Here is a 144,179-nt window from a genome sequence, read left to right on the forward strand (position 1 = left end):
TGACTCCAATGTCTTCGAGGTGACGGTAGTGGTTCACACGACATCGGGATGCTTGTCGGTCCGATCTTGCCGGAGTAGTTGTACACGTTATCGGGGTACTTGTCGCATCACCGGGCTTATTCGTACATGTTCGGAGGGGAACTTGGCATATCCATGTACTTGGTGTTCCGGTGCGGTACTTGGTGAATCCAACACGCGCATCGGTGGTGGAACTTGGCTCCGTATTGGGAAGTAGTTGTACTCGCGGTCTCCGTCGACGGTAGTCGTACACGATTCGTAGACGTTCGGGTCTTCCGAAGAGGTACTTAACGCATGCGTTACATGGGTCTTCGACGATGGTAGTGGTTCTTGGCGTCGGGCGTCGGGGTACTTGGCGTTCATGGGATTCTGATGATGACAGTAGAGGTACTTGACGCAAAACTTTGTAGTCGTTCGGGCGCATGTGGTCTCGACGGTCTTGACAGTCCAACACGAAGCCACGGAGAAGCACGGGTCATAGGCGGCTTGAACAGGGACCACCCAAACTCGGCGGGAGGCAGAGGCAGGGGCTCATCCTCGTGCTGAAGCGAAGCAGAGGAAGTGAGCAAGGACTCGGCACGGTGGCACGCGCTTGCAGGGGAGGTCTGGGATGAGCAGAGCGCGGATGAGGAGGCAAAAGGCGTTGCGGTTGCCTGCTAGTCTTGGACGGTGACGGCACCTGGGAGAAGGAGAAGCGCAGCAGCGGGCAACGGCAGCCACGGGAGGCGCCCCTGGTGCGCCTGCGGCATCGGGCACGAGAGGAGAGGCAAGGCCGTGATGAAGCAGCAGGATGCTTGGCGGAGCCGTCCATCCATGGGGCTTTGGCGGAGCCGTCAAACTCATTTAAATTTAATTCAAATGAGTTTGAACTAGGGCTTTGTTTCAAAAGTGTCCAAAAATGTTGAGGTTTTTGGAGGAGCCTCGATAAAAGAGATGAGAGATATTGGCAAGGTTTGAAGGTCAAACTCGAAGAGGAATAGACATGAGGAATTATTTGCACGAGTGTTACGGTAAATCCAAACGAATGGAATGTTTTTATTTAGCTCCCTAATATTGGGAGGATATGTTATAAAGAGAATCACCATGTGAATTCCCTCGATTTAAATGGATCGAAGATCCATGCAATTTATTTAGTGAGATACAAAATACTTATGACATGATGACATGATGCAATGCACAAATAAAAGGGCGGGCACAAATGAAACACACGGCGAAACCCGGAACACATGGAAGTCTTCTCGAGCATCGGTCTCGGGGCGTCACACATAGAGAGTAATAAATTTTCTATGCTTGTGGATCATGAAAAGAATGCTTTATGTAATGGTTATATTGATGAATCTATTCATGATGCTACTGAAAATTAGTATGAGAGAGGAACTTATGATGCATGATGTTCTCCTTATGTTTCAATTATTATCTTTTATGCGAGCATCATTGAAATCATCATGCCTAGCTAAAAGGCACTAAAGAAAAGCGCTTGTTGGGAGACAACCCAACACTTTTAATTACTGTTTTTGTGTTTTCACATGATTATTCTACTGTATTGATAATGTTTTATAGGTTTTGTTTCAATAAAGTGCCAAGTAAAGCCTTTGGGACCATGTTGGGTGATAGTTGGTTTGACCCTGCTGAAAAACAGAAACTTTTGCACTCACGAAAATAGGTCTAATTTTTAACAGAAGAGTGCTATTGAGTGGATTCTTTTTGAAGAAGTTTAATATACAAAATTTTCACGTGGTCATAATTGTTTCATAATTTTTGGATTAGTGCTAGTATGGTAGTTATCCAGATCATTACAGACTATTCTGTTTTTGACAGATTCTGTTTTCAATGCATACTTTGCTTGCTTTCTAGTTTATATGGCTTATATTGCTCAATATAAATTGTGAAAATGATATGCTGCAGTAGGCATTGTGTGAGAACAATTATTAATCTTGTCTTTGACAGTACCAAAGTGAAATGGTTTGCTCTCTATCATACTAACCTATCTCACAAAGTTTCGTTAAGTTTTGTGTGATTGAAGTTTTCAAGTTTTGGGTGAGATGACGATATGAGGAGAATAAGGAGTGACAAGACCATAATATTGGGGATTCCCAAGGCACCCCAAGTTAATATCCAAGTAAGATCCAAGCAACTAAGCTTGGGGATGCCCCGGAAGACATCCCCTCTTTCGTATCCAACATTATCGGTAACCTCACTTGGAGCTATGTTTTCATTCGTCACATGATATGTGTTTTGCTTGAAGCATCAATTTATTTTATTAGTATTTGCTTTATGTTATTTAAAATAATGTTTTGCATCTTTTATTTCAATAAAAATGTCAAGGATAGCCTTTACCATGCTTATTTTGCAAGTCTACATGTTGCTGTTTGGAAACATAAAGTTTACCGCTGTTGCAAAAATTCCCTAGAAAAGTCAGAATGTGATAAAATGTTGAAACTTATTAAATAATAAGCTATGATAAATTTTATACAGTGTGGTATAATTTCATAATGATTGGAGTTAGAGAAGTATTGATACTCTTGCATTCTTTACAGACTGTACTGTTTTGGCAGATTGCTGTTATCTTTGCATTGTTTGCATATGTTTGCTTGTTTAATGAATCTATTTGAGCATAGGAGTATTAAATATGCAGAGTAATTTAGTATGCAATGTTGAATAATAATTTTAGTGATTTTATACAGTAGAGGTTGATAAGGTTTTTGCATTAGTTTATACTAACTTATCTCGCGAGTTCTTGTTGAGTTTTGTGTGGATGAAGCTTTTGAGATTTAGGAAAACTGTGATATGAGAAGAATTAAGGAGACACCAAAGCTCAAGCTTGAGGATTCCCAAGGCATCCCAAGATAATATTCAAGAATTCTCAAGCATCTACACTTGGGGATGCCCCGGTAGGCATCCCACCTTTCTTCTTCAACAATTATCGGTTAATATCGGTTGAGCCTAAGTTTTTGCTTCTTCACATGAGTTGTGCTATTCTTAGAATGTCATTTTATTTTGTTTTGCTTGTTGTGTTAATAAAGTACTTAGATTTGAAAGTTTTTAAATAAAATAGAGTTCTCAAATAGTTGCCAAGGAGGCTAAGTAAGCGGCATTCACATCCCGTCAACGAAGCTCTTTTCTATGGAATTGCTCTTGTTCTTCACTTATATCCTATGAGTAAATTGCTGAATAAATTGAATTTCATGAAGTTGAAATTATATCATCCCTAGTGGTAGCTTCACATTAGGTTTAGAAAGTGAAATATTTTGAGGCTTGACAATCACAATATTGGTCATACAAGCAATTCACGAATAATTAGTATAAGGAAGAGAACTTTCACATTAAAATACACTATGATGGAAATCTTTTGTGATTTTGAGCCCCTATCAAAATATTATATGCGAAAAAATTGTTGACGTTGGACAAGGAAGACAACGTAATGATTTATGTTTGCTCATATTCACATAGAAGTTATATTGTCATAGATCCTTCAACATGTGGTGCTTGCCCCCCATCTTTGCTAGCCAAAAATTCTGCACCAAGTAGAGATACTAATAGTCTTCTATGATTGCTAGCACTCACCACATACACATGAGCAAAACGTTTCAACCAAACAAATAGAAAGATAGGGGCTTATTGTTTTGCCTCCCAATGTATTCACCTCAGGGGTGATGTCAACAATAATAACTCATGCTACCCATATTCTACTAGACATATGTGCCTAGATCTTTCCTCACCACATGATGCTTGCCAAATGAGAAAAATAAAAAGGACTAGAGATAATAACTTTGACTCTTTGCATAAAATAAATACTGAAAATTAAAAGATAGGCCCTTCGCAGAGGGAAGCAGAGGTTGCCATGCGCTTATTTGTTTGTATGCTCAACCCCTTAGTGCAAAAGAACGTCACGTTATATTGCCCCTTATGATAGCAACCTTTATTAGGCAGTCCATCGCTTTTATTGCTTTGCCATCATAAGTTCGTACAACGTTCAATTTTCTCTTGCACTAAATGATCTAACACTTTTAGAAGAAATTTTTATTGCCTTATTGCATCGATGACAGCTTACTTGAAGGATCTTGCTCAATCCTTAGGTAGGTATGGTGGACTCTTGAAAATAAAATTTGGGTTTAAGGGTTTTTGGATGCACAAGTAGATGGTTGAGTATGTTGAGCTCTTACTTAAACTCTGTTGAATAAGTTGAATTGCAATTGCTTGGTGACTAAGAACATAGGTTGTTGAGTTTCAAGAGAGTTCATTGTTTGAACCTTAACATGTGAATTGGTTGCTACTGTAACATGAGAAGTTTTATCACAAAGAATTGATGTTATGATGCTAGGAAAAGTGATTGAAATTATCATTGATCAAACTTATGCACTTTGCTAGCATTCACACTTCATAAATTATTTCTTTTATCATTTACGTACTCGAGGACAAGTAGGAATTAAGCTTGGGGATGCTGATACATCTCCAACGTATCTATAATTTATGAAGTATTAATGCTATTATTTTATCATTCTTGGATGTTTTACAATAATTTTATAGCAACTTTATGTCATTTTTTGGGACTAGCCTATTGACCCAGTGCCCAGTGCCAGTTGCTGTTTTTGCCTCTTTTTTACATCGCAGGAAATCAATATCAAACAGAGTCCAAACACAATGAAACTCCATGGGGATTTTTTATGGACCAGAAGGAACCCAATGGGCCAGAGCTGCACCTAGGGGGTGCCCCGAGGGGGGCACAACCCACCAGGGTGCGCCAGGCCCCCCTGGCGCGCCCAGGTGGGTTGTGCCCACCTCGGTGGCCTCTCGCACCCCTCTTTGCACAATAAATTCCCAAATATTCCGAAACCCATCGGGGTTAACCTAGATCAGAATTTCCGCCGCCGCAAGGTCTCTGTATCCGTGAAAACCAATCTAGACCCCGTTCCGGCACCCTTCCGGAGGGGGGAATCATCTCCGGTGGCCATCTTCATCATCCCAGCGGCCACCAAGATGAGGAGGGAGTAGTCCACCCTCGGGGCTGAGGGTTTGTACCAGTAGCTATGTGTCTAATCTCTCTCTCTCTCGTGATCTCTATCATGGGCTTTGATAATATAGTCAGATCATATGATGTTTCTACCGTCCATACTCTTGTTATGATGAATTGAATCTTTACCCTTTGAAGTTTTGTCTTGTCGGATTGAATATTCAGAGATGAGAACACATGATATATATCTTGCGGTATGAATACTTGAGGTGACAATTGGGGTATCATATTGATTCACTTGATATGTATCTTGGCATTCAACTCGCGGATTCCTGCAGTGATATTGGGGAAATCTATGCATAGTGGTTGATGCACGTTTTTCTCCGGTAGAAACTTTGGGGTCTCTTTATAGTTCTTTGTGTGATTGAGTATTATGAATATGAACTTGCTTTGGTGTTATCTTAGTACGAACTCTAGGATAGATCGAACGGAAAAAATAGCTTTGTGTTATTTTAGTACGGACTCTTGAATAGATTGAACGGAAATAATAGCTTTGAGGTGTTTCGCACCCTACAAACAATTCATATCTTTTGTTCTCCGCTAATAGGAACTCGGGAGTGATTCTTCGTTACACTTTGAGGGATAATCATATGATCCAACTATGTTAGCACTGTTGAGAGATTGCACTAGCAAAAGTACGGGCCCTAGGCCTTGTTTTGAAGCCTTGTAACACCGTTTTTGCGCCCGTTTACTAATTGCTACCTTGTTGTTTTATTTATTTAGATTAAATATTTTTCTAATATCAATATTACACTTTTATCATCATCTCTTCGCCGAACTAGTGCACCTATACAATTTGCCATTGTATTGGGTGTGTTGGGAACACAAGAGATTTCTTCTATTTGGTTGCAGGGTCGTTTGAGAGAGACCATCTTCATCCTACACCTCTCACGGATTGATAAACCTTAGGTCATCCACTTGAGGGAAAATTGCTACTGTCCTACAAAACTCTGCGCTTGGAGGCCCAACACGTGTCTACAAGAATAAAGTTGCGTAGTAGACATCACGCAGCCCTGGCAAGCTTCCACCGTAGCTTTGGTCGCCGCTGGCAGAAATCCGGTGAGGGCCGACGTGGCGGGATCATTAGTGCTAATCTCCGCCAGCTGGACCACTCCTAGACACTGACAGCGGGCCCCGCAGCTTGTCAAAGCGTGAGTCAACGCGGGATTAGCCCCTCATTCATTGACAAGTGGGCCCCACTGGTCAGGTTTGACCCAGTTGACCGTTGACCTAGTGCCGACGCAATAAACCATGTATGGATTATTTCAATTTTAGAAATGATTAAGAAATTCTAGAAAAGTGTTTAAACTTCAAAAAATCATAGAAAATAAACTGTAGCTCGAAATGAAATAATTTATATATGAAAAATTATCAGAAGAATCCAATCTATCCATTTATGCTTCTTTCATGCATGTTTAACTAACTTATACCTATTGTATAAGTGAAAACACTAATTGGCATTTAAAGTGCTTAATATGGGAGTTTGCATTTGAACCATTGGTTCAGATGGACCCCGTTTAAATTGTTGCTAGATGCATTAGCACACTCCATAGCATTCTTGCCATGTCATCTTCATGCATCATATTGTTGCATATGTTGTGTATTGATTGTCTTCGGCACTGTTCTTCTTGATTGGTTCTGCTCTTGCGAGTGGCACCAGGTATCTATCTGAGGAGCAGTGCTACCATGTTGGTATTCTAGGCAAGCAAACCCCCCTTGAGCATTCTGATACAATCCCACTCTCTCGCTCCTGCTCTTTTACTGCATTCAGACAACAGTGTTTCAACTGTTACTAGTTGCGGTAGCAGAACCCACTTCCTCTGCATGACCTGTCTTTGCCACAATAATTAGTAAAAACCTCACTAGAATGGTTAGGAGTTGCTTGAGACCTTGCTGTGATCTTTACCATGTTATGTCTGTTATGCTTGCTATGCTTAGAGTTGTGTCAGGCCTGGTTCATCTGGGTGATGGATCGGAGTGAATCGATGGTGTTCTACTGATGAGAGCTAAGTGCGTGAACACAATTTGGTAAAGGTAGCGATGAGAGGCCATGTAGGAGTACATGGTGGGTTGTCTCATTGGGACCATCCTTAAGAACTGAGTCATGCGTATGTTTTCCAAGAACAGTTACTACCACACATTGGGACCTGAAACATGACCCTGCTCAACTTATTAATCACCCTGATCTCTGTCCAGAAGTTGCAACTAGTTTCTGGTGTTTATAGATTGTGCTGGGGGCGTGCTTAGCACTGACCGGAGGGGTAAGCTTTGATGGGGCGGGCACTGTGGCTGGGTGTACCAAGCATAGAACCATTCGACGGGGTGGACTTGGGAACCCTGTACACATCGTTAGAGGCCGTGATGGAAACCTCGGTCAGACTCCATTACGGGTCAGTTATCAGATAGGAGATAAACCTGGACTAGATTCTTGTATGGTTAGTCAGGTCGTGGTCTACACCCATGTTGGCTTTCGCTTGAACTCTACCGAGCACATGTCGTGTGTAGACGCTAAGTGGTGGAAACATGTGTGAAGAAGTACACCCCTACAGGGTAATGATCTATTCGAATAGCCGCATCCGCGGATATGGACTACTTGGTGTCTTATATGGTCATAGACAACTTGAAGTGGATACTCTAAAATGCGCAAGATAAGCGTGAGTGCTATGGTTGGCACTTCCATAGGGAGACGGAAGAGGATCCATGGTAGTGTAGTGTTGTGGTGGACTCGTGTGCGCTTTCTCACCTCAAACAATTACTAGTAGTCGTAGTATAGGATAGCCACAAAGTCAAAGCTAGCTTGCTGCAGTTAAACTCCACCACCCCCTTTGTTGATACTGACGCATATGTAGCTAGTTCTGATGTAAGTCTTGCTGAAAGGATCGATATGGTTGACTAGAGGGGGGGTGAATAGGAAACTAACAATTTTTAGCTTTTCTTTAACAATTTAAACTTTGCATCAAAGTAGGTTGTCTAGATATGCAACTAGGTGAGCAACCTATATGATGCAACAAGGATAGGAACACAAGCAAGCAAGTGATATGAAACAAATAAGCTTGCTCAAATAAAGGCACGAGATAAGCAAGAGTGGAGACGGTGGAGACGAGGATGTGTTGCCGAAGTTCCTTCCCTTTGAGAGGAAGTACGTCTCCGTTGGAGCGGTGTGGAGGCACAATGCTCCCTGAGAAGCCACTAGGGCCACCGTATTCTCCTCACGCCCTCACACAATGCGAGATGCCGTGATTCCACTATTGGTGCCCTTGAAGGCAGCGACCGAACCTTTACAAACAAGGTTGGGGATCTCTCCACAACTTAATTGGAGGCTCCCAACGAAACCACGAAGCTTCACCACAATGGAATATGGCTCCGAGGTGACCTCAACCGTCTAGGGTGCTCAAACACCCAAGAGTAACAAAATCCACACAAGAAAGTATGGGGGAAGCAAATATCCTTTGGTGGAAGTGTAGATCTAGGTCTCCTCCTTCAATCCCTACCAAATCAACAAGTTTGAGTGGCTAGAGAGAGATCGGGCAAGAGAGCTTGAAGTGCATTAATGGTGGAGTGAGAGAGGTCAAAGGTAAGAGTGGTAGGTGGGAGAAGCTCACTTATATAGTAGCCCTCAAATCCAACCATTACTGCGTTTTTTACACTGCAGCGGTACAACCGGTCCTCGTCGCGGTACAACCGGGATTCATGGTGTATCTGTAGAACCCTACCAAGCGATACAACCGGACAGGTGGGCGGTAGTACTGGTTAAGAAAAATAACCGGACTAACCGCCTGGCCACCGCACAACCACCGCATCAAAATAGGAGCTTGACCGGTACTTGGGCGGTGCCTGGCCAGAACAACCGCATGGCCTTGATCTCTTGGGCGGCTAAGTTCCGAGCGGAAGAACCGCTCGGACCACCGGTGGTACCGGTCATCGTGGAACGACCGGACCAACCGGGCCACTACCGCCCAAGAACCGCATCAAAACAGAAGCGCGAGCGGTACTTGAGCGGTGCATGGACGGAACCACCGCCCCAGCATTTGCAGAGCATGGTGGCGGTACCACCGCCCGGAGGCAGCGGTACAACCGCTCGAGCAAAGCTGGTGAGCGACAAGACCCAGCGGTACAACCGCTCCAGAGAGCGGCACAACCGCTCCAGAGAGCGGTACAACCGCTGGGCAGAAACAGTGAGCAGGAAGGATAGGGGAAGAGACAAGGAAAAACTCTCACTCTCGAACACCTGAGGAAGACAAAGAGGGGTGATGAACATGTACGTGAAAAGATTCCCCCAGTGCTTTCTAATGAGGATTCCCTCTTGATAGTACGGGTTCCCTACGACCAAAGAGAATAAAAGCGTAGAGGACACGTCTTTGATCTTTTCCTACGAGAGGCAATAGCAATCCGATGTAAGCCTAAGCATCGAGAACCTGAAACGTATAGCACACGATTAGACAAACAAAGGGTTGTCATCATCATCCAAAACATAAAGTAGGGAAATGCCCTTTCAATCTCCCCCTTTTTGGTGGATGATGACAACAACATGAATTACAAGAGATAAGTCAACAAAATCTAGACGGAACTCCCCCTGAATATGTGCCCCAATAGGAACTAGCTGTTAGAAAGCATGGGCACACTTTCAGGACTAGACTCCCCCTAGATTTTGTAGACTCACCACTCTGAAAATATAAAGCTTAGAGTGCAATAATAACGACAATGACCGATGAACGGAAAGGTAACAGGAGTAACAAGTCTCACAAACAGCAAGGAACGAAACAAGTCCACGAACAAAGACCAACACGAGAAAACAAGAAAAATAAAAACCCATCCCCGAGACCTATAGAACCCTCTCCCCCTTTGGCATCAATACACCAAAAAGGAAAAGAGCGAAGCTAGCATCCCAAAGCTCAGGCGTCCTCCTCTGACTCCTCGGTCGCATCTGGATCCTCATCGTCAGAGTCGTCCTCTTCGTCGTGATCAGATTCTTCCATGGCATTGTCAGCTTCTGCAAACGAGGAGGATGGCTGGGGAGGGGCTTCATCATCAGTCCAGGTGCTATGGGTAGATATCCAATGCTCCTCTGGGGTGATACTCTTCTCAGAGCCACTCTGAACCGGCATGTTGAGGTGCTTCATCATTGCAATTTGGCAACGTTGTGCAAGCTTCTCATTGACATGTGCCTCCTACATCCTCTTCTGGATGTTAGCCTGGAGACAAAAGGTCTTATTCACCTTGGCAATGAGTTTGGCCACCCACGAAGGCTTGGCCCCTGGCTCCAGCTCAAAGTCCTCATCGTCAGAAGTAGCATAGACATCCTCAGGAGCATTTGCAGGGAAGCGAGGCTCGGCATGCTTCTTCTTCTTAAGGATCTTGACCTCATGAATAGTGAGGTTGTCTGGAGAAGTGAGGAGCTCTCCAGGATGACGAACAACCCACACAGAGTTCAGAAAGCACATGACAAACGGGGCATAGATTGGGACTTTACGGTAGATGACCATGTTGTACATCTCATGCCACATCCAATTTGACACATCAAACATTGCCCCTGTCCCCACCATGGTCTTCATAGAAACCATCAAATCAACCAGATAACCATGAATCTCATCTTGATTGCCCACCTTGGGAAAGCGCACATTGCGGAACACTCGGTGCATGATGTCATAGACCTTCTCCAAATCCTTGGATTCTCCAATAATCCCACGGCCCCGAATGTACAGAGGGGCAAGGTTCTCCTTAAGCATGGACTCAGGAAAGTCATGAGGACGAATGCCACCCCTTCCTTCCAGACCGGTATCCTCGTACCCAATAGCATTGTAGAATGCCCTCCAGGGAACGTGAAACAATTCATCGTGACACATGAAGGTGAGAGTGTGTGCATCATCTTCCCCAAAATGAACCGTGGCATAGAACTGATGGATGAGTTGAACATCAAAGTCACAGTTGACTGACATGAGCTTGACAAGATCAAACTCCTCGCAGAGAGCCAGCGCCTCACCAAAATACTCCATGGTGTTCCTCCAATGGTCAAGATCAATTGTCCACTGCTTGGCATATCTGTTCTTGTTGTGCTCAAAGAGTTCATGAACAATCTGCACTTGCATCTCATTCCGGAACTGAACGGTGGTCCAACGGGGAGCAATGGGAACCTCATACGGATTCTTTGATCGGAAGGCTTCCCAATCCTTGGCTTTCCAACGATGCAACGTCATAACCACACGTTGCTTAGCAGCTGCAGACTTTTCACGACGAGTGGGCTTGGTGGGAATCACAACTTCTTCTTCATCATCAGACACAACCGGGCGCAAGGTCCTTCGTGCCCTCTTCTTGGTCTTGCGAGGAGCAGAGCGAGAACTAGAGCCCCCTGAACACACACACGAAAAAGCACACAAAACCCAGCAAGGATGAGAGGATTGCACACACCAGCAGAAAAGGAACATGTTGCGGCAACAGAGAAGATAGAACAGTGCTGGGTGGTTGATATACTCCGGTTGTACCGGTTCCTCCGCCGGTAGTACCGCTCCAGCGGTTGTACCGCCCGTAGGGGCGGTAGAACTGCTGACAGTGGCACTACCAGGGGAGAGAGGTCTAACCGAGGCATACTAATCACACAAGTAATATTCCGAATTCTAAGTGCTGCAAACAAGACAGGAGGCAAACAAAGATCTCTTCTACTCCATAGATCAAACACTAATCGCGGAAAGTTAAGTAATGCCCTAGACAACCGTAGAAAGATCTAGGAGCAAAGAGCACGAGGCATTACCACCATCCATGGGAAGAGATCGGGAGGCTTCCACGGAGAGAATCCACGGAGAGCCCAAGGATCCGAAGTGCGAGACACACTCCGGGGCAGGGGCAAAGAGGGCCGGCGGCTAGGGCACAGAGAAGAGGAACGAGGGCGAAGGGAAAAAGAAAACCCTTCAGCCCCGTTGAGTATATATAGGCCCGTAGACCTCAATATCCATATGGACTACATCTATGGACTACATCTATGGACTACATCTATGGACTACATCCTTCATATCCATATGGCTCGAGGAGATGATCTCCACGCCATCAAGTACCTACCCCTCAAGCTCAAAGGGCCAGCTCGTCACTGGCTCAAAGGCCTCCCCGAAAGCTCCATTGGAAGTTGGGAAGAGCTCGAAGACGCCTTTTGGGCAAATTTTTAAGGGACTTATGTCCGACCTCCGGATGCGGACGATTTGAGTCATATAAATCAACAGCCCGGAGAGTCAACCCGAAAGCTTTGGAACAAGTTCCTTACTAAAAAGAACCAGATTGTCGACTGTCCGGACGCCGAAGCCTTGGCAGCTTTCAAGCATAGCGTCCGTGACGAATGGCTCGCCAGACACCTCAGCCAAAATAAGCCGAGAACGATGGCCACATTAACGAACCTCATGACCCGCTTTTGCACGGGTGAGGACAGCTGGCTAGCCAGATGCAGTACCAACGACCCCAGTACATCTGAAATTAGAGGTGGAAACGGTAAATCACGGCGCAACAGCAATAACAAACGCCGGAATAAAGAAGACAGCACGAAGGGCATGGCAGTAAATGCCGGATTCAAAAGCTCTCGGCCAGGTCACAAGCCGCCCCCTAAAGGCACCAGGGATGAACTGTCCAGCCTTAACAAAATTCTGGACCAAGTATGTCAGATCCATAGTACCCCTGGTAAACCTGCTAATCATACCCACAGAGAATGTTGGGTCTTGAAGCAGTCCGGCAAGCTCAACGCCGTACATAAGGGGGAGGATACACCAAGTGAAGACGAGGACGAGCCTCCCAAGCAAGACACGGCGGAACAAAAGAAATTTCCACCAGAAGTCAAAATAGTAAACGTGTTACACGTAATCAAGGGAAAAAACAATGCGGCACTCCCAGGAAAGTATACCCAAGTGCCTATCACCACGAAGTCCTGCCACTGGTCATCTCAACCGATCACTTTCGACCATCGCGATTACTCAGCAAGTATCCGACACGCAGGATGGGCTGCCCTGGTATTAGACCCAGTAATTGGCGGATATCACTTCACAAGGGTCTTGATGGACGGCGACAGTAGCCTAAACCTAATATATCAGGATACAATCCGCGGGATGGGGCTAGACCCAACACAAATCCACCATAGCAATACTACCTTTAAAGGAGTAACGCCAGGCCCAGGGGCTCGTTGTACGGGCTCCCTCCTACTACAAGTTACATTCGGCTCCCCCGATAACTTCCGTTGCGAGCATTTAACTTTCCACATCGCTCCGTTTCAAAGTGGCTATCAAGCACTGCTCGGATGCGAAGCTTTTGCTCGCTTTAATGCAATACCACACTACGCCTCCCTCACACTCAAGATGCCCGGTCCACGTGGCATCATTACAGTGCACGGAAATATCAAGCGATCTCTGTGCGCCGAAGAGAGTGAGGCTGCCTTGGCCGCCGCACACTAAAGGCGCCCGGACAAATGAAAGCATCCAATAGGCCGTCAAGACCTCAGATACAACTAATCAAGTCCGGCGCCGCTATTTATACGGAAATAAGTGGTCACACCCCTATTTGTCAATACAAGGGGCTCAACGCGCGCAGACAAGTGGCAATTTCTTATCATCTTGAATTATACATGGTTTCTTAAAAACTATCCTTTTGCACGACAACTTTTTCACTTAACTTCCTCTCTTTTACAGACGATCATCATGCTACACCCGTCCAGGATACGGCACAATGGAGACACAGGCGCAGACGTGCAGCAGGGACCCGCTCCAAGGATTCTTTTTAGATTAAGACCCTGCGTAAACCTTTTTTACTGTCTCTTGTTGATACATATCCACCGTTGAGAAGGATGCTGACGTCTTGGCATGTGGCCATGCCAGAACAATGCACGTACCTGGACACAAGGGGCTTCTTACAAAGGCCATTATTTAGGCCCGGTTTATACCACAAAGACCGAATACCTTAGGGAGTGTTTGGCGTCGCGAGTTTGGCCCTATATGCATCAGCTCCGAATCATTGTCTTTGGTCAAATGTTGGGTTTGCCCGGCTCCTGTGTTTTGGTGCCTTACGTTCCGCTTTACCGGCTAAGGTAGCACCAGGAGAACTACTGTGATTGTGCCCTGGTCCATCCGGAAGAGCACCTCAGTAGAGAAAGCCGAAAACTGATTGTCATGATATAGCGTGAGACTGGTCAACCACTCAATGACCTGTGGGAATGTTAGAATTCCTCCGCCTTAACGAAGGGCCATTTTCTGGCCAGGCATGTACGCACCCCGGAACCGGGAGAGTGCGGAGCCACCAGGGGCTATCTAGTAGCCCCACTGTCAAACTCCTATGGCTAAGTGAAAGTGCTAAAGCATTATAGTTCGGTTGCCTCGCCCGCTCCGCTATCACCTCCTTAATAGGACCAAGACGTTGGGTTAAGTGTGAACGCGTGTTTTTGCGAGCACCTCCGCATTATATGTGTGGGGGCTGAAGCCGATGACTGCAATCTTTCAGGTTATACACATGTATACATAAACGGCCGCCCAGGAGGCATCATATTACTTTCAGGCAAAAGTATAAAAATAGCCTTATAAAAATTTATAAAAGCATTTCGCTTACAATGAGATTACACATCACTCAAACATAATATTTTTTGAGCACTGGGTCTCTATCAAATGGGCACCCTCAAGAACTTCTTCAAAGTAGTGCTCAGCAGCCTTTCGACCTATAGCCAAATCCCGTGTTGCAACATTGGTAGCATCCATCTCCACCCAGTATGCCTTAACATACGAAAAGGCCATCCGTGCGCCCTCTATGCACGCCGACCTCTTCATCGCATTAATGTGCGGCACCATGTCAAGGAACTGCTGCACCAAGCTGAAATAGCTGTTCGGTTTTGACCTTTCCGGCCATAGCTGATCCACAACGGACCTCATGGAGAGTCCGAACAACCTATTTAGTTCGGCTCATTCGGCTAATTGGTCAGTCAATGAAAGTGGACGCTCGGGAGTATGGAATTGTCTCCAAAACAGCTGGTCTACTCCATGGTCTGTCTGACCCTGGAAGTACTTGGCCGCATCGACAGCGCTCATCGCCAAATCCATATACACATCCTCCGAGCTCCACAGCCGATCCAGAGGGGCATACCGTGGATCTACGAACTTCCTCCGCAACATAAAGGATTTCCCAGCTACAATATCCCCGGCTTCCCGCAGCTCCTCCTTCTTTTCCCTCATAGCAGAGCGGAGGTCCTTTATCGTCACAACAGCCTTCTCAAGGTCCGATGCCTTCGCCTGGTTTTCCTTTTCAAGAACCCGGCAATGGTCGGCGGCGGCTTTTAATTCTATGGCCATCTTGTCTCGGCTCTCGCCATGTGCGGCCTTCTCGGCTTGCAACTCTTTGGCCGCCTTCAAAGCAGCCGCATTACCCAACCTCGCTTGTTCCTTGGCTCGGGCAAGTTCTGCCCACAAGGCTTCAACAGTGGCAGCTCCATCTGCAGTCACAACATATTAAAGATACTGGCATCATGCTGCTCTTCCTATGTGACGTTTACCAGATAATGACACTTACCCTGTGCCTCGTCAAGCCTTTTGTTAACAAGCTCGATGTCGGCGTCTGCCGCATCCAACTGTCGTTCTAAATGGGCAAATTCGCTAGTCCGGCTAACCACCGGAGCTTCCATCACCTGCACATAGAGGCAGTATGGTTATTACCTGGGAATATGATCCTCTGTTCATCGTTGTTTCCGACGACAACCAGAGTCTCGGGGGCTACTATCTACACAGGGCACACCTAGCATGTGCAGGACTATCATACATTCTTTTACGTACCTCAAAGCCTGTCAGTATACTCATAAAAGCTTCATGCAATCCGCTTTCGACGGATGATATTCTCTCCATCACCGTATTCATCAGCACACGGTGTTCATCTGAGATGGCCGCTCGCCCCACCAACTCCCTCAGAACATCCGATCGCACACTAGACGGTGCCGGACTCTTTTGTCTGCTCTCTTCAGGAGCCAGACACTGGGAGCTTCGGGGGTCAATGGGATTATCTTCTGGCCTCACCGGACTCGGAGAGGCCCTCCGCAACGACACTTCAGGGTCGCCCGCTTCCGGAGCGGAGGAGTCCGGAGGAGGCGTTTCGCTCTCCATCATCTCTGGAAGAAGATCCCCCGAAGACGAGCTCATTTGAGAGGGGCTAAGGCCCGAACTGCAAAAATATATGCGGTGGTTATCTTCTCAGAAGAAAAAGATGGCATATCTGTACTATTAAAGTATTTTGGGTCACTTACGACTCGCGGGAGAATTGATCCCCCCGCGGACTTTGTGCGGCAACGGCGCCCCCCAACGTAGGACCCTCTGTGGGAGACTTCTTCTCCCGTTTGGAAGTTTCGGCTTCCGAATCCCTGGGCGCAGTCCTTTTCCTCTTCTGGTCGTCTTCCTTCATGGAGACGCTCGCTCCCTCGGCTAGAATGGGCAGCGTTGGGGGCCCGCGTCCGCCCGCATTGCCCTCCACAGTATCTTCCTTTAAGGGCTCCGGGGCAAGGTGCGGTCTGGAGCATCTTTTCCAATACCGGATTTTCCAAACCCTCAGGGAGGGGGGCCGAACACCGAATCAACTTCGCATTTGTTAGCCAGTCCTGGTCAAAAAGCGAACTCTCAGAAATAACTTTGTAACAAAGGAGAGATAGTATGTTCGGCCGGAAGATGCCTTACCTGTTCGGCGGCGCGGTTACTACTCAGGCCCATGTCCTCGGTGACTTCCGGACACTCCACCTGAGGTCCGAAGAATGACTTGTACATCTCCTCGTGCGTCAGGCCGAGAAAATCTTGAATGACACGCGGTCCCTCGGGATTGAACTCCCATAGGCGAAGGGGCTGGCGTTTGCAAGGCTGGACTTGACGAACCAGCATAACTTGTATTACCGCAACCAAACTGAAATCTCCCTTGAAGAGATCTCGAATGCAGCTTTGCAGTATAGGCACGTCCTTGGCTGGACCCCAGCTCAGACCCCTGCTGATCCATGACATCAGTTGTGGTGGAGGGCCCGAGCGGAAAACAGGGGCGGCCGCCCACTTGGTGCTTCTAGGAGCCGTAATGTAGAACCACTCATGTTGCCACAATTCAGACACCTCTGGGATGGAACCTTTGGGCCACAGAGCTCCCGTCATCTTGCGTATTGAGGCACCTCCACACGCCGCATGTTGCCCCTCGATCATCTTCGGCTTCACTTCAAAGGTCTTGAGCCATAGGCCAAAGTGAGGGGTAACCCGGAGGAAGGCCTCGCATACGACAATAAATGTCGTGATATGAAGAAAGGAGTCCGGAGCTAGATCATGGAAGTCTAGCCCGTAATAAAACATCAAACCCCTGATGAAAGGATCCAGAGCAAGGCCTAGACCTCGGAGGAAGTGGAAGACGAACACGACGTTCTCGTTGGGTTCGGGGGTAGGGACATCCTGCCCTCGGGGAGGCAGCCGATGCGAAATTTCGGCGGTCAGATATCTGGCCTCCCTCAACTTTTTGATGTCTTCTTCCGTGACGGAGGAAGGCACCCATCGGCCTTGAAGGCTAGATCCGGACATGACTGGAGGTTCGGAGCACCTGACCTGAAATTCGGGCGTTTGAGCTTGAGGTGGGGGAAGGATTCGATTGAGCACGGGAGGGAAAAATAAAAGCCTTGTCCCCTTTATAAAGAGGGTGAATATCAAGCGTCCTCTCCGTGTCCGCTTGGACTTGCCTATAATCTAGGAGTCCTAGAAGCGGTTGGGTTACCCATGCCCGTATTGATGAGAATCCCGGGATAAGGGGACACAATCTCTGCTTTAACAAGACGTGCCAAGGAAACCGCCTCGCATGACGCGCTGAGGTGGGATAATGAAACGACTCGGATAAAGGCTTGGACGTGGTGTGTCACACTACGGAATACATCAACAGATTAGATTTGTGTAAATATTATTCTCTCTATGGCAATATGTGGAAACTTATTTTGCAGAGCCGAACACTATCTTTGTGTTCAAAATCTTCTATGAAGTACTTGGAGGAGGAACCCGCCTTGCAATGCCGAAGACAATCTACGCGCCGGACTCGTCGTCATTGAAGCCTGGTTCAGGGGCTACTGAGGGAGTCCTGGATTAGGGGGTGTTCGGATAGCCGGACTATACCTTCAGCCGGACTCCTGGACTATGAAGACACAAGATCGAAGACTCCGTCCCGTGTCCGGAAGGGACTTTCCTTGGCGTGGAAGGCAAGCTTGGCGATACGGATATTTAGATCTCCTACCATTGTAACCGACTCTATGTAACCCTAACCCTATCTAGTGTCTACATAAACCGGAGGGTTTTAGTCCGTAGGACAACATACACGTCAACAATCATACCATAGGCTAGCTTCTAGGGTTTAGCCTCCTCGATCTCGTGGTAGATCTACTCTTGTACTACCCATATCATCAATATTAATCAAGCAGGACGTAGGGTTTTACCTCCATCGAGAGGGCCCGAACCTAGGTAAAACTTCGTGTCCCTTGCCTCCTGTTACCATCCGACCTAGACGCACAGTTCGGGACCCCCTACCCGAGATCCGCTGGTTTTGACACCAACAGTTGGAGATAAGGATGAACGAGGGAAGGCCTTGTCTGCAAATGTGGAGAGGGGTGCGGGTATCTTTTAGTTTAACTTCCATCCGTCAGATATAGATCGGGCGGTCTATATTGCAAGATGGCACACGTACCATCATCACCAACTTGGTTTTTTATAAGAGAAGAAATATAAGTATGGAGATACAAACGTATTATTGATACTTGCTTCCGTAAACTAGCATCTACATTCTATTCAACGCCTTGGCATGTGGGGCCTTAGCACAATGACTTCTCGACTGTGTAAAACAAAGATTTTCCCGTCGCTGACAAGGAGGGGTGACGGCGGCGCGCTTTTTGGCTTGCTCTAGTCCTAGTAGTCATACTAGGTGGTCTAAGCACGTGTAGATTTATTCTTTTTCATGTCTCGTGTTTGCCGTACTTCCACGACTGTTGATGAATAGACGGTAAGTTATTCACAGGGAAACCCTTGTTGAGCGTGTTTGCGAGAGAGAGAGACAGTGTGCGTGTGTGATATGTTAGAGACTGGGGCAATGATAACAGATTCTATGTGTCTATGTGTGTGGAGGATAGAGAGAGAAATGTACATGGGCTTTGTGTTGTGTAACGTGGAGACACATATACATAATTAGAGAGTGAGTGTGTGAGATACACATGCGGACATGAGGAGAGATGAGGATCCAGATAAATGGGTGTTTGTGCGTGTCTGTGTGTGTTTGTGCACGCGTTTGTGTGTGAGAGGGAGAGTGTGTATGTGGAGTAGAGAGACCACGGATGATGTAAACCTAGTATAAGGGAAGGGGGAATGGTGTGACATGTGTAGTAGCGAGATAGCACGGGTGCGGGTGGGGGGGAGCAGACTATTTGGAAGAGACATCGATTGTGTGTGTGGGAGAGGGGTGTGAGAGCAAGAGAAAGAGAGAGCTAGCGACGGAGAGAGAGAGAGAGAGAGAGAGAGAGGAAGAGAGGGGCGAGAGGGGTTGTTTGTGTCCATCAATGGCGTATAGATAGGGAGACAATGTTGATGTTGTCCGAAATTGGCCTATGAACGGAGACGCAAGGCAAGCGAATCATCATGTGTGTGATAGGGACTTCATGAGATATCTAGAATAGATGGTGTAGAGAACAATGTGTGAAATCGAGAACGATTATACATTAGGGAGCTATGCAAAGAGTCACGACATATATGTATACAGGGAAGGAGCTGGGGCGGGTCCGCATGTGGGAGAGATAGAAAGAGGATAGTGGTGCACAAGGAGACAAAGTGTGCTTGTTTGCAGTGGGGGTGGTGTGTGAGGTGAGTGCGCGAGAACCACATAACTAGGGAGATAGACGTTTGGGGCGACATTTGTGTGTATGGAAAATATACACTGTACATAGTGTGTGTGCTTGGGTAAGAGAGATAGCGGGAGACCTAGAGAGTGAGGGAAGAGATGTGTGCATGCCCGGGAGACAAAGTGATAGAGACCTATGTTGGGGTCCGGACTTTACAAGAGAGAGGGGTGTTAATGTGCTCGTGTGTTGGTGTTTGGGGGGAGAGAACGACTTCTCTATGTGTGTGTGGGGGGGGGTTGACTTCAGATAAAGAGTGAGGTGTCTATATTTGAGGGACTTTAGCGTAATTGAGATATTGTGCACTCATGGTTGATCAATTTGTTTCACAGTTTGTACTATGAGATAACGATACTTTTGAACATGCGTGATATACCTTGATGTACTAGAATTACAAACCTAAGATTGGAATTTTGGAATTCGACTCCATCATTAGCTTTTGTAATTCATTTAAACGGAGGTACATTTTTTAAGCCAGGATTTCGTGATTTCAAATTCATATATCAAACCTAGAGATATACACATACAGGCATGTTCAAACTTTATAATCATCCACTTTACTCATACACATACATATTTTTGCTTTTGTCATCATATTTAGGATAAACACATTTGGAATTTCATTTGAATTGGACCGTATGATGGTATTTGCTTGTAGTAGCTCAATGATCCATATTTGAATTGAATGGACAATCTAAGTTTCGAGTTGGAGACATTGATTTTCAAAACTTGCACATTTTTTTGCATGCAAAACAAACAAATTGTCGGCCATGATATCATAGTCGGCCGTACAAGAGCAGAATACCTATAATTTTAGGCGCCAAAAGCTTTCAAACTTCCCGCTCACATCGAAATATCACGCGCCCGAAAGTTTAGCCCTGCGATATTCCTGTTTTACCCCTGCCACATGAACGGAAAAGGGCTGCTTTGGTAACTCCATTGTTTTCCCCTCTTTGCCCCCTCCCCTTCCCCTCCCCAACCCCCCCAACCACGGCAAGCTGCCGAATCTAGTCCTCCGCTGCAGCGGTGGACCTCACACCCCGCCGGATCTACCTTCCGCACCTTGGAACCCCCAACTGCCAACTCACCACTTCACCGGAGCCGCTTCAATGACTGGCTTGTCCACCGCTCCAGATCTCCTTGAGCGCCATCATGGTCCACCGCACCGGATCTGCTTAACCAGAGCCCTCGTCCACCACAGCGTAGGCCCTTCACTGACTCCCTCGTCCGCCCCTTCGCTGGCCCTTCATACAAGCCCTCATCCACCGTAACAGATCCGCCTCACCGAAAGCACTGTACAACGCGCCCGCCAAAGCCTTCGTCCACTGTAGCAGACCCGCTCCACGGACGCCATATTCAACTCCACCGGCCCTGCTTTACCGACGCCGCAGCCTCATTAGGTTATTTCGATTTGTACTCCTTCGTTTTTTCTCTTTATCATGCAACTGTTCACTTACCATATATGAGCTTTCTTGTATGTCGACAGGTGCCGCAACCGTAGCACCGGAGCCGCTTCAGCGACGGTGACAGCCAGCCCAAACTCAACCACAACACGAGCACCATCGACGATCCTTAGCTATCAAGTATGACAAGGATACCCATACGCCGCCGAGAATCAGGTACTATTATCCAACGGCCGGCGCCTACGTTCACTTTCCTAGCATAAGCACCGCACCTTTGAATTTCTTCAGGGCGTGATTCAGTTTTTCATGAGACGCGTTATTCTGCTTGGACCTGTAGGGCCATACTTCTGGCAGTGAACATGTTACATGTGCTAAATTACATACCAATGCACATATAGTTAATATGCTTTAGTTTGTTTCTGATGCCACCTGTTGGTTCCATCAGACTGCTTAATGTTCTCTATGCTTAATTACACATCAGCAAACTAGCATGTGGTTCCGCTGCTTTTTGTTCATTTTACCCTACATTTTCTGATGCTAGCTATTACATCACTGCTCCGAGCCTCTGTTCATTACTTGTTTGTGTGTTCTTGATCTTCCCAAGTTGCATGACTAATTTGATGCTTCTATTAATTATGGAGCTGCCAACCCCATCAAGCAAAATATTTGTTCTTTAGGGGCTGGCACCTCGAACAAGCATAAAAATAGAGGGAAGCAGATATATTGTCGTGTATGCACACACCCTTCTTTCATTAGTTTAGATGAACCATTGAGGATCAATTCGGACCAGTGCATGCGATTAAAATTAATTTTACCTAAATAGATGGTGCAGAATAAACTACAACAACTAGATTTGCAACCATGGGATGCTTGCGATATCTTCAAAGAACATTGCAATAGCAGCTAGGCTTCACAGCAACATATGGTAAGCCAGTGTGTTTTAGTACATGTGAAATGTAATGCGAGTGGGCTACTTTCTTGGCTTGTTCCCTCAACGTGTAATCCTACCGAATTACAAATAGTTCAGTTGTCTGCTTTGCTGTATTGCTTGATTCGAATGCTTATTTGTTGTTACGCTATACCTGATTTGGCCAATATGTCAGCAGTGCCTGCTATACCATCGTAAAGAAATTCATGCTTGTTTCATTTGAGTCCTTAACTTTTCCTCTCAACTTCATCACAAGACTGTCTTCGTAGTTTATATGAGGCCACACTGTTAAGTGCTTTCTCAGATTATTTCAACTGCTTAGATGCCTTGGCAACTTAAATATAGCAGTTGTACACTCCCTTTCAACTAGGGATGTCAACTGGGTCCCGTTTAATCCTGATTAAAGTCCACTAGTGGTATGATAGTTCAAAAGAGTTTTTGTTTTTTGAGGAAAATGAACTAGGGAGGTAGCAAAAACTAACTAGATGGGACTGGCAGATGTCGTTTATTTGCCACTTACATCCCTAGTTTCATCTTACCATTTTAATTTCTTTTCGGCTGATGCTGCTTCGAACCATTTAAATATAGTTTGCTATGCTCGGCAATAATTCGTCCGTCGTTTACCATGTAAGCTTACTACGTGGATCATACGATAACTATCTCTTACTGATGTCCAGTGGAAACCTTTCAGGATGCCATTCACACTAGGACACAATGTACAACCCGAGAATCTATTTGTGGAAGCAGTGCGCCATCCATGTTACCAGATGGTAGCAGTTTAGAGGCAACACCGCCGGAGAGCAGTCTGAGCACAGATATTATAGTGCTTGAGGCTCTACTAGAGGCAGAAAGATATGGTGTGGCTGCCATGAATGAGATAATCTTTATCTTGAGGCTGGAAATTACGGAATTAGCGGCACACATTATGCAAGCAACCCAAGAATTGGAGGAAGTAAGAATGTTGCATTTGAAGACGGAGGAGGTCCTGTTGTTTCTGCTATCTGAAGCCCAAGGTAATCCCGGTTCTTCTTTAGATACCAGTTGAAATTGTCATTAGATTATTGTACTTGCATGTTGTGTCATGTCTCTGAATGGATTATGTTGCAAGACCCCCTATGTTGTCCATGTGTTGTAATGATCCGAATTTTTTAGGCGAGGTAATCCTCAGTACTTGTATGATTGACATAAGGTGAACTGTTTTTCGTGTGAGCATATTGTATTGGATGAAATAACTGTTTGACTCAGAGTGTATCCAACCTACTGAATTCGAAGATCACAGCATTTCTAAATCATAATCATATATAAAGGTGGAATAAATCTTCGGAAATGTTAACGCCCACACGTGTGGGCGTTGACCATCTCGACCACACACATCCATCACCGTCCAGTACTATATGCACGAATGTTGACACAATCTGGCAGATTTTCTGTGCCACGTAGGACAAGGCGTGTGTGTGGTGTGTGACATAGTTCGCCCACACATCCGTTTTACCCCACGGGGGGCCGGTGTGTGGGTGTTTAGCAGTTCACCCACACACCAGTTTTCAGTCACGCACAAGGGCTGGTGTGTGGGCATTTGCCATCTCGCCCACACGCCCGTCTCCTCTCCCACACGTAAGCTGCTAGTTGCCATGTGTTTTTGCAGCGCACATGGCAACTGCCTCTAGTGTGCTTTATAAGCAGGTGGCAACTCTCTTTTTTTACCTGAGTTGCCATGTGTTTTTGCAGGGTACACGGCAACTGCCTAGTGTGCACGTAAGCAGATGGCAACTGTCTTTTACCGAGTTGCCATGTGTTTTTGCATGGTACATGGCAACTGCCCCAACGTGCACGTACATGGCAACTGCCCTAACGTGCACATAAGCAGATGGCAACTCTTCCTTTTTACATGGCAACTGCCCTAGCATGCTTGTGAGCACATGGCAACTCTCTCAACTGCCTAGTGTTAGTATGTGGCAACTCCTAAAGTTATGAAATCATGGCAACTACATTAGATCAGACCATACATGGCAACTGCAGTTGAGCAACCATGGCAACTGCAGTTGTCCGACATGGCAACCGTAGTTCAGCGACATGGCAACTGTAGATAAACGAACATGGACGAGGGTCTGGACCATGGCAACTACGGGCGCGCGGTGGGCGTCATGCGTCGTGTGCGGGACCAGAAGGGTATGAGGCCTGACATACGGGCATGTGGGCGTTATCAACTTCGCCCACACGCACGTGTGTGAGAGGGTTCAGGAGCGAAAAAAGATGTGTGTGGGCATTAGTTGTTTTGCCCACACGTAGGTGTGTGGGCTGGTTGCTGTCCATGCCACACGAGGCGTGTGGCACAACTACCCGATACACCACACGTGTGGCAGTTATCGGGACCCTAAATCTTTGTTGTGGTTTTGAAGAAATAAATAACAAAACATATAATTATCTCTAGATATTCGTAATCAAATACAAATTGGATTTGAATTTAGTTTGCCAGGTCCCAGGGCAAACGTGAATGCTAATTCTCCCAAGTTTTGAACGAAGCGGCTAAACACCCACTATAATTTGTGGGCTGCCCGAAGCAAGTGTTTGCGAGATGGAAATTACTGTCTACCCCTGACACTTGACATCCTTATCGACCGGATTTACACTGCTGTCGATAGGGGTAGACTAGCAACTTCAATGAGACATGACACGACGGCCTCTGAGCCCATTCAGACACGGTGGGCGCCAAACATGGGCGGCAAAACACATTTGATTCAAGCTCGTCCGAAATACATGTGTCTCTTCCTCCATTTCCCCATTCATACACGATGGGCGGCAAAACTAACTCTCCTCGTCTGAAATCGATGTAGGCTAATATTTTAAATAGCGGCAGATGTGTAACTTCAATCAGACGTGACACAACTGCCCTACCTGTTAGCCCCGTTCATACACCGTGGGTGCCAACCGTGGGTGGCAAAACACCCTCTCCTCGCCCGAAATAGTCACCGGCAAATATTTGGGAGATGCGAGATTACCGTCCTATCCCCAACCGACACGATGTCCAAAATTTTAAACGGAGGATAAGTTCGTAACTTTCCCCCATTTCAGAGAAGCGCGTCCCAAAGTTTGAGATCCCCCCTCCCCTCCATTTCCCCATTCATACACCGTCGGCGGCACGACAACCTCCGCACTGCGGCCAGCCTCCTCCGTCTGCCACCCCATCCTCCACCTTGTCGGAGCCGCTACCCCTACCCCGTCGTCCACTTCAAAAGATGGATGTCTCTCATCCATGGCACTGGACCAGGATCCTTTCATCGCCTCCTCTTGCTTCATCGGCGTCGTCGTCCACCTTGCCGTTGCCGCTCCTACGACCGCCTCGTCCACAGCAACAGGATATATCCCCTGACCCGGCCGTCTGCCGTCTAAAGTCTTCTTCCCCGCCGCCGACAACCATTGCACCCGCAGCACCCTCAACGTATCATCATAGGCCTACATGGTGTCGCAAGAGAGGTGGTACTCTTCCATATGTGCTTAAGTTATTGATCTCACCCGGAAAATAGATCATAATTTGTTTACTGTACTTTTCTTGTCCATACCAAATCATAGTGGCTAGTTGAAAGCAAACATTGGTTGCGAGTAGCTTTATCCGGTTTGCACCTTCAGATCCACCATGGCACGGGCACTATACTCGTAAAGCTTATGGTTTCCCCCCTTTATATTCACTACCATCATCGTAGGTGCTTTGTGTCGTGCTAGCACTGCTCCTCAAGACATCAACCCAAAGCTTACGTGTTGAAATACGAATCTGATATGATGCTCATATCACTAAAATAGAGAACGTTTAATTGGTCACCTAATGTTCCTATATCCGTTTTGAAAAGCATGTGCGCCACCCACTGGTCCAGCTAGTTCCACTTTCCTGATTTTCTCTTGATGCTTAGGGTTTTCCCCTTTTATCTACTCTACTATGATCTGCGTAGGTGCTTTCTGTCGTACTAGAATTACTCCACCCTTCAAGCTAAACAACACAACACTCAGAATTCGAAAGCTTAGTTGTTCAAATATGATTGTGATATGATACTGATATTAGTTAACCGACACATTTAGTTGGTTAGCTAAAGGTCCCACTTGAGTTTCTAAATGCATGTCGCGACATATAGAGAGACAGCATAATTGCATTTCTTTGTCACTTGTTGACCGTACTTTCTTGTCCATACCAAATCTTAGTTGTTATTTCAAAGCAAACATTGGTTTCTAACTACCCTTTGCACAGTTTGCAGCTTCAGATCTGCCATCCCACTGCCACGGTCAACACTGTACTCATCATGCTTATGTTTTCCCCATTTTATGATGACCACAATCAGCCTACGTGGTTCGTGTCGTAATAGCACTGCTCCACCCATCGAGCTAAACAAACTTAGTTGTACAAATTCATATCTGATATTATTGCTGATATTAGTAAAACTGAGAGATGTTTAATTGGTTAGCTAAATTTTCCTACTTTAGTTTCGAAATGCATGTGAGCCACATATGGAGAGACCGGAAAGAATAGTATTTCTCTGTGCGCTCTGGTTCATCATGGGTGGCCAACCGACATTGTATTGAAAGACTTGTAATATCTTCAATCTGCTTGCTCTTCTGCTCTTCTTTAAGATGATACTCTTCTCTTGCGGTCGACTAGTCAGGTCGAGTTGTTCTCCCTTAGTATATTTTGAATCTGTCAGGTCAGGTCGACTTGTTCTTCTTTACTATATGTTGAAGCTATCATCTGCGAAGTGTCATCACTTCTGGAGCTCTCATATTTTGAGTAGTAGGCCACATTATATTAATGCACACAACAAATTACAACATGCATGGCATCCTTTAAAAGAATTGCAGAGATAGCACAAATGGGTTTACAGGGAGGCAGTATTGGATTAGAATCACTTCTTCATTACAAAGAAAATCTCACTTGTTTTTATGTTTTCATGGATGTCAGATATTGAACATTATCAAAATGAATATGAGAATGGGCGCACGAGAGGAATATTGCGGAACGATCCACTGGCTAACAAACTTGGCATGGTGGAGGATGGCCTATCTTATTCACCCATCAAGGTGCTTGCTCTAACTTTGCAAAGTTGTATTGGTCGCACATATTTTGCATCTGACCTCTTGCATTACTTCTACTTTGTTACACCATCTGCTTGGTTTAAGCATCATATATGAGTATATGCCATACCTATCCATTTTATGTACCTATTCCATGTGTCGTGACACTATGTTTTTCCAGTCAAATGTTGTTCTTTCGTAATAGATGTCCAAAAGGAAGAGGGTGAGTGCAGATCGTTAAGGAGTACAAACTAGGTATTTGGAAAAGGTAGTGATACCTGTTAAATCAGATAGATCAGCAGCCACAGAAAACACAGGCCAAATTGTACCACACTTTACCCCTACTCCAGTGGCCAAACCCCTATTAGAACTGTTGGGAGCCTAGCGTCAGGTATTGTCTATGATATCAATTCAAAATTTGAACTCCTAAATTTCTGCTTGTGCCTTACCTTCTCTCTTGTATGAAAACTAATTTCAGATGATGCTCCTTGCTTAAAGGATCATACGATCTCAAAACAATAATGGGCTCTGCATTGCTCTTGTCAGTACCTCTCTCCCTTTTGCCTTGTAACGCTGTACTTAATTAATTGCTATTTGATTATGTATCATCAGTCTTCACCTGAGCCTCATTATCCTCTGTTTCTTCCAATATTATTTGATCTATATTTACTCTTTGCAAAATGTAGAATAATGGCAACGCTTATAAATAATTTTCTTTGGGGAATTTATTGAATTATCCTTCCATCAACATGGAGAAGGGCTTTGTCCAGCCCGTGTTAACATGTAATGTAAGTTCATCCTTCTCAAGCCTTCAAACTTTGTTCTAGTATAGATTTGGATAGGCATCATTTCCTCCACTGCTGTTTGCTTTGCTGTTTACATCTGATTGGATGTTTGCAACAACTACCAGTTTCAAATTGTAGTTGTAAAAACATGTTCCTTATGCAGAATAGATCCATTTATTTGCTTATATAATTGTGAAACCTGTTACGTGTCTCCTTCTTTCTCTTTCAGACTCGTATCTCTTACGCCAGGCAGAACTCTAGGGAAGATAGTGAGCCAAACCATCTTGAGGACAGCGAGATGACCCCAAGGTCCTGTCTTGGTGAAGACAGTCAGTTGAAGCTACTCGCCAGTAGGTGTGAGACAACCTCTGTGTAGTCGCTGCCTCAATCAGTTCGACTTCTTCAGTCTCAACTTAAAGCGGAAAGGCTTGCTTCAGCTCAACTCCGACTTGAAGTCAAAGATGCAATGAAGATGTCAGAGGACTGCCGTGTGCACCATCATGCCTTAAATATAGTGTTGATGCATCTATCGTTGACACAACTGAGGTCTACTCAACTTCTTCAACTGTTTGGGGGCCCGACCTGGCCAGGCCTAGTGCCTTCTGAAGTTCTCTCAATTTTGTATATTCTTTTGTCGGCGCGTTTATTTGCACTGGTGGCGAACTTTGATGCCCAATGGATGTAATATGTGTGATAGCCGTGATAGCCTAGCGTAAGTTGCTTGCTTATTTATTTCCTTGTTGTCTTGTTTATTTGTTTGCTTGTAGTCATTGCAGTTCTTTTTCCGCGGTTTGCTAGTGGCTGCAATAACCTATTTTTTAAAACTAGGCCACAATAACCATGGGCTAATATTTACTGTATTGACACTGGGCCTCCTACGGGCCGTAGAAACAGTGGGCCTTCTACGGGCCGTAGAAATAGTGGGCCTTCTACGGGCCGTAGAAACAATGGGCCTTATACGGGCCGTAGAAACAATGGGCCTTCTACGGGTCGTATCATCAATGGGCCTTATACGGGCAGTATGATCGATTGGCCAAACATGGGCCAATAACAGGCCGCATTATGGTCGTAAATGGGCTAGAGTTGGAATCATCCGTTCATGGGCCGACCATAACGGGCCATCGTTAATAGGCTGTATTTGATGACGCTATGAAAACGGCCCAACGTATTAACGGACCACAAACGGGCCGACTGTAACCACGGGCTGAATTTGGCCCACAAGTAGAAAATGACAGTAATGGGCCGTAAGTAAACGAATGCTGGAAATGAGCCCAAGAATAAATGGGCTTTGAGAAGGCCGAAAGATAACATGGGCTGGAAACGGCCCAACGGAATAACGAGCCGTTAATGGGTATAAAGTGATACACTGTTCATTATGGGCCAGTTTCACCACGGGCCGTTAATGGGTGTAAAGTGATACACTGTTCATTACGGGCCAGCTTCACCACGGGTCGTTAATAGGCCAAGAGTTACATAGGGCCTCATATGGGCCGAAAGACGTCATGGGCCATACATGGGACAGAAGTGAAAACGGGCTGGAATCATATTGGGTGGCCCAGATGACGCTATTGGGCCTAATTCGGATAGGGTGTAACGAGCCTTGGGTTAGCGGGCTGTAAATGGGCTATATGCGAACAGGCTGTTAACAGGCTTTACATGGGCCGGCCCGCCACCTTTTGACCAAGTCAAACGGGCCGACCTTTTCACAGGAATGGGCCTCTGTTGGGCCGTGACACGTGTCGACGTATCATAGGCGCCTTCTATCCAATGAGTGGATGACATATGTCCCAACGATGAGCCGACATGTGTTTCCTCCAGCCAATGATGATTTTACGCGTGGAAAATCCCCATTGGTCGGGGCTGTTAATGGGTTATCGGATCCAAAACCCGACCCGGTAGCTTACCGGCGTTCTGTTATGGTGGATGCCGCGTGTCGGTCACCCTTGATGAAAGGACTTCTGTGACGCAGGATTTATCATCATGGAAGTGGACACTTCCGTGATGATAACTTTGGTGATATCATGGAACACTTCTACGACAGCACAGGTATGACTATCTTGATTCTGTCATAAAATCGTCATGGATGTACATGCATGACAGAAAATGCGCCCTACTGTGACAAACACGTATCATCACGGAAGTGTATTTTTTGTAGTGACATGTGATTATTGAGAATGAAAAGGACAGAGGTCCTGCTTTATTACTTATCATAATATATACAACGTCAAAGTATGTACATCATGAGAGCCGGTGGCTCAAGTATAGTAAGGCCGAAGATGAGCGATATTCCACGGCCGGCGGGTCTCTTCATCCAACTTACGTGAGTCTTTGTGCTCTCAAACATCGATAAGGTAGTATGACCCATTATTCAAGTTCCTGCTGACCATAAAAGGTCCTTCCCAAGGTGGGGATAATTTGTGTGCATCAGTTTGATCCTCGATGAGCCGGGGCACCAAGTCACCTTCTTGAAAGGTTCTGGACTTAACTCGGCGGTTGTGATAATGGCGTAGGTCCTGTTGGTAAATCGCCGAGCGGGCTGCTGCTAAGTCACGCTCTTCATCTAACAGGTCAAGTGCATCCTGACGGGCTCGTTCGTTATCAGCTTCAACATAAGCCGCCACGCGGGGTGAATCATGACGAATGTCAATAGGCAAGACCGCCTCTTCTCCGTAAACCATGAAGAAAGGTGTATAACCCGTAGACCTGTTAGGGTAGTATTTATGCTCCATATCACAGAGGGTAACTCCTCCACCCAACAACCCGGCGTTCGTTGCAAAGGAACCATAAGCCGGGGCTTGAGACCTTTCAACATTTCCTGATTGGCTCTTTCATCTTGACCATTAGATTGGGAGTGAGCTACTGATGAAACATCAAGCCGGATATGCTCACGTTGGCAGAATTCCTCCATAGCACCCTTGGATAAATTAGTACCATTGTCAGTTATAATGTTGTGTGGAAAGCCAAAACGAAAGATCACCTTTTTCATGAATTTAACCGTCGTGGCTGCATCACACTTACTAACCGGCTCTGCCTCAACCCACTTTGTGAATTTGTCAACCACCACCAAAAGGTGTGTCTTTTTATCTTTGGATCTTTTGAAAGGTCCAACCATATCGAGCCCCCAGACTACAAACGGCCAAGTAATTGGCATCATCCGCAATTCTTGAGCCGACATGTGTGCCCGTCGTGCGAATTTTTGACAACCATCACACCTACTGACCAGATCCTCTGCATCAGCATGAGTCGTTAGCCAGTAAAAACCATGACAGAAGGCTTTGGCTACAAGAGACTTTGAACTAGCATGATGGCCACAATCTCCTTCATGGATTTCACGAAGAATTTCTTGACCTTCCTCAGGAGAGACACGGCGTTGAAATGCCCCTATGACACTGCGATGATGCAACTCACCATTGGCAATTGTCATTGATTTAGACCACCGTGTTATCTGTCTAGCCAAGGTCTCATCCTCAGGCAACTCGCCCCTGTTCATATAAGCCAAATATGGCACTATCCAATCTGGGATGACGTGAAGAGCCGCCACCAATTGTGCTTCAGGGTCTGGAACGACCAGGTCTTCCTCTGTAAACAACTTGACAGAAGGGTTATGCAGAACATCTAAGAAAGTGTTAGGTCGCACCGGCTTACGCTGAGACCCCAGCCAGCTAAAAGCATCAGCCGCTTCATTCTTTCTGCGATCGATGTGTTCCACTTGGTAACCCTTGAAGTGTCCAGCAATGGCATCAACTTCACGGCGATAAGCCGCCATGAGAGGATCTTTGGAATCCCACTTGCCTGATACTTGTTGAGCCACCAAATCTGAGTCGCCAAAGCACCTTACCCGGCTCAAGCTCACCTCCTTAGCCATCCGAAGACCATGTAGCAAGGCCTCATACTCAGCTGCATTGTTAGTACAGGGAAACATCAACCGTAGAACATAACAAAATTTGTCACCTCAAGGGGAAGCTAAAACAACTCCAGCCCCCGAGCCCTCTAATTGCCTGGACCCATCAAAATGAATAGTCCAATATGTGTTGTCTGGCTTATCTTCAGGCATCAGCAGCTCTGTCCAATCATTGATGAAGTCTACTAGTGCTTGAGATTTGATAGCAGTGCATGGCACATACTTTAAACCATGAGTCCCAAGTTCAATGGCCCACTTGGCAACTCATCCAGTGGCTTCTCTATTTTGAATGATATCTCCTAAAGGAGCAGAGCTAACCACAGTGATGGGATGACCCTGAAAATAATGCTTAAGCTTCCGGCTCGCCATGAACACCCCATAAACAAGTTTTTGCCAATGTGGATATCTCTGTTTGGACTCAATGAGCACCTCACTGATGTAGTAAACCGGCCATTGAACCGGATATTCCTTGCCAGCCTCTTTGCGCTCTACTACAATGGCCACACTGACAGCACGTGTGTTGGCAGCCACATATAACAATAATGGCTCCTTATCAATGGGAGCAGCAAGGACCGGCGGCTTAGCGAGCTGTCTCTTCAGATCTTCAAAGGCGGTGTTAGCAGCATTACTCTAGACAAAATCACCTGTCTTCTTCATCATTTGATACAACGGTATGGCCTTCTCACCTAACCGGCTTATGAACCGGCTTAAAGCAGCAACACGACCCGCCAATCGCTGAACGTCATTGATGCACACAGGCTTAGCCAAAGATGTAATTGCTTTGATTTTCTCCGTGTTAGCCTCAATGCCTCTGTTAGAAACCAAAAAACCCAAAAGCTTGCCCGCTAGCACTCCAAAAACGCACTTCGCCGGGTTAAGCATCATCTTGTAGACCTGGAGGTTATCAAAGGTTTCCTTCAGATCATCTATCAAGGTTTTATTCTCTCTGGACTTCACCACAATATCGTCCACATAAGCATGAACATTGCGCCCAATCTGATTGTGAAAAAAGTTCTGCACACATTGCTGATAAGTCGCCTGGGCACTTTTAAGCCCAAAAGGCATAGAAACATAGCAGAAGGCTCCAAACGGAGTAATAAAAGCTGTCTTCTCCTGGTCCTTAACTGCCATCTTGATCTGATGATAACCAGAATAAGCATCCAAAAAGCTCAAACGCTCACAACCCGCTATAGCATCAATGATTTGATCAATACGAGGGAGAGCGAAAGGATCAGCCAGAAAAGCCTTGTTTAAGTCTGTGTAATCCACACACATACGCCAGGTGCCGTTCTTTTTAAGCACGAGCACCGGGTTAGCCAACCACTCTAGATGAAAAACTTCAATAATGAACCCATCCGCCAAGAGCCGGGCCACTTCTTCACCAATGGCCTTGCGCCTCTCTGCATTGAACCGCCGAAGAGACTGCTTGACCGGTTTAAATTTTGGATCAATATTGAGAGTGTGCTCAACAAGTTCTCTCGGTACGCCCGGCATGTCAGAAGGTTTCCATGCAAAGATTTCCCGGTTCTCATGGATGAACTTGATGAGTGTGCTTTCCTATTTGGGATCCAGATTAGCACTGATACTAAACTGCTTAGATGAGTCACCTGGAACAAAATCGACAAGCTTGGTGTCATCAGCCGACTTAAACTTCAGGACCGGCTCATGCTCCGTAGTTGGCTTTTTCAAAGACATCATGTCCGCCGGTCTACATTGTCTTTGTAAAACTTTAACTCCTCTGTTGCACAAACAGTCCCTGAAATCAGCAACATTACGAGAGCTACTTTGCATGCTTGTGCTATTCACCACAAAGATCACAAAAATACATGGCATACACCCCTGTAAAGATGGCATGGCATACTTCAAGACACATGTAGGGCTCAAGTTCATAGGAGGCACACATCAATCATGGCAAAAATGACAAAAGTCCAATTGCTGATAATAAACTAAAACTAACAGAAACTAGCACTCTTCCAACAGCATTTAGGGCATCAAGATGAGCTCAAATGAACATGATGCAATGATATGAAATGAAGTACTCGTCGAGACAAACAATTTGATATGCTACACGCCCAAAATGGAGCCACGGTTGCAGAGTTATGATGTGATGAAAATGCACAAAATAACTAGGGTTAGGGCAAAAAGTCAACCCGATCCAGATCCGGATCGCATGCGGATCGAGGCGCTCGCCAGAGTTCCTGTTCAACGGAGAGGGGAAACAAGGTGGGCGGAGTTCGGCGCGTCGACTCCGGTCGGTGAGGTCGTCGGAGCGGCGCGGGAGGAAGACGGGCGCGGCGCGGCCGGTGGTCGGCGGCGGCGAGCGGCGAGGTCGCCCGCGGTGGCACGAGGCGAGGCGGCGCCGGCGCGGTGGTGGAGCGGTGTCTGGTGCAGCGGAGGGCGCCGGCCGGCCGGGCGAAGTGCGGCGGCGCACGGGGGAGGGGCTCGGCCCGGTTGGCGGCGCGGGAGGGCCTGCGGCGGGCTCCGCGGGCCGGCGGCAGTGGGAGGAGGCGCGGGACACGTGTCGCGCGCTGGTAGGCTGGGCACGGCGGCGGGATTCGTCCGGCGGCGGTCGGACGTGTCCGGTGGCGGCGGGGCGATTTTGCTAGGGTTTGGGGAGGAAGAGATCCAAAATTTCGGGTGAGGCCTTTTTATAGGTAGGAGGAGCTAGGAGGCTCCAAATTGAGCACGGTTTGTGGCCACACGATCGTGATCGAACGGCCTAGATGATGGATGGGGTTTAGGTGGGTTTTGGGCCACATTGGAGGGGTGTTGGGCTGCAACACACACGAGGCCTTTTCGGTCCCTCGGTTAACCGTTGGAGTATCAAACGAAGTCCAAATGGCACGAAACTTGACAGGCGGTCTACCGATAGTAAACCAAGGCTGCATGACAAGTCTCGGTCCAGTCCGAAAACGTTTAATACCCGCACACGAAAAGAGGTAGAAAGGGACACCGGAGGACATAGGAGCGCCGGAATGCAAAACGGACAACGGGGAAAATGCTCGGATGCATGAGACGAACACGTATGCAAATGCAATGCACATGATGACATGATATGAGATGCATGACAAGACAAAAGAAACATGAAGACAAAAACCCAACAACGAGGAATCTCATAACTTAGTGCCGGAAATGGCAAGAGTTGGAATACAATTATGGCATGTTACATACGGGATGTTACACCCTAGCACCCAAGCGTTCGTCCTCTCCGCCCACAAAGGCCTTCCGAAAATGTCTGGATCTGGAGTAGGAGGCAAGTGGATGGCCTCTACCGTCTGGGAGAAGGATATCAAAAAGCTTCGGGAGGCCGGGTACCTGGCCCAGAAAATCAGCCACCATCTCCCGACGGCAGGACAGATCGTCCCTACTCCGGAACCCCATGAGAGGGTTGTTTTCCTCCCTCATTTTGTCCGCAGGCTGGGGTTTCCCCTCCACCCATTCGTTCACGGCATCATGTATTACTATGGGATCGATTTTCATGATCTATCCCCCAATTCCTTCCTCAACATCTCGACGTTCATCGTCGTGTGCGAGGCCTTTCTCCGCATCTCGCCACACTTCGGCTTATGGCTGAAGATCTTTAATGTGAAGCCCAAGGTAGTGGGCGGTGAGCACGCCGAGTGCGGAGGCGCCATGGTGAGCAAGATGCCCAATGTCACATGGCCAACAGGTACTTTCAATGATTCCATCAAAGGGTGGCAGCAGCAATGGTTTTACATCACTGAGCCGCGCAACACGAAATGGGCTGCTGCTCCTGAATTTCGATCCGGAGCCCCTCTGCGACTTACGTCCTGGCCCAAGAAGGGCCTGGATTGGTATCCCTCCGATGAGCTGTCGGCGCTCCAGGCACGCATCAAGGATATGGAAGACAAGAATATCAAACTTGTCAATGTAGTCCAGGTGATGTTAGTTCACCGGATCCTTCCTTGTCAACACTGGGCTTGCAATTTATGGGAATTCGACCCGGCCAAGCACCAGACCCTGCGAGAGCTCTTTGGCTCCTCACACAAAGACATCTGGAAGGTGCTTTTTTAAGTCTGGCAAATCATGGACGGACTAAGCCGAGGACCGCGGGTACCACCTATCCCGCCCCGCAAGTTCGGTAAGCCATTATAAGTTTTATTCGCATAACCCAGGGGAAACGCTTAATGTGTTTTCCACAACTCTCCTAGGGCTGGACGAAGAAGGCGGGGCGTATCTACTGTCCGGCCCCGCTACCTGAAGAACTAGCCGACCCACTTTTAACGAAGATGCTGGTCTCGGCGCCCTACAAGGCGTTGAAGAAGAAGGCCGAGAGAGAGGCCAAGAAGATCGAGGGCGGCCTCTGTCATCGTGGCGCCTCGGACACAATATCCGAAGACTCCAATACCCGTTCTTCCTCTGAAGAGGACGAGGAGGAGGAGGAATACGAATCCCCAGTGGAGGGAAGAAAGAAAAGGACATCCTCCACATCCTTGGAGGCCGAGTCACCTAAGAAGGGAAAAACTCCTCTTCCAGATGAGTCCACCGCCGCTGATAGCAGCCCGGAGTGGGATCCCAGGGCTCAGCCCCTGGTGAACTCGTGAGTATATAAAATCCGAACACGTTTATGCATCCAGACTCATCATGGCATAATATTTTAATCTGGGCCATACTTTTTGCAGTCCGGCGAGGTCCCGCGCCGAGCAATCCTCGTCGGAGGATTTGCTAGGCTCGGATGCTATGGAGAGCGGGACACCCCTGAAGGCCCCTTCCCCCAAACATGTGAATGACACCGAGGCTTCGTCCCAGGAGGACCCAGGCCAAGGAGGGGGGAGATTACAAAGGTGGCGCCAGGAGGTCAAACTTCGGGGGCCGGACACATGGGAGAGAAGGCTCCCATGGGTTCTGATGACGGGGGCGGCAGCAAGTTTGGCCCCCAGCCGGATACTATGCTGGAACCTCCAGTGGTTCTGGATTCTGTCGGGCGACCCCTCACTAAGGGGGGCGAGCCATCTATGCCGATGGCCTTTGTCCATCCAGAAGCATCGGACAACTTGCTGGAAGCACTTCGCGGCGCTTCCATTGACGAAGAGCACCGCACCATCATGAGTGTGGTGGTCGAGAAGGTTCGGTCCGCCAAAAGTCGATTGACCGAAGCCTGTGCCAGCCTCCTAATAGGCTTTGAGGTAAGTAATCGAATTATGAGAAAATATCATAGCATAGACAGTAGCCCCTGATGCTCTGTTTGGTGTTCGCAAAGAAAGGCCGAACAGAGGATCAAATAACAATCACATGAGTCTAATCAGAATATGTCTATGTGAATAAGCAGGCTTCGCTGCTGGCCGCTGCCACTCGTACTGCGGAGGTCTCCGGACTGAAGCGGGACCTTGATCGGTCCGAGGAAGAGCTCGGCCTTACCAAGAGGCAGCTCGAAGAGAACAAAGGTAAGTGATACCTCGTTTGTATATTGATAAAGAAAAAAGTGGTTATTAGATCATAGGATCATCATGAATTTTGCTAGGGGCCACGACCAAAGTGGTGGCCCTAAAGAAGGCGTTGTCTAAGGCCGAAGACAGAGCGTCCAAGGAGCACATCGAGCGCGAGAAGCAAGAGGCCCGAGTCGGCGAGGTTCAGCAAGAGCTCCAGGATTTCGTCGAGTACGAGTCCTTGGAGCGTGACTCTAAGACGCAGGGGTCCGAGCTTGCGAAGGCCCTTGAGAACGCACAAAATGCCAAGGCCGAAGCCCAAAAGGCCCTTCAGGAGATTCAGGCGGTCAACAAGATAGCGGTGGGTAAGGCATTCATTATGCAAAGCAAGCATGTAAAGGAGACTTTCCTTTTACTTACCCGAATTCGGAGCTCTCCAGGAGCGTTCGCAGATCTACCACGCAGTGTATCGGATGCTGTGGAGTTCTACCGGGCCGAGGAAGGGAGCTCGACGGAAAAGTTGTTCTGGTCTCAATATGCTGGGACCAAACATCCGATGCCCTTGAGCGACCAGCTGAAGCAACTGGTCGAGCTTCACAAGGCGGCCGAACTGGCCATGAAGGGTCTCATAGTCCGGATGTGGCCTGGCGAGCCCCTGCCTGCCAGCTACTTCGGCCTGGTGAAGCGGCTTGTGAATGCATGCCCACGGTTTGAAGTCATAAAGCTGTCTGTCTGCATTGAAGGTGCGCGTAGGGCCTTTGCCCGTGCGAAAGTGCACTCGGCGAAGATGGATGCTGAAAAGCTGGTGAAGGAGGGGCCACCGGAGGGAAAGGAGCATCGCCACCCCGAAAAGTATTATGACAGTGTTCTGAAGGGTGCCTACCTTGTGGCGGAGGAATGTGCTAAGGATGTAATATTTGAATGAAATGTACTCATGTGATCCTGTAATATGAAAACGAGTTCATGTGCGCTATATAATGCTTGTCGATTTAAAATATTACCTTCTGCGCGGCCGTTTATAAAACCTGAGAGTTGGCCAGTCGTCGGCTTCTGCCCCCATGTAACTAGTACTGAGGTGTTCGGGATAAATCTTAAACACTCTTTATCCAAAAAAATTGGTCCTTTAAGGAGGTGCTTAGCACAGCGAACAAGGCAATCGGACTATACAAGTTTATCACTCTCACTTAGCCATAGAAGTCTACAATTTTAAATTTTGGCGAAGCCCCTAGTATTCGGAAGGCCGAACTTGGGGCGCTATATATGCCTAAATCAGACAAGGCCGATTCCTCGCCCGAAGCGGATTTTTTTAAGGATTTGAGACCTCTCGAACAGCGACTAGCTCTCGCCGCATCATGACAGTCAGTTTTCGGCTTTCTCTACTGAGGTGCTCGTCCGGAAGAACCGGGACACAATCACAATAGTTCTCCCAGTGCTACCTTAGCCGATATAGCGGAACGTAAGGTACCAAAACATGGGAGCCAGGCAAATCCAACTATTGACCCAAGATATGATTCGGAGCTGATGCATATAATGTTATAAGTTTGGGGTGCCGCACTGTCGAAAGTGTTCCGACTTTTCTTGCTGTTTTATGGGGTACACTGAAGCCCCTAGCGCACTGGACGTACCAGAATGTACGGGTGCAATTTGTCGTAAATAAGCAGACAGGGAAAATATATGAAGAAATGCAATAATACGCTAACGCTGTACATTGTTATTTAAATGGTACGTCAAAGCATATGTATACAAATAGTGTAATAAGCAAAAATAGGACTATTTGACATGTCCTATCCAAGGGCAAGCTGCGTGTGGGTATGTAAAACAGGTATAGCGATCATTATCAGAGACCACCTGGGGATTCCCTTGTACGTCAAAGCTTCTTGCTTCCTTGGTGTTTCCTTCCTGTGATGGGTCTGATAATCAGGCTATCCTGAAAGGAAGAAAATGGTAAAGATATACGGGTCCTGAGGCGGTTGAGCCACATTGTGGGCCATGCCATAGTCGTGCCTCCGCCTATGCCCATGGTATATTGAGTGCGTAATTATGTATGCGCGGCACAAATTTCGCCGCTTGACTGGGACTAGGACGGAGGCCGAATTGCTAGGCAAGCTCTGAACGTGTCGGGCGATCCTGTTGCAGGGTACTCTGGACTCGCTTGAAGGTGTCCGGGGGATTTATCACCGAATTGGCGGTTTGCCTCAGAAGGCTGCTTTGTACTTCTCCTGCGAGTGCCGCGGTGTGCTCCTCCGTACAGAGCGAGCGTTCTGTGTTTCCATTAACTGTTATAACCCCGCGAGGTCCTAGCATTTTGAACTTGAGGTATGCATAATGCGGTACCGCATTGAATCTGGTGAATGCGGTTCGTCCGAGCAGTGCGTGATAGCCACTGCGGAAGGGGACGATATCGAAGATCAACTCCTCACTTCGGAAGTTGTCCGGAGATCCGAAGACCACTTCCAGTATGATTGAGCTCGTGCAACAGGCCTCTACACCTTGTATGACACCTTTAAAGGTGGTTTTTGTGGGTTTGATCCTCGAGGGGTCGATACCCATTTTGTCCATTGTATCCTGATAGAGCGGGTTTAGGCTTCTGCCACCGTCCATAAGGACTCGGGTGAGGTGAAATCCGTCAATGATGGGGTCAAGGACCAATGCGGCAGAACCGCCATGACGGATACTGGTAGGGTGGTCCCTGCGATCGAAAGTGATCGGACAAGAAGACCATGGGTTGAACTTTGGGGTGACTGGCTCCGTCGCATAGACGTCCCTTAGTGCACGCTTCCGTTCCCACTTGGGAATATGGGTTGCATATATCATGTTCACCGCTTTCACTTGTGGAGGAAATTTCTTCTGTCCTCCTGTGTTCGGCGGCCGGGGCTCCTCCTCGTCATCGCTATGCAGCCTCTTTTCCTTGTTTTCGGCATTCAACTTGCCGGCCTGTTTGAACACCCAGCATTCTCTGTTGGTGTGGTTAGCTAGTTTATGGGGATGCCGTGAATTTGACACAAGTGATCGAGTATGCGGTCCAAACTGGACGGGCCCGGATTGCTTCTTTTGAACGGCTTTTTCCGCTGACCGGACTTAGAGCCACTGAATCCGGTATTGACTGTCGTGTCTTCGCCGTTGTCGCTGTTGTTGCGGCGCTTGTGTCTGTTGCGACGTGGCTTGCCGTTGCTATCTCTGGCATTTGAATTGCCAGATTTCTTGATGTGTTGTTGCTGTGAGCCAGACAGCTGTCCTTGCCCGCACAAAAGTGGGTCATGAGTGTCGTGAGGGCTGCCATGGACTTCGGCTTCTCTTGGCCGAGGTGTCGGGCGAGCCACTCGTCGCGGATGTTATGCTTAAATGCCTCTAAGGCCTCGGCATCCGGACAGTCGACAATTTGGTTCTTTTTAGTTAGGAACCGAGTCCAGAATTTCCTGGCGGACTCCCCGGACTGTTGGGTTATGTAACTCAAGTCATCAGCATCCGGTGGTCGCACATAAGTGCCCTGGAAGTTGTCAAGGAATGCGTCTTCCAAGTTCTCCCAACTGCCAATGGAGTTCGCTGGCAGGCTATTCAGCCAATGCTGAGCCGGCCCTTTGAGTTTTAGTGGGAGGTACTTGATGGCATGTAGATCGTCACCGCGGGCCATGTGGATGTGGAGGAGGAAATCTTCAATCCATACCGCGGGGTCTGTTGTACCATCATATGATTCAATGTTCACGGGTTTAAACCCTTCTGGGAATTCGTGATCCATTACTTCGTCGGTGAAGCGTAGGGGGTGTGCGGCACCTCTGTGCCGGGCTATATCACGACGTCGTTCATACGAGTCTTGTCTGCTGTATTCGGCCCGGCCGGATTTTCTTTTAGTATATCCGGCATGATGGTCGTCGTCACGCGCCCGTGATCTGTAGATTGATCTTGTATGTCCTGCTTTGTTTTCCAATATGTCTCGCGGGTCCTGCGTGTAGCCCCGGGCCTTGGTGTTTTTGTTTGACTGGCGATGGGGTGCGGGCTGGACTTTGGGCTGATACGCCGCTTTGTCTCAGCCACGAGGTGGTCGGTCAGCCGCATCATACGCTGGTAGTGTAGGCTTTAATGGTTCCTCCTCGAGTTGGGGTAGCAACCTGCGCTTTGGGTAACTTTTGGTTGGGCGCTCGAGTTCGTATTCCTCGGCTGCCCGGACCTCGGTCCATCTATCCGCTAGCAGATCTTGATCAGCTTGAAGCTGCTGCTGCTTTTTCTTCAGGCTTTTTGCTGTGGCTATAAGCCGGCGCTTGAAGCGCTCCTGCTCGACGGGATCCTCAGGCACGATGAATTCTTCGTCACTGAGGCTCTCCTCGTCTTCGGAGAGGGGCATGTAATTGTCATCCTTTGATTCTCCGTCTGTCGCCTGTTCCTTAGGGCTGGCTTGCCCATCCTCCCGCTCGAAGCCTGGCTGGAGGGGATTGTCTTCGTCTTCGGCACTATCCGCAGCGTTATTGTCTCTTGTGCCGGTATCGCTGCTTTTGCTATGGTGGGGCTTAGAGCGGCGTCGATGACGCCGGTGCTTAGATTGCTTCTCGAGGGGATTATCCTTCGTTACCTTATTTCCATCGCTTTCTTTGGGGGTGTCCACCATATATATATATATATCATATGATGAGTTGGCTATCCAGCGCCCTGTGGGCATTGGTTCCTGTTCTTCTCCTGCATCGTCGTCCATACCGTCGATGTCTTCGGAGCCAAAATCAAGCATGTTGGTTAAGTCGTCGATAGTGGCTATTAAGTGGGTGGTGGGTGGGGAATGAATTTCTTCGTCGTCCGCTTCCCACTCAAGCCGGACATAGTTCGGCCAAGGGTCTCCTGACAAGGAAAGAGACCTCAATGAATTTAGCACGTCGCCCAAGGGCGAGTGCTGAAAGATATCTGCGAAGGTAAACTCCATGATCGATGCCCAATTAGATTCAATAGGCACGGACACAAGCGGTTCGGAGCCTGTGGCCGGGGACGAATCCAAGGGTCCGATGACATGGGTCTCATAGGAGGTGAAGCCAGTATTCGGCTCTATCGCCGCTGAGTGTGTGACCTCCGTGGCGGGGTCCATCCACTCGTCCTCGCACGGCACGATCTGCTCCGGATTGAGGCCAGAGTAGCCACAGGTGTGATCTCCCGAACACCGTCCGACGGCAGAGCTAAGTCATGCTCATCGCGACTATGCAGCGCACCTGACATGGGCTCGAATCCGTCGAAGATCAAGTCTCCGTGGATGTCAGCAGTATAGTTCAAGCTTCCAAACCTGACCTGATGGCCAGGGGTGTAGCTATCGATCTGCTCCAGATGGCCAAGCGAGTTGGCCCGCGGTATGAAGTCGCCGAATATGAAGATCTATCCGGGAAGAAAAACCTCACCCTGGATCGCATCGTTGCCGATGATCGAAGGAGCCATCAAGCCTTCATCGTGACGGCACAGTGGAACTCTCAATGAAAGCACCGATGTCGGTGTCAAAACCGCCGGATCTCGGGTAGGGGGTCCCGAACTGTGTGTCTAAGGCTAATGGTAACAGGAGGCGGGGGACACAATGTTTACCCAGGTTCGGGCCCTCTCGATGGAGGTAATACCCTACTTCTTGCTTGATTGATCTTGATGATATGAGTATTACAAGAGTTGATCTACCACGAGATCGTAGAGGCTAAACCCTTGAAGCTAGCCTATGATTATGATTGTTCTCGCCCTACGGACTAAACCCTCCGGTTTATATAGACACCGGAGGAGGCTAGGGTTACACAGAGTCGGTTACAGAGAAGGAGATCTACATATCCGAATCGCCAAGCTTGCCTTCCACGCAAAGGAGAGTCCCACCTGGACATGGGACGAAGCCTTCAATCTTGTATCTTCATAGTCCAATAGTCCGGCCAAACTATATAGTCCGGTTGTCCGAGAACCCCCTAATCCAGGACTCCCTCAGGAGGCCGGAGCTTCTCTGGGGAGGTCGCCGGTGGTTCGGGGACGCCGGATCCGGGCGGCGCCGGCCTAGATCTGGTCAGAGTTGCCGGCGAGGAACGGCGGGGCGCTTCGCGCGGGGCGGCGGCGAGCTAGCGCGGCGGCGTGGGGAGGAGTGGCGGCGGCGGAGAGCGGTGGCCGGGCGAACGGGGCCGCAGAGGAGCGGCGGAGAGCGGCCGCGGGGGCGCGCGGGGAGGAGCGGCAGCGCGATGGGCTCGAAGAGCCTCCCTCGGGCCCGCGGCGGCGGCGGGCGGGCGGCGCCACATGGCAGGCAGCGATAGGCGCGGGGCGGCGGCGCGAACTGTCCGGCGACGGCGGGGAGAATTTTAGGGTTTGGACTATGAGATTTTTGGAGGGGTGTACATATTTATAGGTAGAGGGAGTTTGGAGTGTCCAAATGAGGTGCGGTTTTCACCCACACGATCGTGATCCAATGACGGAGAACATGGAGATGGTTTAGATGGGTTGTTGGGCTGTTTTGGAGGGGTGTTGGGCTGCAACACACAAGGGGCTTTAGCGGTTACCTGGATAACCGTTGGGGTATCAAACGGCCCCCAAATGGAACGAAATTTGACAGGCGGTCTACCGATGATGTACCAAGGCCACTTGACAAATCTCGACCTATTCCGAGAACGTTTAACTCCCACTCACGAAAAGACACAAGAGGGGTGCGTCGGGTGCATGTGGGAGTGTCAGATTGCGAAACGGACAACGGGGAAAATGATCGGATGCATGAGACGAACATGAATGCAAATGCGATGTGCATGGTGACATGATATGAAATGCATGACATGAACAAAATACAAACGAAAGACAAAACCCAACCACGAAGGGAATATCATAACTTAAAGCCGAAAATGGCAAGAGTCGGAGTTACAAATATGGCAAGTTACACCCGGGGTGTTACAATCTTCGACAAGCTTGTTGCCGTCCTTCATACTTCGACTCGATGGATATTGCTCAAAAATCAGTTTCTATACACGGATGTACATGTGTACTGTGATGCAATTCAGTACGAGGGTCTTGTGTTTGCTGCCACCACTCATGGCCCTGTTTTTGCATGGAATCCTGATGCTTTTGGTACGCTTGTCTTCCACCATAATTATAATTGTTTCATCCACATGCATGCGGGTTAGCTAGTTTCCCTTTACTAATTAACCTTCTTGTGTTTCCAAGGTCCTGTGAACATTCCATCCACCTATAATTGAAAAAAAATATAACCAAGGGGGAGATGACGGTGGTGATGATGACGAGCATGAGGATGAGCAGGACCTATATACTCAGTGGCGCCTGGCAACTTATTCCGATGGATCACCTATTCTAATCTATATATAGGGCACTGCTGATGTTACCAAGGAATCAGGTGTTGTCTCCCATGGTCACACTCTCCGGACCTATTCCAACATCCATTGCAGGGTATTCATGATGGATACTAGTGTGCTAGCATCAACACCTTCTCCCTGGTTCAGTATTGATAGACTTGGAGAAAACTCACTCTTCCTTGGACAAAACTATCCAATGATGGTGAAAGGCTATCCAGCTGCTGTTGACACAACATCACTACCATTTATGAGAAGCAACTGTATCTATACCTCGGACATTGATATGGTTCCCTATCATGGCTATCACAATGTGCGTCCTGATATAGGTCGCTTCAGCCTGGATGATCAGTCATGCGTTGGTCTCGAGATTGACAATAGCTGGCCCATCCCAAAGGATCACTTTTGGTTCAAAACAAGCATTTCCAACACCGAGGATTGGTTGAGCTGAAGTTCATTTCATCGCTTTGTTATTTGTTGTGTGAGAAAAACTTTAGTATTTATAATGTATCCTCGTTGTCATTGTGGGTTGATGACCTGTTGTATGTAATGATAAATGATATGCCTGTGATAAACTTACTAAATTTATGAATGTCTTTCGAGTCTCTTCTCAGAGTGGGTGCTGCAACGAGGCCAAAATATATATTCCTGAATACATAATTGTACGTGCATTGCAACAGGTTATCGGATGAGTCCAATCAACAATAGTACTACTATTTGTTCTACTAGCTTCATAGGCTTCGCGCATCGGGCGAGTGTTCTTACTGTAGCTGTGAATCCCATCATCCTAGGTCCTCAGATGAGTCCAATCAACTGTAGAAATTGCATTCTGATGTTTGGGTTCAAACTTTCAAAACTGTTGCACTATCTCTACGTCTACGTATACGTAATACAACAAGTTTTAAACTTGAGACCAGCCATCCACCCTCACAAAGAACACTTTCTAACCTAGCACAGACTCCAGGAAATTTGTCCATAGTGTGAGGTGGGCCATATGTTAATGTGTTCGCTGTACACAACCAGCACCTCGAATCCTCGATATATAGTAGGGTGGCATGGGCCAGAACAAGCATTCACGCTATAAGAGGGGCTGAGCAAAAGCGGTAACATAGCCAAACAACGGTTTGCTAGGAAGGTGGGTTAGAGGCTTGACATGGCAATATGGGAGGCATGATATAACAAGTGGTAGGTAGCGCGACATACCGATAGAACGAACAACTAGCAAGCAAAGATAGAAGTGATATCGAGGGTATGGTCATCTTGCCTGCAAAGTTCTCAGAGTTGTCGAAAGCTCGATCCTCGTTAGCGTACTCAACAGGTTCCTCGTTGACGTACTCGTCTCCTGGATCTACCCAAAACAATAACACAAGCAATGGAACAACAATCAATCATGGTGCAATACACAAGCAACATGATGCAATACATGGCATGATATGCGAGATATGATATGCAATGCATATGCGTGCTCCGGAAGGGAAAGAATGATCAAGGCATCAACTTGGAAAACCAAGTATGCTGCTGGAAATATGAGATGATTTAGGTTGAAATCTATATAAAGATCACTGGAAACAGATGCACAGTTTGCAAATGGCAAGCAAAACAAGAATGGTGCGAAACTGTGATTAACAGCAAGATGGCACTTAGAATGCAACAAGAAACTAAGCTACTGCACTCCAACATAGTAACAAAGCATATGGCAGTGATGTACAAGAGATGCTTGACAAAACATGAACACTGAGGTACGGCGAAATCACACTAGAACAGGTTCAAACAAGCATGGCAAAAGTGCAAAAGATATCAGCTTCACAGACTTGGTGAAAAAACTAACATGTCAAAAATAACATCAGGAAGCAATGTTTAGACCAAGCAAACAACATGTTGCAGGAACATATCATAGCAAATAAAGGCATGGCATGATTCTACTAAAAGCATGGAACTAAAGTCCCTTACTGAACATGAGCCAAAAAGGCACAGAAGATATGATGGCATCCATGTAAACATAGCAAGTTTTATTAACAGTTTCAGACTTTGAAGAAAAATAGACCATGGCATAAACAGATTTATGTTAGCAACTTTGCGAGCTCATGCCACTCACCAAAAGGCACTAAATGACAATATAAGCATGCCAACAGCAAGATTACATGTTCATGAAGCTAACCATGGCAAGAGCAAGTTCATAGGATGCATGGATCACTAGTAACAACCACGGCAATATTGATTAACATGTTAACAATCTGCCAGGAACATTTTATAGCAAAAGTAGAGCAAGAAAAAGACATGCTAGAGCACTCCATAATTTCAACCAGGGGCATGGGTGGATAGATCATAACCACATGTTCAAAACATACTTACTAAAGTATCTCAAAACAAGCATGGATCTCAACGTAGCATCAAGTTTACATGGCATGAAAATAACAGCAGGAAAAGGACTTAGCAAAAACCTAAGTCCCTGGAAACAGCAACATTATGAGCCTAGTTTGCATGATTGTTCTAGTCACCACATAGATCACAAAAATACAAGACTTGCACCCTAGAGTATGGATTGTTACATTTTGGTAACTCTTCAAATATACGGGACAATTTTTTCTTTACTACGGACCAAAGCCTAGGCGTGCATAATTAAAGCATGCCAATCCAAGGAAAGGAACCCTTAACGAAACTATTCTCCTTGGAAGATGTTTCTTACACATGTAATATAACATATTTCCTGAACTAAATTTTTTGTCTGTTCGAGCAAAATGACCGGGTTGCCTGGTTTCCGGACATAGTGAATGTTTATTTTTCATTCCACAATAGTATCTGGAAACACTCCACCATTTTGGTTTGGAGGTGAAAGCCGAAAGCCTGTGATGACAAATTTTCCACATGTTTGGCCAAAGATCCAGGTTGGTCACAAAGTACATTAATACATTAAATCAAATACCTATTCCTTATCTATCCCATCTATCAGATTGTCTAACCTACAGTCTTCCTGCGAATATTTTGCAGCTATCATTACTTGGTCATACACCAAGTTCAATGGAATTTCTTTACCGTTTGGTCCCTCTGGTCCTACTCGGGCCATATGATTCAGATCTAGCTTGGTGAAGCATGTTTTCACCATCGCCCGGGCTTCTCGTGCGCCTTCACGGTAGGCGGGCGTCTTCCATAGCTCAAAGCGGCACCAGGCACCTTTGAATAGGTTTGCCAAACCATCCATACTTTCGGGAGGGGTATCGGACGACCATAAAGCCTTGACCATACTCTTCATGGCTTTCCGGGGCCGCGCATGCACCACGGATAGCTCCTTCAGCATGTCGCCTTGAAATCCGGATACTTCTTCTTTCGGTTGACCAGTTAATAGACCTGCAGTAATAGCATCATGACATTCCAAACTATGGACTAGGCATGAGTAACTATGGTGGTTTTTACAAATCATACCGAACATGCTGCCCTTCAACTTTTCATTTTCCTTCCGGGCGGCTGATAGCTGAGCCTTCAAGCTCTCTATCTCTTCGGATTGTTTGTCCTTTTCATCCTCGTGTTTTTTCTTCTCGGACGTACTCGTTGCGGCGCTTTTTCATTTCTGCTAGTTCGGCAGTGACAGCATTCAACTATGTCTGGTTTGTTTTCAACTCCTGGGATAGCGATGCATTCTTTTCCTTAAGAACCTGCAAGATAAATCGATCCTTAAATCGGTTAGTCTCGCTGCTTCAAGTCTCGGGGGCTACGGCATATGTCTATCAAAACTGCACAAACTCTTACCTGTATATCATTTGAGAACAGTTGGGTAACTCTGGCAAGTCTGTCTCGAGCAGCTCGGATATATCCGTCCACCAAACTTAGTGTGATAAATTCCTGTCCAGAAAAAGCAAGAGCACGCATGGCCTCTTTTAGTCAATGGAGATTCATTACGCTCTCCACCTCAGAATTCATGATGGATACGTCATCTGAATCCTCATGAGGCGGTGGAATTAGCATTGCATCAACCCTCGTCCTAGCTGACGAGTCTGGCGTCGGATTGGCTTACATTCGGCTAGTAGAGAATTTTCCCACTGTCTGCCGCATGCTCCTGCTGAGTCAAAGATGGAAGGGAGCTTTAATAATCCGAACTCGTGCCTAGGCATGTATTAAACGAACATGTAAGTGCATCTAGTGCCACCCCTAGTTGGTTTTGGAGTATTGACGACAAACCTAGTTGAGGGACTAATGTGTTTGTGAGAATTGCAGGATAACACAGGTAGAAGTCCCTCATTGATTCGGTTTTCCTACCAGAGATGACCGCTAAAAATGTATGAAGACATTGAAGTCAAAGGTGGTATATGAAGATATTCACATTGAAGACTATGACAAGAGAAGACACCACATGAAGCCTATGGAGCTCGAAGACTTAGATCTTTCGTAGTTCTCTTTCTTTTGTGTTGAGTCATAGGAACCACCGTACTGTTAAGTGGGGTCCAAGAGAACCAGTCAGAATGACTGAAGTGATGCTTAAACAAAACCTATGTCTTCGAGTGAAGACTTTGAGAGCGAATCTTGTCCAGAGTCGGGCAAGTCAGCTTTGCTTGAAGCCCAAGTAAAGTTGCCGTGTGAGTTTGAAATCTGACAGTTGGAACACGTGTCAGTTCTTAGTGACCTAGGGTCATTTCGGACAAATCAGGTCGGGTTGCCAAGTGGCTATAAATAGCCCACCCCCTACAACCATAAACGGTTGGCTGCTCAGATTCAGAGTACGGCTTTTGCCGTTTGAGAGCAACCCACCTCGAAGCCTTTAAGAGAGAATTCCTTGCGAGGATAAAGCCCTAACCACCCAGAGCCAAAGAGAATTAGGCATCACTTAAGTCTTCTTGTCTATGTGATCTGAAGACTTATTACACTTGAGGACTGTGCATCCTCCAGCCGGTTAGGCGTCGCGTTCTGAGCATCCAAGAGACATTGTGGATTGCCGGTGAACGAAGTCTGTGAAGGTTTGGGAGTCTACCTTGAAGACTTACCAGAGTGATTGGGCGAGGTCTGTGTGACCTTAGCTCAAGGGGAATACGGTGAGGACTGGGTGTCCTGAGCTGCGTGTTCAGGACTGGGTGTCCGGGACTGTGTGTCCTAAGGTTTAAATACCTAGCCGCCCTAACCAGACGTATAGTTGTCAAAGCAACTGGAACTGGTCCAACAAATCATTGTCTTCATTGAGTCACTGGTTTCATCTTCCCTTCCCTTTACTTACTGTTACTCCTTGTGAAGTCATTGTATGTTCGCACTATTTTTTGTCTTCACTGAGTGACTGCGTGTTCTGTGTGGCTTCACAATATCTTCCTACCTGATCCTTACTACATTGCTTCTATTAGTCATTGTGCTTTCACTCTATTGAATACTTGACTATGGCTTGCCTAGTGTAGTCTACCTTCCACTGCAGGGTAATAGGTTTATTTCTATCGTTTGTCTTCATAACTTCCATGTTTTGAAGACTTTCATAAAAATCGCCTATTCACCCCCCCTCTAGTCGATATAACGCACTTTCAATTGGTATCAGAGTAAGGTGCTCCCTTGTTCTGTGTGATTCGGTTTAACCACCTGGAGTTTTAGCTATGTCGACTGCAGGGATAATTAAAGTCTCCGTTGCGTGCCCCGTCTTCGATGGAACTGAATATCCCTACTGGAAGAATAAGATGCGCATGCATCTTGAAGCCATTGATGTCGACCTATGGTATGTCGTCAAGAACGACGTTCCCAAGGCTGGAGAAGGTGTCACTGTTGCTGATGTCAAGAAGTTCGTTCAACTAGACTCTACTGCCAAGAATATCATCTGTGGTCATCTGACCAAAGGACAGTATGGCCTTGTGAGTGCTTTGGAAACATCTAAGCTGGTCTGGGACTGGCTCTCCAAGGTCAATTAAGGCGTCTCAACCCAGAGAGATCAGAGAATCAGTGTCCTTCGCAATCTCTTCAACCGCTTCAAGCGAAATGACAATGAGAATGTCCAACTCACATTTGACCGACTCACTGACATCACAAATGAGCTTCAAGCCCTCGACGCTACTGAGATCACCAAACATGAAGTCGTCAAGACACTACAGAGATCACTTGATAGTTCGGTTAACACCCTAGCCCTGATGATTCAAGAATGTCCTTATTTCAATACACTCGATCCGTCTGACATACTTGAGAGGCTCAACACACATGAGTTTCAGCTTTCTGGGAAAAGAGATATCTGTGGTCCAAACTATGGGCGAACTCGTGCCTTGAAGGCAAAAGTTGTCTCCTCATCTGAAGAAGAATCTGACAGTAGTTCAGATGATCCTGAAGACATTGGAAGGGAACTTGCTATGCTTGTGAAGAAGTTCCAAAAATTCACCAAGAAGAAAGGTTTCAGAAAGTCTTCCCGATCAAGCTCAAGGAATGATGAAGCTTCTGGTCACGACTACAAGAAGAAAACATGTCACAAGTGCAAGAAACCTGGCCACTTCATCTCTGAGTGTCCACAGTGGGACAATGAGAACAGAAAGAAGAAGAAGAGCAAGGAATATGACTCTGACGACAAGAAGAAGAAGAAATACTCAAAGTCTTCTTCCAAGTCTTCCTCAAAGTCTTCATCACACAAGAAGAGCTCATCTGGCAAGGCACGTGCGTTTGTTGGCAAGGAAATGGATTCATAGGAGGAGTCCGCTTCTGAGGAGGCGGAGGTGGAGTCTGAGGAGGAGTCCGATTCAGGCGTCGCAAGTCTGGCTACAGCATACGTTGCCAAGTCCATCTTCAGCACTGAAGACAATGACTTCATCACCGACACCGATGCAAATGACAAGGACTACTCCGCTTCTACCTACTGCTTCATGGCACGCGGTGCCAAGGTAAACACACGCACTACTCACTATCAAACATCTAGTGACGATGACTCTGATTGTGGTTCAAAACCCAGCTACAAAACACTTGCTAAAATTGCAACTGAACAACAGAAAGCTATGGAACATATTCAAAAACTGTTAGACAGAAGTGATGATCTGTTAGGTGCTGAAATGACTCGATCTGAATCCTTAATTGAAGACATAAAAAATCTTCACGTTAAGTATGAGGAACTTGAAAGTCATCATGAAACTCTCTCAACAACTCATGAAAAGCTTTCCTATGATTATCTTCAAAGGAAGCAAGATCTTGAGAAACTGAGAGCGGCTCATGAAGATCTTCAAAAGGAAAACGAGTCAGTTCGCGCCAAACAGATCAGTTCCGCTCAGGAAGGATTTGAACCACCATGTCTTAAATGCATTGAGCGTGATAATGCTACTTCTGTTGCTGAATGTTCTACTGCTACTACTGTTGCAATATCTTCAACTGTTGATGTGGTAACTAACCCCTCTACTGAGGATACCACTGCTATTGCTGATGAGAATGCTAGGTTGAAGACATTGCTTGAAACAGGGATGTACAAAAGTCTTAAAGGGCATCAGACACTATGTGATGTCCTCAAAAAGCAGATTCTGAACCGAAACCCGAGGAAAGAGGGTGTTGGGTTCGTAAGGAAAATGAATGCTGATGGCTCTTACTGGAAACCTGAGCAGTACCCCAAAACCACGTGGGTTGCTGCAAAGGAACCTTCAGCAGATCCATCCAATCTATCTGGCTTCACTTGTGCTAACCCCATTATCATTGATGAATCCCTTGATGCAAACTATAAACTGTTTAAGAATCAGAATGGTGAAGTGTTTGCCAGGTACATTGGTACTAACTGCAGGAATGGACCGCCTATGAAGAAGATCTGGGTTCCGAAAAGGTGTCTGGAGAATCTTCCTGTGAATGTCATCATGACACCTCACGTGAAGAAGAAAAACCTCAGACCAAAGGCTTCATACAGACAGAGGACTCACCTGAGTCGCACTAACGCAAATGTTTTGCAGGGAAACCATACTCAGGCATATGAATATGAGAGCGGTTCATCAAACCGCCATGTTCATAAGACCAAGAACTATTCTGCTTATTCTTATGAGTACTATTATCCGCCTGCAAGACTGTTTGCTAGGGCTCCAAAGCCAAAGTTCTCAGATGCTGCACTTAGACTTATTGCTTCTAAGCCACCCTTAAAGATGTGGGTGGCTAAGAAAGCTTAACTCTCTTTTGCAGGGAAAGGTCTCCAGCAGAAAACCAAAATTGTCTAACGCTATTGCTGGGGACCTTAAACATCTTGTAGGGCGCAAGATCAAATGCCCGAATGGTCTTACTATGTACTTCGTTCCTGAATCGCTTGCTACTCTCCCTATTAGTCCTAATCTGGATCTAAGCTTTCATAACCCACTGGTTTGTCAAATGTTTTTGCTTCACAATGCTCTTCGTGAAGCCTATCCCCCTAACTGCACTGTAGGGTACGACACCAGTGTCTTCAGAATGGATTATTGATAGTGGGTGTACAAATCACATGACTGGCAAAAGAAGCCTTCTTATGGACTCAACCTTACGTCCATCCGACAAGAGCCACATCACATTTGCTGACACTGGTAAAAGTAAGGTATTGGGTCTAGGTAGAGTTGCAATCTCAAGGGATCAACACATGGATAAAGTCATGCTTGTTGAATCCCTTGGCTTCAACTTAATGTCTATCTCAATGCTTTGCGATTTAAACATGATCGTAATATTTGGAAAATATCGTTGCCTTGTTCTAATGGAATCTGACAAGTCTCTAGTATTTGAAGGGTATCGAAAAGATGATCTGTACGTGGTAGATTTCTCAGCAGGACCACAGCTTGCCGTATGTCTTCTAGCAAAAGCTTCATAATGCTGGCTCTGGCATCGGAGGCTTGGGCATGCTGGCATGAGGAACCTCCACACCCTGGCAAAGAAGAAGCATGGCATAGGCATCGAGGGCGTCAAGTTCAAGAAAGATCACTTATGCGGTGTCTGTGAGGCAGGAAAGGTGACGAGGGCCAAACATCCCTCGAAGACAATCATGACCACTACTCGACCCTTCGAACTGCTTCACATGGATCTTTTCGGTCCCACTCATTACTCAACTCTTACTACTACTACTTGTCTCTATGGCTTTGTCATTGTTGATGATTATTCTAGATATACTTGGGTGCACATAATCCTTTACAAGACTGAAGTGCAGGATGTCTTCAGACGCTTCGCCAATCGAGCAATGAACAACTATGGCGCCAAGATAAAGCATATCAGAAGTGACAATGGCACTGAATTCAAGAACACTGGCCTTGATACATATCTTGATACCTTGGGCATCACACATGAATTTTCAGCCCCGTACACGCCACAGCAGAATGGGGTCGTCGAACACAAGAACAGAACACTCATTGAGATGGCCAGAACGATGCTAGATGAATACAAGACTCCAAGAAAATTCTGGCCTGAAGCCATTGATACTGCATGCCATACAATCAATCGTGTTTATCTTCACAAGCTTCTGAACAAGACATCTTATGAGCTCCTTACTGGCAAGAAGCCAAATGTCAGTTACTTCAGAGTATTTGGCGCCAGGTGCTGGATCAAGGACCCACATCACACCTCAAAGTTTGCACCAAAAGCACATGAGGGTTTTATGCTTGGATATGGAAAGGATTCGCACTCCTACAGAGTCTTCAATCTCTTTCATTACAAAGTGGTTGAAACAGTGGATGTGTGGTTCGATGAGACCAACGGTTCACAAAGAGAGCAACTGCCAAATGTGCTAGATGAAGTTCCATCCAGTGAATCAATCAAGCTAATGGGAACTGGAGAAATTATACCTTCTGAAGCTCATCCTAAAGAAGAACTTATCATTTCAGAACCTGATCAACATGAAGACAATGCTCAGCCTGAAGACATTCCTTCTAACAACGACAATGATCAGCAAGAGCAAAATCTTCGCCCTGTACATCCTCGCGTTGCCAATGAAGTGCAGATTGAAAGAATAATTGATAGCATCAATGCACCCGGTCCACTCACTCGTTCAAGGGCAACTCAGCTAGCAAATTTCTGTGGGCACTTCGCATTCGTCTCAATAACAGAACCCAAGAAAGTTGAAGAAGCCTTCATGGAACCTGAATGGATTCAAGCTATGCAAGACGAGCTTCAATAGTTTGAGCTGAATAATGTATGGGAACTGGTCAAGCGTCCCGATCCTCGGAAGCACAACATAATAGGCACCAAATGGATATACCGCAACAAGAAAGATGAGCATGGTCAAGTTGTCAGAAACAAAGCTCGTCTCGTTGCTCAAGGATATACTCAAGTGGAAGGCATTGACTTCGATGAAACATTTGCTCCTGTGGCTAGACTTGAAGCCATACGCATACTGCTAGCCTATGCAAATCATCACAACATACTTCTTTATCAAATGGATGTGAAGAGCGCCTTCCTCAATGGCAAGATTGAAGAAGAAGTGTATGTTGCACAACCTCCTGGCTTTGAAGATCCAAAACATCCTGACATGGTATACAAGCTCAACAAGGCACTGTATGGCCTCAAACAAGCCCCTCGGGCCTGGTATGACACACTCAAATACTTCCTGAAGAGCAAAGGCTTCATACCTAGTTCTCTCGACCCCACTCTCTTCACGAAGACATATGATGGTGAACTGTTTGTGTGCCAAATATATGTGGATGACATTATCTTCGGCTGCACAAATCAGAAGTACAGTGAAGAGTTTGGATATATGATGCAAGAGCAATATCAAATGTCTATGATGGGAGAGCTGAAGTTCTTTCTCGGTCTTCAAATATGACAGCAACGCAATGGCATCTTCATATCTCAAGAGAAGTATCTCAAAGATTGCCTGAAGAAGTTCGGTATGCAAGACTGCAAAGGCTTCACGACGCCAATGCCAGCCAAGCATCATCTGGGTCCTAACGACAATGGTAAAGAGTTCGATCAAAAGGTATACCGCTCCATGATTGGTTCTTTACTTTATCTATGTGCATCTAGGCCAGATATTATGCTTAGTGTTTGCATGTGTGCTCGATTTCAAGCGGCACCAAAGGAGTCGCATCACTTAGCTGTGAAGCGAATTCTTCGATATTTGGCTCACACCCCAACCCTAGGATTATGGTATCCAAAGGGCTCAGAGTTTGATCTGGTTGGATTCTCGGATGCTGATTATGCTGGTGATAAAGTTGACCGCAAGTCTACATCAGGCACATGTCACTTTCTGGGACGATCACTTGTATGTTGGTCTTCAAAGAAGCAGAACTGTGTATCTCTCTCCACTGCTGAATCTGAATACATTGCTGCTGGATCTTGCTGCGCTCAACTTCTATGGATGAAGCAAACGCTCAAAGACTATGGAATTCATCTGAAGCAAGTGCCACTCTACTGCGACAACGAAAGCGCCATCAAGATTGCCAACAACCCAGTTCAGCACTCGAAGACAAAGCACATTGAAATTCGTCATCACTTTCTCAAAGATCATGTTGTGAAGGAAGATATTGATATCATACACGTCAACACTGAAGAGCAATTGGCAGATATCTTCACCAAGCCCTTGGATGAGAAGAGATTTTGCAGGTTACGGTGTGAGCTAAATATCCTAGAATCCTCAAATGTCCTGTGATCAGGCACACATCCTAACCCTTATGCATATTGATGACTTAGATGTGCAACACACGAAGTAAAATATATCTTCAATCAATGAAGACATACATTCTAAGTGTGAATACATTAATGTGGAATTTGACTTCGGAGCGCCACGATAATTGTGCGCCGTGTCTGGGTCTAATACTTCCTATACGGTGGGTAACGCCACCACCAAATGTTCTATTTTGAAGTGTTTCACTCATGGTGTTACCTTGCTATGTCTTCACATTTGGTTTGGCTTCAATCTCAACATGTCTTCATGATTATCTTCACTATGTTGATTATATATATATAGTAGTGTTCTGTCCTCTACAGCATTCACTTATAGCTATGTCTTCTTGTTGAATCTTTTGAACTAAGTGAATGTGATCGGACCCTAACCTCTCTATGCTATCTATCTCAAACTCTATCTCTCCAAATCATATGCATTCTATTGAAACTGTCGAATGTCTTCTCTGCGTCCTTGTCAGCAGAAGATACAAAGACAAACCTTAAGTCCACTTTCAATGCTCATTCCTCCACATGAAACCCGGAGAAGTAGGAACGACCACCCGACAATCCAGGCGTGCGTGGGACGTGGAACAAACCCCAAAATTCTGCATGATGGCCACGTGTTCCTCAGATGCGAATCGCCAGGGGCACCTGTGTAATAACGCAGTGCCGCCCCTGTACCTATAAATACACACTTCACGGCGGTCATTATCTCTTCTTCCACTCTCGCACGAACCCTAGCGCCACCGCTAGCCCTCGACAACGCCGGTGACGAAGCGCTTCGCTGCCGCAACCTCTCCGACGCCGTCTTCACGCCGACCGCGGACATCGTCCTCTCCGCCGTCGCCGTAGGTGTCCTCCGTCGCCAAGTTAGGGCACGAAAGATCGAACTGCTCGGCCTCATCTTCCACTCCGTCTAGCAGTTCTTAGTGTGGTAAATAAAACTTCCTTTTTACGGCACCATTGATCCTATGGCTTTGTCACTTTCTACCACAAGGAGTTTCTATTCACACAAGTTAGATCTCTCTCATACTGCATCTCATAACATGCCTAGTATATTCACTTATGCTTCACAAAGTAGTTAGATTCCTCACTTGTACTGATCTCTGGATTCGTACAAATCTGGAACCAACTCCTTATCTATGAGTGAATGTCTTCACATGATGAGGTCAATGTCTTCTAAACTGATTTATATTCAAAATCTTCTGAGAATGCATATGACCTCTTCCCTTTCCCTCGCACCTTAATGCTGTCACGGGTACATGTCCGTGGGAGAATCCCTTGGTTCTCATTGTCTGCATTCATTTGCAGAATTCTTACAGCATCATATAAATTCTCCCGAAGCAAGTTCCTGTTTGTCCAGCAAGCGAAAATCTTTGAAGTCTTTGAACGTGTTGAAGCCTTTCAGTTTAAAGTTCATGGCTTCAGAGAAATCAGCAAGGAAGGGTGGCAGAAAGCGTCATGGAGAAACATGTAGAGATCTGCCAGATGACCTCTCAGAACTGTACAAGACAGATCCTGAAGAGGATTACAATCAGCGCAAGACCCAAATCCAATGGATTCAAAGATATTGGGCAGAACAATGGTTCAAATACCGATTTGTAACCCAGGAATATGCTGAGAAAAATGCCATCAAGAGACCGTGGGGAGACATCCTATACAATAATCTTCAACCCAGGTCCAGAGATGAAGCCATTGAACAAGGCTTCTATCCCTGCATGGTCCATGGGCCACAGCCTGTTGATGCACACCCATCGTCACTACTATGGTGTCGTGACGACATTCTGTTCAAGCGCAACTTCCAGTTTGCCCAGAACTCAGCGAAGCAAAACAAGAAGACATTGGGACTAGACTTCAACCCTGGTCCCTTAGCTCCAAGGGATGATGGCACACGAGATGCAGAACCCAATGTCGTCGGTCCTTTCTACAACCTTGAAGGCCTCATCACCCATATCTTGGTTCAAGGGACTGCAGTGAATGAGCCTGCAGCTGACGCTGAATCAGATGAAGCGCCTGCAGCGCCAAAGCCAAAGAAGTTGAAGAAGCCTAAAGCTTCAAAGCTTGCCCCTTCACCAAAAATCTCACGGGCGAAGCCACTGGCAACTGCACCTCCTGAAGACAGTGTGCAGTCCGAAGATTTATCATGCATCTCCAAGCCCCAGAAGGTCAAGATGCCTCTGCCACACACCGGCCAAGAGCTAACAGCTGCTGCCATTCTGCGCAATGATGCCATTGATCTGTCAAGTGATGAAGATCTTGCAGATGACGCTCTTGAGCAACTCATCAAGAGCAAAGAAGAAGCAGAAATCTTCAATGATCTGCCTCTCTTTGATGTAACAATCATCCACAACTTCATTGATGAATGGTTTGACACGCCAAACATCAGCTTCAACGATCTCCAACTACCCATTGGCCTCAGTGTCGCCTTCCATGGCGCCATTGCTTCAGAGTTAGCTATCGCCCAGCGCATTGTTGAACTGAAGCAGAAGATTGACTTTGAGAAATCTCAGTTCAAGAAGCATATGGCCAAGCTCAGCATGCAAGACGTGAAGAATTTCAAGATTATGCTGCACGAGCTCAAGGAAGCCTTTCTAAAGAAACGTGCAGAAGCTCAGGGTTCTCGTGAGCGCATGAAGGTCCTGGCTGATAGGTGTGTGCAAGCCTACAATGAGGCTGAGAAGCGCAAGGCCCTTGGGCGTCCTGGCATCGACCCCAGGATGGCTGCCAAGAAGCAGAAGAAGCCCGCTATGGCTGAACCTGAAGCACCAAGGCAGGAGGCAGATCCCCTTGTCTTCCCAACTAGCATGACTGGCCCGAAGCCAAAGGTCAGGTCAACCGCTTCAGAACTGAAGAAGACCAGGACTGCTGAGGCTGAAGCAAGGAAGAGAAAACATCCTGAAGCCTCTGCTACTGCCCCCGCCAAGAAGAAAAGAATGACCAAGAAGGAACGGGCTGCTCCCACAGAGCCCTTGATTGTTGAACCCATTTCCATGGTTCACCCCGACGCCGATCCACAAGAACGTCAACTGACTGTCCATGAGCCTGCTTTCACAGAGGCTCATGAAGCTGAAGACTTTCCAGCAGCTGATCCCATCGTTGCTGAAGACATTGGTCATCATGACCATGTTGAAGATGATGCAGCCCTTCCTCAGCTAGAACACCAACAGGTATCATTGCCTGTGCTAACGCACAGCGAACTCATCAGCATTGGTCGTCCACTGACGCCAATTGCACAGGATGCCTCATGGGCGGATCGCCCACAAGAGAATGAAGACCTTGAGGCCCAGCCAACAGCAACTCCACAGGCGTCACCCGCATTGCGCAGGCTTCGCAAAGGTCCAAGGCCTCAAGTCTCTGCTGAAGACAATCCGACTGCATCAGCCGCAGAAGAAGAAGTCCCACAAGTTGCCACTCCCCTGTCCCACCAAGAAGCAGTTCTCGAGGAGAACGTGATCGTGATCGATCCTCCTGCTCATCAAGTGGAGGTTCAACATCTTGAGGCTGCCACCACCAACACCACCGAAGCCACTGACGCTGTTATGGCTGAAGCTAATGTGGAGCCCTCACCAACAAAAGCACCAGAAGTCAGCGAAGCCACTGATCCTGCCACTTCTGTTCCTGAGTCTACTGCCGGTCCCCAGTTCGACTATCATGTTGAGCACAGGCCTCAGGTACAGAAGCCAATCCCAAGATTGCCAAGGTTCCCAGGTCCTGCATCAGCACCTGGCTCCTTCAATATCAATGGCTTCAGAGCAAACAACACAAGCGCCTTGACATTGAAGCAATAGCTGGTCTGCCCTGTCTGGAAGAAGCTCTGGATTGCTTCAAAGAGGTTGGACTGCTGCCGTTCGTCACTGACCAAGAGCATTGGAATGAAGAGTTGCTGCTCCAATTCTATGCCACACTTCACATCCGCGGGTATAGCAGAGATCCGAAGACTTGGGTCCTGGAGTGGATGACAGGAAACGTTCATCACGAAGCCAAAGCCTTTGACATCATTGAGCTCACTGGTTTGCCCACTCCTGGCGATCTCTACGAGCATGGCTGTCAGCTTCATAGTGAAGCTATTGAGAGCATCTTTCAGAAGACTGAACCTAATATGAGTCAGATGCTCAGTATGATGAAGCCATTGCCCCAAGATGCTGCTTATCCCACGGAGTTCTTCGTTGAAGACCTTGAGTATCTGCCAAGAACCATTTATCACATCATAAGGCGAACTCTCTGGCCAATCAAAGGACATTCTCCCCATGCCAAGCTGGAAGGTGCAATGAAGACTTTGGTCTTCTACATTCTTCATGGAAAATGCTTCAATACACAGGATTTCTTCATTCGCCAACTTGCTGCATCTGGCTCTGATCTGTTTGGTTTGAAGTTCTACGCCCCTTGGGTGATGCGGCTGATCAAACTTCACTCCGCTATCTCATATCAGCCCTCGGCCCGCAACCATCGGATCTTTTTGCCTGATGTGGATATGTCTATTGAAGCCATCTATCCTGAGCCTGCCAAGGAACCTCTCAGTCTTCAGAATGCAGAGCATCAAAGTTTCACTCAGAACGTTGAAGGCGTGGAAGCCGTAACTCGTGTGTATCCTTTGGCTGGCACTACACGTGCACCGCATCCTGCTCTCACTGAAGCCACTGACAGTACAACTGCTCCACGACCCAAGAAGCGCACTCGTGTTCTCAACGACCGAGAGCTTCTTGTGGCTCTTCATCAGAAACAGGATAGGCATCATGACTGGCTGAAGCGTCAGATGCAAAGCCTCTTGGTGGATGTTAATCGCATTCGCAATCTTGCCACCAAGAATGCTTTTGTTGCCCATGAAACCTCTCGCCGCACATGGAAAGGGCTAACCACTGATGTGTTCTGAAGATGATCTTCAAGAGGATGGCTTCACTGAGCGATTCAAGTTTGACTCCACACCTCCTCGAAGGGCAGTGCTGCGACGAACTCCATCCCTTGAAGACTCTGAGTTCTCTTCCTCTGCTGCAACTGTGAATGCCAGAGTGATCGAGGATGAAGACGATGCTACTTCACCGCCACCTCCTTCAGCACGCTTCGACTCTGCTCCAAGCTCTTCAGCACCGCCAAACACCACCAACGACCCTGCTGCTTCACCTACTCCTCATGGGAACGAGTAGATGCTCTATGTCTTCAAACCTTTTTGGTCCTTACTGACAAAAGGGGGAGAAGCATATGAGGTTGATAGTCTTCAAGCGGGTCCATATGGGCGGGTGCTTTATATTTTGCTTCGTGCTTACAACTCTCGTTTTGCTACATTTGGTTCTTTGAGTTGTAACACTTAAACTCGATGGTCGTCTGCTACTTATTTGCCACCTTGTGTTGCGATGATAAATTCCGCATGTGCGACGATAAATTCCGCACTTAGATCATTCTGCAGACGTCCATTTTCCATTATGCATGTCATTATCTTCATATACTTTCACATGCATAGTGGATTGTCATCATAAGTTGAAGTGGATCTCCACAAGGTGGATTGTCATCCACACTTAGATCATTCCGCATGTGCGACGATAAATTCTGCACTTAGATCATTCTGCAGACGTCCATTTTCCATTATGCATGTCATTATCTTCATACACTTTCACATGCATAGTGGATTGTCATCATAAGTTGAAGTGGATCTCCACAAGTACAACCTGCCATGTGCATTTGCATTCCAAAAGCAAATTACTTATATGCACATCTTCAGGGGGAGCCCTTGCAACTTATGAAGACAATTCCTTATCCTTTACAATTTCACAGATTATATTCCCCGTTGAAAACTTCAACTAGTTTGTCATCAATCACCAAAAAGGGGGAGATTGTAAGTGCATCTAATGCCACCCCTAGTTGGTTTTGGAGTATTGACGACAAACCTAGTTGAGGGACTAATGTGTTTGTGAGAATTGCAGGATAACACAGGTAGAAGTCCCTCATTAATTCGGTTTTCCTACCAGAGATGACCCCTAAAAATGTATGAAGACATTGAAGTCAAAGGTGGTATATGAAGATATTCACATTGAAGACTATGACAAGAGAAGACACCAGATGAAGCCTATGGAGCTCGAAGACTTAGATCTTTCGTAGTTCTCTTTCTTCTAGGAACCACCGTACTGTTAAGTGGGGTCCAAGAGAACCAGTCAGAATGACTGAAGTGATGCTTAAACAAAACCTATGTCTTCGAGTGAAGACTTTGAGAGCGAATCTTGTCCAGAGTCGGGCAAGTCAGCTTTTCTTGAAGCCCAAGTAAAGTTGTCGTGTGAGTTTGAAATCTGACCGTTGGAACATGTGTCAGTTCCTTAGTGACCCAGGGTCATTTCGGACAAATCAGGTCGGGTTGCCAAGTGGCTATAAATAGCCCACCCCCTACAACCATAAACGGTTGGCTGCTCAGATTCAGAGTACGGCTTTTGTCGTTTGAGAGCAACCCACCTCGAAGCCTTTGAGAGAGAATTCCTTGCAAGGATAAAGCCCTAACCACCCAGAGCCAAAGAGAATTAGGCATCACTTAAGTCTTCTTGTCTGTGTGATCTGAAGACTTATTACACTTGAGGACTGTGCATCCTCCAGCCGGTTAGGCGTCGCGTTCTGAGTATCCAAGAGACATTGTGGATTGCCGGTGAACGAAGTCTGTGAAGGTTTGGGAGTCTACCTTGAAGACTTACCAGAGTGATTGGGCGAGGTCTGTGTGACCTTAGCTCAAGGGGAATACGGTGAGGACTGGGTGTCCTGAGCTGCGTGTTCAGGACTGGGTGTCCGGGACTGTGTGTCCTAAGGTTTAAATACCTAGCCGCCCTAACCAGACGTATAGTTGTCAAAGCAACTGGAACTGGTCCAACAAATCATTGTCTTCATTGAGTCACTGGTTTCATCTTCCCTTCCCTTTACTTACTGTTACTCCTTGTGAAGTCATTGTATGTTCGCACTATTTTTTGTCTTCACTGAGTGACTGCGTGTTCTGTGTGTCTTCACAATATCTTCCTACCTGATCCTTACTACATTGCTGCTATTAGTCATTGTGCTTTCACTCTATTGAATACTTGACTATGGCTTGCCTAGTGTAGTCTACCTTCCGCTGCAGGGTAATAGGTTTATTTCTATCGTTTGTCTTCATAACTTCCACGTTTTGAAGACTTTCATAAAAATCGCCTATTCACCCCCCCCTCTAGTCGATATAACGCACTTTCAGAACATACCTTTTTGAAGACGGTGAGGGTTCTACGGCACCCCCAGTCCTTTCGTTTTGAACGACTACCCTGCGAAGGGGCCGCCCTTGAGAAGGTGCAGTCTTCCGAGCGCCGATCCTATTAAGTACGGATTAGTACAATGGACAAAAGTGCAAGCAAGGACTTATTTTTTAAAGCTCTTCGGATACTTACGATGGAGAAGGGATAGGGGCGGGGGTAGTCGGTGGTGATAGCCACTTCTGAGCCGTCAAGGCTCGCTTGATAAAATGCCCCATCATCGAACTCTATGTATATATCCGGATCCTCGCAGAAACCAGGGTCTTCATCGCGATTGTGATCCTCTGGCTGCGGGGCAGGACAGTAAATGTCCTCGATCATATTCCTCCATGAATGTTTATTAACAACAAAAAACAACTGGATTAGCATGCCATGATAGCAATAAAGCAACACAGGTAATCGAAATCTTACCCGTTCAATGGGGTTGTACATGGAGTAACCTTCCCGATGGTTTAAGCGAAGGAAATCCTCCTTGTCACCCTTGCACAGGTCGGTCGGGATCATGGCCAGTTCGGTTGGGGTATCCGGACCCTTGCGTCTGTAACAAGACACATCGTCTTCTCCGTTGCAGCACCATAAGGGGGTTACTCTGGATTGGAGGGGTTGGACGCATCTTTTTATTGCAATGGTCATAACCTCAATTACCGAGAGCCCGGTATGGGCTAATAATCTGACCTTGCTGACCAGCCTTTTTATTTCTGCGCTGTCCTCCTCCTTGGGACTTTGGGGACACCAATTCGGGCGCTTCTTTAAGGGAGCGCTGGAAAATTCGGGAAGGCCGCGCCGAACTGGGTCCGGCAGTGGGACGTCATCCATGTAAAACCACTCCGAAGACCATTGTGGATATGTCTCTTTGGGAGTTCCAACGGGGTATCCGGATCCGGCTATACGCCATACTTCAGCACCGCCCACTTCAAATATGGAACCTCCTTGATGGCGGGGGACAAGGCAAAAGAACTTTTTCCATAGTTCGAAATGGGTGTCAATGCCCAAGAACAGCTCGTAGAGGGCAACAAAACCTGAGATGTGCATAATCGAACCTGGAGTGAGGTTGTGCAGCTGGATGCCGTAAAATTCCAATAGACCCCTGAGAAAGGGATGGATTGGAAAAGCTAAGCCCCACAAAAGGAAAGGGACAAAGCACACTCTCTCCTCCCTATTGGGGTTGGGAAAAATTTCAACCAGCACGTCGTTGCCTATTGAGGCCAATCCCACTCGAATGGAGACTAGATCTGCGAGGGGAAGATATCCCTGCGTCTGGATCCGACTCAGCTGAAGACAAGGCACTGAGCAGCTCTGCCAATCGCCCTCTTGAGGGCCATGGGGCCGCGAAGAAGAGCTTGGGGCGCTGGCCATGTTTGGAGGCTTTTTTGGCTGATCTTGGTGTTCCTCTACGCGATGTGGATGGCACTTTGAGGATTCGATCTCTTTATATAGGCACCATCCTTGCGTGGCCGGGTGTTTTCTTTTTAATAAAAAATGGTGGACCGTTCGCATTCGCCCAGCACGTGGAAATTGAGGTGACAGGGAAGGAGTCATGAAGACAGAACAAGGAAGCCAGAGTCGAACTATTGTTCGCCTAGTATACGGTGAAGAACTAGCCTTGCAAAAGCCGAAGACGTAAGATGGATACTGCATCGTCATTTGAAGACCAGTTCGGGGGCTATTGAGGGAGTCCTAGATTAGGGGGTCCTCGGGTGTCCGGACTACTGGATGTGGGCCAGACTGATGGGTCGTGAAGATACAAAGCAGAAGGCATTCCCCCGTGTCCGGGTAGGACTCTCCTATGCGTGGATAACAAGATTGGTGTCCAGATATGTAATTTCCTTCTTCCACGAACCGACTTTGTACAACCCTAGGCCCCTCCGGTGTGTATATAAACTGGTGGGTTTAGTCCGTAGAGATCATCAGGATTCATACAGGCTAGACATCTAGGGTTTAGCCACTTCGTTCTCGAGGTAGATCAACTCTTGTAACCCCTATACTCGTCAAATATAATCAAGCAGGACGTAGGGTTTTACCTCCATTAAGAGGGCCCGAACCTGGGTAAACATCGTGTCTCCTTTGTCCCTTGTTACCTTCGATCCTCAGACGCACAGTTCGGGACCCCCTACCCAAGATTGGCTGGTTTTGACACCGACAGCACATACCCCATCGGTTGAGAACTTGATGAACACCCATCCGGGATGTTCCGGCATTGTAGACACGCGGCGCAAGACCTTCTTTGGGCAGTTGTCGCACGTAATGAGTGGCAACGCTGCGCCGATGAGCTTTTGGGCCAGCACCGAGCGGCCGACCGCCATTCATGTATTTGCCATCGGACCGCCGACGGTGTAGATTCGAGCGGCTAGAGGAGGAGTCAGTACCTGTATGCGGCCTTGCGGCCTTGCTGGGGCCTTCCGGCCTGGTGCCCGGCTAGTCCATGGCGCGACGCGGCCTCCCAGAGCTGGGCAAGCTCAAGCCCAACCGGATCCGCTCCAAATCCGGCCGTCGGGTGCGCAAAACAGGTAGCCGTGGTTGGGTAGCTCGGGGGTGTCGAGGGAAAGGGGGTTGGGCGAGCGCGCATCCGAGTTGCACGCGCTGGAGTTGGCCTAAGTGAAGATGCAAGACATCACGTGTTTCGCTAGTGGCGTGGCGGACCAACCGTGTGGGGGTGCGAAGTGGCTTCGCTCGTGTGGGGGATGGAGGCCATCCCGCGCGGGCGCTAGGTCTGACATGATGGCCTTGTCATCAGTCTGTGACCTCTGTGGCAACCGTCCGCTCCCCACTAGCCTCTTCATGTATCGTGGCAACCATCCACCACCTCTTCGCCTTTCCCTCTCGATTTGGAACTGTTGTCGCATGCTCTTCTTCTCTCCTCCATTTGCCTTCACCCTTCCTTCTGCCACTGTCCGATCATATTCTCCATGGAGGGAACATGCCGGAAACAACCCGGTTATTCTTGCTCTGATCTGAAAGATGATGTGGTGGAGGAACTCATTGATCGATGCGACGTCATCACCTCGGCTAGCATGGCAGGTTCGTTCAAGTTCATTCTCGACTCAACTAATAATATCATTACCAAGAACCCTAGGGTCCAGGAGCGGTTTGATCTCCACTATCTTCTTCGCCATGACCCTGCTCACTGGCGCCTGGACGATGGAAGCCTCGCCTTGTGCAAGTTGATGCCACTTGATAATGATACATGTGATGTTAAGATGGCATCGCTTAAGGATAAGGCCTGGGCAGGCGCAAACAGAGATTGGGTTGTCTATATTGGGCACAACTGCGAGTGGGAACTTGTGAATGTGTACACTCATCACCGGGTTCCACTTGCAAAAATCTCAGAGTGCCCAGAGGTTGAGCACACATATGGTCTACGCATGTTCAAGTACGATCATGGTGATTGTCGTCTACAGAAGATAGCAATTTGTCGATTTCCCTATCGCTCTTGGGATTACACAAACTATCAAGTTGTTGCTATCTTTGACAAGCTTGTTGCTGTCCTTGATTCCACGCCTCCATGGATATTGCTCAAAAATCAGTTTCCGTACACGGATGTGCATGTGTACTGTGATGCAATTCAATACGAGGGTCTTGTGTTTGCTGTCACCACTCGTGGCACTGTTTTTGCATGGAATCTTGATGCTTTTGGTACGTTTGTCTTCCACCGTAATTATAATTGGTTCATCCACATGCAATGCGGGTTAGCTAGTTTTCCTTTACTAATTAACCTTCTTGTGTTTCCAAGGTGCTGTGAACATTCCACCACCTATACTTGAAAAAGATTATAACCAAGGAGGAGATGACGATGGTGATGATGACGAGCATGAGGACGAGCAGGGCCTATATACTCAGTGGCGCCTGGCAACTTATTCCGATGGATCACCTATTCTTGTCTGTATATAGGGCACTGCTGATGTTACCAAGGAAGCAGGTGTTGTCTCCCATGGTCGCACTCCCCGGACCTATTCCAACATCCGTTGTAGGGTATTCAGGATGGATACTAGTGTGCTAGCGCCAACACCTTCTCCCTGGTTCAGTATTGATAGTCTTGGAGAAAACTCGCTCTTCCTTCGACAAAACTGTCCAATGATGGTGAAAGGCGATTCAGCAGTTGTTGACACAACATTACTACCATTTATGAGAAGCAACTATATCTATACCTCGGACATTGGTATGGTTCCCTAACGTGGCTATCACAATATGCATCCTGATATAGGCCACTTTAGCCTGGATGATCAGTCATGCGTTGGTCTCGAGATTGACAATAGATGGCCTGTCCCAGAGGCTTTCCTATGGTTCAAAGCAAGCGTTTCCAACGCCGAGGATTGGTTGAGCTAAAGTTCATTTCATTGCTTGTTATTTGTTGTGTGATTAAAACTTTAGCATTTACTAGAATTTTTTGTGGGAACTAATCTATAATCCAACATGTATCCTCGTTGTCGTTGTGTGTTGATGAATTGTTGTATGTAATGAATGGTACATTTGCATATGCATGTCATAAACTCAATTTATGAATGGTTTTTGACTCACTTCTGGGAGTGTGAGTACCGTAGTAGTATAGCCAGCATCCATTTATATGAAGTTGCCACATCACATAGAGCCAACCTAATATTGGAGTATGCTAGCACAATAGTTAGTTCTAGTTAGATCAACTAGAGCTAGGTGTTGCACAGAGGCCGAGAAATATGGTGATAGCGTGACTGCGTGAGGTGGGCTTGTACGTAGTATGATGTAGGTACAGGGCTTGTCGTGTTTCCTACTCCTCCGGTCTAAATGTGGAGAAGATTTAGTCAAGTTCTTCCTCCTTTTACCGACACGTGGAACACCCAGTATCCAGGTTGTGTCATGCAAGAAAATGGAGTGCTAGTTGAAGCCACATGATGTGCATCTTGGGTTAAACTGTAAATAGAATCTTACTCTTGAGTAACTCCAAAAATGGCCACCAAAGATCTTTATTGGATTTTTTTTCATCACCAGCACGTCGAGGTGAAAGATGTGCAGGTTCAGTGGGTCATCTTATGTTTTCACAGACATATGGGACTGCATGTGAGCAAACAGTCGATGGGCTCCACGCGTCTGCTAGCTGGCTGAGAAGAGAGAGAGGAGGGCGGAGCACGGACTCCAGGAAATTTCGTGACAATGTGAGTAGTACTAGTGGTGTATCGTACTCTTGGAGAGATAATGTGTTCGCTCTGCGTAACCAGCACCTCGATATAGTGGGGTGGCATGGGCCATAACTAGCATTCACGTCTAGCAGTATGGCACATGCCACCCACATGAGTCCCATCTGACACCAATTTTCTTGGAGTCCGTGTTACAGCCATCTCTTCTCCCTCCTATTTTGTCAGCCATCACGCGATGGGCGGGGTGGGCGTTTTCAGATAGTCGGTTTGCTCAACTGCGGTCCCACTTGTAAGTGAATATGTAAGACAACACGCATTCCCCCTTGAGTGGCGTGCCGGACCAACCGTGTGGGGGTGCGACACGAACACGGCAGGTTTTTCCTTTTGAACTTGTGACTTGTAAAATTTGGTTCTGCTTCATGGCGCGACCGACAGATAGAAATAACGATATTCCCTAGAGTAATGAGAATTTTGGTTCTAGCGCGGTTTATGCATGGAGTACATACGAAAATTATGAAGTTGATGTAAATGGTTAGATAATTACTAGTAATACAATATACTACTACATGGATTTGACGAAAAGATAAAGATACATACGGATCCATCAACGACATCCTCACGTCCTAGTGCGCCGGGTCACCAACCGACGTGTGAGGAGGAACGGCGTTGGCGACGAACTCAACGTGCTTCTGAACAATGCCGTTCAAGGTTGCCATGTGGTCCAAGAAGTCCAGTGTCCTAACGTCCTTTTCTTGCACGTAGTAGTCCTTGTGGACGATTTGCGTGTAGACATGAGTGATTATGTCGATGGTGTTTTGTTGCACCAAGCACTGCGCGGCGAGCGCAACCTCGAAATGGACATTTTCCGACGCGATGGCGGGCAGTCCACTACTTGAAAAAAGTTTATACATAGACGCTTACTAGTAGCATGGGTTTATACACCTCGCGATACGCCATAGTAGAGCGAGGGGGAAAAACTCGCGGTACTAGTAAGTACTGGGCTTTTTAACAACCTGAAATCCCCATCTCGTCCAAATCGAGCTCCCCTCCTCGCTGCCGCCGCCCCACGAATCTGCACACACACTCCACATTCTTCGCCAATTCCCCAAACCCACCGCCGCGCCATCGTCGACCTAGGCTGCGACCACCATGGTCGCCGTCGTCGTCTCCTCCATGGAGGTCCGACCCGCCAGGATCAAGCCGCGGCCTGAGCCTGCCATGGGGAATCCGCCCCGATTGCAGCGTGTAGGCAGGCACTGTAGGAAGAGGAAGAGGGAGGAGGGAGGGGGACGGGGGAGGGCAGCGCCCGTAGCCGCGTGCACGTGGCCGTGGCGCCGGAGTGGCGGAGGAGGGGTAGGGCGGTGCTCGTCGCGGCGGCCTCGACAGGCAACTACGTGGTGCCACCTTCCTCCAACACCGGCCGCCTCGTGCTGCGGCTGCTGGCAGTGGCGCAGCGAGTCTCCCACCTTACCACCACCGCTGCTTGCCGTCCGTCCCTCCTTCCGTCCATGGCGGCGGCGACCTCCGGCGTCAGCAGGCTCAGCGCGGTGGCAGGCAACAACAACGGCGACGTCGGCCTCCAAGACTCCTGGCCTCTGTTGGAATATGTAGGTACCCACTCCTTCCCCTTCCCCTTCACTTGATGCCCGCTCTATTCAAATCTGTTTCATCCTCTGTTACAACTTGTTTGCTCTCTATTTTTTGGATATGTGCTAGTCTGTATGAATGTATAATTGGTACGTAGCTCAAAACAAAACTTGCAAATGGTTCAATACATTTACAGGCACCACCGGGATGGCATGGTTGAACGTAAAAAGCAAATACCATGACTAACGAAACTGAAAAATTAAACACTTTCTTCCTCGTCCTGGGTGAAAACCATGTGAGTGCTTGCACGATGCATCAAACGTAGTATCTGAAACAAGATTATCCTCCTGCCTGCCAGCCTGCAAGTGGATGTTTTGTAATGGCACTGCACGCCGTCTCAGACGGCTGTCGCCGGTGGCGAGGTTAAATATTCTTCTTGTGATTGGCCCGAGACAGTGTTTGATGGCTGAAGATTGCACGTGCTTGTGTTGGTAACTTAACTGTCCTTTTAGCTATATACAGAAGTATGAGAAGTTAAGTTGCCAGTTAGACTTCTTTGCATACACATAGCGTATGTATGATGTTTAAGAAAGGTCAACCGGTATGCTCGCCACTATGATTTTCTCATACTTCTGACGCTTCTGTAGTTTTCTCTGTCAGCATTGATCTGTGATTAAAGTTTAGTTTCATAAAATGAAACTTATCGCGTACTTGTACAAACTAGCCAGTAATTTTTCTAGCAGCATTGTTTTCGGCCAAGGACCTGAAAAGAGTTTTGGCTTTGCAAGGGTGGTCATGTTTCTAAACAGCTGAAACATCCTCCTTAACTTGTTTCTGCATTACTGCCAGAGAAGTAGTATCTGTGAACAACGTTTTTGCTGCATTTTTATACCTATGTATGGGTCATCCTACATTCTCAAGTAAATGAGGTTTGTGTTCCTGAACAAACGTCGGCAGTTTTGATGGAGCTGACGGTATTTTGTCGCTGGACATGCATCCATCTTACTCAATGTCAGAATGGACATGAAAGAATCAGCAGTAAAGTTTGTGATCTGCTGTGGAGCTCTACTAAATTAGTATTTTTGAAGGAAATATTAGTGGCATTTACATGTATAAGATACTTGCATCTTGCTAATCTAGTATTTTTTTGAGTGTGCGAGAGATTGTCGTTAATTCAATATCAGGATACTATTCATCATTGTTTCCGATCATTAAAATGTGGGCAGGTGGCTAAGAAGAAGAATAGCACTGTAGCAAGTTTGATGGGCACACTTGCTATATCTTCCATGAGTGTTATTTCGCCAGAAAAAAAAGTGTTGTAATTGGAAGGAACTGATGCTTGCACCTCATCCGATCTGGAATAACTATAATCCTTTGTCTTCTCCTGACATTCTCCTTGATCCCATCTTGTTCACGCGTAGAGGGGGGGGGGGGGTCTGGGACTTCCCCACCATACTTTTGTTTGTCCAAATTGAGACGACGTACTTTTTTCTTGAAAAGGAATGCTAACTTTAGATCAATTTGATATAGATTTTGAGCTCGCCCATCCTATTTTCTGTCACTGTCTAGATTAGACGATGCAGATATGGTTGAGCTCAAGGTTAATGGAGACAGAAATTGTCAGGTCTACCTACCGGATTCAGTTTTCTGTTTACTTTTTGAGAATAGTATATTTATTATCATTAGTACAGACCTGCTCTACAAGTACTTATCTCTTTCTGGATCATCCTTTTAAGCAGTTTCGGGCATTGTCTCATCAATTTTACCGAACTCCTGAACACCATAGATTTGTGCGGCAACAGGTGGTCAATCAGGTTAGTATTGTGAATTCAGGCATTCCATCCCCTCTCATAGTAAATTAAGTGTTATTTTAACACTGACCACCTTGCATAAACACCGGTGCAACACAGCCGTATGTACAAGAAGCAGAGCGCATCAGTTCATGCTCGAGCCCTGAAGAAGGTAGCAATGTTTGGGTTTTCCTCAAGGATGTTGGACACTATTTACATTATGTTAAATGCAGATAATATTGTTGATTTACGAGAATTATTTATTTACCTAGTGGATCCCCAATTATATATTTGTCCCTATCAATGCAAATGTTGAGCCATGTTCCACTTTTACTGCTCTACATTATATTTTCACTGCCTGAAGGGGTTAGTATGCTCCTTATCTTTTTCACTGATTGTCTTTTTCATCGACATGCACCGCATTATTTTTCCGTGTCATTCTTCTGAAGAATCTGAAGTTTCTGAACCTTTGTTGGTAATGCTGTAGGGTTCTGGTGGCGATGTCGATGGTCGTCGAGAGGTTCGTGGACTGGATGGTGTCGTGGCTGCTGATGTACGGAGAGGCGAAGCTGCTGCTCGTCATCTACCTCTGGCACCCCAGCACACGGGTAAGCAGTCGATCAGACACCCCGAGCCCGAGAGATGATCAACATTTCAGATAGACTTGATTTGGTATGTGGTCAATTCTGAATCTGACTCTTAATGGTGTTCGGATTTCAGGGTGCGGGCCATGTGTACGATGGCTTCCTCCATCTGCTGGTGGCGTTACACGAGGCCGACATCGACCGGGGCCTGCTTGAGCTGATGGCTAGAGCGAGGGACGTGACGACGTCACAACTCAAGGCGGCGGCTGCCATCGGTCAAGTGTGGCTAGTCGAGGCTGCCCGCTGTGTTTCGTCGCAGTTGCAGGCCGCGAGATCAGGCCGGGAAGGCGCCACGCATTGACGAGTGAGCCAATTTTTGGATCGGACCATAACAACGTGTCTCAATCTCTGACCTCTAGAAGTAGTGGTAAAGTTTTGAATTTGCATGGCAAGAACCACTTACGTAGGTAGCTGACACACACAACATTATGTTTACAGGGCCATGTGTACGATGGCTTCCTCCATCTGCTGGTGGCGTTACACGAGGCCGACATCGACCGGGGCCTGCTTGAGCTGATGGCTAGGGCGAGGGACGTGACGACGTCACAACTCAAGGCGGCGGCTGCCATCGGTCAAGTGTGGCTAGTCGAGGCTGCTCGCTGTGTTTCGTCGCAGTTGCAGGCCGCGAGATCAGGCCGGGAAGGCGCCACGCATTGACGAGTGAGCCAATTTTTGGATCGGACCATAACAACGTGTCTCAATCTCTGACCTCTAGAAGTAGTGGTAAAGTTTTGAATTTGCATGGCAAGAACCACTTACGTAGGTAGCTGACACACACAACATTATGTTTACACTCTTACTTGTGTAAAAGATATGAATTATATACGAGTTGCCTCTACAATGAGGAACTGTGATAGTAGATACTGCAATTGTGTGATAGAATGGAATTGATTGATTTTATTTTATTTTAATTTTCAATAAGTTAGTAGTAGGATGGAAAAAACTGCTCGCTACTAGTATTTAGGATACTAGTAGCATTGGTAGTATGGATACACTACTACTATTTCGTTACTAGTAGCGCGGGCACGAAATAGAATAGCATGGGTGGCACACGCTACTACTAACTATTAGCTGTAGCGCGATGCTGGTTGCGCGGGTACCCGCGCAGCTAGGAGCCATTTTACCCATGCTGCTAGTAGCCTTTTTATTAGTAGTGGTTGTAGGGTCACCAGTGCGTCGAAGAGGTTGTCACTATAGAGGCTGTTGAGGGTGGCGGGCATCGCAGAGCCTGGGCACATGGGCTGGAGGCATATGTCAAGGTCGTTCATGAGCTTCTTGAGAATGGTGAATTTGTCGAGGAAGCCGACGAGGACCTTGACAAACAAGGAGATGAAGTTGTCGTCCAAGAGGCCTCTCGCCCTGGCGGCCTCAAGCACGACTTGGACCTTGACAAACAAGAAGACGAAGTTGCCGTCCAAGAGGCCTCTCGCCCTGGCGGCCTCAAGCACGACTTGGAGATGTTCCTCCGTGTCGGGCCGCAGGCCGCGTCATGGACTATCTAGCACAGCCGGCTGATGCTCGCGCTCATCGTCTCCATGGGTCTAGCATCTAGTCAACTGATCTTGCGATTGGAGTGATCACTTTTGCCCTTGGTTAGGGTGCGTAGGTGCGTATGATTTCGTATAGATTGGACTGGCGGGGAGCCTATATATGAGAAGTGCAGACTGCGTTGCATACTTGCATTCACGTGTGTGTTGGCCATCTACTCCTCGGCTCTCCCTCCGTGCCGGTGCAATATAGTCATCTCACCGAGACCAAGTTGGGGCAAAACAAGAGAACTTTGATGTTTACTGATTTATTGGCCCCCTTTGCATTTTGCGTCAAGTTTTTATCTTTGATTTAACTAATAAAATGTTAATGCATGTAACAAAAAATGTCGTGCTATAGTCTCAATTCATTGAATGCATACGCACCCCATGTCTCCTATTGGGTGATTTCTTTTTTCGTGGCAAAAAAGGGAATGAGGTGGGTAGTTAATGTACTGTGCCTAAAAGTTTTCGAATTATTTGGTTTTCGTAACGTGACTAATGCACCAGTACAGAGGAAGTACAATAATAGTCTTTGATTGCAAAAAAAATTGGTAGCTTACCAAACTGAGCGCTCGGTGAGTACAATAGTAGTCTGATTGATGAGACTTAAGATTTGAGCCATCTACCGGAAGGGAGAGTGTATAATATCATCGGAAACTATGTTCAAAACTGAATAAAACAATACTCCATGTATTTATTTACAAAGGGAGTAGTATATTTTTATTGACATGCATTACTGGATATTGCTAGTCAAATACTAAATCCAAACTGATGTGGCAGTACTACTAAATCTAGACGGTGATGCTAGACTGGTAGTAGTACTACCAATGTAGTACTAGTATTGTACTACCCGCTGGTCAAATTACTCCTCACAGTGAAGTGACAAGACCCTGTGCCGGAGATGAAACCTGAGTGTAGGCGCCGTGTTCGGCATACCAAAGTCAGCCTCACCGTGTGCAGTCACTATCATCATGGCTCTATAGCTAACTTACTTACAACTAGCCGTGTTCGACCCGCGTTGCCACGGGTATCTCTACTCTTTTCTTACAGAGTATGAGTAAGATGCCCGTGCATTGCACGGAACACCAAGATTGGGGATCGATGGCGCCGGCAGCGGCCATCGCGCCAGATTGTTCCATGGCCTTCTAGATGTGGTGGGAAGGAGATAAGGCTGATTGTGAGAGACAAGGAGTTGTTTGTAAATAGGGAACAAGTGTGGGCATCTTTTTGCAAAACTGCAGAAGTTTGCTTTGTATGCGTCAGATCTAGATCCGATGGCTATTGGTGAAAGATGACAGGCACACCATCATCACCAACTCAGGGCCTCTTTGATTCACAGGATTTTGAAAGTGCAGGAATAGGACACGGTAATATTACAAGTTTCAAACTGATATTACAAATGTTAGGAGTAATGTTGCACCTACAAAGAGGGAATTATTAAAAAGTTTCTGTAAGAACTTCCGTTACATTAGGTGGATGCAACATTACCGTACAAACTAAAATCCACCGCCCTGACAAGTCACTAATGGGCAAATAAATTTTTGAGTCTCTGGCGACTTGATGTTTCAAAAACAAATTCAGCTTCCGCGGAGACTTTGTCATTTAGGCTTAGATGCTTGCGGTGATCAGCACGCCATTCATTGTTACGCCAGAGAATGTCAAACCTCATTACCTTGAGCACACTTGCCTCCAGAACAAAGAACCTGGCCAATTTAATTTCAGATGTGCTGTCTCGGTAGTCGATCAAATTGATTTCTGTATGAAGATCAAGGCATTCGTTGAAATTGTTATAGTGCAGCACATTTTTCACTTTCGGGTCTTTTTATCTGCAAAACGAGAGAACATATTAGAGCAGCTGGCTATATAAGATTGTCGTGTCATCAAGAGGTACCAATATCATTCGCCCATACGATAGGGTTGGCCGGCTAGTGTATTTTCTCTCTCTCTCTCTCTCTCTCCCCTCTCACTTACCTAGGATCATGTGAAGAGCTTGGGCATTTGTTGCCTTCCACTATGTGTCCATTGCCATATTTCTCAAAAGTATGCCACATAATACGCATCGATGTCAAATCAAAAGATTTTGGCACCGCTCTAGAGATGTGAGAGAGTTGGCACCGCTGTGCACACAGACCCACATGTATAAACAAATCAATCAAACCAACTACACCAACCTCTCACTCTCCCAAATAAGTGTTTTTATTGCCTCAGTCCTCTCCCTCTCCCACGCAAGTGTTTTTTCATTGCATGAGTTAATTTGGCACCGGAGCAAAGTAGGTGATCCAGATTGGGGCACCAGGTGAGCAATGGAGGGGCATCGATGCCAAATGCATCACAAGTGAATTTGGCACGTGTTTTGGCCTACATAGTGGAGGGCCGTTATAGCCCACTTTTGTACTACCTCGTATTTAGTGTAAAATTTTGACCATAGATTTACCTAAGAAAATGCCAATGCATGTCACCAAAAATTATACAATTTCAAATTATGTTCAAATACGAATCCAATGATATATTTTTTAGTGACATGCATTAACATTTTGTCAGTTACATCTGTGGTCAAATTTTGATAGTACTACAAAATAGGAAGAGTAAACCAGGACGGAGGTAGTACTTGCTCTTAGGGTAACCATAGAGTTACTAGTCTAAGTTACTTGCCACTATGACTAGCCTAGGCTACTAGTAGTACAACAAGAAACGATGCAGGTGATCACGTGAGAAAAAAATACTAAAAACATTTCTTTCGCTGCAGTGTGTACATGCAGTTTTGAACACTACACTTATCATCGTAATTTGAGAAAATTACGAAAAAATTGAGCTATGTTGTGATTACCGTTTACTAATAGGAAAGAAGTTTCACCTCGATGAGTAGCTTCTCTGTGCACGGAAAGCATGTAAGGAATCCAACAACTTGATCCAGATTGGGACCGATAGATTTTATTGCCAAGATCCTCACTGTGCGCACAGACTGGGTCAAGCTTGTGTGAATTATTTTCTGGATGACTGTCGTAAATACATCAAGAAGAAATTTAAAAATGTGAATTTCAAGAAGACGGAGAAGAAGATGAGTGTTGTACCTGAACGATTACGGATCCAATAAAGAGTTTGGAGAATTTGGCAGATACACCAACGTTGTTAATTTCGGCGTGTCAATAACCCTGACTTTTGTTGGACCTTCTAGATCAAATACAAGCAATCTCTCAAGGAAAGGCACATTCTCAATGACCATAACATGGAACAGCTGGAGTGATCTCTTCCCAATTGATGTCTTGTTGCAGGGCCAGCAAGACACATAACTCCATCGGAGATTCGTCAAGGCGATGTGGAGGCTAATAAACCCGTGGATCTGCCGAAGACTTAGGTACTCGAGCGCAGTACAGTTGTGGAGCAGGTGCTCCACGGCCTTCTTCGATATGCCAACGTCGAAGAGGTCGAGCTTCTTGAGTTGAGGGATAAGAAGGGCGGGCGTGGCATTAATCTGTAGAAAATAGCAGGAGCTGAAGCTCGCGCGGCGCAGTGTTGGCATGAAGCGGAGCGCGGACGGCGGCAGATAGCGACATCGTCCAGCTTCAAACCTGAGCTCCTCGAGCTGATCTAGGGCGGGGGATAAGAACCACCCATCGAACTTGGCTTGGACCTTGCAGTTGGTACTGAACATGCGGATGTCAAGGTGTCTGGCTGGCCTAGGGTGCGATTAAAGGATCTTGGAGACTGCGGCCATGCGTTTGCAATCCCTATCGCAGAGGCAGCTATCGACGGTGAGGTTTAGGAGGACGCGGTGCCAGAGGGGGCGCCACTGCCGGGAGAGCAGGGTGGACCGCACGGCAGATTTGGTGGGGAGGAGGCCGATGATGACGAGGAGCATGTCGCTGTTAAGTCTGCTGATGGAGTCCAGGCTCATTGGATGCGGGTTGGCTCAAGCCGCCTCTGCTTGTTGGCTGCCTTGCCATCCATCTCAGCCGGCGGCGACGCCGGTGTACGCATGTGTTGTGTTTGGGTCATGATAATTTGGTATCCATAACCAAGAAAAGTCACCACCCACTTCCTGCCTACAAGGTGTTCGACGAAATGTCGAGCTACCAGGAGTTGTTCACCGGCGACGTTCTCCACATCACAGTGCACCATGTGTACTACCATTCACTGAGGAGACGTTGTAGCAAGTGTTTACAGTGTATGGTGTAGTGAAGATATCCCTGTTCCAGAGAATCAACCGTGTGTGGTCGGTGGTTCAGCTTCGATCAAGATGTGGGGCAGAGTGGACTCTCGCTATGCATGGCCGGTGCATCTATGAGCATGCATGCCTCCTCGAAAGTCACGACGTGTCATCGGAGTACAACCTGTGCTTGTGCTCGCTGCTCGAGCAGAAGCAGACAGAAACCATGGTCAAGTACATGCCGGCGTTCTCGGAATGTGTACCTCGCGTGCTGGATCTCAACCCCAACCTGAGCATCAAGAGCTTCGTCCACCAGTACATCGAGGGTTTGCGGGAAGATATCCAATATTTTATGTGGTCACGATCACCATCAAGCATCACCGGTGCTTCATCGATCCCTAGCCCGGATAAGGGAGGATGAAATCATGTAGGAGGCTACGATGGCTGCAGAGAGACTTGACGACGACCATGGAGTTCACACCCTCATGCTCGCGGGCGCATTCCCTGATCTCGGTGCCTGAGTGGAGTGCGGTGCAGACCATGATGTCACCGCCATGGACAAAAATAGCCCTACTATACCGATGCCTATCACATGTTCGACAGAGTGCCCGAGTGGTAACGCCACCGTCAACATCTTTCCTGAGACCACAGCCTTCGTTGTGTGCGAAGAGACCCTCGACATTGAAGCCATCAGTGTTGTTGCACCATCACCTGTTGTGAGCTTGATGTTGGTCTAGCATATGCTTATGTGGAGGTGCCCCTCGTCATGGGGAGTGTGGCCCCATTCTCGACAGCTCCTCCAGAGGCCGCGCTAACCTCATCAAAGCAACAAGGACAAATGCTACGTCCAATACCATGGCCATCATTTAAATGGCATTCGAAATCAACCAATCCTCAAGATCCACGTCCGGTAACTGGTATATTTGGGAAACCATCTACATGTCAACCGCATGAGGATCTCAATTGTTGTGTTGCTAGTTTGGTCTTGCATCGGACTAGTTCTTTAGATGGACATTATTTACAAGTACTTCCTGCACTAAAAAGTTTCTGGTGTGAGTTCTATTATATTGGAGGGCCCGGTGGTCATTGGCAGTACCAATATGCATATCTGCAGCAGTGCCGTTCATCTCATCGATCAAATTATCTGAAGCGCATGAGCGCTAGTGATGTCACATTGATTTTGAAACAGAAAGCACAAGGTTTGTTAAGTGGCATTCTAGTGGAATATGTGAGTAATAAAACTGGTGGAGTTGGCTATTTCTTGCAAACTTATGACCAAAGATATGATTCCAATGGAAGGCTGTCACCTGCAGTGGCATTTTCTACTGCCAACATAGTACTTCTCCCAAGGGATACAACTTGCTTGCAAAATTGGCCACCACCTCTGTATGGTATAGAATATGGTGGTACCTTCAAATACAACACTAAAAGAATGATATGGTTTCCTATCCTCGTAAATCAAGTCCATTTGATTTGGAAGTCACCATGGCTCCCCCCCGAGCAAGGGCAGAAAAATGGAGTTGTAGAAATGTTTGGTATACTTATTTAAAGAGCGCAGGCTAATGCAGATGTTAGAGAAGGTATCCATTGCAAATCTCTAAACGACAATTTCTAGCAACTGGAAAAGTGAGGCTCGGTTCAACAAGATCGAGGTTCTAGCAGACCCTGGGTGGAATCCTGGAGTGAAGGGTTGTCAGTTATTATTTGCGGTACATCCGACTTCAGACTTGACTGAGTTGAAACCATGGCCCAATCCATGGATGAGTAAAAGCAGTGGAGGCGTAATGAACAAACTACAACATGATGGCTTTTAGATGCCTAATCTGGTTCATGTCTTAGTTTGGAGGAAGGCTGGGGCAAGCAATATCTTCAACAATTACACTGAAAAGCACTTGATGGTGGTTGTCCTCGAGCTTCATAGAGTAGCGGCTGGGTGTTATTCACATGTCGTAAATCTAGAACTGGCAATCCTGAAGTTGTATGAAATGGTGAGTGTCAGTCCGAACATAACCCCAAGAACATGGGATCCTCAAACTCTACTTTTTGGTTATGTGCTTCGCATACACCTCCCTTTCCTGGGTGTATGTGTTGGCCGTGAGGGGACCCATGACAGGACAAGCTTTCTCCTCTTGGTATTTGAGCTGATACACCATAGAGGATATGGAATTTCATTTCCCTCAATTGTTGTTTATCAGTTCCTGAGTGCCCTTTATGTGGTTCAACACATGAGTGGGATGATGCTTGATTTTTCAAAAGATTGGTTGTATTTACACTTCCTGGAGTCACATATCAGATGGTTGTCACATCTTACAACATTTCTACCTTGTGTTGACATAAAAGTTCAGCCCAGAGAGGTGTATTCAATTGTTGGAGTCACATCACTATATGCAAAAGGAAATGAAGTATTTACTAGAGGACCTCACCACATTATTCACTTTCACTTTCCATGGAAGATATTTGTTGTAGTGCATATCCTTACCAGCTTATCTAACTTCCTTGAGGGCAACACTGAGAAATTGTTGGTTGCTCCTCTATATTATTCTGAACACCTCCAATTGGTACCTGCATGGGAAATCATTAACGGTTTCAAGTGTATTCAATGATATATTCTTCTGTCGGTGGTCACCAACATTTTTGATACTTCGTACAATCCTTGTGTTGTTCCAATGAGAGAATGTGTTCCTACATATTGGGACTATAGTGTTCTCGTCACATTTTCTATTGATCTGCATGCCGATGCAAGTAGACAGATGTTAATGCTCATGGATATATGGTATGTTCATTACCTTGGTACTCTGATCGAGTGGATCGCGTGCTTGTCTGTTCCCGTGGTGAGATGCTCTCTTGGTCATGGATCGGACTTTACTATCTTAGGAACTATGTCCACGGCGTTGTCAGCTGAAAAGGAACCACGATTAAACTATTTTTGCCAATTCTTGTGTGGGCTAAGGCTGTAGGATCCGGGCATTAGGAGTGCAACTAAAACTGGTACAAAGCAGTTTGGTATTCACAACAACTCCTCTTCACCATATGCCGCTGCAGATTCTATTGGTCATGGACTTGAGCTTTCTGCTGCACCATAGTGGGATCTTAGAATTATGAATCTTCATGGTCGGGAAACGATTAAGACAAGGATCAAGTTTGGACATAGAAGTTCAAAGGTTGGTTATGATGTTGGATGTCTATCAGACAAGAGAGATACAAAGCTCCGTCGGCCATGGAACCCAGGTGGTTTTTCTGTTCTTTGGTACCGCCTCACCGGCTGGAGGTCAAGCCGTGTTTTAAGGGGGCGAGAATGTCATGCCCCAAGGGCCATGACCCTCTTCTTATCCAGGGCCTTCCCAATGGAATGGGTTTGGCCCAGCTACGCAAATAGGCAGAAGGCTTATAAAGGAGGAGAAGCTAGACAGAGGAGGCAACGAACGATTGAAACGTCTGAAGCATCTCATCCTCATCCTCTTGCTCTTGTTCCTCACCTTCCTGCTATCTGTATCTCACCCCCTTGTTGCTGATTCTCACCTCAATCTCTTTTCTTGATCCAAAATCGATACTGATCTGGTTGCTCATCCTCTGTATGTGCTTGGGTCGTGACAGATACGGGGCTTCACAGCATCAGGATTGTTGTTCTCCAGACTGGGAGTGGTGCTTCATTGCAGCACAACCTAGTCTTTTTTGTTCATTTTCAGAGCAGCAGCTGTAGGCAGCGGTAAGAAAGTTGTTCTCCAAACTAGGAGTGGTGCTTCATTGCAGCACATACTAGTGGGTTTTTTGTTTATTTTTTCAGAGCAACAATGTTGTTCTCCAGACTGGGTTGTGCCTTCTGTTTTCATTTTTCTAGTCATGGGCTTGATTCTACACAACTAGGGAGCGGTGTTTCATTGCAAAACGGACTCTAGTGGTTTTTGTTCATTTTATAGGACTCCTTTTGTCAAAAAATGAGGCTTCCACTTACATGCATGGTGCGCTAGATAACGTGATAATGATTTATTAGTAGCTTTGTTTCACCAGCAGGCCTCTTTTGTATGTTTGCTGCTAGAGGGAAGTCCAGCTCAAGCTGTTGTTGCACAAGATACACAAACACAAATATTTGAAGTCATGTTTAATTGATTATTATCCAGGTTGCTTGGACTGACAATGAGATGTGCTAGTCATTTCAATGCAGTGCAAATTTCCTATTGGCAGTACCACTGACATGCTATACTTTCTATATTTCCACGTATGCTCCACATGTGTTGATGAGATACCCATGAAAGATGATTTTGCCAAGTTGCCCAAGACACTGGTGCAGGGGGCTGCAACATGCTCACCCCTGTTGCCTCTAACAACTATAGTAGTTCAAGTAAGCTTAAACAGTTACATCAGAGCTATGATTCTATGCATTTTCCCTTCAGGAATTCCATGTTGCTTATGTGCATTGGGTTACTTTAAATGTACTACTATTGTAGTATGTTAAGTTGTCAACTTAATGTGTGTTGCACTGTTGTAGTGGTCTGGCAGTTCGGTTAGCCTGCTTAGCACTTACCACTTAATTGGTGACTCTGTACTTTTGAGCAGTTATAGCAAATTTTATTGTGTGAACAGAAATTTACACAGTTTTCTCTACATTTCAAAATAGCAATCATTTTAAAATACCCGCAATCAAACTTGTAAAACTTTGCCAACTAATACAGCTATACACAATTTTGGGGATGTGGTGAGTAATTTTCATGGCTATGTCTATTCTTCATTGAAGTTTATACATGTTCGATGCAGTTTGTTTAGAGAAGTAGGCTTCTTTGTTATTCTTGAAATTTTTGCTGCTAATGAAATGTTCACTCTCATCCAGGATCACAGAGGAATATCAAATGTAGCACCAGTTGACTGTCCACTCTGATCCCGCTATTGGCACCAGAAGTGGACCAATCAGAACAGGGAGCATTGGATAAAACAAGAATCCATGACCACATGAGCAATCTTCGGTTCTCTCTATCACCAACATCATTTTTCAGGCCTATCTGAACTGCAAACTACTTTGCCAATTGGGCTTTGTTGTTAACTTTGGTATTGACTCACAATTACATAGGTTAATACTCTTGCAGCAGAAAGACTGTACACCCTTTGCTGGTGAGTGTTTTTTCTTATCAGCATCTGCGCATTTTTTGTTATCAATGTGCAGTGGCTAATGGATGACATGCATGTAGTGGGGTTTTATATCCATGGTGGTGTTTTTTGTTTTATTGGTAACATGCAAATGTACTAATGTAGAGGTAGTGGTATTTTATCTAGCAATGTTGTTTCATCAAGTAGTGGCCAATGCAAAGATAGTGTGGTTTTTATCCAATCGGTCTACTGCTGTTGTTGCTTGGTTCATACAACAAATTTTTTTGTGATCTGTGTTTTCTCCTCGCAGAGCCTCAACAATGGATTATGAAGATTCTACTGATAGATTATTATCAACACGGCTTTCAACAAAGCCGGTTCCGTACAATTGCTGAGAAAAATCCAGGGCAGTCTTAGGTGATTGCTGCTAGCCAAGGGTGTGTCAGGCGGCCGTTGTGATGGGGATCGACGATCCTGCAAGGGGCCGCCGAGCGGCTGTTGCGGACTGGCCATGGACGCTGTGACCGTTGCGGGGAAGGGAACGCGTGGTGGGCGAGCTTATTGTTGGTTGCTATGACACTGAGTGGTGAGTGAGGTGGGAAGAGACTTGAAGCATCACCGAGCGCTCAGAGCATCAACAATGAAGCATTACCACTGCTGCAATGGAGCATTCGTTAGGCCATCGAAACATCATCGGTGCTGCAATGGAGCTTCTCGGGCAGTCGGAGCATAGCCGACACTGCATTGGAGCACCGTTGGGCCTCCAAAACATCATCGGTGCTACGGTGGAGCTTCTCGGGCCGTCGGAGCATCCCGGTGCTGCATTGGAGAATCGTCGGGCCTCCGAAACATCACCGATGCTGCAGTGGAGCTTCTCTGGCCGTCGGAGCATCGCCGGAGCATAATTGACGCTGCAATGGAGCATCGCCAGGTCATCGAAGCATTGCCCGAGCATCACTTGCGACAGAGCATCGCTGAGCCGCCGGAGCATCACCACCAGAGCAATGGAGCATCGGCGGTGCTTCAAGGGCAGCAGGGATGCTGGGTTGGTGGCTGGAAACACTGCGAGGAGACATGTGGCATGGGGGATGGAAATGATGGTGCAATTGTACCAGGGAATCAAGCGGCCCAAATCAAATTCTATAGGCTCAAATCAATGGCTGCCTGGCTGGTCAGGCGTCTGATCTTTTCCTAAGATCAGCCGGCTGACGAGTAGCAGCTGCCAGGAAATAATGCCGGGACAGAGCTTGTATGCCATCCAATAAGGTCTCGATGTTGTCTATTCATTCGTATCTTCTTGACAGGCTCACATCAGAACATTAATTTTGGTTTACCTCTATCTATTTTTTTGAAGCGGCGGCAAAAGTTTTGCCTCTTATTAATAAAGAAGAAGAGAATTGCCTGGTTAATTAATGAAAATCTGGGCGAAAATCGTTAAAACATGCCCACACAGGACACACAGGGTGATCTGGCAACCCACACAAGAACACACACACACACACACACCCGTCCAAGCGAGAAGCGTCGTCGAGGTAGCAATCTGCTGTCATCGTCATCACACCTCCGCAAGGGCGACTCCAACTCCGCCATCAACGTCCACCGATGAAGCCCTCACCACAAACGAGTGTCGAGGCATGCGTCGGTCGATGCCAAGCAGTCCACCGCACGCGCCGGTGACCAGGCAGCTCTGACTCTGACGACGAGCATTGCAGGGGGAAAGCGCTGGGCCTGCGTTGAGCCAGCGCCGGAATCGACCACCCGTCTTGCGTTATCGTTCCCGCAAGGGCCCCGCCTCAGAGCAGCTTCAACTCTAGAAAGACAAAGTGAGGCACGACAACCCCTCGAACACGCCGAATGAGACTAGCTATCAAAACACAGTTGCAACCCAACTCCGCCCGAAGCCGCTATCGTTGCCACACAGAAAGTTGTGCAGAACAACACATCACCGGACGGGCACCAGCCGACCGCAATGCCACGAGCGTTCAACCCATGGAGTGCGTAAATGGGATCCAGTGCTCTTCAAGGCGACGCCCCAAAGAGGGAAGCGACGATGCCAATACCGTCGCCTGACCCGACGAGCCTTAGGCTTTCACCCAAAGAGCTGAATCTGAGGATGTGCACGAGTGGACCCGACCGAACCTTAGTCTTTTACCTCTATCTATCCTTGTATTGTATATGTGCGCTAAAGGGCAGACTAGCAAAACTTTGTGCCTGTACAAACACGATGTGGGTTAAATTGTTCACGGGCTGGTAGTTTTGAGCATGTAATGTCTTGAAATGAATTAGTCCCTGCTTTTGTTGGACATGATATATGATTGTTCATGGGTATTTGCCCTATGCCCCTGTGTATTCTTGAGAGGAATCAGTTTTGCGTTTGTGCTCGACATGTCACCCAATTGGGTCAACAAATTGCGCCAAAAACTTACATGAATGAATCCTGCTTGAGAAAGGCAAAGCACACCGTTCTAGCTACTTAGAACATCTCATGGTTCATTACCTTATAAGGAAAGCATACGAGTTGTGTTTTACAAATTTCTGTGTCTAGCCAGTAATCCTCAAACCAGAAATTCCTAACAGTTTGGTTTTGATAAAACGATGCCAGACCTATTTAGCTTGTAGACCCCTTCTTCTTCTTTTTTGAGGGAGTTTGTAGACCCCTTTATCGATCGTGTTCCATACCATCAAACAAGGGGTTGTCGTGCCTCACTTTATCTTTCTAGAGTCGGAGTTGCTCCCCCTCGCGTCGCCTCCCCCTAGGCGACGCCAGGGGCCCCCCGAACCCTAGCGCCGCAGGCCTCCTCTCGCGCTTCCCTCTGCCGCCGCTACCGCCGGTGAGGACCGTGGTGGCGGCGGGCCCGACGCCGAAGGCACCTGGGCGGGTGGACGCGGCGAGATCCTGTCGGAGGCGGCAGTGGTGGCCCTTCTCCTGGGATCCGAAGGCGGCGGCTGGGGCGGCGATCCCTTGTCGTGCGGCGGTGGCCGAAGCGCCATCTGCCGGTGGAGCGGAGACCTTGCGATGGATGACGGCGCTGGCAGCGCCCCATAAGACGGGGTGCCTGATCTGCGCGGAGATGGTGGCGGTGGCGACTGCGGATCCAACCCCGATCGGATCCGCCGCGGGGTGGCCTTTAGCCAACCGGTGGCACGTGGAGGGACCAATGAGGAGACGTCGGATTTCCGCCGGTTTACCGACATCAGCGTTCGTCTTCATGGCGAGACTCCGCTCGGTTCCAGCCAACCGCGAGATCGGGACGACGTGGCTTCCGATGAAAATCATGCTTGACTGCGATCATGGCAGACGATGGCGGCGTCTCGGACGTCGTTCCCTTCTTAAGACATCGTCGTTGCAGGTCACGTCAACCTGATCAGAAGGTTCTGGGGGAAACCCTAGATCTGGATATACCGGATCAGACGATGGCGACTTTTCGATGTCGTTCTCCTTCCTGGGGGCATCGTTTTGGAGCAAGTGTTGGCTGGAGGGGACAAGAGGAGGAGCGACGTGGTATCTGACACGTCGACTATGGTGGGTCTCAGCGGCATGGAGCAGCGGAGTGTCGCCGGTGGGCGTGTGATGATGGACGAGCGCAGGATGGTGGCGTTGTCTGGCATCGTGGTGGCGTCGACGGCAGTTAGACCGGGCAAGGTTAATGCAGCAGTATGTCACTAAAGATGGATAGGTGGCAGATGGCTGCGGCGGCCTCATACCCGGCAGGCGTCCTGGTTGAGGAGTGCGCTGGACTGGTGGGTGCCCCATACGTACCCAGCAGGCGTCCTGGTTGAGACCTCAGCTCTTAGATGTTAGGTTTGGCTGCGAGGTCTGGTTGGCATTAGGCCCAGATTTTCAGCGTCCCTTCATCAATTGGATAGGAGTAGCGACAGATGTTGCCTAGACGGTGGCTTTAGTATTATTGTTGTATGACTTTGTAAGGTCTTGTGAGAATAATTAATAAAGTGACCGCATGCATCGCCCGGATGCAGAGGCCAGGGGTCATCCTCCTTTTTCTAAAAGAAAAATATCATCAAACAAATGTGAGCACTAGAAGGCCACGGAGAATTATTGGGAAAAAAGTAAGTACTCTTTATAAAAAAGGATGAGTAGTTAAGATGAGCATAAAGTAACAATCCTTAGGTTTTGCAGAGCCTACTTGCTTTTTCCCACATCTCCGTTACGGTATCCGGACAAGTTCTTTTGAGCCGATTGTACCCTTTGCTTGCCACCACATCATCTATTTTAGTAGATGATGATGCAATAAATCGAATGCAAGCATCTTGTAGCCGAGAACAACTATGTTGACTGGCCAAAGCCAATGTAGTTGCAAGGGACTCGGCATTGAGGTCTTTGCAGAGGATGCTTTCGCACATAAGCTTCAATCTTTCCATGCCATAGTGATCTGCAGCCACAAGCAGGTGTCTGGTAACCTCTCTCTTATTGTCTTCATCTAGCAAGTCGTCGCCCATGACCGCGGGCAATGAATTGTTATATATGAAGTGGAGCAGAAACTTGAAGACATCAGGTTGCATGTTGTTAATGGCGATGCGGCTTGAATCCTTCTCCATCATCGGTCCATAGAGCATCGCCTTGAAAACCGGAGACCGCATCGCTAGCACGAGCTTGTGGGCTGGAAATTTCACTCCTTGAACCTCGAGTGTCACATCCACACCCTCCTTTGCCTCTAGCAGCTTCCCGAGTTGGTCCATGATTTCGGACGGTGGCGCCTCCTCCTCAACATGGGCCTCCTCCTCGATAACATATGGCTCCTTGATGACAGTCAAGGCGCATTTGATAGTGAGACGATCGTCAACAACATAGCCCGATGCTTCCATCTCGCCTCTGTTTATATTGTGCGTGACAAAGTAGTCTGGATTGGGAAGATTGGCCGACAGGGCCACCGACAAAGAAAGAGAAAACCGCTTAGTTGTACAGTGGAACAAGCTGATTGTGAAGGATACCCGTGCCTTGAATGCCTTCTGGTCCAGCTCCATCAGCTCCAGAGCGACCACTATGTCGTCCTTGCCATCTTCCGTAGACCCGTCCGGGTAATAATGGAGGCACCAGTAATGGCCGCCAACAGTGAACCATGACGACTCGATGTAGCAGCCGACGCCCATGCCCGTGTGAATGCTGTAGTCGGAGATCTTGAACAAGTGCTCCCCCTGCTCCCACTCCGCTGTGCACGTCGATGCGCTCAACAAGATCGATATTAAATTACAATTTCTTGGTGCCCTGGTGTAGATTCGATTCTTGAGGTGATTTCTTTCTTTTCACAACCCACCCCTTATATTTATACTAGTAGTAATATGTATCTGTTTTGATCGAATTGAATTAGCAATCACATGATATGTACTTGATCCGGAGTCTGTCCAATGGTCGGTGGCTGGTTCCGTAACCTAGTCGAACATGATCCTGTCCCCCTCCCTGCCGGGAAACACTAGAATAGAAACTGTGCTTCATGTGAAAGAATAGAAAAATCAATCTGGGCCTTCTGGTTGAAGATGAATAGTACAGATTATGGCCGAGCGATTTGTACAGAAAATTAGCTAAAAGGCCCCTCGGTTCTGGTTACTTTGCATCTCACATCCTTCTTCTCCAAACGTGATCCCCTCCTCAGCGGTAACAAGCCTCCTAGACCAACCCCTCCTTAGGGACAAACATGTACAACTTCCTTGCATAGTTAGTGATGTTGTACAATCCACTAATGCACTGAAATATACTCCCTACATGATTTTATGCAATAGATGCGTGCAACGTTTTATAAGACTAAAAGGGTTGTGGGCATCATCGATGCGCAGATGTACGATAAATGGTCGCTGGACAGAATGATTGGAGAGGGAGATGAAGTATTTGAGGTGGTTATTGCAAAGTTTTGTTTATATCTAACTGTCACTAGGTTTTTTTCTTCATAAAATGTCCATTTAAGTGGCCTGGGATCGTGTTGAGACGAGTCTGGACGTTTCTCTCCCTCTCCCGTCCGAAGAAGAGGGGCGGCTTTTTACATCTCCCAGTCGACCCACCTCAACGCCGCTGTTGCGCCGGATCCCTCGCCCTCCGTCTGCCGCTTTGGCGGCGGGAGGGCGGGGGGTCCTCGTCTCGCGGCTGTAATGGCGGCGATGAGGAGGTGATGGAGTCGCTGGTGTGGTTTTTGTTGCATGTGCGCGTCCCCTTCGACTCCGATGCTCGATGGAGCTCCGTGGTGGTGCACCTGCTTCCCCAGCACTCGCGAATCAACGGATTTGTGTTGTGCTTCCTTCCCCAGTCAGATCTCGCGGGGCGGCGGATCAGGGATGTGAAGATCTCGAAGATGACGACATGGTGGTTCGCGGCGGAGCCGATGTTCCTGGGCGTTACCTCTCTAGAGGCGGTGAGTGAGGACTTTCCGGTTGCCATGGGGATGATTTCGTCGATCCAAGGCGCATGGACGAGCGCAGGCGGCAGCGCGTATTCCTCTCTTTCGGGATGCCGACGATGCTAGAGCTCAGAAGGACTCCTTTGTATTATCTACTATTTTCTAAGCTTTTCTGTAAGATCGAACTATCTATGAAATCGTAATCTTCTCGCAAAAAAAGTGGCCTGGGATCCCTCCATGAGAACCCATGCCATCCATCCATGATATGACGGCTAAGGACTATTTTTTTCTTCTATTTTTGCACTGCAAGTCCATCTTCTATTGTGGCGCCCGGGCAAGACAAATAGGAGCTACAACGCCGGGTCACGCGGCAACCTCTTCCTCGCAGTGGCCAGCTGGCCAACACGTCGCGTCGGCAGGCAGGCCTTTCTAAGACTGTGCGACGACAAGGCGTGGGCTGGCGGCCGGCGCCGGCGCTGTCTCTAGTGTTCGATTCGCGCCGTCCTCTAACAATCTCATACTTGCCTCCTAGGACTAGGTGACATCTCTAACCCCATCGTTATCTCTGGCTCCTGGCTTCCCAATTTGATGCATTTTTTTGAGGTGAAATTATCGTAGTTTATCTTTGCAGATTTGAGGCCTAACAGGTTTCCTGTGGATTTTTTTAAAACAAGGCAAAAGATTTACCATATTCATTGATTAAGGGAGAAGGTTTAAGACAAATAACCGCAAAGTGGGAGACAAATATCTACTCTCGCGGCATTACAATACTCAAGTGCGTGGCACAAGCAATAGCCCAAAGATGGGCCTCCTCTTTTATCTTCGCGACTAGCATCATCGTCGTAGCAGCGGTGTTACGAAAAACCCTTGCATTATGCTGTAACACCCTCGATGCGACTATATCTCCCACGTGTCGAGGCACGACTTAGAGGCATAATCGCATTGAAGGCATATGTAGCAAGTTAGGCAATCATCACAACATCCCATGTAATATAGATAATAAAAGGGGAGATAACATAGTTGGCTTACACTCGCCACATCAATCAAGTACATAAATAACATTACATCATCCAAACACTCATGGCCCGACTACGGCGCCAAAATAAAAGATAACACAACATGCGACACGGTCCCGATCACCCCAACTGGGCACCACTACTGATCATCAGGGAAAGACACATAGTATCGTTGAGAGTCCTCGTCGAACTCCCACTTGAGCTCAAGCGCGTCACCTGGAGCGGAATCATCAGGCCCTGCATCTGGATTTAATAGTAATCTGTGAGCCACAAGGACTCAGCAATCTCGCACCCTCGCGATCAAGATTATTTAAGCTTATAGGTAAGGCAAGGTAAATATGTGTGGAGCTGCAGCAAGCGACTAGCATATATGGTGGCTATCCTGTTCGCAAAAGAGAGCGAGAAGAGGAGGCAAAGCACGAACGCATAACTAAAGAGGGCAACCTGTGGCAAGCAATACTCCAACACCGTGTCCACTTCCCGGACTCTGCCGAGAAGAGGCCATCACGGTAACTCACACTGTTGATTCATTTTAATTAAGTTAAGGTTCAAGTTATCTACAACCGGACGTTAACAAATTCCCATCTGCCCATAACCGCGGGCATGACTTTCGAAAATTCAAATCCCTGCAGGGGAGTCCCAGCTTAACCCATGACAAGCTCTCACGGTCAACGAAGGAATAGACCTCCTCCCGAGACGTTCCGATCAGACTCAGTACCTTGGTTCTTCAAGACACTTCGACAGGTTAAAACAAGACCAGCAACACCGCCGAATGTGCCGACAAATCCCGATAGGAGCTGCACATATCTCGTTCTCAGGGCACACTCAGATGAGCTCTTCATACAACTAAAACCAAACCTTGAGTTTCCCCGAGGGGGCGCTGCACAGGACTCTAGTTCGGACCAACACTCAGAGGAGCACTGGCCCGGGGGGGCTAAAATAAGATGACCCTCGGGCTCCAGAAACCCAAGGGAAGAAGAGGCTAGGTGGCAAATGGTAAAACCAAGGTTGGGCATTACTGGAAAAGCTTTAATCAAGGTGAACTATCAAGGGGTTCCCATTATAACCCAACCGCGTAAGGAACGCAAAATCCGGGAACATAACACCGATATGACGGAAACTAGGGCGGCAAGAGTGGAACAAAACATTAGGCGAGAGGCCGAGCCTTCCACCCTTTACCAAGTATATATATGCATTAAGATAACATGGCAAAATAATGATATCCCAACCAGTAAAATAATGTTCCAACAAGGAACGGTCTCCAATCTTCACCTGCAACTAGCAACGCTATAAGAGGGGCTGAGCAAAGCGGTAACATAGCCAATCAATGGTTTTCTAGGGCATGGTGGATTAGAGGTTTGACATGGCAATTTGGGAGGCTTGAAAACAAGTGGTAGGCATCATAGCATTGGCATAGCAAAAGAGCGAGCATCTAGCAAAGCAAAGATAGTAGTGATTTCGAGGGTATGATCATCTTGCCTGCAATGTTGTCAGAGTTGACTGGATCCTCGAAAGCAAACTCAACGGGCTCCTTGTTAGCGAACTCGTCTCCCGGCTCTACCCAAACAATACAAACAAGCAACAAGGACACAATCAACCACGTGCAAGGATCAAACAATATGATGCAAACATGGTATGCTATGCGGGATGCGATGCGAGATGCATATGCAAGATGTGACAAGGAATGCATGAACCTGGCCTCAACTTGGAAATCCAAGTGTGCCACTGGAAAGATGAGATGAAATCGCTTGAAAACAATATAAAGAACGCCGGAATCGGAGTTACGGTTTGGAAATGGCAAGCGATTCAAATATGGCCATGTTCTGCGATTTACAGCAAGTAGCCATCTAAATGCAACAAGATGAACATGCTATAGCACCCAAACATGACAACAAAATACATGGCAGGGATGCATTCAAGATGCTTAACAAAAGTCTAGCACTGAGCTACGGCCAATTCATCCATTAACAGGTTCAAACAAGCATGGCAAAAATGCATATGGTAAACAGATCTCAGACTTATGAAATTAACACTTGTCTGGAATTTCAGATCAGATAGCACTCTTTGGAGCAACAAAACTACATTCTACAAGACCTGAACATGGCAAAGTAAAGCATGGCATGGAGCTACTCAAAGAGCTTAACAAAAGTCCCTTAGTGACCTTGAGCCAAAAGGGGTCAGAAAATACATTTGCAAGCATGTGAACATGGCAAAAACATAATCAGTTCTCAGACTTAGTGAAAACTGGAGCATGCTGAAAACAGATATCAAGTAGGCATGTTTACGAGCTCGATGCACTCACTACGGTGCAAGTCATGACCAACTAAGCATACATCCATCAAGAATACACAAAATGCAAGCTATACATGGCAAGAACAATAGCATAGCATGCACGGATCAACTACAACATCATCGGCAAAATCGCTAACAAGTAGACAATCTGCCCAGATTCACGAAATAGCAAAAGTAGAGCTCGATTGACTTAAGCTAGGGTGCTCCATAATTGCAAACAAAGATAGCATGGATAGAGCACTACAATATTAACAAAACATCCTTACTGATCATCCTCAAAAGAGGCACGGATCACTAGGAAACAACATGAACATATGGCCATATGAGATAAACAGCTCAAGGACTTAGTGGAAATGCTAAGTCCCTGAAATCAGCATTACCAAGTGCCTCACTTTGCAAGCTTGTGCTAGTCACCACACACATCACAAAAATACATGGGTTGCACCTCTGGAAAGATGGCAAAACCCTTAACAAAACATATGTAGAGCTCATGGGCATATCAAGCACACATCAATCATGGCAAAAATGACAAATATCTAAATGGAGTAGCAGATCTGACAATTATCTCAAGTAGCCCTCTTCTAACAACATTTCGGGCATCAAGATGAACTCAAATGAAAATGATGCAATGGAATGAAATGATGTACTCTCTGAGACGAACATTTTGATATGCTATATGCCCAAAACGGAGCTACGGATGCAAAGTTATAGCACGATGAACAAGAGCATATGAACTAGGGTTTCGGGAGAAAGTCAACCCCGAGATTTAAACTCAGATCCAGATCCGGGGCTTCACGCGAACCGAGGATCGCCGGGATTCCTGTAGCGGCCGGAGAAGTCGTCGGACTTGGCGGTTGGGGCGCCGGATCTTGGAGAGGCGGCCGGATGGCGCGGATCCGGCCACCGGAGCGGCGGACGGCGGGTGGCGGCGGTTGATGGCGCTGGCCTCGGTAGGCGCGGCGGGCGCGGGCGCCGGCGAGCGGCTAGGCGAGCGCCGGCGGAACGAAAGGCGGCGGCCGCGGCGGAGGTGCGGTGACCCGGGCGTGGGGAAGAAGGTACCGAGCGGCGCGGGCGGCGATGGGCCTCGGGGGCCCGATCCGGGCCTCCCGGGCCGAAGCGGCGGCGATGTGGGCGCGAGGCGGCGGAGAATGGGGGTGTGCCACGTGGCGGCGGTGGTGGAAGCCGGACACGTCCGTCGGTGGCGAAAATGTCCGGCGGCGGCGGACGAAGTGGATCTAGGTTAGGGATGGAGGGGATCCGGGATTTTTAGGAGGGGTTCTTTATATAGGCATAGAGGGAGCTAGGAGAGTCCAAATGAGGTGCGGTTTTCGGCCACGCGATCATGATCGAACGCTCTAGATGATGGAGAGGGTTTAGGTGGGTTTTGGGCCAACTTGGAGGGGTGTTGGGCTGCAACACACACGAGGCCTTTTCGGTCCCTCGGTTAACCGTTGGAGTATCAAACGAAGTCCAAATGGTACGAAACTTGACAGGCGGTCTACCGGTAGTAAACCAAGGCCGCTTGGCAAGTCCCGGTCCAATCCGGAAATGTTTAATCCCCACACACTAAAGAAAGGTAGAAATGGCCACCGGAGGAGAACGAAGCACCGGAATGCAAAACGGACAACAGGGAAAATGCTCGAATGCATGAGATGAACACGTATGCAAATGCGATGCACATGATGACATGATATGAGATGCATGACAATGATAGCAACACACGGAGACAAAGACCCGAACCCAAGAAAATAAAATAACTTAAGGCCGGAAACGGCAAGAGTTGGAGTACATATTGGGAAAGTCATATCCGGGGTGTTACATATGCTCTTTCCAAATCTCCCAAGACATAAGCATGAACAAGGAGGCGATAGCCTTTCTCTGATCTCCACGCTCAATCACATTTTTAATCCACCATTCTCGAACCATAGCCTCACTTCGCCAGCTCCTCACCACATCACCATGTATACCAAGCCATGTCTCATTTTTCGTGGTAAATTGAAAACAGTTGCATGACCTAGCCCCCCCCCCGCGAGCGACTCAGGCGGCGGCGCGGGCACCCCCCTCCTCTCCTCCTCCCCGCCCTCCCCCGCCCTCGCCGCCGAGGCAAAGCCCCCCGTGGTGGCTGGCAACGGGCCCCCTATCTCCACTGCTCGAGGGTGGCCGGTGCGGGGCGGCCGATCCTGGCGGCGGCGCCGGGCGTGCGTGGGGCTCGGCGACGGCGGTGGCTCCTGGTAGCGGTGTTATGGGCGATGGCGGCGATGTGGTGGGCGACAGCGGTGGCTCCGCGGCTACGTGCTCGTGGTGGCGGCGGTGGTCTAGATCCGACCACGGGCTACCACGGGCGGGTCCCGGTGGACCCCTTCTCTTCGGGCCATGGCTCGGCATCCTTCTCCTCTCGGTCGGGGTCGGAGGTGGGCTGGTGCTGGTGGAGGTGGGGGCGTGCTGGCCGGATCTGATGCGAGTTTTCCGGCAGGCGGCGCGGGTTGGGCAGCGGCTGGGCGTGGCGCTGCTCCGGCCGTGGGCGACGGCGCGAGGAGGCCTCGGTGATGGCCTCCCAGTGTCGTGGCAGCTCCATGGTAGCTCAACGAATCTGTTCGTGGCAGCGGCCGGCTTCTCCGGCGTCGGCTCGTCTACGGTCGGGCTGTCTCGACCTTCACCCCATCTCCTCGTCGCCCGGGCGTTACTCCCATCAATGGGCTGGTCCTCTCCCAGCTGTGGTCCACCGCTCGTCTTGCGCCCCGGTGCTGCAGGACCGAGCTCGTCCCACGCCCGATGCAGCATGACCGAGCTCGTCTCGCGCACGGTGCAGCAGGACTGACCTCGTCCCCTTCTCGATGCTGCTGGACCGAGCTCGTCTTGTGCTCGGGGCTACAGGACGGGTCGGTGGATGCCAGTTTTGGCCGACCTATTGGGTCTCGAAGCTGGGGGTCACCCAGGGGTGCGAAAGGTGGGACCTTTCTGCTCGTATATTTCGTTGGGGTGCGACGGGTCTTGGGTGAGGTGGTGTCGAGGTCTTGGATGCGGGGCGGCGACCCTGGTGGTGGTAGCGCGGTGCTCGTGGGCAGAGCCCGTGCCTTGGTGCTGCCCGGTCTCCATGGACGTGTGGTCGGCGTGGTTGTCGGGGTGTGGCGTTTGGTGGCGGTGAGTGTTGGCCGAGGTGAAAACCTGTTCTATCTTCGGACGGACCAGCGGCGGCGAAGATCGTTCCCTTCTTGAAGGCGTCGTCGCGGCTCTCATTGCCCGTCATGCGGCTCCGGGGGAAACTCTGATCCTTGGATCGGGCGGTGGCGGCGCGCCTATGTCGTTCCCTTCTTGAGGGCGCCTGTTGGAAATATGCCCTAGAGGCAATAATAAATTAGTTATTATTATTATATTTCATTGTTCATGATAATCGTTTATTATCCATGCTAGAATTGTATTGATAGGAAACTCAGATACATGTGTGGATACATAGACAACACCATGTCCCTAGTAAGCCTCTAGTTGACTAGCTCGTTGATCAATAGATGGTTACAGTTTCCTGACCATGGACATTGGATGTCGTTGATAACGGGATCACATCATTAGGAGAATGATGTGATGGACAAGACCCAATCCTAAGCCTAGCACAAGATCATGTAGTTCGTATGCTAAAGCTTTTCTAATGTCAAGTATCATTTCCTTAGACCATGAGATTGTGCAACTCCCGGATACCGTAGGAATGCTTTGGGTGTACCAAACGTCACAACGTAACTGGGTGTCTATAAAGGTTCACTACAGGTATCTCCGAAAGTGTCTGTTGGGTTGGCACGAATCGAGACTGGGATTTGTCACTCCGTGTAAACGGAGAGGTATCTCTGGGCCCACTCGGTAGGACATCACCATAATGTGCACAATGTGATCAAGGAGTTGATCACGGGATGATGTGTTATGGAACAAGTAAAGAGACTTGCCGGTAATGAGATTGAACAAGGTATCGTGATACCGACGATCGAATCTCGGGCAAGTATCGTACCGATGGACAAAGGGAATTGTATACGGGATTGATTGAATCCTTGACATCGTGGTTCATCCGATGAGATCATCGTGGAGCATGTGGGAGCCAACATGGGTATCCAGATCCCGCTGTTGGTTATTGACCGGAGAGTTGTCTCGGCCATGTCTGCATGACTCCCGAACCCGTAGGGTCTACACACTTAAGGTTCGATGACGCTAGGGTTATAGGGAAAGTATGTGCGTGGTCATCGAATGTTGTTCGGAGTCCCGGATGAGATCCCGGACGTCACGAGGAGTTCCGGAATGGTCCGGAGGTAAAGATTTATATATGGGAAGTCATAATATGGTCACCGGAATAATTCGGGGGTTACCGGTATTGTACCGGGACCACTGGAGGGGTTCTGGGGGTCCACCGGGAGGGTCCACTTGCCCCGGAGGGCCCTATGGGCTGTGTGTGGAGAGGGACCAGCCCCTTAGTGGGCTGGGCGCCTCCCCCCTAGGGCCCATGCACCTAGGGTTTGGGGGAACCCTAAAGGGGGGCGCCCCCCTTGCCTTGCGGGGCAAGGCAACCCCCCTGGCCGCCGCCCCCTCCTCAGATTGGATCTGAGGGGGCCGGCCCCCCTCTCCCTTGCCCCTATATATATGTGGGGGGTGGGAGGGCAGCCGCACCCAAGTTCTGGCGCAGCCCTCCCCCTCTCCCAAGTCCTCCTCTTCTCCCGCGGTGCTTGGCGAAGCCCTACAGGATTGCCACGCTCCTCCTCCACCACCATGCCGTCGTGCTGCTGCTGGATGGAGTCTTCCCCAACCTCTCCTTCTCCCCTTGCTGGATCAAGGCGTAGGAGACGTCACCGGGTTGCACGTGTGTTGAACGCGGAGGCGCCGTGGTTCGGCACTTAGATCGAAATCAACCGCGATCTGAATCGCTACGAGTACGACTCCTTCATCCGCGTTCTTGCAACGCTTCCGCTTAGCGATCTACAAGGGTATGTAGATGCACTCCCTTCCCCTCGTTGCTAGATTACTCCATATATTGATCTTGGTGATGCATAGAAAATTTTAAATTTCTGCTACGATCCCCAACATCGCCGCCTTCGAGCGCATGGATTGTCATATGTAGCTTCATCTCCACGTGGTAGTGCTAGGGGTGGTGTTGCTGCGCTCAGCGCCTTTGTATCTTGTCCTGGGTGTGTGCGTGTGTTGCGGTGGCGTGGCGTGTGTTTGTACTGGATGCTGGTTGATTGGTGCTTTATATATAAAGCGGGGTGAAAGCCTTTTTCGGTTATAACAAGCCATGTTGCGACCGCGATCCAGACACGCTGGGAGAACCTGCATTGGAAGAGAAGGTGTGCCGCAGTTTCCTGGACTTGCTTGCAAAGCGGGCAGAGGTTGCAGTTCGTCCATCCACGACGGTGCAATCGATCGGCCGTCCAAACTCTGTTTTGAATTATCAATCAAGCAAAATATTTGCATTTTGGAGGAGGCCAACCCTTCCAAACAGCAGCAGGCATGATGATTATCGTGTGTCTCGCAAACTGTGCCATATAGGCAGTCGATGCCGAGTATTCTCCATGGGACGTGAAATTGCATAGGATAGAATCATGCACATCATTGTAACAAAGGATAGCTTCTCCCGAAGTAAGGCAAACTCCTGGATATGCTCCATGGTAAGCCCATGGTGGGTATCTTGTGAAATTTTGTTCTGCAGGGGCTGCGGATGTACGATATGGACAAATACATTGTCCGACTAGAGGTGGATTCTGAAGCAGCGCTGCTACTTCAAGGATGAGTCTGGCATTCGCCCGCTGGATCTTGCATATGGTATCAATAAAATTAGTTGTAGCAATCCACGAATTCATGTTGTTAAGCATCACAGAAACAGAAACATCTTATAGTTTTGTGGTGCCTAGGCTTTATTATTGGAAGCAGGGTACTCCATGTAGTTCTTTGGCCCCATCTATGCTTTATTGATATATATGCATCGAGTAAAAGTTCTTCATTTTTGGCTAATGGTTCATTGGTTCTTGGGTTTATTATTAGAGTCTTTTATCTTCATACTCCCTTCTTTTCAGTTTATAGGGCTCAATCCAAAAATCTCACCAACCAAGGTAGATGATAAGTGGTGGAATAATTTTGGTAGTTTGCAAAAGTACTCAATTAATACGCTCGTTTTTCTCAAACAATTGTGTTTAACAATGCATTAATTACAATGCATGCCTGCGTGACCAATCAATAACTAAGAATTTTAACATGCATTGATGATTTTTCTATTAATCCTCTCATGCAGTGATTTAATGCACCTCGATATCTCAGCGTGTGATAGAAAGCAATAGAAATGAGACCTACAAAATGGGAAAACAAACGTTTTGAGATAAACCTATAAACCGAAAAGGAGGTACTCCCCCCGTTTCAGTTTACAAGTCCTGTGTGTATACCTAGGTTGCCAATTTTATCACTGTAATACAAACTATATAACACAAAAATTATACCGTTTGAAAATAGAACATCTGAAGTTTATAGTGGTATGTTTTTTGTAATATATGACTTATATTAGGTTGGTCAAATTGACGACCTAGTGATACGCGCACGCCTTATAAACTGAGAGAGAGTGGGTAGTATATACATATGACCGAGAATGCCTAGGTACGCGACACCAAATTATGCATTAATTAAAATGCATGCATGCGTGACCAATCAATAACAAAGAATGTTTACATGTATTGATGATTTTTTACCTCTCATGCAGTGATTTAATGCACTTCGATATCTCAGGTGTGATGAAAAGCAATAAAAATAAGACTTATAAAATGAGAAAACAAAAGTTTTGAGATAAGTTCTATAAACCGAGAAGGAGATAGTATATACATAGGACCGAGAATGCCTAGGTATGCGACACCAAATTTAGTTTGACTTTGTCTACACCTTTGTTAATTTTTCTTGAAATTTAGAGCATCTATAGTTGGACTTGGCAAATCCGGCCCCTCAAACGCCAGCGTACACGCCACTAACCGGGCACTCCTCAAAAAATAAAATCCACATTCAGACACCTTAATTGCCATATCTCAAATCCATACAAACTCATGCGACTATATCGACGCACACGCATTGCTCGGCTACTCCATCGCACTACACTAAATATGCCATCAGACTACCAAATTTTGGCATGTTTGACTATGATGGAGTTCATCCACGGCTGCTCTTGCCCTTCCCGGCGCCCTTGCAGTCCTTCTTGTAGAAATACTGGTCGAAAACGCAGTACGGATCGAGTCGAATCTGCTCATCGCCGGAGCTATCCTCGTCGTCGCTGTCCTCCTTCTCCTTCGGTGGCAGTTCGACCATGGGGCAGACCGCCCGGTTCTTCTCACGGGCGAGGGCACACGTGTTCCTCCGCTGCCGTTTTTCACAATGCGGACACGGATTGCTTCCTCCTTTGTGGCCGCCCGCGCCGCCGCATCAGCCGCCTCCGCCGTCATTTCCGTCGCGAGACGGGCCGCCGCCTTGGCGGCCCTTATCCTCTCCTTCCCACGGCGGCCACCCGTTCCCGGGGGGATTCATACTCTACCCGGCCGGTGATGGGCAGGTGTTCCGGCCAGGACCACAGGGATCCAGCACCAGAGGATCCGAGCGCCCGGTGAGCCAACGCTATGGCGTCGCGGCGGACGAATCCGTCCGTCGGCCGGGCACTATCCTTCTAGGAGCGGCGGAGTGCAATGCTGACTGCCATTGCCTCCTCCAACCTACATGATACGACACCCTAGTCAACGGATCCGGACTGGTCAGAGCCCGATCCACTGCCTGCCATGGTGGAGAAGGTCGCAAACTGCCGGAGGTAAGCTCATGTGGCGGAGGGGAGTGAAGTGAAGTGACTTGGGTTTGGCCTGAAGAGAGGATGAAGACGAATATAAATGGGTCAGATGGGCCAACATGAGCCGGGTCACATCATAAATGGGGTCAGGTGGGCCAACATGAGCCGGGTTCGATGTGACGAACGTGTCCGAATGTTTCATATCCGTCCTATATTTGAGCTGGATATGGGAGATGTATATTCAGTCCGAGTGTTTGAGGACCATTTGAGAGACCAGTCTGCGTCCAAATTTCGTGTGCGGCTTGCCCGGGCATTTGAGACTCCACCAGTGCGGCCTGCCCGGGCATTTGAGACTCCACCGGTGCAGCTCCACCCCTTTCTCCCCCATCTATCCCCAACACCTCCTCTCCGTTCTCATCCTATGTTCGCCCCTGCGGCTAACCCTAGCCGCCAACTCGTGTTGCGGGCACTGAGGATGGGAGCGGGGCGGCCGCCTCACGGGGTGGAGCGGCTGGGGCGTCACCGCTTGGGTGCAGAAGCAGTGGCAGCGGTGGCGCTGTGCTGTGGCGGAGGAGAAGGATAGCGATGTGGTGGTTCGAGCCTGGAGAGTAGCGCTGTCCTATATTGAGGTGGACTCCGATGAGAAGCGCCTAAACAAGCTTGGTTACAAGGAAGAGCTCCGGAGGGAGATGGTACGTACATTATCATTTCCTTCATATATTTCTACCCTGCAAATCGGCTTTGTATTGCTCTGTATGTCATATTTGTGGCAAAGAGAATTAGGCACTTGCGGATTGCATCCACTTGTATTTTCTGATGAGATATGAGATCTGGTTACGTTGCGTGTTTTAGTAAAATTGTGGCAACAGTGGCTAGTTTCTTCGCCTGTAGAAGCTTGATGCGATTGTGCATGACCAGCTTGCGAATTGCGTTTTGTTTTGCCAATCGTATTTTTCTGGTTTCTCAAGAGATGGAGATCTTTTGTTGCATGTGCTGCAAACGCTGTTCAAGACGCTGGCCATCACTTTCTCCAAGATGACGATCTTCACTGGGATCACGTCTTTGTACGGTAGCATCCTCCAGTTCGTGAGGCCGGCCAGCCTCGTGCGGGGCTGGGTCATCGTCTCCTTCTTCACCTGGTTCATCGGTGTCGTCATGTTGGGGATTTCTCCTTCCCTGTAAGCACGCACCTTCCTAGAACTTGCCAGATTCAAGAATCAACCCTATCTGTGATTGAAATTTGGTGCTCTGTTTTCCGTTGCTTATAACATTCAGTTTGGTTTGGTCCATCTCAGTCAAAATGATGCCATTGATATACATAATTCTTGCAATTTAGTTCTGACTCTCGAGTGGCAATATATGTGCGACAATTACTGAATCTTGAATGTACTGTTTTCTTGTATTTGTGATGCATGAATGTGTCATATTAAGTGGAAAAGACTCATGGTTTCTGATCACGGCTGGTGTGCTCTGTTTTAAACTTTTTTTTATTTTTTGTTTGACAACAGACAACTGGTTCCCTATATTCCTGGGCAACTCATCTTGCTGCCCGGTCTGGGGTCAGCGTTGCTTGCTTGCTTTTCTCCCATAGCCCCATAGATGAGTGTCGACGCCGTCTTAGCCTTGGCTATCAGATGCGTCGACGTTGTCATCGCCTGTGCCGCGGACCAGTTAGTGGATGCTGATGCTTTGGCGAATCTGATGCGGCAGTAGTACCAAGTCTGCTCCAAGTCACGGGTGCAGTAACTACCCGTTTTTTCAATCTTCCTCCTCATGCTTGTGCGTTGGGATGCACCTTTTGCCTAACCGGTGACTTGAAACTTATTTGGGGATGGAAGTAGCAAACTGATGCAGATAGTTTCATAGTTTTGGCGTACTTAGTGTCAAATCTGGTTTGACTGCCTCAAATTTTAAAAGAGGCAACCACAGAGCTCTTCTTCTGTTTTTTTATTTAATATGTGTCTGATTGACCTGCTTGGTTGTGGCTTATACAACTTTCTATTCTCCATTAACCCTTTGATTTATGTATGTTGATCTTTCTCAGTTCTTTGAACCTCTAACTACTGAAGCTGAAAATGAGGGTCACGATTGTTTGTATGCAACAGTTCAGGGTACGTTTCATGACATGCTTGCATCTTGTTTGAAGCTTCCTATGTGCCTTGCTAACACAACTGAACATTGCTCCTTTTCACTTACAGTAGCAAAGTCCTGGTGCTGCATGAACCGTAACATTCAGGTTAGCAGGGAAAAAAAATCAGTGTTTGAGACCACATGGCAGGTTAAATGACGAGCTAAATATTCATCTTACATGTACTAAACCATCCTTATTGATTGCAAACATGTAAACTTTGCACTAGTGTTTTTATACATAATGGGGAAAGTGGGATCCCTTGTCTTCAGGTCATTAATTTTTACCTTGAATTGTTAAAGGAGAGGGGAATAAAAAAACCCAAAAGGTTCTCTAAATGCAGCTTCTTCAATACATTTTCTTGACAGTTGATGGACGGATCCAGTAGGCCTTGGTAGTGCTAAGCGTGTTTGAATCCACTATTGCTAAGCGTGTTTGAAACCACTATTGCTTGAGTCATTCTTCCGTTCTCTCATTGGTACGTGGGCCGTACCCCACATAACATTATGTTTCTTTGATAAATTTACTGATGTGCAGGTCGGACCATTCCGAGAATCAGACCTACCAATATGAGAGGTTAAATGCAAGAAACGAGAATAAGGTGAATACGCTGACAGCTGTTTCACGACTTCCTTTGATAGTTTTGTGGTATTTTTTCCCATTCACTCCTTGTGAAAATGAAATCTGTTATTTGAACTAAAATTCATATCCGCATCTACCATTATACTTATCATCGTGCAACATTATGGGGACAAATGCAAAAGTTGTTTCTGTTTTTCATCCATCTCTACGTTTTCTAAATAATATTTTTTTTCTTAGCATAAACAACAGAGAAGCCCTCTGCACTGAACAAAAAAATGTATTGAGTTAAAACCTATATCTGCCAAATACAAATAATTGTCACCAAATCATGTACGCTGCTTGGATTTTATTTACCGAGAAGATCGTCATTGTTGTGTATACACTTCGTCATTTTTTTCATTGATATTGGCTGCAAATGTTTGACATGAATTAAGATTTCTAATATGTATTCCATTGATGTTTTTTTTAACATTTTCAGGAAGTAGCTTTCTTTGATGACGAAGATACAAAACCCGCTGAATCCGTTGATGTCAAGGTGGCTAATAAACGGCAAATTGGTAACACGATAAGTGATAATAATTTTGCCTACTAACATTTCATCACTATATGTTTTAAAATAGTGACCAATCATAAAATGTAGTAGTAATTTACATTGTTGGATAGATAGGTACTATGAGGGTCGATAGGTATTACAGGTGGTGGTGGATGAAGGGGCAAGTATCACTAGAAATGGAGTTGCACATGAGAACTTTTTTCATAGATTTTGTTAAAGTTATTAAAATGTGTATGGTAAGACAAGATGGGGCTTTTGAACGACAATAGTGCTAGAGAATGGGTGGATCAAGAGAATGAAAGTGGAGGAAAAGTAAAGGTAGGGAGAAATATGACACTTTGTCTTCTTGTAGGAGGAGGATGGTTACCGATGCTGGACGACTACCAGGGAAGAAAGAAGCGGAATAGAGAGTTGTTATTGCTCATTATAATGACGACCTATTGTTAGACCATGCGTCGCTGCTCCCGCTAAACTGTGCTTCTCTTTTGACAGCAGAGAAGTCTCAAGGTGGAAGGTTGGGGCCGAGAAGCACTAAGTTCTGTGTTGGCTTATATACTGCTAGCTATCAAAGGTATTTTCATATTGGCTGCATTTTGGGGAGCCCGGACTGTCTAAACGGTTGAGGGAACTCACTGGGCGCCCTTTTGAGGTCTGAAAATGTCCATATGTGAGGGAGAAATGATCTTCGGCCTTGGAGACAACCTTAATAATTTGTTTGTTTCATTTATATGCATTGTAGCCCAACCTCTTGTTGTCTTTCTCCTCCACTGCCGCCCCTCCGCATCGCTGCCGCCTCCATCAGACTAATCGAGCGTGCCCTGGACGAGGGCCCCGAATCATGGGACGATAGCGCAGACCGCCGCAATGGCATGGCGGCGTAACCCCAGGGACAGGCGTGGCGCTATTGCGGCCAGCGAGTAGCGTTGCAAGGGCGCGGAGGCAATTGTGTAACCCCAGCGCAGGGCGTGGCGGCGTTGCATCGAAGATTCGTTCTTGATTTGATTTGGCGGTGTTGTCTTGGAGTGGCGAGGGGGGCTTTCGATTGGGGAGATGGGTCGAACTCCAATCTGGTGCGGTCGCATATGGCCACGTCCGAGTTTTCTTTCGTTTTGCTAGCCTAATCTCGGGTTGAAGGGAAGGGATGCGTTTCACTGACTGTAGATCGTGAAATGGTAGAGAGATAGACTGAGTCTGCTCAGTAACAACAAATAAACCAACTTCATGCACATTTTTGGTCAAGCAGTCTGACAGTTGAGTCGTCCATGGGTAACTGCATCTGATTTTTGTTGGAACTCTGGGTGAATTGCTTTTGCAGATTTGACAATTGAGATGCTAGAGAACACAAGAACCGGGTGCTATCAGCGACTGATGCCTGGCGAGCAGTTGAGGTAGCCAGGAACCATCCTTGAGAAAAGATTGGTGCTGGAATACAGTGGAAGGAGCCTCTGTCGCGGGGATGACGATCAGGTGACTGGTGTGGGAAATGACAGCTCTCAGTCAATGCAGGATGGCATGATAAAAGAAGTTGTTAGCACCGAGCCACCGACAGATGAGCAGATGGATTTCGTTATCCGGGTGATAGCACAGACGAGCAGATGGATTTCGTTATCCGGGTGATAGCAAGGAAGCTGAAGAGCATGATGGACAAGGGACAGACGGAAAAGAGTTGCAGGATGGACAAGGGATGAATGAAAAGGAGTAGGAGGAAGCAAGTTATAACAAATATGGATCTGGTGCATCAGAGAATAACATTGCTGGAACACATATTACTGCAAGCCTTACATCTTCTTTCAAAAAGGTAAAATTTATTAGAGAAGACCAATCTATTGGTTGACAAAGACGATCAAGCCCTTTCCCCTTCTAAAGGAGGTGGTATATTACTGGAAGTCTGTGAATCCCCTTCTAAGCGGGTAAATTAGTGGAAGACTATGTATCATGGGTACATACCTGACATGTCTGGGTCATCTTATTTAAATGTAGGACACAAAATTAACCTAGGAACTAACCTTGTTCCAGCACATCTATATTACTACTACTCAGTATCTAACCTTTTGTGTGTGGGAAAACTCAGGATGTAAACTGATACTTCGTATGAAGGTAAAATATTTGTGCACTGAATGAACTGAGAATAGAGGTGATATTATTTTTTGTAAAAATCTAAGTTTTTCGATGACTTCTCCCAAAGACACCGCAGCCATCTTAATAGGAAAACTTGATCAGACTTACCCAGAGTATGCTATTCTCTCTCTAACAATAATTAATTTTTGTAAGGAGACATTACCGGGATGTAAGGAGACTTGCCCATGGTATGTTTTCTCTCTCTAACAATAATTATCTTGTGTACTACTTAGATAACTTGTTAAATGTTTTGTACTGCTCGATCACACATATCATATTTATGTGGTAAGAAAGGAATTGTTAGCTGAAACAAATAATGTTGTGTGTTGGTGTCATGTAGGTGACGGCAATGGATGTCATGTAGAAACTACATATTGTGTGTTGGATATTTGTTTTCTGAATTTAACTCTTTGTTGATAACTTCTCTTTTTATTTGTGAAGAATTTCTTCACATCCTGTATCATGAGCAAATTATTTTGAGATATATAAATATATTTTCTAGACGTGGAATATATTTCAAGATCTATGATAGAAACTGCTAGAGCATCTTTGACAATTGGATTTTTTCAGTTACTCTTTTTACGGGTTTTGTAAGCTCTGTTGATAGTGATGGTGAGTTAGGCTCATTCGGAGGTAAATACAGAAAACTGAGATAAGATACTATCACTTGCTTTTATGGGTATTGGTTAGGGTTATGGTTTTTATGTGACTGATTAGGAGGGTGCAAATTGGGACAACTTGCTTTCAACCATCTGAATGTTGTGATACATGACTGTGAAAGGATTGGATACACCACATACATCAGGTAAACAACATGTACCTATCTGATTACCACATACATCAGGTAAACAACATGTACCTATCTGATTTCACACTTGCACACATGCCATACGCTATTGTCCCATTTTAAAAATATGTTTCTTCACAACCTGGTTGACACCAATGCGCTCAAGTCACTTTATTTAGTCGAAACACAACTGAAGAGAAGAACATGATTTTTCCATAAGTACAACCCCAAGCATGTATATTAATGACTGGCGTTATTGAAATTATTTACATAGAAGATGGGCAACTATCTTATAATCAGTATCTAATTTTCTTGATTTATAATTTATCTTATTAATCTCTGTGGTCGAGCTTCTAGTCCCCCCCCCCCCCCCCCCCCTCTTTCTCCGGATGAAAGTCTTGCCTTTTGGTAGGACGACGGAGGCGCTCTCGCGTCTCGGTCCTCCCTCGAGGCGCCGTTCAAGGGGTGGTTGGGGGCTGTGGTCCTGGTGCGTGCTGGTGGGTGGCGGCGGCGGTGCTCGGCTCCTCCCCTCATTCCCGGTGTTGGTGGTGGCGTGTTGGTCCTTTCACAACTTTCAGCAGCTCCTCGCCTTGTTTGCTGATTGGTTGCCGGTGGTGGGGGTCCGCCTGTTGGAACGGTCTGGACGAAGGGGAGATAGTTGTCTTCCCTCCGGCAGTGGCCCGAGGCGGCGGGTGGCAGAGTCGATGTTTTCGTTCAAGCTGTCTGGATCTTCACATCCACGCCAATTGATGTCGTCAGGTGGCTTCGGCCCTGCTGTTCTGGCTGGGCGAGACCTCCGGCAGCTTGATCGCAATTTCTCCTGGTGCTTTGTTCGTGCTGCCCCTGGGCGTAGTGAATTTGGCTTGTAATTTTTCAGTTTTTGGCAAGTCTTTGCCTTTGTAATCAGCACCATAGTATCCTAGCTGGTTGATGACTTTATTAACTTGAAGTCGGACCTCCGTGCCTTTTCTCTACAAAAAAATTCCCTCACATTCCATTCTTAAGTAATAATAAATTTCTTGAGGTCATCACTCAGTTGCAGAAAGGCATTGAGCTTCTGCAGGTGTGGGTTTTACACCTTGTCAGCAGTACTTTTAGTATGGTTCTGCATTACTTGACTACATTTTTTTACAAAACCACCTGTTTAATTTAGCATTAGTAAGGTAACCATGTATTCCTGGCGGGCAAAGATCAGCCATTTGATAAATGTGTAGTAGTGCTTGATTGAATGTAGAGCATGCGTACTCACGGATTTGTCTTTTTCTTGTGTTACCTAGGATAATGATAGGCTTCTCCTTCAACAAAGTGTGACTAATTTTCTTTTGTCTAATCTAAATAGGAGGGAATTTAACCATTATTCAAGCAATTCTTGGTAAGGTGAACACTTGGTATACAATTCTATTTGCTTGTCAACATGCACCATATTTGAGGACATATTTGATAGTATTCCAATATGGTCGAAACTGTGTTACTTCTAAGAATTGAATAGTTTTAGTTGAAATACTATGTAAACATTGAATAACAATGTTGGACAGGACCATCTACTTATTCGAAAGTATGTCTTTTGTGGCTTAAGCATAATATGCCAAAATTCACCGAGTTTTATACAACAATACGGGTATATATATGCGACTAGAACAAAAATTAAAAGGCCTATAGCAACGCCCGGGCATTCTACTAGTACTTATTAGTAACCGTCTACGATGAGTTTGACAGGATAAACAGAGATAACAAATTAATATGAGCGAACGGAAACAGAGATATGTACAGTCTGCTTACTTTAGTCCTTCTTCTTCTTCTTATTGTTGGATGGCCCCATGACATCGTCTTGGTGAGGATGCTTCTTGCCGCTGACGGTTGGCTTTTCATCACCGTCGTCGTCGTCATCATCGTTGTTGTCGTCGTCCTCCTCCTCCTTGTTCGACCATTCCTCCTCCTCATCATCGTCGTCCTCTTCTCTGTCCTCCGACGGCTCCTCGTCCGTCTGGTTGTCGTCTGACGACTCCGGAGGCGGCGTCCCTTGCATGATCTGGATATAATCGAGGTCTGGGCTTGACGCCGGACTCATGGAAGACGAGCGGGATGATTCCAATGTTGACCTATCATCGGGCGCCAGACTGCTGGTGTAGGATCGAAAGCATGTCTAGAGAGGGGGTGATTAGACTACTTGATCAAATAAAAATCTAGCCTTTTCCCAATTTTAAGTCTTGGCAGATTTTAGCAACTTATCACAAGTCAAGCAATCAACCTACACATGCAATTCTAAGAGTATAGCAGCGGAATGTAAATCATTGCATATGAAGGTAAAGGGGAGGAGTTTGGAGGGAGCAAATGCAGTGTAGGCACGGAGATTTTTGGCATGGTTCCGATAGATGGTGCTATCGTACATCCACGTTGATGGAGACTTCAACCCACGAAGGGTCACGGCTGCGCGAGTCCACGAAGAGCTCCACCCACGAAGGGTCCACGAAGAAGCAACCTGTTGTATCCCACCATGGCCATCACCCACGAAGGACTTGCCTCATTTGGGTATATCTTCATGAAGTAGGCGATCTCCTTACCCTTACAAACTCCTTGGTTCAACTCCACAATCTTGACGGAGCCTCCCAAGTGACACCTAACCAATCCAGGAGACACCACTCTCCAAAAGGTAATAGATAGTGTGTTGATGATGAATTCCTTGTTCTTTTGCTTCAAATGATAGTCTCCCCAACACTCAACTCTCTCTCACAGATTTGGATTTGGTGGAAAGATGATTTGAGTGGAAAGCAACTTGGGGAAGGCTAGAGATCAAGATTCTTGTGGTTGGATTGGAATATCTTGGTCTCAACACATGAGTACGTGGTTCTCTCACAGAAAATCAATGTTGGAAGTGTAGGCACGTTCTGATGGCTCTCTCCACGAATGGAGGATGGGTGGAGGGGTATATATAGCCTTCACACAAAATCTATCCGTTACACACAATTTACCAAATTCGGTGGGACCGAATACTGAAACTCGGTGAGACCGATTTAGTTCAAAATGTGAACGTTAGGCTTTTCGGTGGGACTGACATGTCAACTCTGTGGGACCGATTGTGTTAGGGTTAGGGCATAACGTAATCTCGGTGAGACCTATCACATGAACTCCGTGAGACCGATTTCTGTAATAGGCAAACAGAGAGTTGGTCAGGCAAACTCGATGGGACCGATCGCTCATTTTGGTGAGACCGAAACATTACGAAAAGGAAACAGAGAGTTTGCATTGCAAACTCGGTGGGACCGATCGCTCATCTCGGTTAGATCGAAACGTTACGAAGGGACACAGAGAGTTTGCAATCCCATCTCGGTGAGACCGAGATCCCTATCGCTGAGACCGGACTGATTAGGGTTTCTAGCTATGGCTATGTCAAATGAACTCGGTGGCGCCGGATAGATCAAATCGGTGGGGCCGAGTTTGACTTTTGGTTTGGGACATATGTGGATATGAGAAAGTGGTTGAGGGCTTTTGGAGCATATCACTAAGCATTTTAAGCAAGCAAGCCATTAAGCAACACCTCATCCCCTTTTAATAGTATTGGCTTTTCCTATGGACTCAATGTGATCTTGGATCACTAAAATGAAAATGTAGAGTCTTGAGCTTCAGCCAATATGTGTCCTTAGCATTTTGAGGGGTCCACATCTCTAGTCCATGCCATGCCAGTCAGTGAACTTTCTGAAATGATTATCTTGAAAGAATATTAGTCCAATGAGCTATATGTTGTTAAGAATTACCAAAACCACCCAGGGATTAGTTGCACTTTCAATCTCCTTTTTGGTAATTGATGACAATATATAGATCAAAGCTTCGACAAATGATAATAAGAATGAAATATATCGTCGCTTTGAGAAGTATGTGATAAGCAAGAGCTCCCCCTAAATTTGTGCATTATTTAGAATTTGCTTTTGAATGCAAATGCACAATCGATTAGGATCATGAGTTACTCTTCCCTGTCACATACATCTTGGTGGAGCGCTCAAAATGATAGTATATGAAATATGCACTCATCACCAAGGCGAGATGTGAATGATCATACATGAGAGATAGATAATATCATCATCCAAACACAAGAATTAATGTATGATATGATCAAACACATGACCAGACAAGTATCTCACACACACATAAAGTATCATCCAAGCAAATAAGTAGCAAAAGAGATAGCAAAAAGAATCAAAGCTCTCTCTCTCTCTCTCTCTCTCTTGAAGCCTATGATCTATACACTTTCTCCCCCTTTGACAACAAGTTACCAAAAAGCTTGAAAATGCATAGTGCTATGCGGCTCTCTAAGCTTGATCTTTGGGAGGCGGTGTGGAGAGGACTCCGGCAACAAATGCACCTGTAGAGGTAGTAGGAGCTAGTGGAGTTGCAACCGGAGGGGCAACTGAAGTTGTGGCTGCAGGTGCAGAAGTAGTAGCTCTAGTGTCTATCACTGGCACTGCTGCAGATCTCTGTGCCCTAGGCACTCTCTGAAAAGCTTCAGTGATAGCTTTCCCTTTCCTCTCTTCAACTTCATCCTAGAGCTACTCAACAGTTGTTTGCATTTCTGTGACCTTCAAATCTAGATCATAAAACTTTGTTTCAATGATCCTTTCAGGACTCTCTTGATTATGAGTCAGGGTGGCAAATCCTTTCTCAATCCTCAAAGTGGCTTGAATAAGATATCCAGATTGATCTTGTTTTGACTTGAGAAAAACTTGTGAAGCCTCTTCAGCACTTGGCATCTTGGCTGCCTTCTCTACTCTTTCCTTCTCCCTCTTCTCTTGAGCCTCCGATGATGTAGGATCTTCATCATCCATGACAACTATGTTGTCCTCACGATCAGGCCTCAAGGGAAGGTGCTCTTTGTCCAAGAGATACATGCCTTTGCCCATCCTGGAGTTAATGAGCATCTCAATGTGTGGAGCATACCCACATGATCTCTTTTGGTCGGCAGCTGTCCTCTTGATTGTCTCTACAATTAGTGTCATCACCTTAAACTTTTCTAGCACATCAAACATATGCAGGAAATTTATGGAATGTCCTCTTATCATTTTGTGATCACCATACATGGGAAACAATGTGTGCCTGAGGATGGTATTGATTGTAGGCAAACCTGACATGAGATAATAGACAGAGCCAAACTTGTGATGTTCCAAAGCTGCATCTGGAATCTCCTTGTACATATGTGCCATGGAGTTATGTCCCTTCCTTGGCTTGGCATACACATCAGTGTCATCCTCATGCTCTTTAGGGGCATTGATCAGCTTGGCCCACTCAGCAACTGTTGACCGATACCTTGTACCTTCAGACATCCAAACAATCCTTCCATCTAGGTAGAAGTGAGTTGTTGAATAAAACTACATAATGAGCTCATCATTCCACTTGGTCAATTTCTGGCCCACAAAGGTGTCTACTCCATTAAGTCCGAAACTTTCATGCACTCCAGGGAAGTGGTATTCATTGTTGTCGATGTACTTTCAATCAACCCACTTCATGTCACACACTATGGGTTTCTTATCCAAAAGGACCGTCTCATAGAAGTCTTGTTGTTCCTTAGTGTGCAACCTGTAATCTACAACAATTCTTCTTCTTGAGGCATAAGGATTTGACTGTCTCCACAGTCCGAGACCTGCATCCTTCCTTATCTTCATGTTTTCAGCCATTAGATGTGTATCATTGTGATCATGGATCTTGGGCTTTAACTTTCTGAGCACTTGGGCTCCATCTTCTTCTTCTACTTTAGGCACTGGGGCCTTATTCTTCTCTGCAGCTAGTATATTTCTGGTGGATCTCTTGGATGCAGACTTGGTGGCTGGAGCAGTAGCTTTGGGGGCAGTCTTGGGCTTTGATGGAGCACCCCCAGACTTGATGGCATCCCCCATCAGCTTCTGAGCTTTAGGTGCTGGTGCAACATCCTCTTCTTCCTCTTCCTCATCTGATTGAATCATCATTGAGGGCTTTCCAATAAATCTTGCCATAGTTTTCTTGGCCCTTTCCTTACTCTTCTTGCCTTCACCAACAGCCTCTTCTTCAGTTGTTTTGGAGGCTTCAAGAGTTGAGGCTCTGGCCTTTGACATGGGCGCTCTCTTGGCAGGAGCCTTCTTGTGCATACCAGGCTCTGTTGAAGCTGTTGTGCCAAATTCCTTCTTGACAACCTTCTTCTTAGAGCTGACCTCCTCCTCAGCAGCAACATAGTCTTCATCCTCTGAGTCTGAGTTTCTCTTTCTCCTTGTCCTTGTAGCTTCCTTGTGAAAGTTGCTTGGGGTGCTTCTGCTACCCTCATCATAGCTGTCAGAGGGACTAGTGCCCTCACTCATGTTAACTTGCTCCTCAGACTTGTTCTGGCTGTCACTCTGATCAGACATTTCTGACACTGCAAACTGAAAGATGACCCTGTGAATAGATGTAGATGAGATAGAGTGGATGAGCATCACGAAGTGCAGAGATTTTGCAAAACAATTGAGTCAAAAACTTAGTTTTAGTTTTCCACAGAAAGCATTTCGGAGCTACCGATTTGTTAAACTCGGTGCCACCGAAGCAATATTGGAGTCTGAACTAGTGAGATCGGTCAGACCGAGACATAGTTCGGTGAGTCCAAGATTGCTAGGGTTTCACTGAGAGTTGAACTCAGTCACACCGATTTGCAAGTTTCGGTCAAACCGAAAGTTACAAGTGCAATGGCCTAAGCCAAATCGGTGAGACTGATTTCTATAATTCGGTCAGTCCATATGAGTTCGTTGGAAACCTACCCTAAATTTTCAATTCAAAACTAATCTAAAGGGAGTTTTGCTGGATAGGATAATCTCAAACTTGGTAAGAATCATGGCATTGACTTTGTGCTAAGAATCGGAGGTAAAGATTGCACAAAGGATCGAACTCATACCCTAACTTGGCGATGAGCTCACTACGGCGGCAACACGGTGAAGATTCCCGTTGACGGCGGCGGAGACCAGTGGCGGGAGGTCGCCGGTGATGAGGAGATGATCCGGAGACCCGAGTCGGCAGAGCGGGACACGCGCGGGCGAAAGGTTTCGGAGGAATTTCCAAAATTTGACCCGTAGGTATATATATCCTGACCCTGTCAGTGTGACCGAGTGGAACAACTCGGTGGCACCGAGATGCAGAATTGCAAGTGGTTACTGCAACTCGGTGTGACCGAACGGTTCTAATCGGTTGCACCGAGATTGAAAACCTAGATCAACTCAATGAACTCGGTATGACCGAAAGGGATGAATCGATCAGACCGAAATACACAGAGAGGTTTTGGAAGTCTAAGTCTATGACGAATCGGTGACTCCGAGTGCTCCTCACTCAGAGAGTTCGAATCTGACTTGATCAAACTTTGTGATGTAGCATGAATAGAGTTTGAGACGAGAAAATCATAGATAGCTAGAGGAAGTTCTTAGGCATTCTTGTCCATCCATTTGGCAAAATAAAAACCCAAACAATCAAAAAAACAAATGGATGTCCTTGAATGAGAAAAATATGCAATCAACATGCTCACACAATAAGATAGCAAATGAAATATGTGGCAAAGCTTGCACAAACACTCTAGCATCTATCAAGCAATTGGCGATGACTAGGTCATCTATATATGAGTATATTGATTGAGGAGTCAAATGAGAAAATTTGATCGTAGGTCATACTCATCGTTTAAGCACAAGTGGGGTTACCACTTTTACATAAAGCACTGTTGTGTTCACATAATTAGAGTTGCTTTATCTCAATTCTTAGAGTAAAGCTCCCCCTAGATGTGATATCCCCCTTAAGAGGGATGAACTAACCTTGGGTTTTGTCGATGATGACTTCATGTAGATGTTGAAGATGTGGATGCTCAATGTTTATGTAGATCACTTGGAGCAATCCATTGGAGTGAGTTGCACTTCAATACCTACATGGGTTAGTCCCAGAAGGAACAAACAAGGATATCCATAGACATAGAGTGAAGTACACACAAGATGATGTCCATGAAAGCATTAGATTACCTTGTCCCTTGTCTTACCAACAAGAGGGTTTGTGACTCCTTGAACTAATGCAAGATGTGGAAGTTGTTTGCACTTGTTCTCGCCAAAATAATATGAGTGAAGTATATTAGTGGAGTCACCCTCAAGAACTCTCTAGTTCTTCTTCTTCGGGATCCACATCAACTTGATGGGAATCCTTGGAGTTGTAGTCGTACTTGATGAAGTAGAAATTGATGTAGTCTTGGGAACCCACTTTACCAAGGCCTTGGGAGCTTCTTTAAATGCATCAATCTCCTCTTGAAGCTTGTTCTTGCATTTTTGCTTGTGGTTTTGTGGTGGAAGATCATCTTCAGCTTGTGTCCCTTTGAAGGAAGTAGGATCATACTTCTCTTGTTGAGGAACAAACTTTGTCTTGGGGTATTGATCTTCTTCCCACTCAACTCCATTGGCATTGAACTTTCATTCAAAACCAATACCTTGATTCTTCCGGTGCCTTCCTTGCTTGCATACAATTTCCTCAAATTGCTTACTTCCGGCAAGGCTCTTGTAAACACCTTTCTCTATAATTCCCTTCAATAAGCTATTTTCTTGCTCAAGTGTAACTTGGCTAAAAAATAATTAGTGGAATCAAGAGAACTACTAGAAGCAAGAACATTGGATTTAGCATGATTATTGTTACTACTAGAATAAGAATCTTTCTTACTCTTGTTACTAGATTTTACTTGTGGCATGTAAGTAAACAAGAGCAAATGCTTGGCAATGTAAGAAGAACTTTTCTTACGAAGATCATCATTGATTGCTTTTAAGAACCCATGCTCTTGCTCTAGGTTGAGCTTTTCAAACCGTAGCTTCTCATGAGTCTTTAAAAGCTCTCGATGATCTTCTAAGGTAGTTTCATGAGCTAACTTAAGAGTGTTTAGTTCTTTAGTTAGACGCTCAATATCCTTCTTATGATCGTCATTCGTTTTATCTTGATTAGCATGATTAATAGCAAGTTCATCATAGTTTTCATCACTAAAGTTGTCAACACGTAAATCATCATCACCTAGCAAATCATCTTCATCACTATTGAAATCAACATACTCGGGGTGTGATACCTTTGGGCCTTTAGCCATGAAGAATCTTCCAATTCCTTCATTTGGTGAGTCAAATATGTCATAGGAGTTGGTTGACACAAGTGCTAGACTCACAACACCTTCATATTGAGTATATTCGGAGTCAGAGTGATAACTTCTCTCGGAGTGGTGGTCGGAGTCAGAACCGGATACCCATTCACCAACATGAGCTTGATGTCTTCACTTTGTATAGCTCCTTGATGACTTGTCCTTCCTTTCCGAATCCTTTCTTCTGCGAGAGCTTCTTCATTCATAACGATCATCTCTACTCCTTCTCTCTCTTGGAGGTGATTCTTCTCTTCTACTTCTCCTTTTAGGTGAGTCTTCTCTTCTTTTGTAGGGAGCCGTACACTCATTGGAGTAGTGTCCGGGTCTTCCATAATTGTAGCAATTACGCTCACGGCTAGAAGATCTTTTATCATTGTAGGACCTTGACTTGGAACTTATTTCCTTGCTTATACTCTTGTAGAACTTGTTGAAGTTTTTCACCATTAGGCTCAATTCCTCATTAAAAACTTGTTTCTCACTTGATGATGTAGGAGTATCACATGAGGCTTTGTAAGTACCACTAGACTCGTTGTGAAGCTCTTCTTATCCTTGAGTGACATCTCATGAGCAACAATTCTACCAATGAATTCCATTGGCTTGGGATCTTTGTAATTGGGCATCATTTGGATTAATGTGCACACAGTGTCATATTTTCCATCCAAGGCTCTGAGGATCTTCTTGATGATGAATCTGTCAGTCATCTTTTCACTTCCTAAGTCGGCAATCTCATTTGTGATGAGAGCAAGCCTAGAGTACATTTCAGCGACACCTTCACCGTCCTTCATTTTGAACTTATCAAGTTGACTTTGAAGCACATCCAGTTTCGATTCCTTGATGGAGTCGGTACCTTCGTGCATATCAATCAAAGTATCCCAAATTTCCTTTGCATTCTCAAGACGACTGATTTTATTGAATTCTTCGGGGCACAATCCGTTGAAGAGGATATCACAAGCTTGAGCATTGTATTGCAGCATCTTCAATTCTTCTGCGGTAGCTTCACGATTCGGTTCTCTCCCATCGAAGAATTCACCTTGCAAGCCAATACACACAATAGCCCAAACGTCGGGGTTATGTCCAAGAATATGCATTTTCATCTTATGCTTCCAACTAGCAAAATTAGTACCATCAAAGTAAGGACCTCTATGGTGGTAATTTCCCTCTCTAGACGCCATACTCTCCTAGGTTGTGAAACCAAGGCTATGATCACCAAAGCTATGGAAATAGAGGCAAATGGAGACCAAAGCTCTGATACCACTTGTAGGATCGAAAGTATGTCTAGAGGGGGGGGGTCATTAGACTACTTGACCAAATAAAAATCTAGCCTTTTCCCAATTTTAAGTCTTGGCAGATTTTAGCAACTTATCACAAGTCAAGCAATCAACCTACACATGCAATTCTAAGAGTACAACAGTGGAATGTAAATCATTGCATATGAAGGTAAATGCGAGGAGTTTGGAGGGAGCAAACACAATGTAGACACAGAGATTTTTGGCATGGTTTCGATAGGTGGTGCTATCGTACATCCACATGGATGGAGACTTCAACCCACGAAGGGTAATGGCCGCGCGAGCCACAGAGGGCTCCACCCACGAAGAAGCAACCTTGTCTATCCCACCATGGCCATCGTCCACGAAGGACTTGCCTCACTTGGGTAGATCTTCACGAAGTAGGCGATCTCCTTGCCCTTACAAACTCCTTGGTTCAACTCAACAATCTTGACGGAGGCTCCCAAGTGGCACCTAACCAATCTAGGAGACACCACCCTCCAAAAGGTAAGAGATGGTGTGTTGATGATGAACTCCTTACTCTTCTGCTTCAAATGATAGTCTCCCCAACACTCAACTCTCTCTCATAGGTTTGGATTTGGTGGAAAGATGATTTGAGTGGAAAGAAACTTGGGGAAGGCTAGAGATCAAGATTCTTGTGGTAGGATTCGAATATCTTGGTCTCAACACATGAGTAGGTGGTTCTCTCTCAGAAAATGAATGCTGGATGTGTAGGCACGTTCTGATGGCTCTCTCCATGAATGGAGGATGGGTGGAGGGGTATATATAGCCTCCACACAAAATCTATCCGTTACACACAATTTACCAAACTCGGTGGGACCGAATACTGAAACTCGGTCAGACCGATTTAATTCAAAATGTGAACGTTAGGCTTTTCGATGGGACCAACATGTCAACTCAGTGGGACCGATTGTGTTAGGGTTAGAGCATAACACAATCTTGGTGAGACCGATCAAATGAACTCGGTGAGACCGATTTCTGTAATAGGCAAACAGAGAGTTGGTCAGGCAAACTCAGTGGGACCGATCGCTCATTTCGGTGAGACCGAAACGTTACAAAAAGGAAACAGAGAGTTTGCATTGCAAACTCAGTGGGACTGATCGCTCATCTCAGTTAGACCAAAACATTACAGAGGGAAACAGAGAGTTTGCAATCCCATCTTGGTGAGACCGAGATCCCTATCAGTGAGACCGAATTGATTAGGGTTTCTGGCTATGGCTATGTTAAATGAACTCGGTGGCGCCGGATAGATCAAATCGGTGGGGCCGAGTTTGACTTTTGGTCTAGGACATATGTGGATATGAGAAAGTGGTTGAGGGCTTTTGGAGCATATCACTAAGCATTTTGAGCAAGCAAGGCATTAAGCAACACCTCATCCCCTTTTAATAGTATTGGCTTTTTCTATGGACTCAATGTGATCTTGGGTCACTAAAATGAAAATGTAGAGTCTTGAGCTTGAGCCAATATGTGTCCTTAGCATTTTGAGGGGTCCACATCTCTAGTCCATGCCATGCCAGTTAGTGAACTTTCTGAAATGATTATCTTGAAAGAATATTAGTCCAATGAGCTATATGTTGTTAAGAATTACCAAAACCACCCAGGGATTAGTTGCACTGTCAGCTGGCTGAACTGTCGTCCTCGTTGTCGCTCGACATGACTGCATAGTGTGTGCCAGTGTGTAGCGCGGCCTGCCGGGGACGATGAAGATGGTGGACACTTAAGCGAGGTATGCAGAGAAGAGGAAATGCCAATTGAAGCGGGAGTCGACGTGTTATCTAACCACTCATATAATCGACCGCAATTATTTCTACCCAGTCGCTCCAAATTCCCGGGGTTGTGCAGGACTCCTATTGGCTGGTTTATTTTTTAGGACAAAAAGAAGGAACGAGTTTTGGGATTATGCACCGGTACCGGTACGAACGGAGTAGGACAGTTGGCAAGCAATACATTGAGCTCTTCTTATTGATAAAGCTAGTAATAATCAAACTACAAAGGAAAAGAAAAAAAAGACAAAGGAAAATATCTGCACGAATCTTCGCATAACATCAATGGCATTGGACCTAGATGTGCATTACTCAGAGCACATCTAGATGTGCTTTAGCAATACTGTCAAACAAAACCCCTAATCATCATTGCAAACAGTGCATAGAACATGGCTAATGCGACAAACAGAACTACACATGCTAGTTCCTTCTTGTCTCTTGCTTTCATCTGTTGCCTGTGATTGATTCTTTCTTCCTTCATCGTACTGATTGTACATTCCAGATTAGCCAATTTCTTCTTCAGCTTTATGTTATCTTCTGCGAGCTTCATGATAACACTCCGAGCCCTGCCATGCCATTCTTCATCCAGCCAGTTAACAAAGGCACAAGCCTCATATCCCTGCCAATGTTAAATAGTATTCAGGATGAGTGGTGGCATTAACTGAAGTAAAATGATGAACTTAGCACTAACCTCTAAGGGGCAACTGAGAAACTGCCTGCCAATGTCGAATCCCTCCATGCATACACGTCGAGCGGGAGTGTGCTCATGCACACAACTAAGCTTTTGGTACTTCTCGGTGGCGCAAAACTCGGAGTCGAACTCGTGTTGCGGGAGTCTGGAGTCATGCTCCGGATCTGGAGGCAGATTGCTTTCCTGGGGGGAGGGGGTGTCATTCAGGATGGATTCATCAAGGAGCTATACTTTGGACATGCTAAAAAAGATCGGGATAGATTGGAACCTGACAGGACGATTCGGATCCGTAGTTGATGTCTACTATGCAACTTTATTGTTGTAGACACATGAGATGGTGATAAAAGTGTAATACAGATGGTATAAATATATTTTTATAATCTGAATAAATAAAAACAGCAAGGTAGAAATAGTAAACAGGCTCAAAAACGGTGTTGCAATGCTTAAAAACAAGGCCCAGGGTCTGTACTTTTGCTAGTGCAATCTCTCAACAATGCTAACATAGTTGGATCATATGATTATCCCTCAAAGTGTAACGAAGAATCACTCCCGAGTTCCTATTAGTAGAGAACAAAAGATAGGAATTGTTTGTAGGGTACGAAACCACCTCAAAGCTATTCTTTCCGTTTGATCTATTCAAGAGTTCGTGCTAGAATAACACAAAGCTATTCTTTCCGTTCGATCTATCCTAGAGTTCATACTAAGATAACACCAAAGCAAGTTCATATTCATAATACTCAATCCACACAAAGAACTATAAAGAGACCCCAAAGTTTCCGTCGGAGGAAAGATAATAAAAACATGCATCAACCCCTATGCATAGATTACCCCAATATCACCGTGGGAATCCGCAAGTTGAGTGCCATAACGTATGCCGGCGTTCTGGGAACAGGGGTCCCCAGACTTGCCTGCCTGCGGCCTGCGGCGTGGCTCAGGTGGGGGCCCAGCACGGCCCATCTTCATTAGCCCAAGCTCAATACCCTCGCGAGGGGCCAAGCCTCGCGGGGCGGACGACAGGAAGCTTCCTCAGGAGCGGCCTCACCAGGCAGGCTCACGAGGAGGCAGAGAGATCAATGCAAGGGTACCTCGCGAGGATCCCGTGACGCAAGCCGTGACGAATCAAGACCAGGCGGGTGCCAGGCAGGCGCCAGCCTGCGCAGAGTCCTCGTTTCCCCTTTGGTGCAAAGGGGGCAAGCACAGGCCAAGGCATCAGGCAAAGGTTACCATTCCGGTGCAACGAGACCAAGACCAGCCGGACGGCTGGACGGAGGTCATCATGGGTCCCAAGACGGCGTCATCACCAGTGCTTTTGGCAGCCGAAGACCACCTTTGGTCAGGATAACTTGTACTAGATGTTCCCCTTCAAAATGGCCAATTGTTGGCGCCCTTCCTGCTCAATTATTCGGGAAGAGGCCCAGGGCCTCTATAAATAGAGCTAGCCACCACAGAGTAGAGGCATCGAATTGAGAGGGAGAAGAACAGGGAGAAACCCAGTAGAGACTAAGTAGAACACACCGCACCAGCTCAAGAACACCCCTTGCGAGGCTGTTCTTCCCCTGTACTGTCCATCATCAGCCCCAGAGGCAATCCACCACACCACACACTGGAGTAGGGTATTACACCACAACGGTGGCCCGAACCAGTATAAACCTCGTGTCTCTTGTGTTGTTCATCATTTTCATCTTAGTTCGCACGAGAGGATCGGACGTAGATCGGTAGGGGAGAGATCTCCGCGCGCACCCCAGTGTTCGAACCTCAAGGGTGTGCCAGAACCTGAAATCCGACAACGTATATCAAGTGAATCAATAAGATACCACATTGTCACCTCAAGTATTCATACCGCAAGACATACATCATGTGTTCTCAAATCCAAACATTCAATCCGACATGATAAAACTTCGAAGGATAAAGATTCAATTCATCACAACAAGAGTATATAGGGGAGAAACATCATATGATCCGACTATATTAACAAAGCCCATGATATAGATCACGAGAGAGAGAGAGAGAGATTAAACACATAGCTACTGGTACAAACCCTCAACCTCGAGGGTGGACTAGTCCCTCCTCATCGTGGTGGCTGTCGGGATGATGAAGATGGCCATCGAAGATGATTCCCCCCTCCGGCAGGGTGCCGGAATGAGTCTAGATTGGTTTTCGGTGGCTACGGAGCCCTGCGGCGGCAGAACTTCTGATCTAGGTTAACCCCGAGGGGTTTCAGAATATTTGGGAATTTATAGTGCAAAGAGGGGGTGCAGGAGGCCACTAAGGTGGGCACAACCCACCTGGGCGCGCCAGGGGGCCCTGGCGCGCCCTGGTGGGTTGTGCCCCCCTCGAGGCATCCCCCAGGTGTAGCTTTGGCCCATTGGGTTCCTTCTGGTCCAAAAACAATCTCCGTAAAGTTTCGCGGTGTTTGGACTCTGATTGATTTTCTGCGATGTAAAAAACAAGGAAAAACAGCAACTTGCACTGGGCACCGGGTTAATAGGTTAGTCCCAAAAAATGATATAAAGTTGCTATAAAATGATTGTAAAACACCCAAGAATGATAAAATAACAGCATGAATACTTCATATTTTATAGATACATTGGAGACGTATCAGCATCCCCAAGCTTAATTCATACTCGTCCTCGAGTAGGTAAATGATAAAATAAATAATTTATGAAGTGTGAATGCTAGAAAAGTGCAAAAGTTTGATCAATGATAATTTCAATCACTTTTCCTAGCATCATAACAACAATTCTTTCTTATGAAACTTCTCATGTTATAGTGGCAACCAATTCACATGTTAAGGTTCAAACAATGAATTCTCTTGAAACCCGACAACCTATGTTCTTTGTCATCAAGAAATTGCAATTCAACTTATTCAACAGAGTTTAAGTAAGAGCTCCACATACTCAACCATCATATAGTCTTCTATGATTGCTAACACTCACTGCATACACATGAGCAAAATGTTTCAACCGGACACATAGAAAGATAGGGGCTTATTGTTTTGCCTCCCAACGTATTCACCTCACGGGCGATGTGAGCAATAATAACTCATGCTACTCATATTCAACTGGACATATGTGCCAGATCTTTCCTCACCACATGATGCTTACCAAAAGAGAAAATAAAAAGGAATAGAGAGGAATACTTTGACTCTTTGCATAAAAGCAAATACTGAAAAGTAAAAGATAGGCCCTTCACAGAGGGAAGCAGAGGTTGCCATGCGCTTATTTGTTTGTATGCTCAACCCCTTAGTGCAAAAGAATGTCACGTTGTATTGCCCCTTATGATAGCAACCTTTATTATGTAGTCCGTCGCTTTTATTACTTTGCCATCACAAGTTCGTACAACGCTCAATTTTCTCTTACACTAAATGATCTCACACTTTTAGAAGCAATTTTTATTGCCTTATTGCACCGATGACAACTTACTTGAAGGATCTTGCTCAATCCTTAGGTAGGTATGGTGGACTCTTGAAAATAAGATTTGGGTTTAAGGGTTTTTGGATGCACAAGTAGTATCTCTACTTGGTGCGGAATTTTTGGCTAGCAAGATGGGGGGCAAGCACCACATGTTGAAGGATCTATGACAATATAACTTCTATGTGAATATAAACAAACATAAACCATCGATCTACAGCGGCGGCCTAGGCAGTGGCTACGGGAGAAGAGGTCAATCCTCGGTCGGTGGCAGCATCATAGGAGGTCAATCCTCGGTCTGCGGTGGGAGATAGGAGGAGCTCAACCATCGATGTTGGCGGCGACATGATTCAAGCACATCCATCGCGGTCGATGGCAGGATAGTGGATGTCGAACTTCAGGCGGCAGCCGGACTAAGCTTTGCTCCTCGACCCTGCTGTCTCGGCGTGCCGCCGCATCGCGCTTCTCTGTCTGCTGGGTGGAGGTCGTTGCGTGGCTAATTAATTAAGGTATTCTTTTCGTGAGTGGCTTAATTAAGGTATTCAATTCCTAAGGGTAGTGTTGTACTAGTACTCTGCGTGTAAATTGACTAGTCATTAATTTTTGTCATTGCACGTCTGGATAACAACATGGAGCGCCCTCAGTAATTATGAAAATAAAACCTTGTGATTTATGCACGCATCTTTGGGCAGTAGTTAATCCGTGTATTAATGTTGTTGTTTTGTTTCTAATTACCATTTGTGTGGTGCACATGGAACGATCTCGATGGATGAAGAATCCTAAAACCTTAGATTTTATTAGTAGCATGACAGAGTTCATGAATTTGGTTGAAAGTACAAAGAGGAGAATTGGTGATGCCAATTACATCCTGTGTCCATGTATTGATTGTGCCAATATAGAGTCACATGAAGTTGCAGATGTCCCGTTGCACTTAGTCTCTAGGGGATTCATGGATGGATATACACGTTGGACCAGACACGGTGAAGAGGAGGTCATGGATGAAGATACCCAGGGCAGTGAGATGCCAAACCCCGATCAGTGTCACATGGATGTTGAATCTAACATCGGGGCAGAGGCGTCAAGCTACCAATGGAGCACCGGAAAGCCGAAACGCCCACTAGAAAACCAAGACGTCGACGCAGATGACGACAATCTTGATATGCCAGATTTTGCTGCTATGCTTGCAGATTTCAAGGGCCCAAAAAGGATATGATTGGGTACAAGGATCTGCCAACCATTGATGCGCACTCCAAGAAAGAATTGTATCCAGGTTGGAAAAAGAAATATTCCAAGTTGAGTCCCACCCTAGCGCTTCTCAGATTTAAAGCAGCTAACGGTCTACCAAACAAGGACTTCACAGAGATGTTAGGTCTTTTCAAAGAAATTCTTCCGGAAGATAATGTGCTCCCCATAAGCATGAATGAAGCGAAGAAAATTGTTTGCCCATTGGAACTTGAATTACAGAAGATACACCCTTGTGTGAATGATTGTATATTGTACCGTGGTGAGTACAAAGATTTGCGTACATGTCCCACATGAAAGCATGCACAATACAAGCGCGGGAGAGCAAAGGACAAGTACAAATTGGATGACAAGATCAAGACAGGAATCCCATTCAAGGTTGTTTGGTACTTGCCTTTACTTCCAAGGTTTAGGCGTTTGTTTGCAAACCCTAGAGAGGAAAAGAGGTTGCGGTGGCATCATGATGAGCGAATTGCGGATAAGTTTATGAGGCACCCAAAAGATGGGGCTCAGTGGGAATTAATCGACAACAAGTTTGAAAATTTTGCTAAGGATACTAGAAGTATAAGGCTCGGGGAGTGTACTGACGGGATGAATCCTTTTGGCGACATGAGCACCAATCACAGCACATGGTCGGTGCTTCTGTGCATATATAACCTAGCTCCTTGGTTGTGTATGAAGAAAAATTACATTATGATGTCAATGATGAAAGTGCAACTATCCCTGGGTGGTTTTGGTAATTCCTAACAACATATAGCTCATTGAGCTAACATTATTCCAAGATTAATATTTTAGGAAAAGCTCAATGAATGGCATGGCAGGGATGAGGAAAGTGGACCCCTCAAAATACTAAGGACAAAAAGATTGGCTCAAGCTCAAAGCTCAAGACTCTACATTTTATATTTTAGTGATCCAAGATCACATTGAGTCTATAGGAAAAGCCAATACTATCAAGGAGGGATGAGGTGTTGCTTGATGAGGTTCTTGCTTCATAGTGCTTAGTGATATGCTCCAAAACCCTCAACTACCTTCCCACATCCACATATGACCTAAACCAAAAGTCAAACTCGGCTCCACCGATTCTTTCTATCCGGCGCCACCGAGTTCAGATGTCATAGCCACTGCCACAAACCCTAGGCAAATCGGTCTCACCGATAGGGATCTCGGTCTCATCGAGATGGGGTTGTAATCTCTCTGTTTCCCTTCGTAATGTTTCGGTCCTACCGAGATGAGCGATCGGTCCCACTGAGATTGCAATGTAAACTCTCTGTTTTCCCTTCGTAACGTTTTGGTCTCACCGAAATGAGCGATCAGTCCCACCGAGTTTACCTGACCAACTCTCTGGTTAGCTTATTACCAAAATCGGCCCCACCGAGTTTTTGTAATCGGTCACACCGAGACTACGTTATGCCCTAACCCTAACCATATCGGTCCTACCGAGTTGCATCGCAGTCCCACCGAAAATCCTAACGGTCACTAGGTTTGCTAAATCGGCCCGACCGAGTTTCTCAATTCGGTCTCACCGAGATTGGTAAATTGTGTGTAACAGTTAGTTTTTGTGTGGAGGCTATATATACCCCTCCACCCACTCTTCATTCGTGGAGAGAGCCATCAGAACATACCTACACTTCCAATACACATTTTCTGAGAGAGGACCACCTACTCATGTGCTGAGGCCAAGATATTCCATTCCTACCATATGAATCTTGATCTCTAGCCTTCCCCAAGTTGCTTTCCACTCAAATTTTCTTTCCACCAAATCCATATCCTATGAGAGAGAGTTGAGTGTTGGGGAGACTATCATTTGAATCACAAGAGCAAGGAGTTCATCATCAACACACCATTTGTTACTTCTTGGAGAGTGGTGTCTCCTAGATTGGCTAGGTGTCACTTGGGAGCCTTCGACAAAGATTGTGGAGTTGAACCAAGGAGTTTGTAAGGGCAAGGAGATCGCCTACTTCGTGAAGATCAACCGCTAGTGAGGAAAGTCCTTCATGGGCGATGGCCATGATGGGATAGACAAGGTTGCTTCTTCGTGGACCCTTCATGGGTGGAGCCCTCCGTGGACTCGCGCAACTGTTACCCTCCGTGGGTTGAAGTCTCCATCAACGTGGATGTACGATAGCACCACCTATCGGAACCACGACAAAAACATCCGTTTCTCCAATTGCGTTTGAATTCTCCAAACCCTTCCCTTTACATTCTTGCAAGTTGCATGCTTTACTTTCCTCTACTCATAGACTCTTTGCATGCTTGCTTGAATTGTGTTAAGATAGCTTGACTTGTGCTAAGATAGCTAAAATCTGCCAAAGACTAAAATTGGGAAAAGGATAGTTTTTTAATTGGTCAAGTAGTCTAATCACCCCCTCTAGACATACTTTCAATCCTACAACTGGTATCAGAGCCTTGGTCTCCATTTGCTTTGATTTCCATAGCTTTTGGTGGTCATAGCCTTGGTTTCACAACCTAGGAGAGTGTGACATCTAGCGAGGGAAATTATCACTGTAGAGGTCCTTACTTTGATGGTACTAATTTTGCTAGTTGGAAGCATAAGATGAAAATGCATATTCTTGGACATAACCACGCCGTTTGGGCTATTGTGTGTGTTGGCTTGCAAGGTGAATTCTTTGATGGGAGAGAACCGAATCGTGAAGCTACCGCGGAAGAGTTGAAGATGCTACAATACAATGCTCAAACTTGTGATATCCTCTTCAACGGATTGTACCCCGAAGAATTCAACAAAATCATCCGTCTTGAGAATGCAATGGAAATTTGGGATACTTTGATTGACATGCATGAAGGTACCGACTCCGTCAAGGAATCCAAGTTGGATGTGCTTCAAAGTCAACTTGACAAGTTCAAAATGAAGGATGGTGAAGGTGTCGCTGAAATGTACTCTAGGCTTGCTCTTATCACAAATGAGATTGCCGGCTTAGGAAGTGAAGAGATGACCGACAGATTCATCATCAAGAAGATCCTAAGAGCCTTGGATGGAAAATACGATACCGTATGCACATTGATCCAAATGATGCCAAATTACAAAGATCTCAAGCCAACGGAAGTCATTGGAAGAATTGTTGCTCATGAGATGTCACTCAAGGATAAGGAGGAGCTCCATAACAAGTCAAGTGATGCATACAAAGCCTCATGTGAAGCTCCCACATCATCAAGTGAGAAACAAACCTTCAATGAAGAATTGAGCTTAATGGTGAAGAACTTCAACAAATTCTACAAGAGTAGAAGCAAAGAGAGAAGTTCCAAGTCAAGGTCCTACAATGACAAAAGGTCTTCTAGTCGAGAGAGAAATTGCTACAATTGTGGAAGACCCGGACACTACTCCAATGAGTGTACGGCTCCCCACAAAAGAAGAGAAGATTCTCCCAAAAGAAGAAGTAGAAGAGAAGAATCACCATCAAGGGAGAGAAGGAGTAGGGATGATCGATATGAACGAAGACCCTCACGGAGAAGCAAGGATTCAAAAAGGAAGGACAAGTCATCAAGGAGCTACAGAAAACAAAGACATCAAGCTCATGTTGTTGAATGGGTATCCGACTCCGACTTCGACAATGACTCCGAGAGAAGCTACCACTCTTGTTAGATGCTTGATTTTGTAAGTACTTAACATACTCTGATCAACTTCTCCATACAAGGCTGTAAATGATAAACAACTAACTGCATTTTATTCCTCTCAGGGGATTGAACGCCCAAAGAAGAAAAAGGGAGTGTGGGTATTTCATAGATCCTGAATTAGCAGATGGCACAACAATACATGGTAAGGACCTACGGGACTGGGCCGTTAACACGGTCGTCCGTCTCTTTGAAAACACGTCCCATGCAGAATTATTTCTCTGGCCATATCATGAACGGTAAGTCAAGTAAACAACCACGCATACACTGATTGTCTTTTAGATTTTGACATAATTCGTAAGTTCATGGCTTTCTTAATATGTAGCAATCACTGGATGTTGGTATTCATTGTTACAAACAAGAGCACAGTTTACTACATCGATTCTCTCAGAGAGTCAACAAACGCTTAGGATCTGACTCATCTTCAGCAATTCATGGATAGGTATTGAATTTTGTGATGTTGAAATTAAGTTGCATTCATATCTGGTTCAATAATTGATGTTTTCAAAATTCATCTTCATTTGTAGTGTGCTTGCATTGTGGAAAACTAAACCAGGGAACCTGTTCAAGAGGGAACTACCTCTGCAGCACGAGATCGTTTCTCCGGTAACACACCGAAATCCGTTATTTTCAGAAAATTTATGCAACAGTCTGCAAATACCATTTTTTACGCTAATCAAATGTTCAAGCTTCTAAATAAACACCTTTCTATTTTGTCCAAAGAAAAAAAATACATCTAACACCAGTTAGGTTGTTCCTAACAGGACAAATACACAACTAATTCTGTACAAAAAAATTCAGTGTCCTCAGCAAGAAGCAGGGACCAACCTTTGTGGATACTATGTTTGCAGACACATGATCTCCATCTACAAATCTGCTGATAGTTGTGACGATCCTCGCGAATTAGTACCAGTAAGTCTATCTTAATTAGTATCTTCTACTCCACTCATATGGCACATTCCGATCTTAAAAATACTGTACCTCATTTTAAAACCAAGGACCCCTGAATCACTCCCGGCTGGTGAATTGCTGATGGTTTGGAGATTTATCAGCGACTTCTTCCTGAATCACTACATCGATCCCACTAGTGATAATGAAGATTTCAGCATGCCTTCTCCTGCAACATTGAGTAAGAGTTAGCCGCTAAACATATATGTACACATGGATCCATTGTTTTCCATCTGATGAGGTCTTCGTATTTCATACACTATGATTAATTATGTAATGCATATATGTGTGGACAAATCATTGGACTTTAGCTACCATATGTTCAATTATAATTGTTGCGAAATCTGATGAATGTTCTTCCTATGGACACTATTTCTTCAATTGAATATTATGGCGAATTTTCTTTTTGCGTGCCGATTCAAAATGGGATATTTTTCTTTATTTGTTCAATTGAATATTGTGGTGAATTTGCTTTTTACGTGCCGATTCAAAATGGGATATTTTTGTTTATCTGTTCAATTGAATATAATGGCGAATTTTCTTTTTGCATGCCGATTCAAAATGAGATATTTTTGTTTTAACCTGGCAATTGCTCTGCACACGGTTCAACTAAATGAGTGTGTGCGATCCACATCAGAAAGCATACGTCAATCGTAGCAGAACAGTCGGTGATACACAGCAGATCGCAAACGATTTGCGGCGCTACTTCACGTGTGTAGGGTCTACGAAACCGTTTGTGATATAGTGTTATTGCACACGAGAACTCGGAGTAAACCATGCCCAATGTACAATACAATCCCAGTCGTAATTTTTCAGGAAACGTGTGGGATCCCAAACGAAAAGCACACGTCACTCTTGCGGCAACCGTCGGTGATACCCAATAAATCACAAACGGTCTGCAGCACTTGTATCTGTGCGTAGGGGCTCCTGAACTATTTGTGATAGAACATTATCGCAGACGGTAATTGTTGGGAAACATGTGTGACTGAGTCTTGCATGGTAGACAGGTTACGCAGAAAACTCACGTGCGATGGGGCACACATCGCACACATTACATATGTTGGCCCGTGTGCCTTACATACTGTTCCGCAAACAGTTCATTACGACAGACCGTATGGTTTCACTACGTGATTAGAAATGTTTAATCACCGATACCACACGTGCGAAAGAATTTAGTGTGTCTGCACCGCACACAATTACATTTTGGAAGGCCTTTGGATCATTGCTCCATATCCTCTACGGTTTCTGGGTCTTGTGGGAAGGACACCCCATCACCCACACTCACTTGGCGACGGTCCCAAATACCGTCACGGAAAGGGGTTAAAAACTATTTGTATAGCACCGATGTGTACCAGTGCACCACCACATGGGCCATCACACGAAGATAGAGAACACGAGATGACAAGGCAGCATGTGGACTAGTTGGCCGGTCAACTAAACAATATACGAAGCTATACGCTGACACAGTGACCGTATAATCCCTCGGTACAGAGAGTTTGGGTGAGAGGGGAGGCCCATGAGAGATAGTAGAGAGAGAAAGAGCTAGTCCCTCCGTTCGATAATGTAGTGCCAATATTTTTTTGAAAGTCAAACTTTTGAAACTTTGACCAAGTTTACAAAGAAATTACTTATATCTACAATACCAAAGATAAATGATAGTATGAAGTAAGTACATGTTGTGATGAATCTAATGATCATTTCAGATGCAAATGTTTTTCTCCACATATATCTGGTCAAACTTTTCTGAGGTTTGACTTTTCAAAACATCCATATGCTTATGGATGTGAGAGAGTACCTAAATAGAGAGAGAGAGAGTGAAATAGAAAGAGTAATTGAAAAAGAGTGTGTGTTTGTGTGTGAAAGAGACATGGACAACACATGATAAAGTAGAGAAAAAGCGGGTGTGTCTTACTATAACGACCCGAGACCGACGCTCCAGGCGCCTTCCATGTTTTTTGTTGCCGCCGTGTGTTTTATTTGTTTGTTGCTTTTATCATCGCATCATCCGCATGTTTTCATAAAACTCGTGGTCCATTCGTAGTTGCCGCTTCTTCATCGCCTCTGTTGATCTTTCTCAGACCAACTGTTCTTTTGTCGTCCAACCATTTGACCCTCTCTACACAATTCTCAGCCCCCCTCACAAGCGTCTGAAACTTACCCAAACCCGACCCGCTCAGTCATCATTGTTGGATTCGGATCATCCCCAAACATCCCTAAAATATATCATTGGTTCTTGTTTCGACTCTCCTTACATATTTATCTCGGAATGTCGAGATAGCCCTACCCACACCCACCTACTATAAGTAGAAGTGCAATCATCAGACGAATCCCTAATTCCTAGGGATCCTCCTAGCCACTGCCACCCCTATCTCTTCTCTGTTTCCATGCCCGACCAACCAGAGCCCGCACCCGATCCAGATCTACCTCCTCCTCCTCGAAGCACTCCACTTCTCCTCTCGATCCGTGCGCCTTCGACCACCACTACCGAAGCCACCAAGATCCTATCGCCGGAGCCGCACCAGGCCAGTGCCGCCGCTCTCCCCTGCCTTCTCTTCATTTTCTCCCCGTGCCCCTCTCTCTCTCAACCTCTCTAATCTCTCTCGCCTCTCCCTTCTCTAGTAGGGACCCGACTCCATGGACGCTCGCATCTCCGATCTTGCAGCGCCGCCGCCTGGAGCTCCTTCGCTGGAGGCCTTCGCCTCGTCCGCTGATACGTCTCCAACGTATCTATAATTTTTGATTGTTCCATGCTATATTATATTCTGTTTTGGACATTATTGGGCTTTATTATACACTTTTATATTATTTTTGGGACTAACCTATTAACCGGAGGCCCAGCCTAGAATTGATGTTTTTTTGCCTATTTCAGAGTTTCACAGAAAAAGAATATCAAACAGAGTCCAAACGGAATGAAACCTTCAGGAACGTGATTTTCGGAACGAACGTGATCCAGAGGACTTGGACCCTACGTCAAGAAAGCAACCAGGAAGGCACGAGGTAGGGGGGTGCGCCTACCCCCCCAGGCGTGCCCTCCACCCTCATGGGGCCCATGTTGCTCCACTGACGTACTTCTTCCTCCTATATATACCTACGTACCCCCAAACTACCAGATACGGAGCCAAAACCTTGATTCCACCGCCGCAACCTTCTGTACCCGTGAGATCCCATCTTGGGGCCTTTTTCGGAGCTCCGCCGGAGGGGGCATCGATCATGGAGGGCTTCTACATCAACACCATAGCCTCTCCGATGATGTGTGAGTAGTTTACTTCAGACCTTCGGGTCCATAGTTATTAGCTAGATGGCTTCTTCTCTCTTTTTGGATCTCAATACAATGTTCTCCCCCTCTCTTGTGGAGATCTATTCGATTGAATCTTCTTTTGCGGTGTGTTTGTTGAGACCGATGAATTGTGGGTTTATGATCAAGTTTATCTATGAACAATATTTGAATCTTCTCTGAATTCTTTTATGTATGATTGGTTATCTTTGCAAGTCTCTTCGAATTATCAGTTTGGTTTGGCCTACTAGATTGATCTTTCTTGCAATGGGAGAAGTGCTTAGCTTTGGGTTCAATCTTGCGGTGTCCTTTCCCAGTGACAGTAGGGGCAGCAAGGCACATATTGTATTGTTGCCATCGAGGATAACAAGATGGGGTTTATATCATACTGCATGAGTTTATCCCTCTACATCATGTCATCTTGCTTAAAGCGTTACTCTGTTTTTGTGAACTTAATACTCTAGATGCATGCTGGATAGCGGTCGATGTGTGGAGTAATAGTAGTAGATGCAGGCAGGAGTCGGTCTACTTGTCTCGGACGTGATGCATATATACATGATCATACCTAGATATTCTCATAACTATGCTCAATTCTGTCAATTGCTCAACAGTAATTTGTTTAACCACCGTAATACTTATGCTCTCGAGAGAAGCCACTAGTGAAACCTATGGCTCCCGGGTCTATTTTCCATCATATTAATCTCCCATCAACAAGCTATTCTTTTGCCGTTTTTATCTTGCTTTATTTACTTTGCATCTTTATCATAAAAATACCAAAAATATTATCTTATCATATCTATCAGATCTCACTTTCGTAAGTGAGTGAAGGGATTGACAACCCCTTTATTGCATTGGTTGCAAGGATTTTATTTGTTTGTGTAGGTGCGAGGGACTCGTGCGTGGCCTCCTACTGGATTGATACCTTGGTTCTCAAAAACTGAGGGGAAATACTTACGCTACTTTGCTGCATCACCCTTTCCTCTTCAAGGGAAACCAACGCAGTGCTCAAGAGGTAGCAAGAAGGATTTCTGGCGCCGTTGCCGGGGAGTCTGCACAAAAGTCAACATACCAAGTACCCATCACAAACCATTATCTCCCACATTACTTTATTTGCCATTTGCCTCTCGTTTTCCTCTCCCCACTTCACCCTTGCCGTTTTATTCGCCCTCTCTTTTCTGTTCGCCTCCCTCCTTCCTTTTGCCCCTTGCACTTTCTGCCGTTATGTCTGAAATTGGGGAAATTATTGTCGATATGGACAATAATAATATCATGGAAAATTCTGATGCTCCTGCTGAAGAACCCCCTATCTTACATAGAAAAAAATTCCGAATTTGGTAGTGGTAATATTATTGGAAAAGGAGTTATCCAAGATTTCTTTACTTGTGCCGATGCTTTGCCTTCTATGGGTAGTTCTATTCTTTATAGAACTAGTAGTCTTGCGGACGCTATCGCCATGCTTGTAGTTGAACTTGAAAGACAATTTATGCACATGCATCCTTGCATACAAAGGATTTTCCTAGAATTTTCTAATAGTGAGCGTTCTTCTATTAAGCGTGCCGCTACTATATTTTTGGCTCATGAGTTTAGATTTATAATAAAAGAGGCCAAAGAAATATTTGTGGATTATATGGTGGACGCTGGCCGTCCTCCCATAGAGTCTATTCTCTTTGATCAAGAAAAAATAATGCGTTTTCAATCTCTAGACTATGTTGCTTTCAATGAAAATCTTAGAAAAAGGGTTCCTACCAATGTTCTAGTTGATAGAATTTCTGAACTTAATAATGATTTGGCTATTCAAAACAATGAGCTAGGATATTCTCTCGAGTATAGGCTCACAAAGTTCTGTCAAAAGAATGCTTATAATGATGAATTGGTTGTGCAATACGAAGGGCCGAAGGAGGAACCTATACCTCCTAAAGTTGATTTTGGGGACTTTTGTCCCATTAAATTTAGCCCTTTTGATTACTTTTGCTTGCCTCAAAGAAAACTTTCTGCCGAACGTAGAGAATATGAAATGAGTTTTAATGATCTATCCTATTATTATGGCGACACCTAGATCTATCTTCGCTTTTATGCCTAGCTAGGGGCGTTAAACGATAGCGCTTGTTGGGAGGCAACCCAATTTTATTTTTATTCCTTGCCTTTTGCTCCTGTTTAGTAATAAATAATTTATCTAGCCTCTTTTTTGGTTGTGTTTTTTGTGTTTAATTAGTGTTTGTGCCAAGTAGAACCGTTGGGAAGACTTGGGGAAAGTTTTTTTAATCTTGCTGTAAAAAACATAAACTTTAGCGCTCACGAGAACTGCTGCCATTTTTATTTGGAAGGTGATATTTAGTTAATTATTTTTTAAGATGATTAATAGATAAATTCCTTACGTCCAGAAATTTATTTTAGAATTTTTGGGGTTCCAGAACTTGCGTTAGCTACAGATTACTACAGACTGTTCTGTTTTTGACAGATTCTGTTTTTCGTGTGTTGTTTGCTTATTTTGATGAATATATGGCTAGTAAAAGAGTTTATAAACCATAGATAAGTTTTAATACAGTAGGTTTAACACCAATATAAATAAAGAATGAGTTCATTACAGTACCTTGAAGTGGTGTTTTGTTTTCTTTCGCTAACGGAGCTCACGAGATTTTCTATTTTGAGTTTTGTGTTGTGAAGTTTTCAAGTTTTGGGTAAAATATTTGATGGATTATGGAACAAGGAGTGGCAAGTTACTAAGCTTGGGGATGCCCATGGCACCCCAAGATAATCTAAGGACACCTAAAAGCCAAAGCTTGGGGATGCCCCGGAAGGCATCCCCTCTTTCGTCTACTTCCATCGGTAACTTTACTTGGAGCTATATTTTTATTCACCACATGATATGTGTTTTGCTTGGAGCATCTTGTATTATTTGAACCTTTGCTTTTTAGTTTTCCACAATCATCCTTGCTGTACACACCTTTTGAGAGAGACTCACATGATTTGAAAATTGTTAGAATACTCTATGTGCTTCACTTATATCTTTTGATTTATATAGTTTTTTCTCTAGTGCTTCACTTATATCTTTTAGAGCACGGTGGTGGATTTGTTTTATGGAAAAAATTGTTATCTCATGCTTCACTTAGATTATTTTGAGAGTCCTACAAAATAGCGTGGTAATTTGCTTTAATTATGATAGGCATTCAAGATTAGTAAAGAAAATTCTTATGAGTGTGTTGAATACTATGAGAAGTTTGATACTTGATAATTGTTTTGAGATATGGAGATGGTGATATGAGAGTCATGCTAGTTAAGTAGTTGTGAATTTGAGAAATACTTGTGTTGAAGTTTGTGATTCCCGTAGCATGCACGTATGGTGAACCGTTATGTGATGAAGTCGGAGCATGATGTATTTATTGATTGTCTTTCTTATGACTGGCGGTCGGGGACGAGCGATGGTCTTTTCCTACCAATCTATCCCCCTAGGAGCATGCTTGTAATACTTTGTTTTAATAACTAATAGATTTTTGCAATAAGTATGTGAGTTCTTTATGACTAATGTTGAGTCCATGGATTATACGCACTTTGTTCCTTCCACCACTGCTAGACTCTCTAATACCGCACACTTTTCGCTGGTATCATACACCCACCATATACCTTCATCAAAACAGCCACCATACCTACCTATTATGGCATTTCCATAGCCATTCCGAGATATATTGCCATGCAACTTTCCACCATTACGTTTACTATGACACGCTCCATCATTGTCATATTGCTTTGCATGATCATGTAGTTGACATTGTATTTGTGGCAAAGCCACCATTCATAATTCTTTCATACATGTCACTCTTGATTCATTGCATATCCCGGTATACTGCCGGAGGCACTCACATAGAGTCATATTTTGTTCTAAGTACCGAGTTGTAATTGTTGAGTTGTAAGTAAATAAAAGTGTGATGATCATCATTTTTAGAGCATTGTCCCAAGTGAGGAAAGGATGATGGAGACTATGATTCCCCCACAAGTCGGGATGAGACTCTGGACTAAAAAAAGAGGCCATAAAAAAGGAAGAAAAGGCCCAAATAAAAAAAAATGAGAGAAAAAGAGAGAAGGGACAATGCTACTATCCTTTTACCACACTTGTGCTTCAAAGTAGCACCATGATCTTCATGATAGAGAGTCTCCTATGATATCACTTTCATATACTAGTGGGAATCTTTCATTATAGAACTTGGATTGTATATTCCAATGATGGGCTTCCTCAAAATGCCCTAGGTCTTGGTGAGAAAGCGAGTTGGATGCACACCCACTTTGTTCCTTTTGTTGAGCTTTCATATACTTATAGCTCTAGTGCATCCGTTACATGGCAATCCCTACTCACTCACATTGATAACTATTAATGGGCATCTCCATAGCCCATTGATACGCCTAGTTGATGTGAGACTATCTTCTTTTTTGTCTTCTCCACAACCACCATTCTATTCCACATATAGTGCTATGTCCATGGCTCACACTCATGTATTGCGTGAAGATTGAAAAGGTTTGAGAACACCCAAAGTATGAAACAATTGCTTGGATTGTCATCGGGGTTGTGCATGATTTAAATACTTTGTGTGGTGAACATAGAGCATAGCCAGACTATATGATTTTGTAGGGATAACTTCCTTTGGCCATGTTATTTTGAAAGACATAATTGCTTAGTTAGTATGCTTGAAGTATTATTATTTTTATGTCAATATTAAATTTTGTCTTGAATCTTTCGGACCTGAATATTCATACCACAGTTAAGAGAATTACATTGAAATTATGCCAAGTAGCATTCCACATCAAAAAATCTGTTTTTATCATTTACCTACTCGAGGACGAGCAGGAATTAAGCTTGGGGATGCTTGATACGTCTCCAACGTATCTATAATTTTTGATTGTTCCATGCTATATTATATTATGTTTTGGACATTATTGGGCTTTATTATACACTTTTATATTATTTTTGGGACTAACCTATTAACCGGAGGCCCAACCCAGAATTGCTGTTTTTTTGCCTATTTCAGAGTTTCGCAGAAAAAGAATATCAAACGGAATGAAACCTTCGGGAACGTGATTTTTGGAACGAACATGATCCAGAGGACTTGGACCCTACATCAAGAAAGCAACCAGGAAGGCACGAGGTAGGGGGGTGCGCCTACCCCCCAGGCGCGCCCTCCACCCTCGTGGGGCCCACGTTGCTCCACCGACGTACTTCTTCCTCCTATATATATACCTACGTACCCCCAAACTCTCATATACGGAGCCAAAACCCTAATTTCACCACCGCAACCTTCTGTACCCATGAGATCCCATCTTGGGGCCTTTTCCGGAGCTCCGCCGGAAGGGGCATCGATCACAGACGGCTTCTACATCAACACCATATCCTCTCCGATGATGTGTGAGTAGTTTACTTCAGACCTTCGGGTCCATAGTTATTAGCTAGATGACTTCTTCTCTCTTTTTGGATCTCAATACAATGTTCTCCCCCTCTCTTGTGGAGATCTATTCGATGTAATCTTCTTTTGCAGTGTGTTTGTTGAGACTTATGAATTGTGGGTTTATGATCAAGTTTATATATGAAAAATATTTGAATCTTCTCTGAATTCTTTTATGTATGATTGGTTATCTTTGCAAGTCTCTTCGAATTATCAGTTTGGTTTGGCCTACTAGATTGATCTTTCTTGCAATGGGAGAAGTGCTTAGCTTTGGGTTCAATGTTGCGGTGTCCTTTCCCAGTGACAGTAGGGGTAGCAAGGCACGTATTGTATTGTTGCCATCAAGGATAACAAGATGGGGTTTATATCATATTGCATTTGTTTATCCCTCTACATCATGTCATCTTGCTTAAAGCATTACTCTCTTCTTTTGAACTTAATACTCTAGATGCATGCTGGATAGCGGTTGATGTGTGGAGTAATAGTAGTAGATGCAGGCAGGAGTCAATCTACTTGTCTCGGACGTGATGCCTATATACATGATCATACCTAGATATTCTCATAACTATGCTCAATTCTGTCAATTGCTCAACAGTAATTTGTTTCCCCATCGTAATACTTATGCTCTCGAGAGAAGCCACTAGTGAAACCTATGGCCCCCAGGTCTATTTTCCATCATATTAATCTCCCATCAACAAGCTATTTCTTTTGCCCTTTTTATATTGCTTTATTTACTTTGCATCTTTATCATAAAAATACCAAAAATATTATCTTATCATATCTATCAGATCTCACTTTCGTAAGTGAGTGAAGGGATTGACAACCCCTTTATTGCGTTGGTTGTGAGGATTTTATTTGTTTGTGTAGGTGCAAGGGACTCATGCGTGGCCTCCTACTGGATTGATACCTTGGTTCTCAAAAATTGAGGGAAATACTTATGCTACTTTGCTGCATCACCCTTTCTCAAGGGAAAACCAACACAGTGCTCAAGAGGTAGCATCCGCGTCGTCGGCGTCCATCCCCACCTGAACCTCGCGTGCCACCCCTCGTCATCCAACAGCTCCTCCCTGTGCGCCTCCTTTGGTTCCCGAGGCCGAGCCGCCCTCGTGCCCGCAACCCTCGCGCGAGCCGGCAAGTTCTTCTGCCTGAGCCGGCTATCAACCCAGCAGCCACGCCTCCCATAGCTCCAGCTCATTGCGCCCGCCCCTTGCCGTCGCCTGTACGTCACCGACCCTGCAGGCCGCACCCTCCGGCGACCACACTACCGGCGGCCACGACTAGGGCCGGCCTCGTCCTTCTCCTCTCCTCCTGTTTCCCCCCTCTCTCTCATGGTGGCCTTCTCTCTCTCTCTCTCTCTCTCTCTCTCTCTCTCTCTCTCTCTCCTTCCCAGGAACGAGCAGGATCTCGCCCAAGCTCCATGGTGCCGCCGCCGTCGTCCTACTTCGTCTAGTGACCTACGAGCAGCGCCACCCGCCGGATCTGCTCGAGCTTGACTCACCCCTGCGGCCGAGCTCCCCTAACCTGAGGTCGTCGTCGACGACTAGCGCCAGTCCCGCTGCCGCCCCGCCTTGCTTCCCCTACATCGCGCGTGCGTTGACCGCGTGTCTGCCTCGCCCGCCTACCTCGTCCTCCTCTGCTCGCTAGCCCCCCTCCCGTTGACTAGAACGAGCGAGCCTCTTGCTTGCTTTGCCTCACGGGCCAGCTTCGGATCCGGCCCAGCTTCTGCAGGCCCGAGGTGATGAGCGCATTAGCCCTCTTTTGTGCAGCCCAATTTACAGATTCGGCCCATAGATGTTTTTTCCTAGTTCTGCGAATTCAGCTATTTATCCACAAACTGCCAGTTTTGCGGAAAAGTCCTTCATGTTCATGCATTAATAACTCTTGAACCGCGCATCGGATTAAAATGTTTTCTATATGTAAAATGCTTAGAATTTCATCTACTTCCATAATTTGCCACTTTCATTTATGTTAAAAATGTTGTTTGATTAAATTTGCTCAAATGCCATGTTAAAATGATTTATTTCATAACTAAATAACCGTAGCTCCCAATTTAATAATCTATATATGTAAATGGGGTGGAAAAATGCATAGTTTAACTTGGTGACATTACTTTGCATGTTTAACAACTCTAAAATTGTGTATAGGGTAGAACAGTACCAAATTCGAATATTGCATATGGTGATTTTCTGAAATTGTTGTTTGTTGTTCCGGCCTCATTTAAACTTGCCTAGATAGGTAGTTTTGTTATGCCTCACCTCTCGCCATGTTAACCAACATTTAATTTTGTTGTGTAGCTTAACAAGAGTGAACTAAATAATTGATGTGGTGCTTCTTCAATATGCAGCTCGTTGCATATTGAGCTCCACTTAACTTGTAGTATTGTTGTTGCACTTTGCCATGCCATGAATCATTAAACCGGACATGCATCATATTTGACTATGCATCATGCCATGATTATGTGTTGGTTGTTTACCATGTTGTTTGCTTCTTTCCGGTTGTGCTTCTCCTTGATAGTTCCGGTTACATTGCGATCGTGAGGATTTGTTCGACTGCATTGGTTCGTCTACTTCTTGGACTCATTCTTCTTCCTTGCGGGATCTAAGGCAAGATGATCATTACCCCTGATATCACTTCTGAAAGCACAAGTGCTCCCTAGGTGGTTTTGGTAATTAATGACAACATATCTCTTGTTGGACTAACACTTTTACCTAGTATGTTTCAGATAAGTTCAACAATGAAGTGGCATGGACCAGAGGATCTGGAACCCCTTCAAAATGCTAAGGACAAAGGATTTGCTCAAGCTCCAAGCTCAAGACTATACATTTTCTATTTTAGTGATCCAAGATCACATTGAGTCTATAGGAAAGACAATACTATTAAGAAGGGATGAGGTGTTGCTTAATGGCTTGCTTGCTCAAAGTGCTTAGTGATATGCTCCAAAGCCCTCAACCACTTTCTCACTTCCAAATATGTCCCACACCAAATATCCAACTCGGCCCCACCGATTCTTTCTATCCGGAGCCACCGAGTTTAGTTGACATAGCCACTGCCAGAAACCCTAATCAGTTCGGTCTCACCGATGGGATCTCGGTCTCACCGAGATGGGCTTGCAAACTCTTTGTTACCTATTGCAATATTTTAGGTCCCACCGAGATATGTAATCAGCTCCACCGAGTTTGCTTGACCAAATCTCTGTTTCGCTTATTACCCAAATCAGTCCCACCGAGTTTGAGTAATTGGTCAAACCGAGTTTTGGATTTACCCTAACCCTAGCACATCGGTCCCACCGAAAACCCTAACGGTCACTAGATTTGCTGAATCGGTCCGACCGAGTTTATAAATTCGGTCCCACCGAGATTGGCAAGTTGTGTCTAACGGCTAGATTTTGTGTGGAGGCTATATATACCCCTCCACCACCTCTTCATTCATGGAGAGAGCCATCAGAATGAACCTACACTTCCAACTTACTTTTTTTGAGAGAGAACCACCTACACTTGTGTCGAGGCCAATATATTCCATTCTTACCATATGAATCTTGATCTCTAGCCTTCCCCAAGTTGCTTTCCACTCAAATCCTCTTTCCACCAAATCCACATCCTGTGAAAGAGAGTTGAGTGTTGGGGAGACTATCATTTGAAGCACAAGAGCAAGGAGTCCATCATCAACACACAATTTGTTACTTCTTGGAGAGTGGTGTCTCCTAGATTGGCTAGGTGTCACTTGGGAGCCTCCGACAAGATTGTGGAGTTGAACCAAGGAGTTTGTAAGGGCAAGGAGACCGCCTACTTAGTGAAGATCTACCGCTAGTGAGGCAAGTACTTCATGGGCGATGGCCATGGTGGGATAGACAAGGTTGCTTCTTCGTGGACCCTTCATGGGTGGAGCCCTCCGTGGACTCGCGCAGCCGTTACCCTTCGTGGGTTGAAGTCTCCATCAACGTGGATGTACGATAGCACCACCTATCGGAACCACGTCTCAAAAATCTCCTTGTCTCCAAATTGCGTTTGCACACTCCAATTCCATCCTTTTACATTCTTGCAAGTTGCATGCTTTACTTTCCGCTGCTCATATAGTCTTTGCATGCTTGCTTGATATGTATTGTGTTTGATAAACTTGTGCCTAAACTCCACCTCAACTTAAGGAAATTAAAAACTGCAATTTTTGGTACTTAGTGTCTAATCCCCCCTCTAGACACCTCTTCTCGATCCTTTCAATTGGTATCAGAGCTTTGGTCTCCATTGCTTTGGTTTAAACACCATTGGAGCAAGATGGATGAGTCTACTTTGGGGAGTCTTAGACGTAGAGTGCCCATTCTTGATGGAGAATATTTTCATGAGTGGAAAAATGAAATGCTTGAGATTTTCAATGAATATTATTTGAGCAAGTATATTGCTAGCCCTTGTGCACCTCATGTAGATCCCATGCATCCTACCCTTGATGAGTCAATTGACATGATTCACAATCTTAGGACTGTTAATCTTATCACTAGAGGCTTGTCTAGAAACTTGATTGGATGTTTGCCTACTCTTAAGTGTGCCTACACCATATGGAAATTTCTTGAGGAACTATTTCCAAATTATTCCTTGAAAGATCTAGATGAAATTCTCCATAAGTCCATTGCCTTGATTAAGATGAATTCCAATGATCCCAAATTTGGTGACTGCTTATTTGAGCTTACAAATCCTATGAGTGCCAAAGGAGATGTTGGAATCATTAGCAATATCATTTCCAAAGCTATTAGAATTCACAAAGATGACCATAGAAATGATCATTTATCTAATGAATTACCCTCTCTAGGAGTTGATCAATCACAAGATGATGTTGAGCATGGATACTATGATGAGGATGATGATAGTGATTATGATCTTGATGATGCGATGAGACACTTTGGTCTTATGGCAAATCTTCGCGGCTACATGGCCGGAGGAAAGGAATGGGTCCTTGATAGTGGATGTACTGATCATATGACCGGAGATAAAGATATGTTCCGTGAGCTTGCTGAAAACGATGGCCCTCGAAAGTATGTCACCTTTGGTGATAACTCAAAGGGTAAGGTGGTTGGCCTAGGTAAGGTGGACATCTCACATGATAGCTCCATACAAAATGTCATGCTCGTTGAATCCCTTGGCTACAATTTACTTTTAGTATCTAGACTTGCTGATTTCAGTTTCAATGTCCTATTCACTGAAGTAGATTGCCAAGTGTTTCGTCGAGATAATCATAAAATATTCTTTACCGGTATACGCAGAGGTGACCTTTACATTGTTGATTTTACTAAAAAGGCTCAACCTAGAACTTGCTTAATTGCTAAATCCTCCAAAGGTTGGTTATGGCATAGACGACTAGGTCATGTTGGTATGCGAAACCTTGACAAGCTTATTAAAGAAAATCATATCCTTGGCGTTAACGATGTCATATTTGATAAGGATAGACTTTGCAGTGCTTGTCAAGCAGGTAAACAGGTTGGAGGAAGGCATCCCGTGAAGAACATCATGACCACAAGGAGACCACTTGAGCTACTTCACATGGATCTTTTTGGTCCTAACGCTTACAAAAGTCTCGGTGGAAATTCTTTTGGTCTACTTATAGTTGATGATTTTTCAAGATTTATGTGGGTGTTCTTTCTCGATTATAAATCGCAGGTCCAAAAGATCTTCAAAAACTTCGCTAGGAAGGCCCAAAATCAATTTGAAGTGAAAATCAAGAAGGTTCGCAGCGACAACGGAACGGAGTTCAAGAACGCAAAAGTGGACACCTTTCTTGACGAAGAAGGGATTTCACATGAGTTCTCGGCTACGTACACACCTCAACAAAATGGAGTTGTTGAGAGGAAGAACCGGACACTCATCGAAATGGCAAGAACGATGCTTGATGAGTATAAGATGCCAAAGCACTTTTGGGCGGAAGCGGTTGAGACAGCTTGTCATGCAACAAATCGCTTGTATCTTCACAAGCTACTTGGCAAGACAGCATACGAGCTCCTCACTAGTAACAAACCACAAGTTGGATACTTTCGAGTATTCAGCTCAAAGTGCTACATTCTTGATAAACATCGTCGTTCTAAATTTGCTCCTAAGTCTCATGAAGGTTTCCTACTTGGTTATGGCTCAAACTCTCACACATACCGTGTCTACAACAATTTCACCTGAAAAGTTGAAGAGACGGTAGATGTGAAGTTTGATGAATCTAATGGCTGGCAAGTAGAGCAATTGCCAATTGATGTAGGAGACAAAGACCCTTCGGAAGCAATCCAAGACTTGTCTATTGGCAAGATTCGTCCAACAGAGGTGAAGGAGAGTACCTCATCCGTCCAAGTGGAAGCTTCTACCTCACGACAAGGTGAACCAAGAGTTGATACGGAAGCATCCACAAGTGGGACACACCAAGATGAAGAAAACGAGGAAGTGCACCAAGATGAACGCCAACAATCTCCTTCTCCACCACGACAAGAGAACGGCAACGTCAACAATGAAGAGGGCCATGAAGAAGAACAAGAT

At 46.1% G+C, this 144,179-nt stretch overlaps 3 protein-coding genes across 18 annotated transcripts; 2 read left to right on the plus strand and 1 right to left on the minus strand.

Annotated features, from left to right (window-relative positions):
- Window positions 1–69,471: 69,471 nt before the first annotated feature.
- On the plus strand, window positions 69,472–84,623 carry LOC125508447. 4 transcript variants are annotated; one of them, XR_007283485.1, is made up of 7 exons: window positions 69,472–70,119; window positions 71,839–71,913; window positions 72,377–72,497; window positions 72,610–72,837; window positions 72,972–73,193; window positions 83,035–83,312; window positions 83,599–84,623. XR_007283485.1 is itself a non-coding variant. In XM_048673159.1 (5 exons), exons 1-4 carry the CDS (start codon window positions 69,662–69,664, stop codon window positions 72,832–72,834), a joined length of 879 nt encoding a protein of 292 aa, XP_048529116.1. In that variant the 5' UTR covers window positions 69,472–69,661; the 3' UTR covers window positions 72,835–72,837; window positions 72,972–73,392. The 4 variants fall into 4 exon arrangements, 2 of the variants coding, with proteins under 2 accessions (XP_048529116.1, XP_048529117.1); XR_007283484.1 differs by lacking the exons at window positions 83,035–83,312; window positions 83,599–84,623 and having other exon boundaries at window positions 72,610–72,900; window positions 72,972–73,392; XM_048673159.1 differs by lacking the exons at window positions 83,035–83,312; window positions 83,599–84,623 and having other exon boundaries at window positions 72,972–73,392.
- Window positions 84,624–87,413: 2,790 nt separating this feature from the next.
- Window positions 87,414–88,397, minus strand: LOC125506934 (BTB/POZ and MATH domain-containing protein 2-like). Its single transcript, XM_048671640.1, has one exon. It carries the CDS (start codon window positions 88,395–88,397, stop codon window positions 87,414–87,416), a length of 984 nt encoding a protein of 327 aa, XP_048527597.1.
- Window positions 88,398–101,028: 12,631 nt separating this feature from the next.
- LOC125508448 lies at window positions 101,029–106,601 on the plus strand. 13 transcript variants are annotated; one of them, XR_007283493.1, is made up of 8 exons: window positions 101,031–101,409; window positions 101,729–101,895; window positions 102,762–102,828; window positions 102,916–103,027; window positions 103,383–103,446; window positions 103,906–103,962; window positions 104,333–104,551; window positions 105,296–106,601. XR_007283493.1 is itself a non-coding variant. In XM_048673162.1 (5 exons), the coding sequence occupies exons 1-5, from the start codon at window positions 101,407–101,409 to the stop codon at window positions 104,408–104,410; spliced, it is 369 nt and encodes a 122-aa protein (XP_048529119.1). In that variant the 5' UTR covers window positions 101,030–101,406; the 3' UTR covers window positions 104,411–106,601. The 13 variants fall into 13 exon arrangements, 2 of the variants coding, with proteins under 2 accessions (XP_048529119.1, XP_048529118.1); XR_007283492.1 differs by having other exon boundaries at window positions 101,032–101,409; window positions 102,916–102,995; XR_007283495.1 differs by having other exon boundaries at window positions 101,032–101,409; window positions 102,916–102,953.
- Window positions 106,602–144,179: the final 37,578 nt, after the last annotated feature.

This window comes from Triticum urartu, chromosome 5, assembly GCF_003073215.2.
Source record: "Triticum urartu cultivar G1812 chromosome 5, Tu2.1, whole genome shotgun sequence".
NCBI classification, from domain to species: Eukaryota; Viridiplantae; Streptophyta; class Magnoliopsida; order Poales; family Poaceae; genus Triticum; species Triticum urartu.

What these genes read in the sequence shown, in the direction of transcription:
- LOC125506934 (XM_048671640.1), bottom strand. Translation starts at nt 88,397, where the DNA reads ATGGGCGTCGGCTGCTACATCGAGTCGTCATGGTTCACTGTTGGCGGC.
- LOC125508448 (XM_048673161.1), top strand. An exon ending in TTGGGGATTTCTCCTTCCCT is followed by an intron (nt 101,896 to 103,382) that starts GTAAGCACGCAC and finishes ACTGATGTGCAG; the next exon opens with GTCGGACCATTCCGAGAATC. An exon ending in GGCTAATAAACGGCAAATTG is followed by an intron (nt 103,985 to 104,332) that starts GTAACACGATAA and finishes GTCTTCTTGTAG; the next exon opens with GAGGAGGATGGTTACCGATG.
- LOC125508447 (XM_048673159.1), top strand. Translation starts at nt 69,662, where the DNA reads ATGGTCGCCGTCGTCGTCTCCTCCATGGAGGTCCGACCCGCCAGGATC. An exon ending in GGCAACAGGTGGTCAATCAG is followed by an intron (nt 71,914 to 72,376) that starts GTTAGTATTGTG and finishes GTAATGCTGTAG; the next exon opens with GGTTCTGGTGGCGATGTCGA. An exon ending in TCTGGCACCCCAGCACACGG is followed by an intron (nt 72,498 to 72,609) that starts GTAAGCAGTCGA and finishes TTCGGATTTCAG; the next exon opens with GGTGCGGGCCATGTGTACGA.